Source organism: Silurus aristotelis (genome assembly GCF_946808225.1).
Source record: "Silurus aristotelis genome assembly, chromosome: 8".
NCBI lineage: Eukaryota > Metazoa > Chordata > Actinopteri > Siluriformes > Siluridae > Silurus > Silurus aristotelis.
The window spans coordinates 1,563,084-1,706,890 of record NC_139581.1 but is presented as its reverse complement, the minus strand read 5'-3'; the positions used below and the strand labels follow the sequence as shown (position 1 = coordinate 1,706,890).

General features: G+C 42.8%; 6 protein-coding genes and 2 pseudogenes across 10 annotated transcripts; 4 read left to right on the top strand and 4 right to left on the bottom strand.

Annotated features, from left to right (window-relative positions):
• Window positions 1-701: 701 nt before the first annotated feature.
• On the top strand, window positions 702-25,587 carry LOC310730521 (annotated as a pseudogene). Its single transcript, XR_014538391.1, has 13 exons — window positions 702-1,364; window positions 2,262-2,357; window positions 2,426-2,659; window positions 2,848-3,007; window positions 7,879-7,938; window positions 8,163-8,670; window positions 14,714-14,963; window positions 18,187-18,644; window positions 19,210-19,306; window positions 23,285-23,518; window positions 23,707-23,866; window positions 24,504-24,560; window positions 24,834-25,587. The product of XR_014538391.1 is annotated as an uncharacterized misc_RNA (transcript).
• An 8,789-nt stretch (window positions 25,588-34,376) lies between these two features.
• On the top strand, window positions 34,377-48,608 carry LOC310729591 (tripartite motif-containing protein 16-like). 2 transcript variants are annotated; one of them, XM_083547981.1, is made up of 8 exons: window positions 34,377-34,392; window positions 36,138-36,735; window positions 37,303-37,398; window positions 37,484-37,717; window positions 40,571-40,730; window positions 47,699-47,755; window positions 48,003-48,516; window positions 48,568-48,608. In XM_083547981.1, the coding sequence occupies exons 2-8, from the start codon at window positions 36,145-36,147 to the stop codon at window positions 48,593-48,595; spliced, it is 1,680 nt and encodes a 559-aa protein (XP_083404107.1). In that variant the 5' UTR covers window positions 34,377-34,392; window positions 36,138-36,144; the 3' UTR covers window positions 48,596-48,608. The 2 variants fall into 2 exon arrangements, with proteins under 2 accessions (XP_083404107.1, XP_083404108.1); XM_083547982.1 differs by lacking the exons at window positions 34,377-34,392; window positions 48,568-48,608 and having other exon boundaries at window positions 36,032-36,735; window positions 48,003-48,561.
• An 11,124-nt stretch (window positions 48,609-59,732) lies between these two features.
• On the top strand, window positions 59,733-62,998 carry LOC310730520 (E3 ubiquitin/ISG15 ligase TRIM25-like; annotated as a pseudogene). The gene is made up of 5 exons (XR_014538390.1): window positions 59,733-60,372; window positions 60,937-61,026; window positions 61,114-61,240; window positions 61,867-61,926; window positions 62,134-62,998. The product of XR_014538390.1 is annotated as an E3 ubiquitin/ISG15 ligase TRIM25-like (transcript).
• A 6,086-nt stretch (window positions 62,999-69,084) lies between these two features.
• hs2st1a (heparan sulfate 2-O-sulfotransferase 1a) lies at window positions 69,085-77,986 on the bottom strand. The gene is made up of 8 exons (XM_083548100.1): window positions 77,594-77,986; window positions 77,374-77,513; window positions 74,571-74,806; window positions 74,031-74,116; window positions 73,793-73,931; window positions 72,359-72,456; window positions 72,103-72,260; window positions 69,085-71,354 (listed from the first exon to the last, which is right to left on the bottom strand). The coding sequence occupies exons 2-8, from the start codon at window positions 77,495-77,497 to the stop codon at window positions 71,128-71,130; spliced, it is 1,068 nt and encodes a 355-aa protein (XP_083404226.1). The 5' UTR covers window positions 77,498-77,513; window positions 77,594-77,986; the 3' UTR covers window positions 69,085-71,127.
• Window positions 77,987-78,055: 69 nt separating this feature from the next.
• On the top strand, window positions 78,056-81,973 carry selenof (selenoprotein F). Its single transcript, XM_083548195.1, has 5 exons — window positions 78,056-78,183; window positions 79,251-79,418; window positions 79,544-79,607; window positions 80,428-80,477; window positions 81,401-81,973. The coding sequence occupies exons 1-5, from the start codon at window positions 78,136-78,138 to the stop codon at window positions 81,530-81,532; spliced, it is 462 nt and encodes a 153-aa protein (XP_083404321.1). The 5' UTR covers window positions 78,056-78,135; the 3' UTR covers window positions 81,533-81,973.
• A 9,691-nt stretch (window positions 81,974-91,664) lies between these two features.
• Window positions 91,665-139,256, bottom strand: LOC310729578 (tripartite motif-containing protein 16-like). Of its 2 annotated transcripts, XM_083547954.1 has the most exons (8): window positions 138,540-139,254; window positions 136,394-136,489; window positions 136,068-136,301; window positions 124,237-124,332; window positions 123,880-124,113; window positions 123,532-123,691; window positions 122,967-123,026; window positions 122,125-122,667 (listed from the first exon to the last, which is right to left on the bottom strand). In XM_083547954.1, the coding sequence occupies exons 1-8, from the start codon at window positions 139,128-139,130 to the stop codon at window positions 122,141-122,143; spliced, it is 1,998 nt and encodes a 665-aa protein (XP_083404080.1). In that variant the 5' UTR covers window positions 139,131-139,254; the 3' UTR covers window positions 122,125-122,140. The 2 variants fall into 2 exon arrangements, with proteins under 2 accessions (XP_083404081.1, XP_083404080.1); XM_083547955.1 differs by lacking the exons at window positions 122,125-122,667; window positions 122,967-123,026; window positions 123,532-123,691; window positions 123,880-124,113; window positions 124,237-124,332 and adding exons at window positions 91,665-91,775; window positions 133,978-134,485; window positions 134,731-134,790; window positions 135,720-135,879 and having other exon boundaries at window positions 138,540-139,256.
• Window positions 91,769-102,372, bottom strand: LOC310729612 (E3 ubiquitin/ISG15 ligase TRIM25-like). The gene is made up of 6 exons (XM_083548014.1): window positions 101,741-102,372; window positions 98,973-99,068; window positions 93,383-93,616; window positions 93,058-93,217; window positions 92,509-92,568; window positions 91,769-92,283 (listed from the first exon to the last, which is right to left on the bottom strand). The coding sequence occupies exons 1-6, from the start codon at window positions 102,329-102,331 to the stop codon at window positions 91,949-91,951; spliced, it is 1,476 nt and encodes a 491-aa protein (XP_083404140.1). The 5' UTR covers window positions 102,332-102,372; the 3' UTR covers window positions 91,769-91,948.
• On the bottom strand, window positions 107,154-129,417 carry LOC310729692 (E3 ubiquitin/ISG15 ligase TRIM25-like). Its single transcript, XM_083548168.1, has 2 exons — window positions 128,748-129,417; window positions 107,154-107,276 (listed from the first exon to the last, which is right to left on the bottom strand). Exons 1-2 carry the CDS (start codon window positions 129,336-129,338, stop codon window positions 107,202-107,204), a joined length of 666 nt encoding a protein of 221 aa, XP_083404294.1. The 5' UTR covers window positions 129,339-129,417; the 3' UTR covers window positions 107,154-107,201.
• Window positions 139,257-143,807: the final 4,551 nt, after the last annotated feature.

Here is a 143,807-nt window from a genome sequence, read left to right as displayed (position 1 = left end):
TTGCTTTGTAGAATTCAACAGTTATATTTATATTAAGTTTGTAATCTTGCATACCAGTGTAGATTTATTCATTGCTAGAGACTCAAACCATATTTGTATGTCGCTCTGGATAATTGCGTCTGCTAAATGCTGCAAATGTAAATGTAAACATCTCCATGCTTTTACTGGGATGTCATTTGGTCCAAACGATTTTCCACACTTCATCCTCTTAATTGCTGCTGGAGAAATATTTACCTTCCAACATGACAAAGAGCCGAAACACACCCAGTACACTGTGCTGATGAAAGTGTGTGAATGTTCATGAGAGGTCTAGTCAGAGCCTGGATTTCAATCCAAATGCTGTACAGTGACGTTCTCTAATTCACATGACAGATGTTGAAGACACTGCAGAGAGCAAACGGAGGAGATCCTCGAATCCAGATGTGGTGAACTTGTAGCATTACACCTACAAAGACATGATGTGCTGAGTGAAGCGTCTGAATGCTGTCAGTTTTATATTTTTGTTATTATTAAACCCACATTCAAATTCACAACAAAGAACAAATCAGACTGCATTGGATTGGATTGTTTAGATCAGAAATTATCTCCTGTTGTAAAACTACACTGTTTCTTACAAGCCTGAACTCTCTGTGTTTAAAGCCACACCCACTCTGTGTGTCACACTATAACACACACAACAGGAAATTAATTTCAGAGAAAACGAAACTCAGAACTTGAAGCCCCCTCTCTTTTTCTCCCTCTTTTTCTCTCTTTCTTACACACACAGCAGGAAAATGGCAGAAGCCAGTATTTCAGTAAATCAGGATCAGTTCATCTGTCCAGTGTGTCTGGATCTCCTGAAGGATCCTGTAGCTATTCCTTGTGGACACAGTTTCTGTAAGGTGTGTATTAATAGCTGCTGGAATCAGGAGGATCTTCAGAGGGTCTACAGCTGCCCCCAGTGTAGAGAAACTTTCACTCCGAGGCCTGTTCTACGCAGGAACAACATTCTGGCTGAATTGGTGGAGAAACTGAAAAAGACTGAACTCCAAGCTGCTTCTCCTGCTCACTGTTACGCTGGACCTGGAGATGTGGACTGTGATTTCTGCACTGGGAGAAAACGCAAATCCGTCAAGTCCTGTCTGGTGTGTCTGGCCTCGTATTGTGAAGATCATCTTAAACCTCACTATCAGTCTCAGGCTTTTAAGAGGCACAAGTTAGTTGAAGCCTGTGTAGATCTCCAAGAGAAGATCTGCTCTCAGCACGACAAACTGATGGAGATCTACTGCCGTACTGACCAAAGCTTCAGCTGTTACTTGTGTATGACGGATGAACATAAAGGCCATGATACAGTTTCAACTACTGCAGAAAGAAGTAAAAAACAGGTGAGAACTGAACATTAATTTATGAATTTACACAAATTCTGTTTCTACTGTAAATTCTGTTCAGTGGATTTACTCGGTTCTGAGGTGAATTTGTATTTACTGTTAGAGGATCGTGTGTAAATACGTGTTAAACACGGGCGAGCAGTCAGTGCACTTTAAACAGCCTTCATACAGCTTTTTACAGCTAAAGTGCACAAATCAACAGATGATATTTGAGATATATATGAGAGATCAGATCTATTTATAAATGCACACAGACACACACACTATATAGAAAGATCATATCTGAGAACCTGCATCTCAGTCAAATAGTAAGTGATGCTGTTAGACTTTCTACCTTAATGTTTCTGTAACAGGAAAAACAGTGACATTTCAACCAGGTGCCGTTTTCACCCAAAACCAAAGAGATCATGTGACACCTGCTGAAGAGTGTAGTTTAATAGAACTTTTATACTTTGCTTCTCCTTTTTGCAGAATTAGTTCTAGAGACAATATTAAGAACTTTTACTATAATTCTGTAGAACACAATAAAATCTATTCATTCACTCATTCATTTTCTCCCGCTAATCCGTAATTCGGGTCGCGGGGGCAGCAGTCTAAGCAGGCCCCCGCCTTCGACTGCTGCCCAATCCTCACAGCACCGTCCCTTACTGTCCCTCCTGCAGGTGGTGAGCCCACGGGAAGGCGGCCCCACGTCACGGACCTTGATATTTCCCTCGTAAGAGACCCCCGGAGCATAGAGGGTTAAGGGCCTTGCTCAAGGGCCCAAGAGTGGCAGCTCGGCGATACCGGGGCTCGAACCCCAGACCTTCCGATCGGCAACCCAGCGCCTTAACCACTGGAGCCACCACTCCCCCTCAATAAAATCTATCTGAAATGTATTTTATTTGGTCTCAGAATGAGTTAAAGGAGGAGCAGATTAAATCCCAGCAGAGGATCCAGGAGAAGCAGAAGAAGGTGCAGGAGCTGAAACAGACTGTTGATGCTATAAAGGTGAGGTATGAACACACACACATTGTGTGTGTGTGTGTGTGTGTGTGTGTGTGTGTGTGCTCTAACAGAAGCGTTCACAGGCAGCAGTAGATGATAATGAGAAGATCTTTAATGAGATGATCAGCTCCCTGGTGAAAAGGCGCTCGGAGGTGACGGAGCTGATCAGAGTTCAGGAAAAAGCTGATCTGAGTCGAGCTGAACAACACCTAAAACATCTGGAGCAGGAGATCACTGATCTTCAGAGGAGAGTCAGTGATCTGGAGCAGCTTTTACACACACCTGATCACATCCACTTCCTCCAGGTAATACTTACTGTCCGATCTACAGAGGGCGCTGTTCCTCACAAAGTTTCCTCCTAAAAGCTCATTACAGCAACAATAAATGTTCCTGTCTGAGATCACAAGTGTGTCTTTGGTCTGATTCAGTCTGAGATTCATTTGTTTCTCTCCTCCACTTTTCTCCTTCTCTATGATGTGTTTCCTCTCTGTAGAGTTTCCCGTCTCTCTGTGTTTCTCCTGGATGTGACGACTCACCCAGCTTCACTGTCAATCAACATCTCTCATTTGATGGAGTGAGGAAATCTGTCTCAGATCTGAAAAAACGAGTCGAGGAAATCTGTCAGGAGGAATTCAACAAAATCCGTCCACAAGGTAAACAAACAGTTGTGTTGAAAATGATTTATTTGTTGTGTATCACAGTAAAGAGGGAGAGAAATTTCATTGAACAGTAATAAGTGGAGGTCACGTATTCACAATCAAATCAAATTTTAAATCAAATTTTGTTTGTCACATACACATACATACAGGGTACGACATGCAGTGAAATGCTATTTTTTACGACGTTCCGGCATGAGGGAATGGGTTGGGGAGAAAAATAAATCAAAGAAAAGACGGCAGATAAATAAGTATAAAAACTATATAAAATATAAGAATATATAAAGATATATATGAGAGAAAAGATTTATATACAAAATATGCTTATGGCAGTAAGCAGTAAAACAGTAAACAATTTAAGGTGGTTTTGTGATTGTCCATAAAGTGTCCGTGTGCGGTATGGTGTGGTATAAAATATAAAGTGCACTGTGCTGTGCGAGTCCAGAGTTTAAAGTGTCATAGTGCGAAAAGGGAGATATGTGCAGAGAAAAAGTGTGATGATGGAGAGAGTGAGCCAGTTTTTAGATCCTGGGTGTCTCCTGGTTTAAACTCCGAATGGCCTGCGGGAAGAAGCTCCTCCTGATTCTCTCTGTGTTCGGTTTTAGGGAACAGAAGCGTTTCCCTGAACGCAACAAAGAAAAAAGTTCATTGTTGGGATGGCTGAGGTCCTTCATAATCTTCCTGGCTCTGGTCTGGCACCACGTGCTGTAGATTTCCTGCAGGTTAGGGAGCTCGGTGTGGATGGTACGTTCAGCTGAACGCACCACACTCTGGAGGGCTTGCCTGTCCTGCATGGTGCTGTTCCTGAACCAGGAAGTAATGCTACCCGTCAGAACGCTCTCAATGGTGCAGGCGTAGAAAGTCTTTAGCACCTGAGAGGGTAGTTTAAAGTCCCTTAAGCATCTCAGATGGTACAGACGCTGCCGGGCTTCTTCACCAGGGTGTTGGTGTGACAGGACCAAGACAGGTCCTGTGTGATGTGAACACCAAGGTACCGGAAACTGTCCACTCTCTCCACTGGGGTCCCGTTGGTGTTTAGCGGTTGGTATGACCGCCCCTGCTTCGTGCTGAAGTCCACAATCAACTCTTTAGTCTTGATGACGTTCAGGAGACAGTTGTTTTCCTGGCACCATCTCTCCAGGTTTTTAACCTCCTGTAGGTAGGCTGTCTCGTCATTGTTGGAGATCAGGCCCACCACAACAGTGTCGTCAGCAAACTTGATAATTGTTGTGTAGTTGGAAGTGGCCACACAGTCATATGTGAACTGTCTGTGTGGTCTGTCTTTCAGGAAGTTAGAGATCTATTGGCATAGCGGCAGGCTGAGTCCCTGGACCTCCAACTTAGAGGTGTGTGTGGAGGGAATTATTGTGTTAAATGCTGATTTGTAGTCCACAAACAGCATCTTTGTGTAGCGCCCCTTACCCGTGTTATTTATAGTGTAGTAAGGAGCAGCACCAGGTTCACTAAACGAATGCCTCAGAGATGTTGTATAAAGGCCCCTCTGATATCACTGAATAAATTGACTCTCGTGTAGTAAATAATCTTAAACATAAAACGTAGAATACCTCAAGTTCAAATGAAGAAACTCTCTAGCAAGTAATCGAACAGAACAAATTTAATAATAATAATAATAATAATAAAAAAAAATAAGAACTCATTAAATCTTAATACAAGAATTTAAATGACCCAAATTATAAGCACTTTAAGTCTCTGATATAGTTAAACCCCCAAAACACATTTCACCAGCATCACAATATAAATCAGTGCCGTAGCGATTTCTTCGGTGTCTGCATACACACTTGTAGTCAAATGTATGAAACTCTTTCACAAGAAGTCTGATTATTATTGTTACACGAAGTTCCTTAGTGCACAATGTGAACTATTTAAAGTAACCTGTGGGCCCACACACACACACTCAGTAGCAGGCCTGAATCGTGGCTCGGGTATGTAGTGGCCGTGAAAACAGAAAACTGGCCTCTTCACTCTCCGAAGCATATAAGAAACGAAAAGGGTACCTTAACTCCTTTAGAACTCTGTGGAATAACGGCAAAACCTGTGGTAAGTCTCCTCCCATCCTCGTCCTGCGTTTTGCCTGGCCGCCTATGTGTCACTCTCCAATACAGCCACCAGAAAATCGCTATGATCAGGGTCAGTATGTGGTCTTCTAAGCAGAATCTCCCAATTTCTCCTCAATAACAGTCCTTTTCTCCTTCTTTTGTTAAGGTCTTAGTATACCACTAAGCTGAGTCCGTTTTCTCACCAATTGCTTGCTCATTAGCTAATCGCCATGAGGGAAAAGTCCACCCGGTAAACTCAAACTTAACACATAAAACAATCAGTGTATTAACACACACGCTCTACACTTTAAGTAAATTATACAACTAGTTATTAAATAATTCACTCTTATTACTGCACATTTTCAGCTTAATCAATCCGATCAGCCTCCGGGCAGCACCGTCTCTTCCTTTTTTTTCTTTTTCCACCCAAATTCTAGATTTTCCGGGAAACCCGGGATTAACCAATAGCAAACAAGTAAAATAAAGACCAACTTAACTTGTTGTGTCAAACACATTTTCCACATGTACACACCAATCAAGCTTGCTACCATTAGCGGCACTCTTAAAGAAAAAAGCACACATATTCTGTGACTTTGAATGAACGATTAATTTAGTCTCATCCAGAGCTAATCATATAATTGTAACCAAACTAACCCTCTATAATCTAGAATTATTTTCTAGTGGGTTACATGATATAATTCCCATTTCTTTGGTCCAGGTGGCTAATCGTAGTGTGGAGGAGATGAGCAATGGTGACCTCAGTAGAACGGTTCTGACGGTACGCGGACTGTAATGGGTCCAGTGTGTCTGGTAGTGAGGCAGTGATGAAGTCTCTGACCAGTCTCTCAAAGCACTTCATCACTACTGAGGTCAAGGCTACAGGGCGATAGTCGTTGAGGCAGGCGGGCTGGGGTTTCTTTGGGACAGGAACACTGGTGGACTGTTTGAAACATGAGGGGACAACAGACTCTTCCAGTGACAGATTGAATAACTTAGTGAACACCGGTGCTAGCTGGTCAGTGCAGGCTTTCAGAAACCAACCTGTGATGCCATCTGGTCCTGCTGCCTTCCAAACAATCTGCCATCTGGTCCTGCTGCCTTCCAAACAAAGGTATTCACTCTCTTGAATGCCCTCCTCACGTCATGCTCCGTGTTTACCTCTCCGGCTCTCTCAGCGTGCACGCTGTTTGTGCCGCTAGCGTGGTTAGCTGCAGCCTCCAATCGAGCGTAAAAGGTGTTTAGCTCGTCTGCCAGAAAAGCGTCCGCATTTACCATTCTAGAAGATGGTGTTCTATAGTCCGTGATTGTTCGTAGTCCCTGCCATAGGCTCCTAGAGCCACCATGTTGGAACTGTGACTCTAGTTTCCTCCCGTAGCGCTGCTTCTCATCCTTCACCGCTCTGCAAACACTGTAAGACGCTGCCTTGTCCATGTCCATGTCCCCGGTGGCGAGCCCCGTGTTGTAGGCAACGGAGCGGGATCTCAGAGCATCGCGGATAGTTTTATCCACCCATGACTACTGGTTGGGAAACGTTCTAATGGTGTTTTTTTCCACCGTATCATACGCTAGTTTGCCGATGAATCCCACAACCGCTTCCGTAAACATGTTGACGTCATCAGAGCTGCGCCTGAACATGTCCCAGTCTGCGTCATCCAAAGCGTCCTAAAGAGCGACCACCGATTGGTCAGTCCAGCGCGTGACCTCCCTCTGAACCGGAGCTTCCTGTTTCAGCCTTTGTTTGTAAACAGGCATGAGGAAGATGGCGGCATGGTCCGATTTCCCAAACGGTGGACATGATTGTGCCTTGTAGCTGTTCTTGAATGGTGTGTAACAGTGGTCCAGTGTCCTTTCGCCCCTGGTGGGGCAGGTGATGTGCTGATGAAAGTTCAGTAGTGCGCTCTTGAGTTTGGCACTGTTAAAATCTCCTACCACAATGAGCGCAGCGTCCTGATGCTGTGTTTGGTGAAGTGTTACTGTCTCATGTAAATCCCATACTGCAGTGTCTGTGTCCGCTTGAGGTGGAATATAAACAGCACTGACTATGGCCGAGCTGAAATCCTGAGGTAGATAGAAGTGCTGACATTTGATGGTCAGTAGTTCCAGATTTGGTGTGCAGGAGCGTGAAAGAGGAACGATGCTCACACTGTCGCACCAGTGATTGTTCACCATCAGACACACTTCACCTCCTCTTGACTTCCCCGACTCCAGTGTTCTGTCTATGCGGTAAACCGAGAAAAACTCGGCCGGTTGGATGGTGTGGTCTGGTACCGCTGGGTTCAGCCATGTCTCGGTGAAGCAGAGAAGGTTGCAGTCCCGAATGTCTCTCTGGAACTTGACCCTTGCCCTGAGGTTGTCGAGCTTGTTTTCCAGTGACTGGACGTTGGCTAACAGGATACTAGGTAAGGGAGCACGGTGTACACGTGCCCTCAGCCTGTTCCTGATGCCAGCTCTTTCCCTCGCGGACGCCGGTCCTTTGTTCTCCCTCAGGATCTCTTTCGGCCAGCATGGGTCCAGATTTAAAAACTTCGAAAGGTTAGTGCATTGTACACCAATAGAAATAAAAGTGTCTGTCATATCTGATGATGTCCATCTAGTGTAGATGGAAGTGTATCTAATAAAATAAACAAAAAAAGAGAAAACATGACGGCAGCCAACCTCACCGGTGCCATCTCGGTATGAAGGTAGATAGCGTTCTCCTCTGAGTGTGTTCCACTGCCTTGTGAGACAGCATGAGCAGTAGATAGTAAAGATGCAGTTGGCTTGATTCTGATGTCATTTTTCAGTCTTCATTTTGTCTTTGTGTCTCCACAGCTGTAGCAGTTCAGATGATTTTACCCTCAAAACTAAAGAGCAGAGAATATTTTCTGCAGTGTAGGTGTAACACACACACACACACACACACACACACACACACACACAGTGTAAACTGTATTGTTAATCTGATCCATTTCTCCCTGATGACTGATGATGTGTAATATTTAAAATAGTTCATGTAGAGCAGCATTAGGAGAACAGAAACACACACAGGTGTCTCACACACACTTATTATAAATCCTGTGATTAACATCAAACCTGTGCACATTTTATTGTTCTAGATTTCTGTTATCTGACTCTGGATTCCAACACAGCACATCCTCAACTCATTCTGTCTGAGAAGAACAGAGTCGTAACACGCAGTGATACAGAACAGCGATACTCTGCTCATCCAGAGAGATTTGACTCCTGGTCTCAGGTGTTGTGTAAAGAGAGTGTGTGTGGACACTGTTACTGGGAGGTGGAGTGGAGCGGTAATGTGTTTATATCAGTCTCATATAATGAAATCAGCAGGAAAGGACAGGGTTTTAAGTGTGTGTTTGGATACAACAGTCAGTCCTGGAGTCTGGTGTGTTCTTCTTCCTCTGTCTACTTCTGGCACAATAACATTAAAACTGAGCTCCGAGGTCCAGCGTCCTCTAGAATAGGAGTGTATGTGGAACTCTGTCCTTCTACAGCGTCTCTGATACGATGAGGCTCCTCCACAGAGTCCACACCACATTCACTCAACCTCTATACGCTGGATTCTGTGTAGGTTATAATGCAGATGTAAGGTTTTGTGATCGAAAATGAACTGCATGTAAAAGTGTTTAATAAAATTATAACTAAGGAGTCAGATTTCATTTCTCCCTGAACTTCAGTAATTCTATTTGCAGAATCGGTAGAATGTAGGATGTTTCTAGAATGAAGGTAAAGCTACAGAGATGTTTCCAGGCCACGTTCCTCATGATTGTGATAAAGGTTTAAAACAACAGAGAGTGAGAGTGAGAGAGAGAGAGAGAGAGAGAGAGAGAGAGAGAGAGAGAGAGAGAGAGAGAGAGAAATAAAATAAAGGACAATATTCAGGAGACTGCTGAAGTAGTGACTCTCATGCCAAAGCTTCTTGACTCCTCAGTATTTCTGAATTGTGTAAGGAATCCTGTGGAGACGAGTGAATTCTGAAAGAATAAATGAAGCCATAAAATCCTTCATCTTTACCTTTATTTTATTTTATTTACTTCTGATCAACTCGATATGATCTGTGACAAGCAGAATAGACTGGGGTGTCCTGATACGTTTGGTTTAAATTTTATGATAATTTTTTATGATGATTGTATGAATTGTTTGTACGTGTTAAACAGAATCTATCTTCTTCTTCTTTCGGCTGCTCCCATTAGGGGTCGCCACAGCGGATCATCCGTCTCCAGACCCCCCTGCCCTCTACATCTGCCTCTTTCACACCAACTACCTGCATGTCTTTCCTCACCACATCCATGAACCTCATCCTTGGCCTTCCTCTACTCCTCCTACCTGGTGGCTCCATCCTTAGCATTCTTTTACCAATATAACTCATGTCCCTCCTTTGCATATGTCCAAACCATCTCAATCTCACCTCCCTTACCTTGTTACCAAAACATCCTACATGCGCTGTCCCTCTAATAAACTCATTTCTAATCCTGTCCATTCTCATCACTCCCAACGAAAACCTTAACATCTTCAGCTCCGCCTTCTGTCTTTTACTCAATGCCACAGTCTCTAATCCATACAACATCACAGGTCCCACCACAGTCCTATAAACTTTCCCTTTCATTCTTGCATATACCCTACTATCACAAATCACTCCTGTCACTCTTCTCCACCCACTCCACCCTGCCTGCACTCTTTTCTTTACTTCTCTAACACACTCTCCATTACTTTGCACTGTTGACCCCAGGTACCTGAACTCCTCCACCTTCTCCACCTCTTCTACCTGTAACCGCACCACTCCACTGCCCTCCCTCTCATTTACACACATGTACTTTGTTTCCCTCCTACTGACTTTCATTCCCCTTCTCTCCAGCACATATCTCCACCTCTCCAGGCTCTTCTCAACCTGCTCACTACTCTCACCACAAATCACAATATCATCTGCAAACATCATAGTCCAGGGGAGCTCCTGTCTGACCTCGTCTGTCAACCTGTCCATCACCGCTGCAAACAGGAAAGGGCTCAGGGCTGATCCTTGATGCAGTCCATCCTTCACCCTGAACCAGTCTATCTTTCCTACTGCACACTTCACTGCTGTCACACTGTCCACCACCACGTCTCTTTGTCTTCCTTTCTATTTCCAGATGTCACACCAAGTACTTTTCTAGCTGTCTCCCTCATCTCTCCCGCAGTAGTTTCCCAATCATCCGGCACCTTTTCACCACCACAGAGCCCCTGTCTGACCTCTTCCCTGAACCTCACACTACACTCTTCCTCCTTCAGCTTCCACCATCTTATTCTTCTTTCAGTCCTCACTCTCCTCCTCTACTTCTTCGCCTCCAAAACCATAATACAGACCACTATCCGATGCTGTCTAGCTACACTGTCCCCTGCCAACACCTTACAGTTTCCAATCTCCTTCAGGTTGCATCTCCTACATCGAACATAGTCCATCTGTGTGCACCTTCCTCCACTCTTATACGTCACCCTATGATCCTCCTTCTTCTTAAAATACGTGTTCACCACTGCCATTTTCATCCTTTTAGCAAAGTTAAAACAGAATCTATGTTCAAGGGTAAATTCATACATTTTCAAGTTCAGCTTCAATTTCCAAATATTTTTGGGTCACTTTAAATATTTCTATCTGAATGTTTTTATTTTATTTGTATTTGTATTTGTTTATTTAACGGACAATACACTAGAAATTATTACATACTGATGTCATGTACATAGCGCATAAAGCTGGTTTGTGTCCTTCGTTCCTCGTTAGATTTTTACATAAAGACAAAACAACCGAACAATCACAAAAAAAAAACCAACTACAATTAAACGAGTGAATATAAATAAGGGCTGCAACTAATGATTACTTTTCTGATTAATTGGATGAAAAAATGTAAATAAGCTGTTTTGCTGAATATAACTATATAAAACTCTAATTCAGGGTGTTTATTTATAAAAGTGCACTTTAAAAAAATGCAAAAGCCACATATTGAGTTTAACTACCTTTAATTTGGGCATTATAATGTTTATAGAAGCTGCTTTTCGAGGAGCGAATGTGTGATTTCACCTTTAAACAAATTCACTCATGTTGTTTCTTTCTGTAAAAAATAAATAAATAATTTTTATTGTATTTTTAAATTTTTTTGTATTATATTTGTTGTATTTTTATTTTATTTATTGTAAATTGTGTAAATAAACATTTCTTTTGTTTTTAATAATATTGCAGATGGCAAGATGGCAGTATATTAAGCTTATTCCAGTCAAAGCTTATTATTAAGCTTTGATGCATTGTTTTTGCAGCATCAGCTTTTGTTTCTCCCACACTTATTGTGTGGATGTTTTTTTTCCTGATTAACTGTAACTGCCATGACATGATATAATCGTGCATTTTTTAAAATAAGTAGTGCCCTCTTTTTGAAAGAGGTTAAATTTTTAATTTGTACTGTTGGCTACCTGGTGGGGCCAAAACACCATAAAACAGCACTGTGCATAGAAAGCTTAGTTTCTGGCTTTTTAATTATGTTTTTCTATGCAGTTTTGAATGGAGTATATCATAATATAATAGTGTGTGTGTGTGTGTGTGAGAGAGAGAGAAATAGAGTGAGAGAAATACGCATTTTGAATTATATCGACGATTGGTTGATATTGGCTCGTTTAGAGCACCAGGCAGTTCGGCATTGAGATGTTGTTCTCGCCTGCATGAAGGCACTGGGGTTCAGACTAAAACGCCGGGTAGAGTGTACTTTTTCCAGCGCGGAGAACCACTTTTCTCGGCGTGGTGTGGGACTCGGCCAGGTTGCGGGCACGGTTGTCATCCGCCCGGTTTGACGTCATCCTTACCGCAGTCAGGAGGACATTTCCCTCACAGGGTGGGGAGCGGTCATGAGTGGCCACTCCGCCCAGGGTCTGTGGAGCGGCCCACGTCTCTCGTGGCACTTAATTTGCCTGGAGATGTTGGCAGTGTTATGGGGTTGAAGCATTTCCTCCCAGGCCTAAGGGACCACCATGTGTTGGTCCGCACGTACAATACTACAGTGGTCTCGTACATCAACCACCAGGGGGGCCTCCGGTCTCACCCCTTGCAAACAACTGGCGCGAGAGGTTAGGAGGTTAGGAGGAGGGTAGGAGCAGGACAGCCACTCACTGTGAGGCAGTTCCAGAGGCTGCTGGGTCTCATGGCCGCAGCATCTAGTGTAATTCCACTCAGCCTTCTCCACATGAGGCCCCTCCAGTGTTGGGTTCTCCCCCAGAGGGAGTCCGTATCGTACCATCAAGATTTCGCGGTGTGCCCTTCGAGTCTTGGATGCATAGAGGGACCCAACACGAACAACGGACATTTCCCTCACGGGGTGGGGAGCGGTCATGAGTGGCCACTTCGCCCAGGGTCTGTGGAGCGGCCCACGTCTCTCGTGGCACTTAATTTGCCTGGAGATGTTGGCAGTGTTATGGGGTTGAAGCACTTCCTCCCAGGCCTAAGGTACCACCATGTGTTGGTCCGCACATACAATACTACAGTGGTCTTGTGCATCAACCACCAGGGGGGCCTCCGGTCTCACCCCTTGCAAACAACTGGCGCGAGAGGTCCTCTTGTGGTCCCAGGACGAACTCCTCTCATTAAGAGCCGTTTACATCCCGGGATGGTTGGATGTCAGAGCAGATGCCCTGTCGTGACAGTGGATGCCATAGGACAGTCATGGCTGAGGCTACGCCTGTACGCCTTTCCCCTGATCGTGCTGCTCTCTGGAGTTCTGTGAAGAGCTCACTGGGAAGGAGTCTGTCTCCTCCTGGTAGCACCTCGATGTCCGGGCAAGCCTTGGTTTACAGACCTGGTATCCCTACTCGAGGGCCCTGTGTGGGAAATTCCTCCCTGGAGGGATCTCCTTTTGCAGGCGGGCGGAGTTGTGGAAGCTGTGGCTGGTCTCTCTACCGAGGTAGTAGAGACCCTTCTCCACTCCAGAGCTCCCCCTACGAGGAGGTTGTACGCCGCACGATGGTGACTGTTCATGTGTGAGCACCGTGACTTGGACCCAGTTAACTGCCCGGTCGGTTTAGTTCTGGGGTTTTACAGGAACAGTTTGCCACAGGGTTAACCCCTTCGACCCTGAAGGTTTACGTGCCCGCCATCGCGGCATATATCACCCTGCCTTTGGTGACACGTTTCCTCCACGGCGCCTGAAGGCTGAGGCCCGGGACGCGACCCAGAGTGTCTGTCTGGGACTTGGCAGTTGCCCTGTCCCACCTGGAGTTGCCCCTGGCATGGCCAGAGTGTTTCTATACACGAAACCTGAGGTGCCTACGGCTCCCACAGGACGTGTCGTGTTACAGGCATTCTGGCCACCTTCGTTTATAGCCCCCGACCAGGGGTTACAGACCCGTGGAGCACTGGACACTTGTCTCCACAGGACGGGTCCATGGAGGCGGTCGGTACAGCTGTTCGTCTGCCGTGGACCTATTAAGAAAGGTTTTCTTGCCGATGGGCAGACGTTAAGCAGGTGGGTAGTGGATGCCATCCTTTCAACTACGAGTCCTGGTACCCGCTCCGCTCGGAGTGTTGCGGCCTCTACCGCCTGGTCTGCTGGAGTATCAATCCAGGACATTGCGACGCTGGGGTTACAAACGTAACCCTAGTTCCCCGAGGGAACGAGATGCTGCGTCTCCGTGCCACACTCCCTGCATCCCTGCGGTGTTTACCTTCTCTCTTTGCAGAAGCTTATGTCGCTACCACCGCACAGCCTCTTGTAGCTTCTTGGTTTACGCAACGTCGTCTGTCTATGACGTCACGTCTTGCCTATTGGCTAGATTTCACACATGGTTCAGAGCGTGGACAACGCAGGGGCATTCCCAAAGCGCTTCGACGCAGCGTCCCATTCCCTCGGAGAACTGGGGTTACGTTCGTAACCTAGAGACGTTAGTGTTGATAAATAAATAACTATGACTGGTCTTAATTCAGGTTCACATTGAATCCAAAATATCTGTTTGTCCGTTAGAGTTTCACTACTTCCAATTCACTTCTGTGCCATGGAGCTCTAATACATGCTACACTGCCATCTTCTGGTCATCTATAATATTGCAGCATAGATGAACATCATCTAAACTAAAATTCAAAATCAAGTTTTATTCTATGAAATTCTGCTTAGATTTTGTTTGATATTAAAGTTCATTTTTCATTTGATATTTTGAATATTATTTCCATTTCATTGAAAGTTTTAGTTTAGAAATTACGAACAAAATGTCAACAGAAAGCTGAAAAAAGACATGGGCAAAACAAAGAAAACAAAGAAAACATGAAACAAACCTTACAAACTAGAAGCAGAAACTTGGCAGGAATGATTAACACATGGGCTAGGCAAAAACAAACACCCTCCCTGGCTCCCTAGCCTTGGGTCTGGATAGTCACTGGTTAACTAGTACTGTTCGGAAACTATTAGCTTTACTGCAAGAAATTAAAGCAGCACCTTCCTGAGTGTAATGGATACCATCCAGCCCTAACAGGCCGAACAGCCTTGCCCTCAAAATTACTCCTGTATAGTGGCATTCCCAATTCACATGACAGATGATGAAGACACTGATCCAGATGTGGTGAACTTGTAGCATTACACCTACAAAGACATGATGGGCTGAGTGAAGCGTCTGAATGCTGTCAGTTTTATATTTCTGTTATTATTAAACCCACATTCAAATTCACAACAAAGAACATATCAGACTGCATTGGATTGGACTGTTTAGATCAGAAAGTATTTTCTGTTGTAAAGCCACACTGTTCCTTACAAGCAAAATGGCAGAAGCCAGTATTTCAGTAAATCAGGATCAGTTCATCTGTGCAGTGTGTCTGGATCTCCTGAAGGATCCTGTAGCTATTCCTTGTGGTCACAGTTACTGTAAGGTGTGTATTAATGGCTGCTGGAATTAGGACAGAGGTGGCAAAAGTACACACATTCATTACTTAAGTAGAAGTACAGATACTCATGTTTTAAAATACTCGGGTAAAAGTTGAAGTACTGATTATACCTTTTTACTTAAGTGAAAGTAAAGAAGTCTTGGCTCTGACATGTACTTAAGTAAAAAGTAGTTATTACTTCTACCTGTTTTAACTGTTAACTGGATCTCGATAGATAGATAGATAGATAGATAGATAGATAGATAGATAGATAGATAGATAGATAGATAGATAGATAGATAGATAGATAGATAGATAGATAGAGTGAGGAGAATAAGTATTTGAACACCCTGCTATTTTGCAAGTTCTCCCACTTAGAAATCATGGAGGGGTCTGAAATTGTCATCGTAGGTGCATGTCCACTGTGAGAGACATAATCTAAAAAAAAAATCCAGAAATCACAATGTATGATTTTTTAACTATTTATTTGTATGATACAGCTGCAAATAAGTATTTGAACACCTGTCTATCAGCTAGAATTCTGAACCTCAAAGACCTGTTAGTCTGCCTTTAAAATGTCCACCTCCACTACATTTATTATCCTAAATTAGATGCACCTGTTTGAGGTCGTTAGCTGCATAAAGACACCTGTCCACATTATACAATCAGTAAGAATCCAACTACTAACATGGCCAAGACCAAAGAGCTGTCCAAAGACACTAGAGACAAAATTGTACACCTCCACAAGGCTGGAAAGGGCTACGGGGAAATTGCCAAGCAGCTTGGTGAAAAAAGGTCCACTGTTGGAGCAATAATTAGAAAATATAAGAAGCTAAACATGACTGTCAATCTCCCTCGGACTGGGGCTCCATGCAAGATCCCACCTCGTGGGGTCTCAATGATCCTAAGGAAGGTGAGAAATCAGCCCAGAACTACACGGGAGGAGCTGGTCAATGACCTGAAAAGAACTGGGACCACCATTTTCAAGGTTACTGTTGGTAATACACTAAGACGTCATGGTTTGAAATCATGCATGGCGCGGAAGGTTCCTCTGCTTAAACCAGCACATGTCCAGGCACGTCTTAAGTTTGCCAATTACCATTTGGATGATCCAGAGAAGTCATGGGAGAAAGTGAGAAAGTGAGTCAGATGAGACCAAAATAGAACTTTTGGGTCATAATTCCACTAAACTTGTTTGAAGGAAGAAGAATGATGAGTACCATCCCAAGAACACCATCCCTACTTTGAAGCATGGGGGTGGTAGCATCATGCTTTGGGGGTGTTTTTCTGCACATAGGACAGGGCGACTGCACTGTATTAAGGAGAGGATGACCGGGGCCATGTATTGCGAGATTTTGGGGAACAACCTCCTTCCCTCAGTTAGAGCATTGAAGATGGGTCGAGGCTGGGTCTTCCAACATGACAATGACCCGAAGCACACAGACAGGATAACCAAGGGGTGGCTCTGTAAGAAGCATATCAAGGTTCTGGTGTGGCCTAGCCAGTCTCCAGACCTAAACCCAATAGAGAATCTTTGGAGGGAGCTCAAACTCCGTGTTTCTCAGCGACAGGCCAGAAACCTGACTGATCTAGAGAAGATCTGTGTGGAGGAGTGGGCCAAAATCCCTCCTGCAGTGTGTGCAAACCTGGTGAAAAACTACAGGAAACGTTTGACCTCTGTAATTGCAAACAAAGGCTCCTGTTCTAAATATTAACATTGACATTCTCAGGTGTTCAAATACTTATTTGCAGCTGTATCATACAAATAAATAGTTTCAAAATCATACATTGTGATTTCTGGATTTTTTTTTTTTTAGATTATGTCTCTCACAGTGGACATGCACCTATGATGACAATTTCAGACCCTCCATGATTTCTGAGTGGGAGAACTTGCAAAATAGCAGGGTGTTCAAATACTTATTTTCCTCACTGTAGATAGATAGATAATTGTCATTGCATAGTACAGCTACACAGCAACAAAATGCAGTTTGGCATCTACCAGAAGTGCAAAAGTAGCAATAGTGCAAATAAACATGTATCATATGTACAGCATGTGATATATATGTAAGCATATGTACAGTGATTAAATATAAAGGCTATAACAGTGCAGAGAAGTGTGGACATCATTAAGAGAGTTTTCTATGTTTCCACACGGACAGTTAATGAGGTGATACCGGAGAAACTGCACCTCTTCAAGTCAAGAAGATTTTATATATAATCATAGACATTTTACAGATTTAAATGATGTATTGTTTTTATTTGTACGATCAGTAAAGACAGTAATTTTAAGTTCTTTTCTCCATTTTGAGGGAAAAACCCACAAAACGCCACCCAGAGGGTTAATTATGTAAAACATGGCGGATTTGGTGTTTAATTTAAGACTTGGCGCAAAAATAAAACAAAAGTTTACTAATTAAAAATATATTTTTCGGTGGAGTTTATTTATTTATTTTATATCTAAGTAAAGAAGGGACATCGTGAATAAGTGTATGTTTTGCTGGAGGTTTTAATTTCGGCTTTTTTATATAGTTATATAGAAATAGTTATTTATTTCTGTATTTTATTTTATTTTATTTTTTTTTAAATGGTAAAAACAGAAATGAATTGATGCGCGTTAATAACATTTAGTGCCGTTTAAAATAATTTGACTTTTGACAGCCAAATATATACGTGTATATATATATATATATATATATATATATATATATATATATATATATATATATATATATATATATATATATAAAACTTATTAAAAATGTTGTTACCTAATGAATGTATCCAGGCTGAAGATCCACATACAGAACACAAGCAGAGAAAAGATGATGATGATGATGATGATGATGATGATGAATGTGTCTGTTCTCAGTCATGTTTACATCACTGACTCCCTCTGTCTCATCCACGTTAACCCCAAACTTCTTACTGCCTTCTGCCTGCTGATTCTTATCTTAGTCAGGACTTTATACACCAGCGGATTAAAAAAGACGCACAGTAACAGGAAATCGGTTTTTCGGCTGAAATCGGAGCAGTGAAAAGAAAAATGTGATATTTCACCAAATCAATGGATTAAAACTAAAGTAACGAGCCGGTTTTGAAAATGTAAGAAGTAAAAAGTACAGATATTTGTGTAAAAATGTAATGAGTAAAAGTAAAAAGTTGTCTGAAAAATAAATAGTGGAGTAAAATACTGATACCAGAAAAATCTACTTAAGTACAATAACGAAGTAAATGTACTTCGTTAATTCCCACCTCTAAATCAGGAGAACATGAAGAGCATCTACAGCCGCCCCCAGTGTAAAAAAAACTTTCACTCCGAGGCCTGTTCTACGGAGGAACAACATGCTGTCTGAAGTGGTGGAGAAACTGAAAAAGACTGAACTCCAAGCTGCTTCTCCTGCTCACTGTTACACTGGACCTGGAGATGTGGACTGTGATTCCTGCACTGAGAGAAAACACAAAGCCGTCAAGTCCTGTCTGGTGTGTCTGGCCTCGTATTCTGAAGATCATCTTAAACCTCACTATCAGTCTCAGGCTTTTTAAGAAGCACAAGTTAGTTGAAGCCTGTGTAGATCTCCAAGAGAAGATCTGTTCCCATCACAACAAACTGATGGAGATCTACTGCCGTACTGACCAAAGTTTCAGCTGTTACTTGTGTATGACGGATGAACATAAAGGCCATGATACAGTTTCAACTACTGCAGAAAGAAGTAAAAAACAGGTGAGAACTGAACATTAATTTATGAATTTACAGAAATCTTCTGTTTCTACTGTAAATTCTGTTCAGTGGATTTAATTGGTTCTGAGGTGAATTTGTATTTACTGTTAGAGGATCGTGTGTAAATACGTGTTAAACACGGGCGAGCAGTCAGTGCACTTTAAACAGCCTTCATACAGCTTTTTACAGCTAAAGTGCACAAATCAACAGATGATATTTGAGATATATATGAGAGATCAGATCTATTTATAAATGCACACAGACACACACTATATAGAAACATCATATCTGAGAACCTGCATCTCAATCAAATAGTAAGTGATGCTGTTAGATTTTCTACCCTTAATGTTTCTGTAACAGGAAAAACAGTGACATTTCAACCAGGTGCCGTTTTCACCCAAAACCAAAGAGATCATGTGACACCTGCTGAAGAGTGTAGTTTAATAGAACTTTTATACTTTGCATCTCCTTTTAGCAGAATTAGTTCTAGAGACAATATTAAGAACTTTTACTATAATTCTGTAAAACACAATAAAATCTATCTGAAATATATTTTATTTGGTCTCAGAATGAGTTAAAGGAGGAGCAGATTAAATCCCAGCAGAGGATCCAGGAGAAGCAGAAGAAGGTGCAGGACCTGAAACAAGACTGTTGATACTATAAAGGTGAGGAATGAACACACACAGTAAGAGTTTATCTGTGTGTGTGTGTGTGTGTGTGTGTGTGTGTGTGTGTGTGTGTGTGTGTGTGTGTGTGTTTGTGTTTTCTGTTGAGTTGTGCTACACTTGTTGCAGCTAGCGATGCATCTGGAAGATAAACTGACGATGGAGATTAATCATCTTTAGCCGTGTAAGGCATATTTATTAAACTGCTGCCGACACATCAGTCTCACGGTCAGAGCAGCTCACACACACACACACACACACACACACACACACACACACACACACACACACACACACACACTCTGAGAAGAACCGTAACTCACAGGGGACAAACATTAACGCAAACGCGTTTCACAATAGTTAACACTTTAGTGCCCCCTAGTGGCTCACTCATATGCACAACACAGAAGAACTATACAGCATTACATTACATACAACTGAGGACAATATAAACATATTTTAACACCCCCACTTGTACTCAGGTTGCTATATAACAAAAATAGAAGATATAATAAATGTGGACCCTTGTCATACACATATTAATCTTCAAAAAAAACACCTGCAAACCTATTTAGTTTTAACTTCGTTACAGGTTTGGTCATTACATCAGCAATCATGTTATCAGTAGAACAATACATCAAAGTTACTCTTCCCCTATTTACAATAGACCTGATAAAGTGATTTTATGTCCATGTGTTTACATCTCCGTCTGCTTACAGGGTTTTTGGCAAGAGCAATTGTTTCCTGATTGTCCTCATGTACTACAGTTTGTGCATACTTGTAGTTATCTATACCTTCCAGTAAATGCTCTAGGTATAAACACTCTTGTATGGTTGAAGCAAGTGCCATGTATTCTGCTTCGCATGTGGAAAGCGCCACAGTTGGCTGCTTTCTGAACTTCCATGATACTAGAGAGCTGTTTTGGTTTAAACTCACACAGTATCCGGTAGTACTGCGTCTATCACTGGTATCAGCTGCCCAGTCAGCATCACTGTAGGCTTGTATACCTAATTTCTCACAGTCATTTCTCCTAAAACTTAACCCTTTCTCTGCTGTACCTTTGAGATACCGAAACACATGTTTCACAGTGACCCATTGTTCTTCTGTAGGTTCAGCAAAATACTGTGATAATCTGCTCACAACAAAACTCAAATCTGGTCTGGTACAAACAGTCAGGTATATAAGACTTCCCACAGCTTCTCTGTACATTTTTACATCTTTCATCTTTACTGCATTTTCAGTATACTCTAATTTCTGTTCACATGGTATTTCCCTGATCCTACAATCTTGCATATTAAAAAGCTGTAGTATCTTGTTAGTGTATTTTTCCTGGGTCATTTTTATACACCCATCTGACAGATTAAAATCAATACCCAGAAAATGTTTCAGTGTACCCAGATCTTTCATTTTAAACTTTTCTGCAAGCATCTCTTTCACTTCTTTCAGTCTCTCTTGATTGCTTGCAGCGATAATTAAATCATCAACCCATGTAATTATGATCACTTTTTCTTCTTTTGACTCTTTGGCATAAACACAGTGGTCGGCTGGGTTTTGTGTGAATCCATTCTCAGAAAGACAATTGTGTAAAATCTTATTCCAGTTTCGCCCGGATTGTTTCAAACCGTAAAGTGATTTCTCTAGTTTGTAAACTATACCCTCTTTCTCTTGGTAACCCTCTGGTGGATTGATGTAGATCTTATAGTCTATGGGAGCATGCAAGTGTGCGGTTTTCATGTCCATTTGATGCAGGAGTAAATTTTCTTGTGCAGCTTTCTGTAGCACCACCCTTACACTTGTCAAGTCCGCAGTGGGCGAAAATTTCTCTCCATAGTCTATTCCCATTCTCTGGTTGTAACCTTTGGCCACAAACCTGGCTTTGTATTTGTCTTTTCCATCTACATCAGTCTTTATAGAGTAGACCCATCTACCCCCCACTGTTTTCTTGCCTATTGGCAGTGTTGTCGGGGTAAATGTTTTGTTCTCGTTTAGAGACTGGATTTCTTCATCCATGGCTTTTATCCATTCTTTTGAGTTAGTTGACCTCATTGCTCCCTCAAAAGTCTGTGGAATGCCACACACCACTCTGCAGCAATAATCTATTGTGATATTCTCCTCATCATTATCACTGTCTTCAGTTACGAAGTCATCCAAGTAACTCGGTGTTTTTCTCTCTCTGGTCGGATATCTCCTACTCTCGGGTTCACCATTTGTCACATTTTGTGAATGATTGCGGTCACTAGATCTGGTTGCTTCACTTGAACTGTAACTATCTGTACTTCTACTCTGTACACTTGGCTCTGGAGCATTTCTGTACTCCTACTCTGTGTAGTCTCACCAGTCTTGGGTTTTACTCTGACATAAACATCACTTAGACCTTACGGAGCTGACGTTTCATGTCTGATTTCGTTTTTCCTCAACAATGCTTGAAAGTCATTGCACGTAAACTCAGTTCCGTTGTCGGATCTCGTGCACCTCACTTTCCCGTAAGGGGATACATCTGCTAGAAATTTTTCAGTAGCCTGTACGGTGTCACTTTTCGTCTTTAGGAAGTATACGAAGACTGCGCTCGAATAGTCGTCAGTGAATGACTGCACATATTTGTAAACGTCCATCGATTCTGTGGCTACTGGACCTGCAAGGTCTGTGTGTACCATCTGTAAGGGCTCTGACATCAGGGTCCCTATTTCTGGTTTGGGCAAACTTTCCCTGAATACACACCTCACACTCTTGTTCGGGTCAGCTAATTTTACCTTTGATCTGCATACCTTAAACAATACCCTGCAACTTAATAACATCTTCATAGTTACAGTGACCTAAGATCTCGTGCCATGTTTGTATGTCATGGCAGGCATTATGCCTATCATTAGATTCAGTTCCAGTATGCAAATAATATAACTTGCCGTATACATGTATGTTAAATCTGGTACCGTCTCTGGTTATCAGGGTGTCTTTATTTTCTTTGAAAACAACCGTAGCCCCTTTTGCGGTCACTGCCTTCACTGAAAAGATTCTTTGGGGGTATGGTTGTACAAACAAAGCGTCTTTTAGCACTGCCTTGCGTTGCTGTCCTCCGCTGTCGATGAGGAAAACCTCAGGATTTTCCTTCCGCGGAGCGACTCCGTTGCATCGAGTGCCGTCTGCCAGCTCGACAGTGGGCTTTTCAGGCCTTAATGTTCTGTCGAAACTCTTGAACATAGTTATGTCCATGATAATATGAGAGGTAGCCCCCATGTCCACCATTAGACCATTTTCCTTGATGCTGCACGTTGGCTGCCGCTGGATACCGGTCTCTCTGTCTCTTATCTTGAACACGTAGTCCTCGACATCTTCTGAGGCTTTACACCATCATTTTTGTCTTTAATGTCCTCATAACTAATGAGAGGCATTTATCATCTAACAGCAAAATCGGTTCAGCATATGCGTCAGCATTTTTCTTTGCATCCGCTGCTATCTCAGATTCTGACTGCGGCTCTTTTAACACCGTGTCTTTTAGTCCTGATAAATAAAAATGTCCCAGCATTTTAGTTTCCCAAAGCTCATACTTAGACTCATCTCCGTCGAACATCAGTAGAGGCAAACTGTACATCCTCCGTTGTCCCGCCATGTTAGCACGCTGTCCGTCGCGACTTTCTAAACAGTAAAAAACAACAAACTTATCCTTCCGAACAACTCCTGGGCCCATAACCTGTTGAGTTGTGCCACACTACTGTTGCAGCTAGCGAAGATAAATTGACGATGGAGATTAATCATTTAATAAACTGCTGACACATCAGTCTCACAGTCAGAGCAGCTCACACACACACACTGAGAAGAACCGTAACTCACAGGGGACAAACATTAACGCAAACGCGTTTTACAATAGTTAACACTTCAGTGCCCCCTGGTGGCTCACTCATATGCACAACACAGAAGAACTACACAGCATTACATTACATACAACTGAGGACATTATAAACATATTTTAACATTTTCTAACAGAAGCGTTCACAGGCAGCAGTAGATGATAATGAGAAGATCTTTAATGAGATGATCAGCTCCCTGGTGAAAAGGCGCTCGGAGGTGACGGAGCTGATCAATGTTCAGGAAAAAGCTGATCTGAGTCGAGCTGAACGACACCTGAAACATCTGGAGCAGGAGATCGCTGATCTTCAGAGGAGAGTCAGTGATCTGGAGCAGCTTTCACACACACCTGATCACATCCACTTCCTCCAGGTAACACTCACTGTCTGATCTACAGAGGGCGCTGTTCCTCACAAAGTTTCCTCCTAAAAGCTCATTACAGCCACAATAAATGTTCCTGTGTGAGATCACAAGTGTGTCTTTGGTCTGATTCAGTCTGAGATTCATTCGTTTCCCTTCTCCACTTTTCTCCTTCTCTATGATGTGTTTCCTCTCTGTAGAGTTTCCCGTCTCTCTGTGTTTCTCCTGGATGTGACGACTCACCCAGCTTCACTGTCAACCAACATCTCTCATTTGATGGAGTGAGGAAATCTGTCTCAGATCTGAAAAAACGAGTCAAAGAAATCTGTCAGGAGGAATTCAACAAAATCCGTCCACAAGGTAAACAAATAGTTGTGTTGGAAATGATTTATTTGTTGTGTATCACAGTAAAGAGTCCTCCCTCACCCCATCTATAATCCTCCTCCTTGGTCTTTCTCTTTTCCTCCTTCCTGGTGGCTCCATCCTCAGCATTCCCCTACTGATATACCCCATGTCCCTCCTCTGCACATGTCCAAACCATCTCAATCTCACCTCCCTCACCTTGTCTCCAAAACGTCCTACATGTGCTGTCCCTCTAATAAACTCATTTCTAATCCTGTCCATCGTCGTCACTCCCAACGAACATCTCAACATCTTCAGCTCTGCTACCTCCAGCTCTACCTCCTGTCTTTTACTCAATGCCACTGTCTCTAAACCATACAACATCTCAGGTCACACCACAGTCCTATAAACTTTCCCTTTCATTCTTGCAGATACCCTTCTATCACAAATCACTCCTGCTATCACTCTTCTCCACCCACTCCACCCTGCCTGCACTCTTTTCTTTACTTCTCTAACACACTATTCAGCTCTCCAGGATCTTCTCCACCTGCTCCCTACTCTCACCACTAATCACAATATCACAACTTTCATATTTATGATGTAAAATGTTTCCACATCATTTTTCAGTCTCTATTTTGTCTCTGTGTCTCAACAGCTGCAGCAGTTCAGATGATTTTCACAGAACCAAAGAGCAGAGCAGATTTTCTGCAGTGTAGGTGTAACACACACACACACACACACACACACACACACACACACACACACACACACACACACACACACACACACACACACAGAGTGTAAACATGTCTGTATTGATGATCTAAATCTGATCCATTTCTCCCTGATGACTGATGATGTGTAATATTTAAAATAGTTCATGTAGAGCAGCATTAGGAGAACAGAAACACACACAGGTGTCTCACACACACTTATTATAAATCCTGTGATTAACATCAAACCTGTGCACATTTTATTGTTCTAGATTTCTGTTATCTGACTCTGGATCCCAACACAGCACATCCTCAACTCATTCTGTCTGAGAAGAACAGAGCGGTGAGACGCAGTGATACAGAACAGCGATACTCTGATCATCCAGAGAGATTTGACTCCTGGTCTCAGGTGTTGTGTAAAGAGAGTGTGTGTGGACGCTGTTACTGGGAGGTGGAGTGGAGCGGTGGTGTTGTGTACATATCAGTCTCATATAAAGAGATCAGCAGGAAAGGAGACGGTTATGAGTGTGTGTTTGGATACAACAGTAAATCCTGGAGTCTGGTGTGTTCTCCTTCCTCTGTCTCTTTCTGGCACAATAACATTAAAACTGCACTCCGAGGTCCAGCGTCCTCCAGAATAGGAGTGTATGTGGATCACAGTGCAGGAACTCTGTCCTTCTACAGCGTCTCTGATACGATGAGGCTCCTCCACAGAGTCCACACCACATTCACTCGGCCTCTATACGCTGGATTCTGGATGGGTTATAACACAGTTATGAGGTTTTGTGATGAAATAAACTGCATGTAAAAGTTTAATAAAATGATAACTGAGGAGTCGGATTTCATTTCTCCCTGAACTTCAGTAATTCTGTGTGCAGAATCTGTAGAATGTAGGATGTTTCTAGAATGAAGGTAAAGGTACAGAGATGTTTCCAGGCCACGTTCCTCATGATTGTGATAAAGGTTTAAAATAAGAGAGAGAGAGAGAGAGAGAGAGAGAGAGAGAGAGAGAGAGAGAGAGAGAGAGAGAGAGAGAGAGAGAGAGAGAGAGAGAAATGAATAAAATGGAGGACAATATTCAGGAGACTGCTGAAGTAGTGACTCTCATGCCAAAGCTTCTTGACTCCTCAGTATATCTGAATTGTGTTAGGAATCCTGTGGAGACGAGTGAATTGTGAAAGAATAAATTAAGCCATAAAATCCTTCATTTTTACATTTATTTTATTTTATTTTATTTACTTTGCTTCTGATTAATTTGAGATGTGGAGAGCAGAATAGACTGGGGTGTCCTAATACTTTTGGTGTAACTTTTATGATAATTTTTTATGATGATTGTATGAATTATTTGTCAAATTTATACATTTTCATGTTTCAATTTCCTAATATTTTTGGGTCACTTTAAATATTTCTATCTGTATATTTTTATTTTATTTCTATTTGTTTGTTTATTTAATGGAAAATACACTAGAAATTATTACACACTGATGTCATGTACATAGCGCATGTAGCATAAAGCTGGTTTGTGTCCTTCGTCCCTCGTTAGGCTTTTACATAAAGACAAAACAACCGAACAATCACAAAAAAACAAAACAAGTACAAATAAACGAGTGAATATAAATTAGTGCTGCAACTAATGATTATTTTTCCGATTGCTCGGATAAAAAAAAAAAATTTAAATAAGCCGGTTTGCTGATTATAACTATAAAATAAACTCTAATTCAGGGTGTTTATGTATAAAAGTGCACTTAAAAAAATGCAAAAGCCACATATTGAGTTTAACTACCTTTAATTTGGACATTATAACGTTTATAGAAGCTGCTTGTGGAGGAGCGAATGTGTGATTTCACCTTTAAACAAATTCACTCATGTTGGATTGTTTCTTTCTGTAAAAAATAAATAAATAAATAAAGCATTCAATTATGCAAGATGTAAATTGTGTAAATCAACATTTGTATTGTTTTTAATTATATTGCAGATGGCAAGATGGCAGTATAATAAGCTTATTCTCTCAAAACTTATTATTCTCTAAAAACTTATTAATAATCTTTGATGCATTGTTTTTGCAGCATCAGTTTTTTGTTACTCTCACACTTATTGTGTGGATGTTTTTTCCTTCTTAACTGTAACTGACATGACATGATATAATCGTGCATTTTTAAAAGTTAGTGGTGCCCCGTTTTTGAAAAGAGGTTAAATTTGTAATTTGTACTGTTGGCTACCAGGTGGCGCCAAAACACCATAAAATAGCACTGTGCATAGAAAGCTTAGTTTCTCGCTTTTCAATGAAGTTTTCTCTGCCGTTGTCAACGGAGTATATCAGAATATAATAGTGTGTGTGTTTGTGTGTGTGTGTGTGTGTGTGTGTGTGTGTGTGTGTGTGTGTGTGTGTGTGTGTGTGTGTGTGAGAGAGAGAGAGAGAGAGAGAGAGAGAGAGAGAGAGAGAGAGAGAGAGAGATAGAGTGAAAGAGAGTGGGTGACCTTTGAGCACTGACCTTAATGTGTCAAAATCAGAAAGTATGCACCTCAGCCCTCAGAACTATTAAAGTTTACATTAACAAAAATAATATTTATGCACCTGCATGTCATCCTGCAGGTCATTTGATAGTGAGAAAAGCAGCAAGCAACATGAGACCCTTCACTTCTGCAGAAGTTTTGGACAAATTTATAAAGCCCGACCCCAGCAAGCTGCAGGAAACATCTCCCCCTGACACCACCGACTCAGGAGAGTCAGATCCAGATTTTGTTGCAGCACCTGACTGAAGGTGAGGAAGATTCTGAGGATCCTGTATCGGGTTGGATTGGAAGAAATGGCCAAGTGTGGTTTTTCACCAATGCATAGACATCTCCATTTCTGCAGCATGCCTGAGGCGTGACTTCAGGGCCGACACGTTATGCCATTGTGAGGGTCCAGAATGTGAACTCTGCATTGAAGTTTTTTTTGGAGGAGATTTTATAATTCACTTGTCATCATGACCATGTGGACCGACGGATGTCAGAGCCTACATGGGTCTACTGATTTTGGCCGGGGTCTCGGGGAAGTCAAGAGGAGGTGGAGTGTGTCTGATGGTGAACAACCACTGGTGCGACAGCATGAGCAGCGTTCCTCTTTCACGCTCCTGCACACCAAATCTGGAACTACTGACCATCAAATGTCGGCCCTTTTATGTACCTCAGGAATTTAGCTCGGTCATAGTCAGTGGCGTTTATGTATGGGATTTACATGAGATACTAACTCTTCACCAAACACAGCATCGGGACGCTGCGCTCATTGTGGTAGGAGATTTCAACAGTGCCAACCTCAAGCGCGCACTTCCGAACTTTCAGCAGCACATTACCTGCCCTACCAGGGGCGAAAGGACACTGGACCACTGTTACACAACATTCAAGAACAGCTACAAGGCACAATCATGTTCACCATTTGGGAAATCAGACCATGCCGCCATCTTCCTCATGCCTGTTTACAAACAAAGGCTAAAACAGGAAGCTCCGGTTCAGAGGGAGGTCGCGTGTTGGACTGACCAATCGGTGGCCGCTCTGCAGGATGCTTTGGATGACGCAGACTGGGACATGTTTAGGCGCAGCTCTGATGACGTGAACATGTTTACGAAAGCAGTTGTGGGATTCATCGGGAAACTAGTGGAAGATACGTTGCAAAAAACCACCTTCAGAACGTTTCCCAACCAGAAGCCGTGGGTGGATCAAACCATCCGAGATGCTCTGAGATCCCACTCCGCTGCCTATAACATGGGGCTCCCCACCGGGGACATGAATGAGTACAAGGCTGCGTCTTACATTGTTCGCAGAGCGGTGGAGGATGCAAAGCGGCGCTACGGGAGGAAACTAGAACAATCACAGACTATAGAACACCATCTATAATGGTGAATGCAAACGCTTCTCTGGCAGATGAGCTAAACACCTTTTACGCGGCGCTAGCACGCCGAGAGAGCCGGAGAGTTAAACACGGTCACCATCTCAGAGCATGATTTGAGGAGGGCATTCAAAAGAGTGAATAACCCAGCCATTAGGGGGGCACAAGCCAGTGTACTCTTAGTGCCGGTCCCAAGCCCGGGTAAATGGGGAGGGTTGCATTAGGAAGGGCATCCAGCGTAAAACATGTGCCAAATCAAATATGCGGATCACAAATGAGAATTTCATACCGGATCGGTCGAGGCCCGGGTTAACAACGACCGCCACAGGTATCGTTAGCCGACAGGGTACCGGTGGAAATTGGGCTACTGTTGGCCGAAGGAGGAGAAGGAGAGGAGGAAGGCGTCTACAGAGACGGCAGGAAAAGGAGCAGTGTAGGAGAGTAGAGGTTCGGGTTGGTACTTTAAATGTTGGTACTATGACGGGTAAAGGGAGAGAGATAGCTGATATGATGGAGAGGAGAAAGGTAGATGTGTTGTGTGTTCAGGAGACCAAGTGGAAAGGGAGTAAGGCCAGGAAAATTGGAGGTGGGTTTAAACTGTTTTATCATGGTGTGGATGGGAAGAGAAATGGTGTAGGGGTGATTCTGAAGGAAGCGTACAGTAAGAGTGTAGTGGAGGTGAAGAGAGTTTCTGATAGGGTGATGATCGTGAAGGTGGAAGTTGAAGGGATGATGATAAATGTCATCTGTGCCTATGCTCCACAAGTTGGCTGTGAGATGGAGGAGAAAGAAAGATTCTGGAGTGAATTAGATGAAGTGGTAGATGGTGTACCTAGGAAAGAACGATTGGTGATTGGGGCAGACTTTAATGGGCATGTAGGTGAAGGGAACAGAGGTGATGAGGAGGTGATGGGTAGGTATGGTTTTAAGGAGAGGAATGTGGAAGGGCAGATGGTGGTAGATTTTGCTAAAAGGATGGAAATGGCAGTGTTGAACACGTATTTTAAGAAGAAGGAGGATCATAGGGTGACGTATAAGAGTGGAGGAAGGTGCACACAGGTGGATTATCTTCTGTGTAGGAGATGCAACCTGAAGGAGATTGGAGACTGTAAGGTGTTGGTGGGGGACAGTGTAGCTAGACAGCATCGGATGGTGGTCTGTAGGATGGTTTTGGAGGCGAAGAAAAAGAGGAGGAAAGTAAGGTTTGAAAGAAGAATAAGATGGTGGAAACTGAAGGAGGAAGAGTGTAGTGTGAGGTTCAGGGAAGAGGTCAGACAGGGGCTCGGTGGTGGTGAAGAGGTGCCGGATGATTGGGCAACTACTGCAGGAGTGATGAGGGAGGCAGCTAGAAAAGTACTTGGTGTGACATCTGGAAATAGAAAGCAAGACAAGGAGACGTGGTGGTGGAATGAGGAAGTGCAGGAGAGCATTAGGGGAAAGAGGTTGGCAAAACAGAAGTGAGATCGACAGAGTGATGAGAAAAGTAGGCAGGAGTACAAGGAGATGCGGCAGCAGGTTAAAAGGGATGTGGCGAAAGCCAAGGAAAAGGCATATGAGGAACTGTATAAGAGGTTGGACACTAAGGAAGGAGAAAAGGATTTATACCGATTGGCCAAGCAGAGGGACCGAGCTGGGAAGGATGTACTGCAAGTTAGAGCAATAAAGGATGGAGAGGGAAATGTGTTGACTAGTGAGGAGAGTGTGTTGAGAAGATGGAGGGAGTATTTTGAGCAGCTGATGAATGAGGAAAATCAGAGGGAGAGAAGGTTGGAGGATGTGGAGTTGGTGAAGCAGGATGTAGATAGGATTAGTAAGGAGGAAGTGAGAGCAGCGATTAAGAGGATAAAGAATGGAAAGTCGGTTGGACCAGATGACATACCGGTAGAAGCGTGGAGATGTTTAGGAGAGATGGCAGTGGAGTTTTTAACCAGATTGTTTAACAGGATTCTGGAAGGGGAGAGGATGCCTGAGGAATGGAGAAGGAGTGTGCTGGTACCGATCTTTAAGCATAAGGGAGATGTGCAGACCTGCAGTAACTACAGGGGAATTAAGTTGATCAGTCACACCATGAAGTTATGAGAAAGAGTAGTGGAAGCCAGGTTGAGAGAAGAGGTGACCATCTGTGAGCAACAGTATGGTTTCATGCCGAGGAAGAGCACCACAGATGCCTTATTTGCTTTAAGGATGTTGATGGAGAAGTATAGAGAAGGACAGAAGGAGCTGCATTGTGTATTTGTGGATTTAGAGAAAGCGTACGACAGGGTGCCGAGAGAGGAGTTGTGGTATTGTATGAGGAAGTCAGGTGTGTCAGAGAAGTATGTGAGGGTGGTGCAGGACATGTATGAGGACAGTGTGACGGCAGTAAAGTGTGCAGTAGGTACGACAGACTGGTTCAGGGTGAAGGTTGGACTGCATCAAGGATCGGCCCTGAGCCCTTTCCTGTTTGCAGTGGTGATGGACAGGTTGACGGACGAGGTCAGACAGGAGTCTCCCTGGACTATGATGTTTGCAGATGATATTGTGATTTGTGGTGAGAGTAGAGAGCAGGTTGAGAAGAGCCTGGAGAGGTGGAGATATGCGCTGGAGAGAAGGGGAATTAAAGTCAGTAGGAGTAAGACAGAGTACATGTGTGTGAATGAGAGGGAGGGCAGTGGAGTGATGCGGTTGCAGGGAGAAGAGGTGGAGAAGGTGGAGGAGTTCAGGTACCTGGGGTCAACAGTGCAAAGTAATGGAGAGTGTGTTAGGGAAGTAAAGAAAAGAGTGCAGGCAGGGTGGAGTGGGTGGAGAAGAGTGACAGGAGTGATTTGTGATAGAAGAGTATCTGCAAGAATGAAAGGGAAAGTTTATAGGACTGTGGTGAGACCTGCGATGTTGTATGGATTAGAGACAGTGGCATTGAGTAAAAGACAGGAGGTGGAGCTGGAGGTAGCAGAGCTGAAGATGTTGAGGTTTTCGTTGGGAGTGACGAGGATGGACAAGATTAGAAATGAGTTTATTAGAGGGACAGCACATGGATGTTTTGGTGACAAGGTGAGGGAGGCGAGATTGAGATGGTTTGGACATGTGCAGAGAAGGGACATGAATTATATTGGTAGAAAAATGCTGAAGATGGAGCCACCAGGTAGGAGGAAAAGAGGAAGGCCAAGGAGGAGGTTCATGGATGTGGTGAGGGAAGACATGCAGGTAGTTGGTGTAAAAGAGGCAGATATAGAGGACAGGGTGGTATGGAGACGGATGATCCGCTGTGGCGACCCCTAATGGGAGCAGCCGAAAGAAGAAGAAGAAGAAGATTCAAAAGAGTGAATACCAGGAAGGCAGCAGGACCAGATGGCATCAAAGGTCGGGTTCTGAAAGCCTGCGCTGACCAGCTAGCACCGGTGTATACTGAGATATTCAACCTCTCATTGGAACAGTCTGTTGTCCCCTCATGTTTCCACCATTGTTCCTGTCCCGAAGAAACCCCAGCCCGCCTGCCTTACCGACTATTGCCCTGTAGCCTTGACCACAGTAGTGATGAAGTGCTTTGAGAGACTGGTCAGAGACTTCATTACTGCCTCACTACCAGACACACTGGAGCCACTACAGTTCGCGTCCCATCTGAACCGTTCTACTGAGGACGCCATTGCTCATCTCCTCCACACCACGATGAGCCACCTGTACCAAAGAAATGGGAATTATACAAAGATGCTGTTTGTGGACTACAGTTCAGCATTAACACCATAATTCCCTCCACAATCACCTCTAATTTGGAGTTCCTGGGACTCAGCCTGCCGCTGTGCCAATGGATCTCTAACTTCCTGACAGACAGACCACAAGCCGTAGGGGTGGGAAAACACACCTCATCCACCCTCACCCTCAGCACTGGAGCTTCCCAGGGTTGTGTTCTGAGCCCCCTGCTGTACTCACTGTACACATATGACTGTGTGGCCACTTCCAACTCCACCACCATCATCAAGTTTGCAGACAACACTGTTGTGGTGGGCCTGATCTCCAACAACGTCAAGACAGCCTACCTACAGGAGGTTAAAAACCTGGAGAGCTGGTGCCAGGAGAACAACCTTCTCCTGAACATCAGCAAGACTAAGGAGTTGATCGTGGACTTCAGCACAAAGCAGGGGCGGTCATATCAACTGTAAACATCAACGGGACCCCAGTGGAGAGAGTGGACAGTTTCCGGTACCTAGGTGTTCACATCACACAGGACCTGTCTTGGTCCTGTCTCACCAACCCCCTGGTGAAGAAGGCCTGGCAGCGTCTGTACAATTTGAGACTCTTAAGGGACTTTAAACTACCCTCTCAAGTGCTAAAGACTTTCTACACCTGCACCATTGAAAGCGTTCTGATGGGTAGCATCACTTCCTGGTTCAGGAACAGCACCATGCAGGACAGGCAGGCCCTCCAGCGGTTGGTGCGTTTAGCTGAACGTACCATCCACACCGGGCTCCCTAACCTGCAGGACATCTACAGCACGTGGTGCAGGACCAGTGCTAAGAAGATTATGAAGGACCTCAGCCATCCCAACAATGGACTCTTTTCTTTGTTGCGTTCAGGGACACGCTTCCGCTCCCTGAAAGCAAACACAGAGAGAATGAGGAGGAGCTTCTTCTTCCCGCAGGCCATTCGGAGTTTAAACCAGGAAACACCCAGGATCTAAAAACTGGCCCACTCTCTCCATCATCACACTTTTTCTATGCACATATCTATCTTTTCGCTCTATGACACATTAAACTCTGGACTCGCACAGCACAGTGCACTTTATATTTTATACCACACCATAATGCACACAGACACTTTATGGACAATCACAAAACCACCTTAAATTTTTTACTGTTTTACTGCTTACTGCCATAAGCATATTATGTATATACATCTTTTTTCTCATATATATCTTTATATATTCCTATATTTTATATAGTTTTTATACTTTATTTATCTTCCTTCTTTTTCTTCTTTTTATTTTTACTCCCCATCCTATTTCCTTATGCCGAACCATCGTAAAAAGCATTTCACTGCATGTCGTACTCTGTATGTATGTGTTTGTAACAAAAGAATTTGATTTGATTTAAACATCTCCATACTTCTACCGGTATCTCATCTGGTCCAACCGACTTTCCATTTTTCATCCTCTTAATCTCTGCTCTCACTTCCTCACTAATCCTATCCACTTACTGCTTCACATCTCCACACCATTCAACCTTCTCTTTCTCTCATTTTCCTCATTCATCAGCTGCTCAAAATACTCCCTCCATCTTCTCAACACACTCTCCGCATTAGTCAACACATTTCCATATCCATCCTTTATTGCTCTAACTTGCAGCACATACTTCCCAGCTCGGTTCCTCTGTCTGGCCAATCAGTACAAATCCTTTTCTCCTTCCTTAGTGTCCAACTTCTCCTACAGCTCCTCATATGCCTTTTCCTTGGCTTTCACCACATCCCTCTTTACTTTCTGCCACATCTCCTTGTACTTCTGCCTACTTTTCTCATCACTCTGTCGATCCCACTTATGTTTCTCCAACCTCTTTCTCCTTATGCATTCCTGCACTTTCTAATTCCACCACCAAGTCTCTTTGTCTTTCTTTCTATGTCCAGATGTTACACAAAGAACCTTTCTATCTGTCTCTCTTATCACTTCTGCAGTAGTTGCCCAAACATCCAGCACATCCTCACCACCACCGAGCTGTCTGACCTCTTCCCTGAATATCACAATACAGTCTTCCTCCTTCAGTTTCCATAATCTTATTCTTCTTTCAGTTCTTACTCTCCTCCTCTTCTTCTTCACCTTCAAAACCATCCTACAGATCACCATCCGATGCTGTCCCACTTCCCCGTAGATGATGTCACCCGGATGATTTTTTTTTATAGGCAACCTATAAAGTCGAGTCAGAAGCAGGAATCAGGAGTTTGGAACAGAATAACCAAAAAAACAGCTTGAAGTCAAAACTGTCGTAGGTCATTAACATGTAATTACACCTGTTCTGACTTCAAACCCTGAACTTTGCTTTGCTTATTGTAAATACTTACTGTATTATATGGTTCTAAATATATGTACGTGTGTGTTGTCTTGTTTACCTTGTTCTCACTTTATAACCACTTTATTTCTTGAACTTTTGAAAATCAATATCTGTTTGTTTTGCAAATATAGCAATTAGACTCCTCATCATAAAGGGAATGGAATGACACACACACACGCACGCACACACACACACACACACACACACACACACACACACACACACACACACACACACTCACACACACACATTCATAAATGATAAACAAATACAAAACTTTTTGCACAGTTCATGTTGAAACAAATGTGTACATGTACAGTATTTATAAATTTTTTTATGGACAATCCACATGCACAACCTTCTGATCCGTACTGATCGGTTTCACTGTGTACTGCACTGTATATGACAAAACATACTTGACTTGACTTGACAATATCATCCGCAAACATCACAGTCCACTGAGACTCCTGTCTGACCTCGTCCACCAGTCTGTCCATCACCACTGCAAACAGGAAAGGGCTCAGAGCCAATTCTTGATGCAGTTTCACCTCCACCTTGAACCAGTCTGTCATTCCTACTGCACACTTCACTGCTGTCACACTGTCCTTATACATGTCCTGCATCACCCTCACATACTTCCTAATACAATACCACACCTCCTCTCTCCACCCTGTCGTACGCTTTCTCTAAATCCACAAACACACAATGCAACTCCTTCTGTCCTTCTCTATACTTCTCCATCAACATTCTCAAAGCAAATAAGGCATCTGTGGTGCTTTTCCTCAGCATGAAACCATACTGTTGCTCACAAATGGTCACCTCTTCTCTAAGCCTGGCTTCCACTACTCTTTCCCATAACTTCATGGTGTGACTGATCAACTTTATTCCCCTGTAGTTACTGCAGGTCTGCACATCTCCCTTATTCTTAAACATCTCCATGCTTCTACTGGTATGTCATCTGGGCCAACTGACTTTTCACTCTTCATCCTCTTAATAGCTGCTCTCACTTCCTCCTTACTAATCCTTTTTCCCAGCAGCAGTGACTCTGAGATGAACAGAATGAACGTATGAGATGAGCTTGAGGAAAATAAGATCTCAGACTGGAGACAATTTTTACCTTCCAACATGACAAAGAGCCGAAACACACCCAGTACAGTGCTGTTGAAAGTGTGTGAATGTTCACGAGAGGTCTAGTCAGAGCCTGGATTTCAATTCAAATGTATTCTCTCTGATAACAGCTGTACAGTGACATTCCCTAATTCACTTGACAGATGTTGAAGACACTGCAGAGAGAAAACGGAGGAGATCCTCGAATCCAGATGTGGTGAACTTGTAGCATTACACCTACAAAGACATGATGTGCTGAGTGAAGCGTCTGAACGCTGTCAGTTTTATATTTCTGGTATTATTAAACCCACATTCAAATTCACAACAAAGAACAAATCAGACTGCATTGGATTGGACTGTTTAGATCAGAAAGTATCTCCTGGTGTAAGACTACACTGTTCCTTACAAGCCTGAACTCTCTGTGTTTAAAACCACGCCCACTCTGTGTGTCACACTATAACACACACAACCAGGAAATTCATTTCAGAGAAAACAAAACTCAGAACTCCTTTATTCTGAGTCAGTCTTTCCCCCCCCTCTCTCTTTCTCTCCCTCTTTTTCTCTTTCTCTCTCTTACACACACACAGCAGGAAAATGGCAGAAGCCAGTATTTCAGTAAATCAGGATCAGTTCATCTGTGCATTGTGTCTGGATCTCCTGAAGGATCCTGTAGCTATTCCTTGTGGTCACAGTTTCTGTAAGGTGTGTATTAATGGCTGCTGGAATCAGGAGGATCTTCAGAGGGTCTACAGCTGCCCCCAGTGTAGAGAAACTTTCACTCCAAGGCCTGTTCTACGCAGAAACAACATCCTGGCTAAAGTGGTGGAGAAACTGAAGAAGACTGAACTCCAAGCTGCTTCTCCTGCTCACTGTTACGCTGGACCTGGAGATGTGGACTGTGATTCCTGCATTGGGAGAAAACGCAAATCCGTCAAGTCCTGTCTGGTGTGTCTGGCCTCGTATTGTGAAGATCATCTTAAACCTCACTATCAGTCTCAGGCTTTTAAGAAGCACAAGTTAGTTGAAGTCTGTGTAGATCTCCAAGAGAAGATCTGCTCTCAGCACGACAAACTGATGGAGAACTACTGCCGTACTGACCAAAGCTTCATCTGTTACTTGTGTATGATGGATGAACATAAAGGCCATGATACAGTTTCAACTACTGCAGAAAGAAGTAAAAAACAGGTGAGAACTGAACATTAATTTATGAATTTACAGAAATCTTCTGTTTCTTCTGTAAATTCTGTTCAGTGGATTTAATTGGTTCTGAGGTGAATTTGTATTTACTGTTAGAGGATCGTGTGTAAATACGTGTTAAACACGGGCGAGCAGTCAGTGCACTTTAAACAGCCTTCATACAGCTTTTTACAGCTAAAGTGCACAAATCAACAGATGATATTTGAGATATATATGAGAGATCAGATCTATTTATAAATGCACACAGACACACACACTATATAGAAACATCATATCTGAGAACCTGCATCTCAATCAAATAGTAAGTGATGCTGTTAGACTTTCTACCCTTAATGTTTCTGTACCAGGAAAAACAGTGACATTTTGACCAGGTGCCGTTTTCACCCAAAACCAAAGAGATCATGTGACACCTGCTGAAGAGTGTAGTTTAATAGAACTTTTATACTTTGCTTCTCCTTTTAGCAGAATTAGTTCTAGAGACAATATTAAGAACTTTTACTATAATTCTGTAGAACACAATAAAATCTATCTGAAATTTATTTTATTTGGTCTCAGAATGAATTAAAGGAGGAGCAGATTAAATCCCAGCAGAAGATCCAGGAGAAGCAGAAGAAGGTGCAGGAGATGAAACAGACCGTTGATATTATAAAGGTGAGGAATGAACACACACACACACACACACACACACAAACACTAGAGGGAGACTCATTATAAAGATGTGCGTGTGTTCTAACAGAAGCGTTCACAGGCAGCAGTAGATGATAATGAGAAGATCTTTAATGAGATGATCAGCTCCCTGGTGAAAAGGCGCTCGGAGGTGACGGAGCTGATCAGAGTTCAGGAAAAAGCTGACCTGAGTCGAGCTGAACAACACCTAAAACATTTGGAGCAGGAGATCACTGATCTTCAGAGGAGAGTCAGTGATCTGGAGCAGCTTTCACACACACCTGATCACATCCACTTCCTCCAGGTAACACTCACTGTCTGATCTACAGAGGGCGCTGTTCCTCACAAAGTTTCCTTCCAAAAGCTCATTACAGCAATAAATGTTCCTCAAGTCAAGTCAAGTCAAGTTTATTAGTATTGCGCTTTTCACAACAGACATTGTCTCAAAGCAGCTTTACACAAATCAACAGTTAAGGTGAATGGTGTGTGTTTATCCCTGATGAGCAGCCGTGGCGACTGTGGCAAGGAAAAACTCCCTTAGATGTTATGAGGAAGAAACCTTGAGAGGAACCGGACTCAAAAGGGGAACCCATCCTCATTTGGGTGACATCAAGAGTTTGATCATAAATCTTTCAACAATACAGAACACTGGAGAGTGAGAACTAACATGATTACTGGAGTATAAGATTATAAGTGATGTTCTTTCTGCAGTCTTATACAGTCTATATGGTTAGTAGCTCCTAGTTTTATAAGCTCAGCATTTGGGATCATCACAGATCCAGCATGAGCTTCTCCATGCCAGAGCCTTTAAACACTCCAGGAGGTCCAATGTCAAACTCCACACATGTAGCGGGATCCAAATGGCACTGGTACGTCTCTAGATGGTTCGGGATGTTTGCGAGTTCGGCATCTACTTCTTCAAAGGTCCGTAATCATCACGAGGTGGGAGGTGACTGGAGCTGGCCAAATCTCAGGGTGTCTCGGGATGGGGAGAGAAAGAGAAGCAGTGGAGAGGAATTAGCGTAGCTGCTGTTTATGATATTAACAGCACAAGTTGATAATGTGCATGTGATCAGATGTTCTGGAGCACAAAGTTATGATATGTGATGTGTGTTATGTGTAGGCTTTGCTAAAAAGATATGTTTTTAATCTGCACTTGAACTGGGTGAGTGTGTCTGAACCCCGAACACTGTAAGGAAGACTATTCCAGAGTTTAGGAGCTAAATGTGAAAATGCTCCACCACCTTTAGTGGACTTTGCTATTCTAGGAACTACTAGAAGCCCAGAGTTTTGAGATCTCAGGGAGCGTGGCGGATTGTAGCGTGTTAAAAGACTGGATAGATACATAGGAGCCAAACCATTTAGTGCTTTATAAGTGAGAAGTAATAGTTTGTAGTCTATTCGAAACTTAACAGGAAGCCAATGTAGGGACGATAGGATTGGGGTTATGTGATCATATTTTCTTGACCTTGTGAGAACTCCGGCTGCTGCATTCTGGACTAACTGAAGCTTGTTTATTAATGATGCAGGACATCCACCTAGTAATGCATTACAGTTGTCTATTCTGGAGGTCATGAACGCATGGACGAGCTTCTCTGCATCGGATATAGACAACATGTTTCTTAACTTAGAAATATTTCTAAGGTAAAAGAAGGCTGTTTTTGTAACTTGGTTATGATATTTGAAAAACAAGTTGCTGTCTAAAATAACTCCCAGGTCTTTTACAGTTGAACTAGTGGTTACAGAACATCCGTCTAAATGCAGGTTGAGATGCTGGAGCTTCTGTATACTAGTTTTTGGGCCGATGAGCAAAATCTCAGTCTTATCAGAATTTAAAAGTAGAAAGTTGTGGGTCATCCAATATCTTATTTCCTTAACACACTCAGTTATCCGAGTTAATTGAGCTGTATCGCCTGGTTTAGATGAGATATATAGCTGAGTATCATCAGCATAACAATGGAAGCTAATTCCATGCCTTCTAATAATAGTTCCTAACGGAAGCATGTATATTGTGAAGAGCAGGGGTCCTAGAACTGAACCTTGCGGCACGCCATAATTTACTTGCATTAGCCTGGATAGCTCTTCATTTAAATCTACGAAATGTTAACGATCGGACAGGTAGGATTTAAACCAGCTTAATGCCTGTTTCTGAATGCTGATGTAATTTTTGTAAGCGATAGGAGGAGATCATGGTCTATAGTGTCGAATGCAGCACTAAGATCTATTAGAACCAACAACGAGATAAAGCCTTGGTCTGAAGCTAAAAACAGGTCATTAGTGATTTTAACTAGAGCAGTTTCTGTGCTATGATGGGGCCTAAAACCTGACTGAAATTCTTCAAATATATTGTTCTCTTGCAGGTAGGAACATAACTGGGCAGCGACAATCTTTTCTAAAATCTTAGACATAAATGGGAGATTTGAAATTGGTCTGTAATTCGATAGCGTGTTTGGATCCAGATTAGGTTTTTTAATGAGGGGCTTAATAACTGCTAACTTGAGGGATTTAGGGACATGTCCCAACGATAGTGAAGAGTTAATAATATTCAGAAGAGGTTCACCAGTTGTATATAACACTTCCTTCAGTAATTTAGTAGGAATTGGATCTAACTGACATGTTGTCGATATAGCTTTGGCAATAACATTATACAGCTCTTCCTGTCCTATACATGTAAAACAGTGGAGTTGTGGAGTTGAAGGTAACACTGTCTCAGGAGATGGTGTCAGAGGTTGAACTGCCACAATTGTTTTTCTAATGTTATCTATTTTTTCAGTGAAGAAATTCATAAAGTCCTCACTACTAAACTGTGATGGAACACAATTTTCAGAGCCCTGATTTGTAGTTAGTTTAGCTACTGTACTAAAAAGGGGATTGTTTTTGTTATTTTCTATGAGTTTGCTCAGGTGTTCAGCTCTAGCAGCTTTTAGCGCCTGTCTGTAGCTGAGCATACTGTCTTTATACGCAATTCTAAATACCTCCAATTTAGTTTTCCTCCATTTTCTCTCCAGATTACGGGCTGTCCTCTTGAGGGCATGCGTATGGCAATAAATGTTCCTGTCTGAGATCACAAGTGTGTCTTTGGTCTGATTCAGTCTGAGATTCATTCGTTTCTCTCCTCCACTTTTCTCCTTCTCTATGATGTGTTTCCTCTCTGTAGAGTTTCCCGTCTCTCTGTGTTTCTCCTGGATGTGACGACTCACCCAGCTTCACTGTCAATCAACATCTTTCATTTGATGGAGTGAGGAAATCTGTCTCAGATCTGAAAAAACGAGTCGAGGAAATCTGTCAGGAGGAATTCAACAAAATCCGTTCACAAGGTAAACAAATAGTTGTGTTGGAAATGATTTATTTGTTGTGTATCACAGTAAAGGGGGAGAGAAATTTCATGGAACAGGAATAAGTGGAGGTCACGTATGCAGAAGAAGGTAGATAGCGTTCTCCTCTGAGTGTGTTCCACTGCCTTGTGATACAGCATGAGCAGCAGATTGTAAAGATGCAGTTGTTTGGATTCTCATGTCTCTGAGGAAGCAGGTATTAGTGTTTCCTCTCCCCAGATGATATTTACATTTACATTTACATTTGCAGTATTTAGCAGATGCCCTTTTCCAGAGCGACATACAAAAGTGCTTTAAATCTCTAGTAATGAATAAATCTACACTGGTACACCAGATTACAAACTTAATATAAATATAACTCTAGACTTCTACAATCTTGGAAAGTGCTAATTTAGGTGTTTCAGATAGAGGTAAGTCTTCAGTCGTCGCTTGAAAATAATCAGGGACTCTGCTGTACGGACATCTAGGGGAAGCTGATTCCACCACCTCGGTACCAGAACAGAGAAGAGCCTTGAAGTGTACTTACCTTTCATTCTGAGAGAAGGTGGTACCAGTGGAGCAGTGCTGGAGAATCTCAGACAGCATGGTGCAGTGCGAGATGTGATGAGGTCACTGAGGTAAGATGGTGCTGGTCCATTTTTGGCCTTGTAGGCAAGCATCAGTGTTTTGAATCTGATACGTGCAGCTACTGGAAGCCAGTGAAGGGAGCGCAGCAGTGGGGTGGTGTGGGAGAACTTGGGCAGGTTGAACACAAGTCATGCAGCTGCGTTTTGGATCATTTGCAGTAGACAAATAGCGTTCATGGGAAGACCTGAAAGCAGAGAGTTGCAGTAGTCGAGTCTTGAAATCACGAGAGACTGAACAAGCACCTGGGCAGCCTGTGTGGACAGAAATGGTCGAATACTTTGATTGTTGTAAAGAAGAAATCTACAAGATCGAGACACATTAGCAACAGGTGGGAAGAAGGACAGTTCATTGTCCATAGTTACCCCAAAGTTACGAGCAGTGGCTGAAGGGGAGAGCAGAGAGTCATGAAGTGTTATTTGGAGATCTTGACCTGGAGATAAATCGCCTGGGATGATCAGCAGTTCTGTTTTGCTGAGGTTGAGTTTTAGTTGGTGAGCACTCATCCATGAAGATATGTCTGTCAAGCATGCCGAGATCCGAGTGGAAGCTGTGGTATCTGATGGAGGGAAAGAAAAGATTAGTTGAGTGTCATCTGCATAGCAGTGATAAGAAAACCTATGTGAGGATATGACTTCACCAATGGAGTGGGTATAGAGAGAGAAAAGGAGGGGACCAAGTACAGAGCCTTGTGGGACACCAGTGGTGAGTCTGCACGGGGCAGATGTGGATCCCCTCCATGTTACCTGGTATGAGCGACTTTCCAGGTAGGAAGCAAACCATTCCCATGCTGTTCCGCGTATACCGAGGCTCTTGAGGGTTGACAAAAGTGTTTTGTGGTTGACTGTGTCAAATGCTGCTGAAAGGTCTAGGAAGATAAGTACAGATGACAGCTTGGCTGACCGAGCAGCATGCAGTTTCTCAGAAACAGCCAAAAAGGCTGTCTCTGTGGAATGTGCCGCTTTGAAGCCAGACTGGTTTGGATCATGGAGGTTGTTCTGTGAGAGATAGACAGACAGTTGGTTAAAAACAGTGCGTTCCAGAGATTTAGAAAGAAGTCAAGTCAGGTTTATTTCTATAGCGCTTTTCACAACAGACATTGTCTCAAAGCAGCTTTACAGAAATCAACAGTGTAGGTGAATGGTATGCATTTATCCCTGATGAGCAAGACTGTGGCAAGGAAAAACTTCCTTAGATGTAATGAGGAAGAAATCTTTAGAGGAACCAGACTCAAAAGGGGAACCTCATCCTCATTTGGGTGACATCAAGAGTGTGATCATAAATCTTTCAACAGTACAGAACACTGGAGAGTGAAAACTAACATGAGTACTGGAGTATAAGATTATGAGTAATGTTCTTTTTACAGTCTTATACAGTCTTTATGGTTAGTAGCTCCTAGTTTTATGAGCTCAACATTTGTTATCATCACAGATCCAGCATGAGCTTCTCCATGCCAGAGCCTTTAAACACTCCAGGAGGTCCAATGTCAAAACTTCAAACATGTGGTGGGATCCAGTTGGTACTGGTACGTCTATAGATGGTTCGGGATGTTTGGGAGTTTGGCATATACTTCTTCAAAGGTCCATAATCTTCATGGGGTGGGACGTGACTGGAGCTGGAGCAACCTCAGGATGCCTCGGGATGGGGAGAAAAAGAGAAGCAGTGGAGAGGAATTAGCGTAGTTGCTGTTCATCATATTAACAGCACAAGTTGATAATGTGATGTGATCAAGTGTTCTGGAGCACAAGGTTATGATGTGATGTGTGTTATGTGTAGGCTTTGCTAAAAAGATATGTTTTTACCACTGTCAGGAAGACTATTCCAAAGTTTAGGAGCTAAATGTGAAAATAATCTACCGCCTTTAGTGGACTTTGCTATTCTAGAAACTACTAGAATCCCAGAGTTTTGACATCTTAGGGAGCGTGGCGGATTGTAGCGTGCTAAAAGACTGGAGAGATACATGGGAGCCAAACCATTTAGGGCTTTATAAGTAAGAAGTAGTAGTTTGAAGTCTATTTCGAAACTTAACAGGAAGCCAGTGTAGGGATGATAAGATTGGGGTTATATGGTTATATTTTTCTCAACCTTGTAAGAACGGCTGCTGCATTCTGAACTAACTGAAGCTTGTTTATTAATGATGCAGGACATCCACTTAGTAATGCATTACAATAGTCTATTCTGGAGGTCATGAACGCATGGATGAGCTTCTCTGCATCAGATATAGATAACATGTTTCTTAACTTAGAAATATTTCTAAGGTGAAAGAAGGCTGTTTTTGTAACTTGGTTAATGTGATTTTTAAAAGACAAGTTGCTGTCTAACTCCCAGGTCTTTTACCGTTGAACTAGTGGTTACAGAACATCCGTCTAAATGCAGTTTGAGATGCTGGAGCTTCTGTATACTGATTTTTGGGCTGATGAGCAAAATCTCCGTCTTATCAGACTTTAATAGTAGAAAGTTATGGGTCATCCAATCTCTTATTTCTTTAACACACTCAGTTATGCAAGCTAATTGAGCTGTATCGCCTGGATTAAATGAGATATATAGCTGGGTATCATCAGCATAACAATGGAAGCTAATTCCATGCCTTCTAATAATATTTCCTAAGGGAAGCATGTATATTATGAAAAGCAGGGGTCCTAGAACTGAACCTTGTGGCATGCCATAATTTACTAGCATTAGCCTGGATAACTCTTCATTTAAGTCTACGAAATGGTAATGATCAGACAGGTAGGATTTAAACCAGCATAATGCCTGTCCCTGAATGCCGATGTAATTCTGTAAGTGATCCAGGAGGAGATCAAGGTCATTAGTGATTTTAACTAGGGCAGTTTCTGTGCTATGATGGGGCCTAAAACCTGACTGAAACTCTTTAAAGATATTGTTTTCTTGCAAGTGGGAACATAACTGGGCTGCGACAATCTTTTCTAAAATCTAAGACATAAATGGGAGATTTGAAATAGGTCTGTAATTCGATAGCGTGTTTGGATCCAGATTAGGTTTTTTAATGAGGGGCTTAATAACTGCTAACTTGAGGGATTTAGGGACGTGACCTAATGATAGTGAGGAGTTAATAATATTGAGAAGAGGCTCACCGGCTGTATATAACACTTCCTTTAATAGATGAGTTGGAATGGGTTCTAACTGACATGTTGATTTAGCTTTGGGTGCAAGTGATCTAATGTTTAAAAGACCAAACTTTAGAACTTTGTTATTTCTGGATCTTGTGTATTTAATTTTTGGTTTTACTACACGAGGAATAGATACGGTTTCTATAAATTGGGCTGTGTGCTCACTTGTAACTATTTGGTCTGTTGTATGTGTGTTCTTATAGTTGAAGATTTCCTGATTTCTTACCAGTCAGATGGTGTGAAGTGTCCTAGAGATGTTATCTGATAGCACTGCTGCTCCAGCTCTGCTGGGGTGCAGGCCATCAGGGCGGAAGAACCTAGGACGCTCCCAGAAACAGTTCCAGTTATTAACAAAGAGAAGTTTGTGCTCTCAACACCATGACTGTAACCATTCATTTAGTGCAAGGAGTCTACTAAACTTTTCAGCCCCTCGCTGGTAAGTGGGAAGAGGTCCTGACACTATGATCCTCATTGTGGGCGATGTGCTGCGTACCGTCTTCACCAGGATCCCGAAATCCCTCTTTAAGATCTCTGTTTGCCTCAGCCTGGTGTCGTTCGCTCCGGCATGGAGAACAACAGCTCCGAAGTTCTCGTTCAGGATCGCGGGTACCTGCGTAGCGACATCGAGAACACGAGCACCAGGAAAACAGCGAGTGTGCACCTTACCTTTGGCTTCGGTAGCGCGGATATGCTGGACGATGGAATCTCAGAGAATCACGGTATCGCGTTCCGTCTCGCGGAGAGGGGCGAATCGGTTCTCGGTCGAGATCTCGAAGGCCGGTGGTGGCGGGGAAGACGTCCTCAACCGGGGTTTGGCTCTGCAGCATCCAGGGTCCGTTGTGCATTGGTGCTGAAGTGAACGACACCTGGGCAGGCCGCATTGTAGGTGCGCTGGGCCTGGGCAGAGAAACAGTTGAGGTGCTGGGAGCATCAGGTTCATTCCGGGAACTTACCTGGGACGAGTGCGCGTCCACCCGGGATGTTTCCAGCACCGCTTTCCGCTCTCGCAGCTGGGCATGCTTTGCATGCAGCTCACGAATCTGTTTCTCCAAAGCCTTCATCTCCAACTCCACCGTTTGCAACTCGAACGAGTCCTCACCTGTGCTCAAAGGCAGACACACAGCCGGCATAGTGCTTATAATCACGAACAAAGTTAAGATACAGAGATATGATAGAGTGAGAGGCAATGAATATAGTCAACACTAGTTATAGTCGAGTTAACTAACTACAGGCATAAGTCAGGAAGACAAAAACAATTTAGGATTATTTAAAAGAGGAACAAAAAGGATAGATAAATAGTAAAGTTTGTTTTGGTGGCAGTCATGTCTGTAGCTGGAGTAGGGCGGGTGAAAACCAGGTCCAGGTCATTTCCTCCCTTGTGTGTTGGAGGGCAGCTGTTAAATGTGAAGGAGAAGGTATTCAGAAAAGGCAAGAGGCAGGATGACTGAAGTTTGTCGGATGGGGGGTTGAAGTCACCAAGAACTGTCAGAGGGAAAAGTACTGAGGAGTGTGTCCATCTCTTCTAGAAAATATCCAAGGGGTTTAGAAGGGTGGTAGATGACAATGATGAAAAGATTGATTAGAGAGGTAACTGATACTGCATGGAATTCAAAAGAAGAAATGGTTAGATGAAACAAAGGGAGAGGTGTGAAACACCATCTCCGTGATAAAAGTAGACCTGTACCACCACCTCTACCGGTTTCTCTTGGTAAATGAGAGAAAGCATAGGCAGAAGACAGAGCAGCTGGTGTAGCAGTGTTCTGTGGGGATATCCAGGTCTCAGTAAGTGCCAGAAAGTTGAAGGTGTAGTGGGAAGCCAAGCCTGTGATAAAATCAGCTTTCCTTACAGCAGACTGGCAATTCCAGAGCCCACCGACCACCACTGTTTGAGATTGAGACAACAGGGGAGGGTCGATGAGATTACTGGCAAAGTGACATCTGTTCTGTGGATAAGAACATCTGTGTCTGTAAGAGATGACTACAGAGATGGGTTTGAGGCACATGACTGATCTCCCAATTTGAGATCAATGTGTTTTAAAAAGAAAAAGTACAAATAAGAAATTTTAAATAAACACTAAGCGTTACTGGCTCTAGGGGGGCTACCTATGTCTGTAGTGGAGCACCTTTAATATAAGTGAGTAAGCCCTGCCCACAATTCACACCTCAATTGAGACTGAAACAACCCTTGATTAATCACCTGACCAAACTAATAAGCACAGAGCAACATTTTAGAATCAACTGAGTTAAATAGATATAAAAAGTTAGAATCTTACCTTACCAGAAGAGAGTAGATTCAAGATAGAGCTTAAGCACACTATATATAACTGCTCTGGATAAGGGCATCTGCTAAATGCCGCAAATGTAAACTGTGATATAAGTAGCGCTGTCTGTTGGGTGGGAGGTGGCAGGTGACCAAAAAATGGAATTGCATCAAGATAAACTCAACAGACAGTCAGAAGAACTAATCTAGAATATAATAGTTGATGCTTCAATTCAAATCTGGAAAGTTTCCTCCAAACTTTCATATTACACCTTCTTCTTTCGGCTTCTCCCATTAGGGGGCGCCACAGCAGATCATCCATCTTCACACCCCACTGTCCTCTACATCTGCCTCTTTCAAACTAACTACCTGCATGTCTTCCCTCACCACATCCATAAACCTCCTCCTTGGCCTTCCTCTTTTCCTCCTTCCTGGTGTCGCCATCCTCAGCATTCTCCTACTGATATACCCAATGTCCCTCCTCTGCACATGTCCAAACCATCTCAATCTCACCTCCCTCACTTTGTCTCCAAAACGTCCTACTAATCCTTTCTAATCCTGTCCATCGTCGTCACTCCCAACATCTCAACATCTTCAGCTCTGCTACCTCCAGCTCCACCTCCTGTCTTTTAATCAATGCCACTGTCTCTAAACCATACAACATCTCAGGTCTCACCACAGTCCTATAAACTTTACCTTTCACTCTCAAAGATACTCTTCTATCACACATCACTCCTGCTATTACTCTTCTCCACCCTCTCCACCCTGCCTGCACTCTTTTCTTCAATTCTCTAACACACTCTCCAGCTCTCCAGGATCTTCTCCACCTGCTCCCTACTCTCACCACTAATCACAATATCACAACTTTCATATTTATGATGTAAAATGTTTCCACATCATTTTTCAGTCTCCATTTTGTCTCTGTGTCTCAACAGCTGCAGCAGTTCAGATAATTTTACCCTCAGAACCAAAGAGCAGAGATTTTCTGCAGTGTAGGTGTAACACACACACACACACACACACACACACACACACACACACACACACACAGAGTGTAAACATGTCTGTATTGTTGATCTAAATCTGATCCATTTCTCCCTGATGACTGATGATGTGTAATATTTAAAATAGTTCATGTAGAGCAGCATTAGGAGAACAGAAACACACACAGGTGTCTCACACACACTTATTATAAATCCTGTGATTAACATCAAACCTGTGCACATTTTATTGTTTTAGATTTCTGTTATCTGACTCTGGATCCCAACACAGCACATCCTCAACTCATTCTGTCTGAGAAGAACAGAGTCATGAGACGCAGTAATACAAAACAGCGATACTCTGATCATCCAGAGAGATTTGACTCCTGGCCTCAGGTGTTGTGTAAAGAGAGTGTGTGTGGACGCTGTTACTGGGAGGTGGAGTGGAGCAGTGTTGTGTACATATCAGTCTCATATAAAGAGATCAGCAGGAAAGGACACGGTTATAAGAGCGGGTTTGGATTGAACAGTAAATCCTGGAGTCTGGTGTGTTCTTCTTCCTCTGTCTCTTTCTGGCACAATAACATTAATACTGCACTCCGAGGTCCAGCGTCCTCCAGAATAGGAGTGTATGTGGATCACAGTGCAGGAACTCTGTCCTTCTACAGCGTCTCTGATACGATGAGGCTCCTCCACAGAGTCCACACCACATTCACTCGGCCTCTATACGCTGGATTCTGGATGGGTAATAAGACAGTTATGAGGTTTTGTGATGAAATGAAATGTATGTAAAAGTGTTTAATAAAAGGTTAACTGAGGAGTCAGATTTCATTTCTCCCTGAACTTCAGTAAATCTGTAGAGTGTGCAACAGTTTCTTCCCTCAAACCATCAGGCTACTCAACAAACAACTAAACTGAACTCACACACACACACACACACACACACACACACACACACACACACACAAACAAACTGTGTGTCTGATCTGTACAAACCGGACTCAACACACATCACACACTTCGCGCACCCAGCATTCAGTTCCACTCACACTAAATCACAAAATGTTTACATGCTGTTTTTGCACATCTTCCGGGATGCTGCTATTTGTTCTTTCGCACAATATTCTGTTTACATTTTTTTGCTACTGTTCACTTTATATCGTTACGACAGGTTTACTGGCGGAGCTATTTTGTGTTTTGTGTGTTGTCTTGCACTGTCTTGTGTTGTCTTTTTGCACTGTTTGCAGCAGGTTGCACACATGCACGTAATGTGGCAAGGATTTTTCTACTAAATCAAATCAAATCAAATCAACCCAATTTTATTTGTCACATACACATACATACAGGGTTCGACATGCAGTGAAATGCTTTTTACGATGGTCCGGCATGAGGGAATAAAATGGGGAGAAAAATAAAACAAAGAAAAAGAAGTCAGATAAATAAAGTATAAAACTATATAAAATATAAGAATATATAAAGATGTATATAAGAGAAAAAGATGTATATACAAAAATATGCTAATGGCAGTAAACAGCAAAACAGTAAACAACAGTAAACAATTAAGGTGGTGTAAAGTGTCCATAAAGTCTCTGTGTGCGGTATGGTGTGGTATAAAGTGTCTGTGTGCGGTATGGTGTGGTGTAAAGTGTCTGTGTGCGGTACGGTGTGCTGTAAAGTGTCTGTGTGCGGTATGGTGTGGTGTAAAGTGTCTGTGTGCGGTACGGTGTGCTGTAAAGTGTCTGTGTGCGGTATGGTGTGGTGTAAAGTGTCTGTGTGCGGTACGGTGTGCTGTAAAGTGTCTGTGTGCGGTATGGTGTGGTGTAAAGTGTCTGTGTGCGGTACGGTGTGCTGTAAAGTGTCTGTGTGCGGTATGGTGTGGTGTAAAGTGTCTGTGTGCGGTATGGTGTGGTGTAAAGTGTCTGGTGTGTGGTATGGTGTGGTGTAAAGTGTCTGTGTGCGGTATGGTGTGGTGTAAAATATTAAGTATAAAGTGCACTGTGCTGTGCAAGTCCAAAGTTTAAAGTGTCGTAGTGCAAAAAGAGAAATATGTGCGGAGAAAAAGTGTGATGATGGAGCAGAGGTGGGAAGTAACTTCGCTACTGTACTTAAGTAGATTTTTCTGGTATCAGTTTTTTACTCCACTATTTATTTTTCAGACAAATTTTTACTTTTACTCATTACATTTTTACACAAATATCTGTACTTTTTACTTCTTACATTTTCAAAACCGGCTCGTTACTTTAGTTTTAATCCATTGATTTGGTGAAATATCACATTTTTCTTTTCACTGCGCCGATTTCAGCCGAACAACCGATTTCCTGTTACTGCGCGTCTTTTTCAATCCGCTGGTGTATAAAGTCCTGACTAAGATAAGAATCAGCAGGCAGAAGCAGTAAGAAGTTTGGGGTTGATGTGGATGAGACAGAGGGAGTCAGTGATGAGAACATGACTGAGAACAGACACATTCATGATCATCATTATCTTTTCTCTGCTTGTGTTCTATATGTGGCTCTTCAGCCTGAATACATTCATTAGGTAACAACATTTTTAATTAGTTTTATATATATATATATATATATATATATATATATATATATATATATATATATATATATATATATATATATATATACGTATATATTTGGCTGTCAAAAGTCAAATTATTTTAAACGGCACTAAATGTTATTAACGCGCATCAATTCATTTCTGTTTTTACCATTTAAAAAAAAAAAAAAAATTAAATACATAAATAAATAACTAAATATAAAAAAGGCGAAATTAAAACCTCCAGCAAAACATACACTTATTCACGATGTCCCTTCTTTACTTAGATATAAAATAAATAAATAAACTCCGCCGAAAAATATATTTAATTAGTAAACTTTTTATTTATTTTTTGTCTTAAATTAAACACCAAATCCGCCATGTTTTACATAATTAACCCTCTGGGTGGCGTTTTGTGGGTTTTTCCCTCATAATGGAGAAACAAACTTAAATGACTGTCTTTACTGATCGTACAAATAAAAACAATACATCATTTAAATCTGTAAAATGTCTATGATTATATATAAAATCTTCTTGACTTGAAGAGGTGCAGTTTCTCCGGTATCACCTCATTAACTGTCCGTGTGGAAACATAGCAAAGGCTCTTAATGATGTCCACACGTCTCTGCACTGTTATAGCCTTTATATTTAATCACTGTACATATGCTTACATATATATCACATGCTGTACATATGATACATGTTTATCTGCACTATTTGCACGATTGCTTCTTTTTGCACTTCTGGTAGATGCCAAACTGCATTTCGTTGCTGTGTAGCTGTACTATGCAATGACAATTATCTATCTATCTATCTATCTATCTATCTATCTATCTATCTATCTATCTATCTATCTATCTATCTATCTATCTATCTATCTATCTATCTATCTATCTATCTATCGAGAGCCAGTTAACAGCTAAAACAGGTAGAAGTAATAACTACTTTTTACTTAAGTACATGTCAGAGCCAAGACTTCTTTACTTTCACTTAAGTAAAAAGGTATAATCAGTACTTCAACTTTTACCCGAGTATTTTAAAACATGAGTATCTGTACTTCTACTTAAGTTATGGATGTGTGTACTTTTGCCACCTCTGTGATGGAGAGAGTGGGCCAGTTTTTAGATCTTGGGTGTTTCCTGGTTTAAAGTCTGAATAGTCTGCAGGAAGAAGCTCCTTCTCATTCTCTCTGTGTTCGCTTTCAGGAAGCGGAAGCGTTTCCCTGAACGCAACAAAGAAAAGAGTCCATTGTTGGGATGGCTGAGGTCCTTCATAATCTTCCTGGCTCTGGTCTGGCACCGCGTGCTGTAGATGTCCTGCAGGTTAGGGAGCTCGGTGTGGATGGTACGTTCAGCTGAATGCACCACCCTCTGGAGGACTCGCCTGTCCTGCATGGTGTTGGTCCCGAGCCAGGAAGTGATGCTACCTGTCAGAACGCTCTCAATGGTGCAGGTGTAAAAAGTCTTTAGAACCTGAGAGGGAAGTTTAAAGTCCCTTAAGCGTCTCAGATGGTACAGACGCTGTCAGGCTTCTTCACCAGGGTGTTGATGTGACAGGACCAAGACAGGTCCTGTGTGATGTGAACACCAAGGTACCGGAAACTGTCCACTCTCTCCACTAGGGTCCCGTTGATGTTTAACTGGGGCCCTGTGTTTTCTGTTTCTGTGATTGTTGTTTTATGTTGTTTTGTGTAGAATCAGGGTTCTGGAGAAATTTCACTGTGTACTGTATCAGCTATATATGGTTAAAATGACAAAAAAAGTTTCTTGACTTGACTTGAAGGTAAAGGTACAGAGATGTTTCCAGGCCAAGTTCCTCACGATTGTGATAAAGGTTTAAAATAACAGAGAGAGAGAAACAGAGAGAGAGAGAAAAAAAAGAGAGAGAGAAAGAAAGAAAGAAAGAAAGAAAGAAAGAAAGAAAGAAAGAAAGAAAGAAAGAAAGAAAGAAAGAAAGAAAGAAAGAAAGAAAGAAAGAAAATGAAGGACAATATTCAGGAGACTGCTGAAGTAGTGACTCTCATGCCAAAGCTTCTTGACTCCTCAGTATATCTGAATTGTGTTAGGAATCCTGTGGAGACGAGTGAATTGTGAAAGAATAAATTAAGCCATAAAATCCTTCATTTTTACATTTATTTTATTTTATTTTATTTACGTTTGATTAATTCGAGATGATCTGTGGAGAGCAGAATAGACTGGGGTGTCCTAATACTTTTGGTGTAACTTTTATAATTATTTTTTATGATGATTGTATGAATTATTTGTTCGTGTTGAAACAGAATCTATGTTCAAGTCAAATTCATACATTTTTAAGTTTAGCTTCAATTTCCTAATATTTTTGGGTCACTTTAAATATTTCTATCTGTATGTTTTTATTTTATTTGTATTTGTTTATTTAATGGACAATACACTAGAAATGATTACACACTGATGTCATGTACATAGCGCATGTAGCATAAAGCTGGTTTGTGTCCTTCGTCCCTCGTTAGGCTTTTACATAAAGACAAAACAACCGAACAATCACAAAAAAACATGTATAAAAGTGCATTTTAAAAAATGCAAAAGTCACATATTGAGTTTAACTTCCTTTAATTTGGACATTATAACGTTTATAGAAGCTGCTTGTGGAGGAGCGAATGCGTGATTTCACCTTTAAACAAATTCACTCATGTTGGATTGTTTCTTTCTGTAAAAAATAAAAAAATAAAACATTCAATTATGCAAGATGTAAATTGTGTAAATCAACATTTCTATTGTTTTAATTATATTGCAGATGGCAAGATGGCAGTATAATAAGCTTTATTCCCACAAAGCTTATTATTCCCTAAAAACTTATTAATAATCTTTGATGCATTGTTTTTGCAGCATCAGCTTTTTGTTTCTCCCACACTTATTGGGTGGATGTTTTTTCCTCGTTAACTGTAACTGACATGACATGATATAATCGTGCATTTTTAAAAATTAGTAGTGCCCCCTTTTTGAAAGAGGTTAAATTTGTCATTTGTTCTGTTGGCTACCAGGTGGCGCCAAAACACCTTAAAATAGCACTGTGCATAGCTTAGTTTCTGGATTTTCAAATAAGTTTTCTATGCAGTTTTCAATGGAGTATATCAGAATATAATAGTGTGTGTGTGTGTGTGTGTGTGTGTGTGTGTGTGTGTGTGTGTGTGTGTGTGTGTGTGTGTGTGTGTGTGTGTGTGTGTGTGTGTGTGTGTGTGTGAGAGAGAGAGTGAGAGAGAGAGAGTGAGAGAGAGAGAGAGTGGGTGACATTTGAGCACTGACCTTAATGTGTCAAAATAAAAAAATATGCACCTCAGCTCTCAGAACTATTAAAGTTTACATTAACAAAAATAATATTTATGCACCTGCATGTTATCCTGCAGGTCATTTGGATGGGTTCCCCTTTTGAGTCTGGTTCCTCTCAAGGTTTCTTCCTCATAACATATAGGGAAGTTTTTACTTGCCACAGTCGCCACGGCTGCTCATCAGGAATAAATACACACCATTCACCGTCACTGTTGATTTCTGTAAAGCTGCTTTGAGACAATGGCTGTTGTGAAAAGCGCAATGGAAATGAACTTGACTTGACTTGACTTGACATTTGATAGTGAGAAAAGCAGCAAGCAACATGAGACCCTTCACTTCTGCAGATGTTTTGGACAAATTTATAAAGCCCGACCCCAGCAAGCTGCAGGAAACATCTCCCCATGACACCACCGACTCAGGAGAGTCAGATCCAGAGTTTGTTGCAGCACCTGACTGAAAAGTGAGGAAGATTCTGAGGATCCTGTATCAGGTTGGATTGGAAGAAATGGCCAAGTGTGGTTTTCCACCAATGCAGAGACAACTCCATTTCTGCAGCATGCCTGAGGCATGACTTCAGGGCTGACACGTTATGCCATTGTAAGGGTCCAGAATGTGAAGTCTGCATTGAAGTTTTTTTTGGAGGAGATTTAATAATTCACTTGTCATCATGACCATGTGGACCGATGGATGTCAGAGCCTACATGGGTCTACTGATTTTGGCAAAGGTCTACAGGCCCAGAGGTGAGTCCACAAGCTCCCTGTGGAATGTTCAAAGTGGCAGTGCAGATATGGACTTAAGATATGGATAACCACTGATGTTGCCACGAAGTGTTCTCCTTATCTGATGAAGACGGGGATGCTGCAGAGGTGGGCCAGGGCATGTGTGTTACTTGTGACAGTTTAATTTGCACAATCTGCATAAATAAACCCGGGCTGCCGGGTTTACAACCTGCTGCAGGTTAGAGGAAGACCTGTCTTCACCTCTGTCTTCACCTTTACCAGAAACTTAATGGCGGGTAATGACATTCCCAAACGAGGGAGGAATGTGATCCTTCTAAGCACAAGGCACCATGAGGCAGCAGTGACAGAAAGAATTAAATGCAAGCCTCAAGTCATCACTGACTACAACCGCTGGAGGCGTCGACAATCTGGACAAGGTACACTATATTGCCAAAAGTATTGGGTCACCTGGTCATAAGGACGGTTTGTGATTTTTAAGCTTCACATTCCACATTTAGTTCCAATTCACTCTTATAATTCCCTCCACTCTTCTGGGAAGATGTTTAACTAGATTTTGGAGTGTGCTTATTGATATTTGTGTTCATCAGCCACGTGGGTATTACAAAAGGCGGGTACTGATGAAGGTGAGGAGACCTGGGGTGCAGTCAGCATTCACATTAATTTATTACATCGTTTATAAGGGATGAGATCAGAGCTCTATAGCAGGCCACTCAGGATATTCATCTCCAAAGCATGTAAACCAGATCTTCTAAGAGTTCATTTTGTGCACAGGGGCATCGCCATGCTGGAAAATGTTTGGGTTTCCAAGTTCAAGTGAATGCAAAAATTTATTGAAGCGCATCTAAAGACAAGTACAATTGAGTGCCTCCAGCTTTGTGATAACAGTTTGGAAAAGAAAAACAAAGGTCAGGTGACCCAATACTTTTGGAAATATAGTGTATTTGCCATCAGATATTTGTTACTACATGCATCCTATTTCAGATTTGTACTGAATTCATGTGCTTTTTTGAGATAAATTTAGGAGATACAGTTTGTGATGCATGTACTGTATGTTTGCAGGATTATTCTCATTTTTATGTGCAGCTTTAAAATGAAGCTTTTAGAAAAATTATAAATGAAATCTGTACTTATTGTTTTCTTGTTCTTTTATCTTTGAAGGTTGTTGGCAGCTACAGCTGTAGAAGAAAAACCAAACGGTGTCAGACACCGGCAGCTCAGGAGTTCAGAGTGGAACTTAACTATTAGCAAAAAAATAACTATCAGCAACTGCATTGCCAGTTGCATTTTGTTGTTTGTTATAATATATAATAAATTATTTTCCAAAATCTGATGTGGAGTATTGTTATTTTTTTTTTTTTTTTACAGAAAAATGGTAAAATGTATCTATGTACCTATTTCATGTTCTAATGGCGCCACCTAGTTGTCAACAGTAAAAATCACAAATTTTACCTCTTCCCAAAAGAGGAACCAACCACATTAAAAAATTATCACAGAGGGTTCCGAATTACGATGGTTCGACTTAAGATTTTCTCACGATAATAATATACGACAAAATTGAAAAAAAAAATGCAGAATTTCGAGGTTGGACGTGCAGCTGGGATGAGCGTATCTCTCACCCTAGCTAGCTTTCGACGGAGTAAAGTTTCTTAGTGTGTATTTGTTTCTGTTTCAAACGGTTTCAAACTGCAATTTTAGTAATAAAAGCATGTCTTCCAGGTGCCCAAATATGTCTCTTGCTTGATTTGTATGCGCTGTGTGGTTTATGTGTGCAGGTGCCATCCTGAGACTCCAGTCCAGACCTTCCCTGCACTCCAGTTAACTAAAGCCACGCCCACTTCCCTGTAGATGATGTCACCGGGAGGATTTTTTTTATAGGCGACCTATAAAGTCGGGTCAGAAGTAGGAATCAGGACTTGGAACAGAATAACCAAAAAAAACAACTGGAAGTCAGAACTGGCATAGGTCAATAGTCAAGTCAAGTCAAGTCAACTTTATTTCTATTGCGCTTTTCACAACAGCCATTGTCTCAAAGCAGCTTTACAAAAATCAACAGTCAAGGTGAACGGTGTGCATTTATCCCTGATGAGCAGCCGTAGCGACTGTGGCAAGGAAAAACTCCCTTAAATGTAATGAGGAAGAAACCTTGAGAGGAACCAGACTCAAAAGGAAACCCATCCTCATTTGGGTGACATCAAGAATTTTATTAAAAAAAATATCTTCAACAATACAGAACACTGGAGAGAGAGAGAACTAACATGAGTATTGGAGTATAAAATTATAAGTGATGTTCTTTCTACAGTCTTAAACAGTCTATATGGTTAGTAGCTCCTAGTTTTATGAGCTCAACATTTGTGATCATCACAGATCCAACATCAGCTTCTCCATGCCAGAGCCTTTAAACACTCCAGGAGGTCCAATGTAAAAACTCCACACATGTAGTGGGATCCAGTTGGCACTGGTACGTCTCTAGATAGTTCAGGATGTTTGCAAATTTGGCATCTATTTCTTTAAAGGTCCATAATCTTCATGAGGTGGGAGGTGACTGGAGCTGGCCAAACCTCAGGATGCCTCGGGATGGGGAGAGAAAGAGAAGCAGTGGAGAGGAATTAGCGTAGCTGCTGTTCATGATATTAACAGCACAAGTTGATAATGTGCATTTTTTGTAATTACACCTGTTCTGACTTCAAACCCTGAACTTTGCTATGCTTATTGTAAATACTCACTGTATTATACAGTTGTAAATATATGTACATGTGTGTGTTGTCTTGTTCACCTTGTTCTCACTTTATAACCATTATATTTCTTAAAATTTTTTAAGTTTGTTTTGTTAATATAGCAATCATACTCCTCATCATGAAGGCGCACACACACACACACACACACACACACACACACACACACACACTGTGTTTCACTGTATATGACAAAACATACTTGACCTGACTTGACAATATCATCCACAAACATCACAGTCCAGGGAGACTCCTGTCTGACCTAGTCCATCAACCTGTCCATCACCACTGCAAACAGGAAAGGGCTCAGAGCCTTGATGCAGTTTCACCTCGACCTTGAACCAGTCTGTCATTCCTACTGCACACTTCTCATACATGTCCTGCACCACCCTCACTTACTTCTCTACAATACCACAACTCCTCTCTCCACCCTGTCGTATGCTTACTCTAAATCCACAAATACACAATGCAACTCTTTTTGACCTTCTCTATACTTCTCCATGAACATTCTCAAAGAAAATAATGCATCTATGGTGCTCTTCCTAGGCATGAAACCATACTGTTTCTTACAGATGGTCACCTCTTCTCTCAGCCTGGCTTCCACTACTCTTTCCCATAACTTCATGGTGTGACTGATCAACTTTATTCCCCTGTAGTTACTTCAGGTCTGCACATCTCCCTTATTCTTAAACATTTAAAAAGTGGCACATTCCACAGAGACAGCCCTTTTGGAGGTTACTGAGAAACTGCATACTGCTCGATCAGCCAAGCTGTCATCTGTACTTATCTTTCTGGACCTTTCAGCAGCATTCGACACAGTCAACCACAAGACTCTCTTGTCTACCCTCAAGAGCCTCGGTATCCGTGGAACAGCATGGGAATGGTTTGCTTCCTACCTGGAAGGTCGCTCATACCAGGTAACATGGAGGGGATCCACATCTGCCCCGTGCAGACTCACCACTGGTGTCCTACAAGGCTTGGTACTTGGTCCCCTCCTTTTCTCCCTCTATACCCACTCAATTGGTGAAGTCATATCCTCACATGGGTTTTCTTACCATTGCTATGCAGATGACACTTCATTAATCTTTTCTTTCCCTCCATCAGATACCACAGCTTTCGCTCGGATCTCGGCATGCTTGACAGACATATCTTAATGGATGAGTGCTCATCAACTAAAACTCAACCCCAGCAACAACAGAACTGCTGGTCATCCCAGGTGATTCATCTCCAGGTCAAGATCTTTAAATAACTCTCATGACTCTCTGCTCTTTCCTTGAGCCACTGCTCGTAACCTTGGGGTAACTATGGACAATGAACTGTCCTTCTTCCCACATGTCACTAATGGTGGTTTGTTCCTGTTGATTTCTTCTCTACAACATCCGAAAGATTCGACTATTTCTGTCCACACAGACTGCCCAGGTGCTTGTTCAGTCTATTGTCATTTTAAGACTCGACTACTGCAACTCTCTACTGGCAGGTCTTCGTCTGAACGCTATTTGTCCACTACAAATGATCCAAAACGCAGCTGCATGACTTGTGTTCAACCTGCCCAAGTTCTCCCACACCACCCCACTGCTGCGCTTCCTTCACTGGCTTCCAGTAGCTGCACATATCAGATTGAAAACACTGATGCTTGCCTACAAGGCCAAAAACGGACCAGCGGCATCTTACCTCAGAGACCTCATCACATCTCGCACTGCACCAGGCTGTCTGAGATCCTCCAGCACTGCTGGAATGGTACCATCTTCTCTCAGAATGGAAGGTAAGTATACTTCAAGGCTCTTCTCTGTTCTGCCACTGAGGTGGTGGAATGAACGTCCCCTAGATGTCCGTACAGCGGAGTCCCTGGCTATCTTCATGCGACGATTGAAGACCTACCGCTACCTGAAACACTTAAATTAGCACTTTTCAAGTTTGCTTTGTAGAATTCAAGAGTTATATTTATATTAAGTTTGTAATCTTGCGTACCAGTGTAGATTTATTCATTGCTAGAGACTCAAAGCACTTTTGTACGTCGCTCTGGATAAGGGCATCTGCTACATATCGCAAATGTAAATGTAAATGTAAACATCTTCATGCTTCTACTGGGATGTCATTTGGTCCAACCGATATTTCACTCTTCATCCTCTTAATTTTTGCTGGAGACAATTTTTACCTTCCAACATGACAAAGAGCCGAAACACACCCAGTACACTGTGCTGATAAAAGTGTGTGAATGTTCATGAGAGGTCTAGTCAGAGCCTGGATTTCAATCCAAATGTATTCTCTCTGAAAACAGCTGTACAGTGACATTCCCTAATTCACATGACAGATGTTGAAGACACTGCAGAGAGCAAACGAAGGAGATCCTTGAATCCAGATGTGGTGATCTTGTAGCATTACACCTAAAAAGACATGATGTGCTGAGTGAAGCGTTTGAATGCTGTCAGTTTTATATTTCTCTTATTATTAAACCCACAGTCAAATTCACAACAAAGAACAAATCAGGCTGCATTGGATTGGACTGTTTAGATCAGAAAGTATCTCCTGTAAGACTACACTGTTCTTTACAAGCCTGAACTCTCTGTGTTTAAAGCCATGCCCACTCTGTGCCACACTATAACACTAACAACAGGAAGTTCATTTTAAAGAAAACAAAACTCAGAACTCGAAGCCCCCCGCCTCTCTCGCTCTCTTGCTCTCTCTCTCTCTCACACACACACTGGTGAGAGAGAAAATGGCAGAAGCCAGTATTTCAGTAAATCAGGATCAGTTCATCTGTGCAGTGTGTCTGGATCTCCTGAAGGATCCTGTGACTATTTACTGTGGTCACAGTTTCTGTAAGGTGTGTATTAATAGCAGCTGGAATCAGGAGGATCTTCAGAGGGTCTACAGCTGCCCACAGTGTAGAGAAACTTTCACTCCAAGGCCTGTTCTACGCAGGAACAACATTCTGGCTGACGTGGTGGAGAAACTGAAGTAGACTGAACTCCAAGCTGCTTCTCCTGCTCACTGTTACACTGGACCTGGAGATGTGGACTGTGATTCCTGCACTGGGAGAAAACACAAAGCCGTCAAGTCCTGTCTGGTGTGTCTGGCCTCGTATTGTGAAGATCATCTTAAACCTCACTATCAGTCTCAGGCTTTTAAGAAGCACAAGTTAGTTGAAGCCTGTGTAGATCTCCATGAGAAGATCTGCTCTCAGCACGACAAACTGATGGAGATCTACTGCCGTACTGACCAAAGCTTCATCTGTTACATGTGTATGATGGATGAACATAAAGGCCATTGTACAGTTTCAACTACTGCAGAAAGAAGTAAAAAACAGGTGAGATCTGAACATTAATTTATGAATTTACACAAATTCTGTTTCTACTGTAAATTCTGTTCAGTGAATTTACTCGGTTCTGAGGTGAATTTGTATTTACTGTTAGAGGATCGTGTGTAAATACGTGTTAAACACAGGCGAGCAGTCAGTGCACTTTAAACAGCCTTCATACAGCTTTTTACAGCTAAAGTGCACAAATCAACAGATGATATTTGAGATATATATGAGAGATCAGATCTATTTATAAATGCACACAGACACACACACTATATAGAAACATCATATCTGAGAACCTGCATCTCAATCAAATAGTAAGTGATGCTGTTAGATTTTCTACTTTAATGTTTCTGTAACAGGAAAAACAGTGACATTTCAACCAGGTGCCGTTTTCACCCAAAACCAAAAAGATCATGTGACACCTGCTGAAGAATGTAGTTTAATAGAACTTTTATACTTTGCTTCTCCTTTTAGCAGAATTAGTTCTAGAGACAATATTAAGAACTTTTACTATAATTCTGTAAAACACAATAAAATCTATCTGAAATGTATTTTATTTGGTCTCAGAATGAACTAAAGGAGGAGCAGAATAAATCCCAGCAGAAGATTCAGGAGAAGCAGAAGAAGGTGCAGGAGCTGAAACAGTGTGTGAACCAAGTGTGTCTTTGGTCTGATTCAGTCTGAGATTCATTCGTTTCTCTCCTACACTTTTCTCCTTCTCTATGATGTGTTTCCTCTCTGTAGAGTTTCCCGTCTCTCTGTGTTTCTCCTGAATGTGACGACTCACCCAGCTTCATTGTCAATCAACATCTCTCATTTGATGGAGTGAGGAAATCTGTCTCAGATCTAATAAAACGAGTCGAGGAAATCTGTCAGGAGGAATTCAACAAAAAGGTAAACAAATAGTTGTGTTGGAAATGATTTATTAGTTGTGTAAAGTAAAGAGTCCTCCCTCACCACATCCATAAATCTCCTCCTTGGTCTTCCTCTTTTCCTCCTTCCTGGTGACTCCATCCTCAGCATTCTCCTACTGATATACCCCATGTCCCTCCTCTGTACATGTCCAAACCATCTCAATCTCACCTCCCTCACCTTGTCTCCGAAACGACCTACATGTGCTGTCCCTCTAATAAACTCATTTCTAATCCTGTCCATCGTCGTCACTCCCAATGAACATCTCAACATCTTCAGCTCTGCTACCTCCAGCTCCACGTCCTGTCTTTTACTCAATGCCACTGTCTCTAAACCATACAACATCTTAGGTCTCACCACAGTCCTATAAACTTTCCCTTTCACTCTCACAGATCACAAATCACTCCTGCTATCACTCTTCTCCACCCACTCCACCCTGCCTGCACTCTTTTCTTCACTTCTCTAACACAATCTCCACCTGCTCCCTACTCTCACCACTAATCACAATATCACAACTTTTATATTTATGATGTAAAATGTTTTCATTAAATTTTTAGTCTCCATTTTGTCTCTGTGTTTTCACAGCTGCAGCAGTTCAGATGATTTTACCTTCAGAACCAAAGTGCAGAGCAGATTTTCTGCAGTGTAGGTGTAACACACACACACACACAACATGTCTGTAATGATGATCTAAATCTGATCCATTTCTCCCTGATGACTGATGATGTGTAATATTTAAAATAGTTCATGTAGAGCAGCATTAGGAGAACAGAAACACACACAGGTGTCTCACACACATTTATTATAAATCCTGTGATTAACATCAAACCTGTGCACATTTTATTGTTCTAGATTTCTGTTATCTGACTTTGGATCCCAACACAGCACATCCTGATCTCTTTCTCTCTGAGAAGAGCAGAGCCGTGAGATAGAGTGAGAAAAGACAGCGATACTCTGATCATCCAGAGAGATTTAACTCCTGGTTTCAGGTGTTGTGTAAAGAGAGTGTGTGTGGACGCTGTTACTGGGAGGTGGAGTGGAATGGTGATGGTGTGGACATATCAGTCTCATATAAAGAGGTCAGCAGGAAAGGATGGGGTGATGAGTGTGGGTTTGGAAAGAGTGTGGGTCAGTCCTGGAGTCTGGTGTGTTCTTCTTCCTCTGTCTCTTTCTGGCACAATAACATTCAAACTGAACTCCAAGATCCAGTGTCCTCCAGAATAGGAGTGTATGTGGATCACAGTGCAGGAAATCTGTCCTTCTACAGCGTCTCTGATACGATGAGGCTCCTCTACAGAGTCCACACCATATTCACTCGACCTCTAAACGCTGGATTCTGTATGGATTATTATGCAGATATGAGGTTATGTGATCGAAAATGAAATGTATGTAAAAGTGTTTAATAAAATTATAACTTAAATGTTAGATATAAGAGGAGAAAGAGAGAGAGAAAGAATTAAATGGAGGACAATATCCAGGAGACTGTTGAAATAGTGACTCTCATGCCAAGGCACAACAGACAATACACTAGAAATTGTTACACACTGATGTCATGTACATAGCGCATGTAGCAAAAAAGCTGGTTTGTGTCCTTCGTCCCTCATTAGGCTTTTATATAAAGATAAAACAACCGAACAATCACAAAAAACAAAACGAGTACAAATAAACGAGTGGATATAATATAATTCTTTTTTTTTTTAAATAAGCCATTTTGCTGATTATACTTATATAAAACTCTAATTCAGGGTGTTTATGTTGTACAACATACATCTTGGACTACTGTTGTATGTATATACAAACAACAGTAGTCCAAGGGGCAAAACAGGCTCAAAGTCAGTAAACAGGCAGAGGTCAAAATCTTTAACATCAACAACCAAGCGATACCCTGAACACCAAAACAAACCATCAAAACAACACTACAACAACCCTCCTCAATTGCTTTACTCCTTCCTCCTTAAATAGGAAACTGGTAGATAATGGTTCATCTACACCATGCCGAGATGCCGCCCGCTCCCTGATCTCAGCCACACAGGGGCATCGCTCTGTGGCAGAGTTTACGGCTGACTTCTGGACCCAGGCCATTGACAGCAGATGGAATCACGCGGCACTTTATGATACTTTCCTCCAGGGCCTCTCTTCTGCCGTTAAGGACGAACTCGCCGTTCCTGATCCATCCCGGGATCTGTATTGTCTGATCTCCTTGGCTACACACATCAATCAGCGCATAAGGTAACGCCACTGGGAGCATTGTTACCCCGCTAAGGCTCTTGATCCTTTCTGTCCATCCCCTAGACGGAGTTCCCCCAACTCGTGCTTTGGGTCCCGGCACCCGCTCTCTCTCTCTGCTGCAGGCCATAGAGATAGGATGCCCCCACCTGACCCCCACCCAGAAGGGGATACGTCAGTCGCTGGGTCTATTGCAGAGATAAAGTGCACATGGCCACATCCTGCGCAATAAAAGGCATGGTTAGTCGGTGAAGGAGCGAGCACCCACTAGCCCCTCTTCCCTCACTCTCTCCAAACCCACCATCTTGGGTCTACCTTCAAGCAGGCCCCGGAGGCACGACATTGGCTGCCTTCGTCAACTCGGGGGCCGACGCTGAGTTTATTGACCTCAATTTTGCCAAGCAACTACAAGTCCCTATATAACCCCTACCCGAAGCTCTGCTAATCAGAGCCCTGGACGGCAGCCTTTTAGACCGGGCCACTCACTGCATTAAGCCTCTGCTCATGTCAGTGGGAAAACGACATCAGAAGTGGCTTTCCTTCCTGGTCATCTCCTCGCACCAAGCCCCCATCATGCTCAGGTTCCCTTGGCTGTGAAAACCCTACCTACGTGTAGACTGAATGACGGCGTATACTGGATTGGGGTGTGCATTGCTTTGGCCACTGCCTCGCCTTCCCCCCACCCAAACCACTGCTGGTTGTCAATGCACTCAGATTTAGCATCGGTTTCTGAAACCTTTCATGACCTTGTGCCTGTATTCAGTAAAGCCTTGGCTACCTCCCTGCCTCCCCACCGACACTTTGACTGTACCACTGAGCTGCTTTCTGGAACCAGTCCCACACGGGGCCGCCTGTATCAGTCATCAGCCCCAGAGAAAGCAGCCATGAACCAGTATATTCAGGAGTCCCTGGCAGCAGGTATCATCCGACCATCCCCCTCCCCAGCTGGGGCAGGGTTCTTCTTCGTAAAGAAGAAGGATAAATCCCTACGCCCATAAATCGACTACCGGGGTCTTAATGCCATCCCTGTCCGGAACCGTTACCCCTTGCCGCTTATGGCTTCAGCGTTCAAGCTCCTGCATGGTGCCAGTCTTTACTAAGCTGGATCTTTGCAACGCATACCACCTGGTGCATATCAGGGAGAGGGACGAATAGAAGACCGCCTTCAATACCCCAGCTGGTCATTATGAGTACCTCGTCATGCCGTTCAGCCTAACTAACGTCACTTGTCTTTTAGACATTTGTCAATGAGGTCCTCCAAGACATGCTCAACAGCTTCGTATTTGTCTATCTAGATGATATCTTCTCCCATTCCATGGACGAACACATCCGGCAGGTGCGTCAGGTCTTGAAGAGACTCTTCAAAAATGAATTCCCTGGTGGAGGGACCATCTTTCCTAAATCCGTGTTGGTTCACACCCTCAGTCTCACCTTGGAGAAGCGGGTAAAGAATTCCCGGGACAGGGGCCCTGTCCCCAAGGGTTGCTGCACTGGTCTCCTGTTCATCCCCGAGGGTCTCCGCTCTGATGTTCTTCAATGGTGTCACAACTCCCTGTTCTTCTGTCACCCACCTTCTGTCAACAACAGCTTTGCAGTTTGTCTCTGGTCAAGACATGCTTCTGGTGGCCCTCCATGGTAACGGACACCCAGGACTTTGTTGCAGCCTGCCCCAACTGCGCCCGACACAAGAACCCTTGCAGCCGCCTCCAAGGTCTCCTTCGGCCCCTTCCTGTCCTGAAACGTCAGTGGTCACACCTCCCCATGGACTTCATTACCAGGCTGCCCCCTTCCAATGGCAACACAGTCGTCATGACTGTCATTGATCGGTTTTCAAAGATGAGCCACTTTATCGCTCTAAGCTGCCGTCTACCTAGGAAACTGCAAAGCTGGCCCTCTAGCACATATTTCGCCTCTATGGATTTACCAGAGTTATCGTCTCGGACCGTGGACCCCAATTTTTGTCTCAGTTTTGGAGAGAATTCTGCCACCTTCTGGGCATCTCGACCAGCCTCTCGTCTGAATTTCACCCCCAGATGAAGAGACAAACTGAGAGGCTTAACCAGGATCTGGAAACTGGTCTCCGCAGTCGGGAACCCTCCTCCTGGTCGGATAAACTAATATGGATTTAGTACGCCCATAACACCCTTCCCACTGCTGCCACAGGGCTTTTGCCCTTCCAGGTGGTCCACGGTTACTTGCTGCCAACTTTCTCTAACCAGGAACCGCGGTCCGCCATCCTCTCTGCCGCCCTTTTCTTCCAAAGCTGCCGTCGCGGCTGGAGAACTGACCAAGCTGCCCTGCTCAAAAACGGCATAAGACTTTGCCAGGGGCCCAACCGTAAGCGCCGCCTAGCCCCTCATTACCATGTCGGAGAGCAAATATGACTCTCCACTCGGGACCTTCCCCTTAAGGCCACCTGTCAAAAGCTCGCCCCATGCTTCATTGGCCTATTCCCATGTCCAAAGTCGTCAATCCCATGGCCCTCCGACTCAGGCTCCCCAGAGCACTCCGGATCCACCCTACGTTTCATGTCTCCAGGGTTCGACCTGTCCGGGCCTGCTCCTCAGTGCCCTTCACCAGACCCCCTCTGCCCGCCTGGGTCATTGATGGAGGTCCCGCCTAGAGGGGAAAGAAACAGCAGGGGTTCCTGGTCTAGGGTCTGCTGCCAAGTTATTCTTTGCCAGATTTATGAAAGCTAAGAATTGCTCCAGTACCACTAGATTGTTAACCTTTCCTTCATCCAGCTCTTCTTCAGCTGTCTGTGGTAGCAGCTGTCGGGTCATCGGCTTGGGCATTTCCCTAAAAGAAAAGGATGGAGTTGCAGAGCTCTTTCCTTCTCCAGTCATTCTCATTTAGTTGCCACATGCTTGATGTGGTCCTCAAAGTGCAGCTGCTTGTGGTACATGTCAAAAGGTTCTGAGTTTCTTTAAGGCTGAACTTGGCAGTCAAAATGAGTGGGAAGGCCTCCATGGTGCCACTGAGTCTTAACAGTTACTGGAACTGTAAGGTGGCAGATACCAAGCATCTGAGCCAAGTGATAATTCTAGAAATATGGGGAAATTTGACTGATTTATAAAGATGGTTAAAGTCTGCACTGTCCTGTTGTTTATCTGTAACAAGTTCTATTTCAGTTGAAACATTTACTAATAGCATTGTTAGAAATAGCTAAATAGTTAACATTTTATACATTTCAAGGTGCTTAACCCAAGAAACTTCTTCTTCCCAGAAGACCTAGTGTATATGCTAAAAATATATTTTTGTGGTTTTGCTAATTTTATTTTTTTTTTCCAGACACAGAATATACTTTTGCTGTGGTCAATTGTAGACAGATAGATAGATGCTTTTGTACACAAAATGAGAGTTGTGTGGTTGTGAAGATCTCAGGTGTCCTGCATTAAGCCCTGACACTCACCTCAAAACTAAACTGCTTTTGTAACGTTTGTAGCTGCTATAATGTCAGCAAGAAACAGGAACTCGTGAACATTCCACAACGTTATAACAATGTAGCTATAAACCGATAAAAAGTGTAATTCGAATAAAAATGTTAGAAAACGTAAGCACTGAAGGAACACAAGGATGCACACAGCAGAACATAAGGATGAATATATATATATATATATATATATATATATATATATATATATATATATATATATATATATATATATATATATATATATATTAAAACATATAACCAAATATACAATTTACAATTATTATAAATGTATTAATTTTATAATTAATACTGTATAAGAACCTTAAACTCTTAAACCTTAAACTAAACCTTTTCTTCTACACCTTACGAGTTCGTTCATACAATTAAACATCACACAAAGCGTTTTTTTATGCAGCAGCGACACCTAGTGTTCAGGTCAGAAACTGATATATATATATATATATATATATATATATATATATATATATATATATATATATATATATATATATATATATATATATATATAATTTTTTTTTATTATTATTATTTTTTTATATACAATTATTTTCATACAAAAAATTCATTCACAATAAAAAAAAAAAAAAAACAGCTTCAGTCTGACCTTCTTGTCCCCCTGTTTCCTGCGCTTCAGGCCGGGTCTGTAATTGTCCCCGAATCGCAGGAAGTAGTAATAAGACACCAGGCGCTCGATGGGATCACACACAATGTTGATGTAGATGGGTTTTTTCATCACTCCGAATCTGAGAATAGGGGAAGAAAGGAGAAAGGCTTGTGTTTGTATGTGTGACACACACAGGTGAAAGTGAAGCTGCTGGTAGATGTACTCAGCTCTCACCTGGAGAAGTCGAGGAATGAAACGTGACCATGGTACAGTGCCGGCTTCATCTCCTTCCACATTGTCACGTTCTTCACAAAGCGAACCTGCACATCCAATTAAACATACTGTGTGTGTGTGTGTGTGTGTGTGTGTGTGTGGGTGTGTGTGTGTGGGTGTGTGTGTGTGTGTGTGTGTGTATTTTAATTTTATTTATAACCAATTAATCAACTAATAGTTATAGTTATTATATAGAGAGACTCTTTCAGATTTTAACAACAATTGGGTGAACGAAGTTGGCAGGACGTCCATTCTCCTTATCATGCCGTATAATTTCCCACTTGATAAAAAAAAACTCTATAGGGAAGGAAAAAGAAACAAATCAGCTCTGCTCTTGTGTACAGTATTTACAGTCAAGTGAGTATTAAATATTTCATTAGTGAATACATTCGCTGAGCTTTTTCATTGAACCTTTTCTAAATAAAACAATTAGCTTGATGCTAAGACATGCCATCCCTTGAGTCAAGGACTTGACTTAGATGGAGCTTTTGAGGTCTTGTGTAGAGAACGTATATCAGGCATATGCATGACAAAGAAAACTTTGTTCTGGAGTTGGGATGAGTCTGTTCTTGAGTGGTCCAGAGACGTTAGTCATGGGAGAACACTGAAACCAGATGTGCCGAGCACGTAGTATCGCACCCTGGATGATCTGAATAGATTCTGAATATGTAAATGTAATATTTCTGTGTTTCTTTTGTTTAGTTTTTTAATATATGCACAAAAAATCTGAAAATCCTGAAATTCCAAACCATTTTACACACTTACAAAAGTGTGTAAAATGGTAATAAACGATCCTGTAGACTTACAGAAATGTGTTTATCCTGCATAAAATATACACACATTACAGAGGTTTACATCTAAATAAATATAAGTGCTAAATGTGAATTTTTTTATATAATTCCTGTTTAATCTGTGTTTATAAAACAGTGTGACTTCTGCTCATTTCTATTTCTTTACCCAGAACACCTGAAAGTTTAAAAAGCACTAATTGATTGATTGATTAATCATACGGCCAATATGGACACGTGACCCTCAGATCAGTATGTAAATCTTTTTTGAACTTTGCATTCCACATTTATCCCCATTTGCTGTTATAATAACTGGATTTTGGATTGTGCGTGTGGAGATTTGTGATATTTTTAAACCACTACAGTATTTGATGTACACAGTATCACTCTGGACCATAAAACCAATGGTGGCTATTTTCTGTTTAATAAATCGGGTTGAAAAAATTAATAAGTGCTTTGTGGTTTGATGTGTCCTTTTATTTCCAGTAAACACTTTCAGTGATAAATATAATCAAACTACACACACACACACACACACACACACACACATTTACATTCCACAATCTTTCACACACACTGGAAAAAAACAATATATATAAAACAGAGGATTGAAAAAATCCCTCTTTCAGCATGATAAAGTAGATGAGATCTGATACAGACAGATACTGAGTTGAAACGCTGTCTGAGATTAGATTAGATTTAATCCAATGATTTTTGATTTATATAAAAGTATAATTATGTATAATCCTTTCAAAAAAACAAAAAAACAAACAAGATTCCAATTAATCCTAAATTTTAAAAACATAAATCAGTCAGGTGTCTGTGTTCACATGTAATCTGATGATGTGAGATGGACAAATGTCTCTCTGTCTGGACTAAACTATGTTGTCTATGCAGTGTATTTTCAATGATAAATGATTTTAAATGCAGCATGAGGGAGGGGGGAAATAAACGCTGCGAGACTTTCCAGGACTTTCCAGGAAAACTCTGTGTTTGAGAAGCTGTGAAACAAATTGTGCAGAGAATTAATGTGTGTTAATATGAAGAAGTGCGTGTGAAACGTGTCTTTCTATAAAAAAAATAAAGATCATGTAGCAGGCACCACACTCACAGCTCCAGTGAGAACATCAGCACCTGGTCACCTGGTCAGTGTAGAACATCAGCTCCAATATTTAATGCAACAGTATCAATACCATCGTGAAAAAAAAACGGATTAGTGAGATGTGGAGGTGGTTGTTCAGTGGTTAAGGCATTGGATCTTGGCTCAGAAGGTCATGAGTTTAAATCCCAGCACCACTGATCTTCCACAGCTGGGCCCTTAACCCTCAACTGTTAAGTTGTAAGTGGCTCTGGATGAAGGTGACTGCTAAATGCTGTAGATGTAGATGAAGAAGGTCTCTCTTGAAGGCCAGCAGGATCTCCTGTACATGTGAGTGAGGAGTAGCATCAAGACATAATACAGTCGATGCTGTGGCATTCAATCTTTCTAAAAAAAGGGGATTTGATCTGACCCTGAGTCCAGCGCCAGAGGTGTAACGTAATGCAGTGATGTAATAGTCACACCGTTAAAGGATTTATGATTTACACATCACTCGATAACTCAATCACACGTACTGCACTTAATATCATTTTAAAAAAAACAATGGAAATATGCAGAGAATGAATTGTGAATTTACGCAACGTGTCTCATGCTTTGAGGACATTAAAATGCTGTTTCACACCTTCTTATATTGACATCATTTAAAAGAGTTGTTAAGAAAAAAAAAAAAAAAAAAAGTTTTTTATGTCTTAGTGTTTTCAGTAAAGGCTGGTGGGGGGCTGGAATGAGCGTTTGTAGCTGCTATAATGTCAGCAAGAAACAGGAACTCGAGTTCGTGAATGTTGTTATAATGTTAACGTTCTAACAATGTAGCTATAAACATAAAAAGTGTCATTCGAATAAAAATTTTCAAAAACGTAAGCACTGAAGGAACATGCTGGAATTGGAAAATAATCGACATGGGGTGTGGCAATATTGAGTAGTATGGCATCACGCCACCTCGTGGATTGTTTTCCTATAACAGCATACCGCTGAGGGTTTTATTCCTTACTTATAACGCTTGGCTTTTCCAGCAGAGGGCGCTAAACATCACATCCTGCTTCTTTACATCAACACGTTTTGAAATCCTACAAAAATAAATAAATAAAAGCAGGAAAAAAAATGAGGTCGCTCGAATCTGATTTGCTTTTCATCGTTCCGAATTGATTTCTCCACATCAGTGATGTTTCTGCGCCCCGAACGAGTTCGTCTGCGTTTATTCACAGGATCGAAATGCAGGAAAGTTTCTGCAGCCGGTGTGGAGCTTTCAGCGTTTACCTCACGTGTAAAAGACTCAGCTGAAAAAACATAAAGACACAAAAAAACAACACAATAAAAAATCAGTTCAGCTGTAAAAGGTCCTCCTCCAGTGAACGCGACGCCAGTGAGTAGCGCCGGAGCGGCGCCTTTTCCGTCCCTCTCAGGTGGTCTTGGGGTAGATTTTCTCATAGAAGTAGTTCTGTGGGAGGAGGTAGAGCTCTCCGTCTTTCTCCCTCACGGCGTGAGCACGGACGAACTGGAACTGCTCGAGAGCGAACTCGTAAAATTCGTTCTCCAGCTTCCAGATGGCCGACTGCTGCAGACGAGCGATGGACTCCTTAGTGGGAGGTTTCTTCTCGCTGGTTTTCCTCAGGTGCGATTTTTTTCCTTGGGAGGAAGAAAAGACGTGAGGAGATGCGACACGGTCAGCTCTCTGTACACTTCCTTACATTAGAGAATTTACTGTATAGAGATTTTACGCTAAAAACATCACAACTCAACCCTGTATTTATTTTACACTACATGGCCAATAATTTGTGGACACCTGACCATAACATTCTGTGCTTCTTGAACATTCCATGCCACATTATAATGAGCTCTTCTGGTGGAAATTCGTTCAGCTACAAGGCTGTGAGTAAAGTCGGGTACTGATGTAGGTGAGGACGTTGCTGAGGCCCAGTCAGAGTTCACATTCATCCCAAAGGTGTTCAGTAAGATTGAGGATCTTCCACATCTTCCAACCCATATAAAGCAGATCTTCATGGAACTGGTTTTCTGCACTGTGTTATGATGGAACAGGTTTTGGTTCTCCTAGTTCAATTAAAGAAAAGATGTCATGCTGCCGCATCCAAAGAGGACAATCATGTGCCTCCAACTTTGTGTTCAGAGATTATAGAAGAACCGCATATGGGTGAAAAAGTCAGTGGTCCCAAAACTTTTGCCCAACTGTTTTTAAAGGTTGTTAAATAAACATTAAAATTGTGCATAATTTAAATTAAAATAAACTGAACCTGAATAAAAGTCACTGTATTTCCTGTGTGTACAGAATTATTCCTAAACGTTCCTATAAATCTCAACATCTCCTGTGAGCCCATGTCTGAGAGCCTCTCCCGAGGCATCACCCTGTAGAGCGTACCTGTCCTGTAGAGCTCAGTGGCTCCTCGGAAGAATCGAGGCAGCGCTGCCTCCAGCATCATCACAAAGTCCTCCAGCTCCTCGGTCACGCCCACCAGCAGGTACTCGTTAATCAGGTTGTACTTGGCCTGCTCCAGGGCCCAGTGGCTTCCGATGTTCCTGCGCACCAGCACCACCATCACCAACAAATCCAACCATACTGTGTTTAACAAAATATACACACACACACACACACTCGCACACAAGCCTACACTGACCAGCACTCAGAGTAATGACCGCAGAAGAAAGGGATCTGGAGCCAGAGTTTTTCTGGAGCGCAGTCTGAACCTCCTGCAGCAACACACTCATCAAATGTCTGGAAAATATCACACACACACACACACACACACACACACACACACACACACACACACACACACACACACACACACACACACACACACACACACACACACACACACACACACGGTTATCAAACATGCACTCAGATCTCACCACAGAGACACAAAATACAAAACGAACATTTTAAGAGTCACAAAATCAACAGCAGAACATAAAGGAATATATATTAAGACATATAACCAAATATACAATTTACAATAATTATAAATGTATTCATTTTATAAATACAGTATAAGAACCTTAAACTCCTCAACTTTTTCTTCTTCAGAAACTGCTATTAGAATATTATATACAGTGGAACCCGGTTATGTCGATGTCCTAGGGGGTCGCCAAAAAGCATCGAGATAACCGATGATCGAGATAAACGAAAATCTAAATGGCGGCAGTATATTAACGTGCTTGAAATGTCTTTATGTACATGATGTGCGTTAATAAATGAGAATGTGCATGCACGTGTTTCTGAAGTTTTTTTTTACACAACAGCGTTGCCGCGATTTGTTTGATGAAGTCATGCTATAAAAATACATACAGTACATGTTTATCTGTCAGGAATCCACCTGCCACGCCCCCTTCAGCCCCCTTCAGCGTGGCAGGTGTTTTCTCGGCCGCTTTCTCTGAAGCTCCCGGCTTCAATCGCGCACATCTGGTGCTCGTTTATCATCATCACCAGCTCCTATTTACACTTCCACACTCTCACTGTCCGTTATTGGTGGTATATGTTGGTTCACGGCGGTCGTTGTTATCGCTCATGTGTATCCCGGTACGTGTCTTCCCACCGGCACTCTCACACCGGCTGCTCTTTTCTTCCCGAAGCGCACCGCGGATTCCCCCCCGATCCTGCCGGTGTTCATTCTATGTTTTTGCTGCTCATCCCACGTTCCGCGCCGCCAAGTGCGGCTTTCGCCTCCCGTTCATCGCATAACATTTAACAACAAAAGGCATATGTGCAGTAACTAACAGCAGAGATTCACCAGTATACAATAAAACACCTGGAGCAGCTGTAAGGTTTGATTTTTCCGCCACTTTCGCGAGTTCTTCTGCGGCTGCACCGAGATAACCGACGTTAAATGGCAAATTTTTTCCCCCTTGTGCTCGAGATATCAGGGTTCGGCAACAAAAAAAACTCGATAAAAAAATGCTTAGAAAAAGCAAGAATTTGGCGGTTCCACTTCAAAAACGTCGACTTAATAGGGTTGTTGAGTTAACCGAGACAAGTGGGTCGAGACAAGTGGGTTCCACTGTATGTATATATATATATATATAAGGGAAAAAAACAGCTTCAGACTGACCTTCTTGTCCCCCTGTTTCCTGCGCTTCAGGCCGGGTCTGTAATTGTCCCCGAATCGCAGGAAGTAGTAATAAGACACCAGGCGCTCGATGGGATCACGCACGATGTTGATGTAGATGGGTTTTTTCATCACTCCAAATCTGAGAATAGGGGAAGAAAGGAGAAGGGCTTGTGTGATTGTATGTGTCACACACACACAGGTGAAAGTGAAGCTGCTGGTAGATGTACTCAGCTCTCACCTGGAGAAGTCGAGGAATGAAACGTGACCGTGGTACAGCGCCGGCTTCATCTCCTTCCACATTGTCACGTTCTTCACAAAGCGAACCTGCACATGTGTGTGTATTTCAAATTTTATTTTATAACAATTAATCAACTAATAGATTTCCAAATGGATACTGAATAAAAAATAAAACCATAACACTCCATGTAAAATAGAACTGAACTTTATTACTAAAATAAAAAATGTAATCAGTTTAACTCTAGCTAATTCACTTTAAACTAACGAGGTACAGTGTGCACTTTCACATGTCAACAAACAGCAAATGATTCGCCTCTAGAGGCCGCTCACGTACTGTATAATGACAGCGGACGTTCTTAGCCACTTCAGCGCAGACGCGACCCGGAAAAACTATCGGTAATGATTTTTGCCAACAGCCGATAGTTCCAGCAATCAATTAATTGGCAAAAACCATGAATCAGTTGACCTTTAATATGTATGCAGGTATGTATGTTTACTGCATGTGTGTATACTGTATTGTATGTGTGCGTCTCACACACACCTGGTCCTGCAGGGACATGACGGGGTTGTTCTTGCTGGTGTTAATGTGCAGGACGTGGTAGTGGTTCCTGCTGCACAGGTCATAGGCAAGGTTGGTGAACGAGGTGCTGGCGGTTTTGGGGACTCGATTGTAAATGACCACGAGGTCACTCTCTGCGTCCTGTTGAGATTCTCTCGCTCCGTCCTGAGTGCGCCGTTCATCGATATCTCGGACTTCCAGCCTGGCGATGGCGAGCTCTGCAGAAGCAGGAGCGTTCATTTTCAAATTATGCATGTTCTACGTAATGCATGTTCCTCACACCTCACTTTAATGGAAGATATTTTCCTGTGTGGTACAGTTGATGTTTACGAAGGTGTTTTAGTGCTACATTTACAAAAAAAACAAGATTATGAGAATAAAGTGTCTTTCAGAATCAATTTCTTTGAAAATCATCCGTTGATCTACTTTTCGAAAATAAATAAAGTTTCCTGCATAAACCGCTACGTTTACTGATTATAACTGATCTGCCAAAAGACAAAGAATTTCTACCACTTTAAATTATCACTTTAATCTCATACTGCTACAATTTTATTCCCAAAATATTTATTCCCGTAATTTCGACTTGATTCTTAAAATATTTCGACTTAATTCTCGTAATCTTTACATTATTTTAATGTGGCACTAAAACACAGTCGCAGATGTTTATTTAGTCTTGGACAAAAAATTTTTTAAAGTGTACATTGGAAGTCTTGCTTTCCATGGTTACTGCATTATATACATCAGAAATAATTATCACTCAGTCACACTGAAACTAGGGCCTTTATCCGGTGTAATAATACACACTAACTCTGAACTGTTCTGACCCTCTGGTTGAAGGCACCTAATACTCGTGGGATCTGGGAGCGAGGGTTTAGATGATGAGGAAACTGGTGAGCAGCTGCTACTGCTGAGTAATGAAGAGGTCACGGCTAATCATAGCGCCTCATGTTCAGCTGTGTGATCTCCAGGTAAAGGGACAGCATGGTGCACTAGGACCTGTCAATCAGACCCCAAAGATGGGGTCTCTATTAGATTCTATGAGCCCCTAAATGACTCTTTTAGATTCTATGACCCATAAATGACTCTTTCAGATTCTATGAGTCCACAAATGACTTTCTCAGATTGTAGAAGCCCGAAATGGCTTCTTTAGATTGTAGGAGCACATAAATGTTTCTTTTAGATTCCAATAGCCCATAAATGACTCTTTTAGATTCTAAGAGCCCATAAATGACTCTTTTAGATTCTAAGAGCCCATAAATGACTCTTTTAGATTCTAAGAGCCCATAAATGACTCTTTTAGATTCTAAGAGCCCATAAATGACTCTTTTAGATTCTAAGAGCCCCTAAATGACTCTTTTAGATTCTAAGAGCCCCTAAATGACTCTTTTAGATTCTAAGAGCCCCTAAATGACTCTTTTAGATTCTAAGAGCCCCTAAATGACTCTTTTAGATTCTAAGAGCCCCTAAATGACTTTTAGATTCTAAGAGCCCCTAAATGACTCTTTTAGATTCTAAGAGCCCCTAAATGACTCTTTTAGATTCTAAGAGCCCCTAAATGACTCTTTTAGATTCTAAGAGCCCCTAAATGACTCTTGACAATTTGTATATTATGTTTCAGTTTTTAAATCTCCTTTTTTAATCTCTAACCATAACCCAGGGTACACGGTCAGAACACTGATGCAGTATTTTGTCTAATTCTCTTCGTAGAGCTTGTTAGTTTGTGCAGTTACATGAACAGGAATAGGAGTCCTGAGTGTTTGGAAATTGGAGCCCATAAGTGCTCAAGAGCACAAGTGTCAAAGTAACATGTGCTTGAGGTGTTAACTGCACCGGAGAGGCTAAAAACAGCTCTACGACTCCAACAAAATCCCTGGAGCATCCATTTACAAACACGGCGTAAATATCAGGCTTGAGAAAAAAACAGCCATAACATCATCAATTCATCTGCGTGACAGAGACTCCAACCACTGCGGTTTAATGAGCCCCAGAATGACGCTGTTAGATTCCAGGTAAAGGACGTGGAGGTTCTCAGCAAGTCGGACAGAAACATAATGAGACGCAAATGATTTTTCTCCAGCGAAATGGATTCTCTGAGAATCTGATTGTTTAGAAGGACGCGCCTTGGGGGGGACGCAAGGAACCGTAAAAGGAGATTAAATTTCTACGTCTAAGTTCATTAACATGTGGTCAATAAGAGAGATGACAGATTATGATCTATTTACGAAAGCCTGAGACTCGATCTACGATTACTGAGATCTCCATCTCTCAGCCCAGGAGTAATGACGTTCTAACGCCAAAGAGACGGAAATATCAATTACTAAATAGATTCAAAACCACTGTGTGTGTGTGTGTGTGTGTGTGTGTGTGTGTGTGTGTGTGTGTGTGTGTTACTGTAAACCAAGTGGTGATGTGGTGTAACGAGCAGTTCCATCGAGGCCAATTTGCCAATGGTTATGACATGTAGTTTTTATCCTGTTATAGTTACACAGTTACACTCAGCTTTCTGTGGAACTCCAGCTCAGATCATGAAACCTTCTGACCAATCAAAATCAAATACAACAATGTGGTTCACTTTTATCATCTTCAACTCATACCAGTCTTCTAACCTTCATCAGGGTTCTCTTCTGACCACCTAAGATGTTCCTGAGATGTTTCCCCAGAACTTTTAAACAACTAAAATAAAAAAAATACAAAACCAAGAAATTCTGTCTGCCTCCAGAGATCATCTGTATACCCTGTGTCTTGAGGAGGAAAGCAGCGAGAAGAACGTGGTGGTGTTTCTCACCCAGTTTGCCTTTGGACTCCTCCAGTTGATGGATCTGGTTCTCCAGGAACAGCATGGTTATTGCGAAGGCCAGCAGCGCCAGAAGCTGAAACTTCGGTGCCATCATGATCCTTAAAGTCCCCATGAAATCACAACAGCAGCTGGAGAGATGAAGACATGCTGAAGTTTACTGCACCATCAAAAAAAAAAAAACTCTCCGCTATTAAAGTGTCGAATAAACCTTCTATATCTGTTTGGAGATCGGAATATCCACAATAATCTCTTTTTCACTGCTTGGTGTCTCCAAGAAATAAGAAAATACACGCGCTGAAGGAGAAACAGCTTTGATGTGTGTTTCTATTGTAACCTCAGCCGCTTAGGTTTAGTATACCAGGCTCGATCCTAAACCGCGCGCCTCTTAACACATAGCGCACTACGTAGTACGCAAACATCGCTACAACATGCACTATGTAGTGCGACTATACAGGAAGTGAGGATTGGTTTGCAATACCGCCCCAGCGGACCGACTATTTATCCTGCTACGCTTACGGGCTAAACGAGTTATTTATTAAATACAGTCGTACAATTTAATTTGAAGTGTAAAAATTACATCAAATAAACCTTAATTATTTATATATACTTGACTTACATTTATATAAAAAAAAAAAAAATTTTACTTAGCGTAGTTGTAGTTTGCTTCCACTTCCAGGTCAACGTATCTTCTCTTCCGGTTGAATAGTCGTAAGTACTTCCGCTCAGCTGAGACGCGGAAGACGGAGCGCCATGGCGGCTGAGGTTTATTTACTTTGGTTATTACCTTTGCTGCAGTCGGTAAGAATGTTTTATCAAATGGTTTATTATTCATTATAAGGTTTTCGCGTGTCTTTAATTCTGAATGTGTTTTGATACTGAATAAATAAACGCGAAGACGATTGTGAAGTCGATGCGGATGCTAATATGCTAAGAAGAAGCGCTGCAGCGCGCGTGACGTGGCTTATCGAAATGAAGCGAAATGTGTCAGGAAAATGTTTAGTTTTATTTCATGAAAATAAATAAATGATGAGAATAAAGTAATTAGAATCACGTCCTGACTGCAATCAGCGGTATATTTTAAAGTTCCAGTTCAAAGTCGCACAAAATGCTTGTCGAAACTTTCCATAAATTATAAATAAAATTAATCGAAATGTTTTTATTTATTATTATTATTATTATTATTATTATTTATAATTTTCTCCCCAAAAAATATAAGAATGTCAGGACGCCAGGTCAAGCGCCTGTAATATTCTATATATAATATTTATAATATTGAAATGCAAATTAATTGAGAAAAATTATACATTAATGCGTTTTTTTAAACACATATTTTTGATAAAAGAATAAAACATAATTATAGTAAAATTAGATGATTTGTATTTTTTGTAACCATATTCTGTTGATCAGTATTTTCTATTTGTTTATATTTATTATATAATAAATGAATTATTATACTGTATTCAGTTTTTTATTCTATTTTGTATCATGAAGCGAAAACACATTTTACTGAAGGCTGTTCTGAGGATACGTGTGTCGCAAACAAAATAAGAGAGATTTAGACGGAAATAAAAAACAGCACACATTTAAAATAAAAATGTGTACGTGTCATGGAATTAATAAAATAAAAAAAAAAAGTGTGAAGTTCAGGACAATAAATATTTAAAAACAAATCTGAATGAAAATAAATAATTTAGCAATAAAGTGTGGGCTTGTTTTTTATTCTGATTCTGTTGTTAAATCCTATTGTGTTTCTATTATTGTAATTTTTTTTTCTGTTTACTCCAATTGTTTTGTTCTTTAATTAATTTAATTTTGAGTTTAGTGTATTAAATTATTATTTTTTAATGTGATTTTGTTTTGAACAGCTGGCAGCGTTCGGAGCTGAGGTTTCGTCCGAGGCGTGCAGGGAGCTCGGCTTCTCCAGTAACCTGTTGTGCAGCTCGTGTGATTTGTTGGGTGAGTTCAGCCTGATGCGGCTCGAACCCTTCTGCAGGAAGTGCTGCCAAGAGGAGGCTCAGTTTGAGTCCAGAAAGGTACGCTCCACCTCTCCATCACTCTGCTCCATCACATCCATAAACTTTCACCATACACACCACATTCTATTACTGTGGTGATCATGATGATGCTGATCTAATCCTGAGTGTTGTTTGGTGTCTAGCTCTACCCCGGAGCCATCCTCGAGGTCTGTGGATGAAAATTGGGGAGGTTCCCTCAAGTCCAAGGTGAGTTTTAGGGGGACATGATGATGATAATATAATAATAATATTGTAGTAGGGTAACATTTCAGGGAATGTAAAATCCACTGAGGATCATTTGGAATAAGATTTTAAAGAACTGCAGACATTTAGTCTCCCAATGTTCTTCTCATTCTATCTCCAAAAATAGTAGCATATGAAATGCATAAGAGATTAAGAACAAATAATAAAAATGTAAAGCGCAGGACACACCAAGCTGACCACTAACTCTCTGGGTTTTTAAAGCATCAGTCTTCATATAGTTTTTCCCGCGTTGTTGACTCTAGTTGGACCACGTAAGCAGACATGATTGAGAAAAGGCTGCAGGTTTCCCTGTTTGGATGCAGAATACACGCTACTGCCACCTGCTGGTATTGGAGAGTTATGTTCTCTCATGCAAGCGCTAAACATACAGGCACTGTTTAGTGTGTCAGATGCGCCCTCCTGCCTAATAATCAGTATAGTTTGCAGCAGTTTAATTAAACAATGGCAGAAACGCCCCGATTAATCGCCTGGCCAATCAAAGGGCAGACCTCTAATTGTAGCCTTAAATATCATTTGCTTAGCTGAAACCTTTTATGTATCATTTGTTTAGGAACTCAGTTTTGATTGGCTGCCTGCAGCCCTGGTGGTTTTTGATTGGCCGCCTCACAACATGCTACACTGAGTAATAAAATGTATGAAATACAGAGTCAGTTAACCATGTAATCTTTAATGTTAAAAGATTTTGTTATAGATTGAATTCTAAATTGTGTATATCATTTATTTCTGCCTGAGTTTTGATTTATTTCTGTCGATTTCTTTGCAGCTTTCGTCAGGGGCGACAAGCCGAAGATGTTCAAGGGCCTTCAAATAAAGGTACAATGTGAATTTCACGTCCTCATTACACACTCGTGTGGTATCGTGTTATTTTCAGCGTCTAATAAAATAAAACACAGAAAACCTCCTCAGGCTTACAGTCCAGGTCAAAAGTTTGCGTACACCCCATTAAAGTTCATAATTCAAAATGCTAAGCAGACTGCTGCCCAATCCTCATAGCACCGTCCCTTACGGTCCCTCCTGCAGGTGGTGAGCCCACGGGAAGGCGGCCCCACGTCACTCCGACGTCACGGACCTTGATATTTCCCTCGTAAGGGACCCCCGGAGCATAGAGAGTTAAGGGCCTTGCTCAAGGGCCCAAGAGTGGCAGCTTGGCGATACCGGGGCTTGAACCCCAGACCTTCCGATCGGCAACCCAGCGCCTTAACCGCTGGAGCCACCACTCCCCACCCTTCATTTTAATTTAAGAAAATTCTGTGTATTACACAATTCTGTAAGATTATTAAAAATGTAGTTAAAATAATAAAAACAAGCAGATGAACATCATGTAGGTACTGTTTATAGAATAAATAAATGTAATATAATAATTGTATTTAAATAAATAATAATAAAAAACATACGGACGTGAAAATGTTGTGAATGAAGTAGAACAAAATGACTTTATAAAATTATTTACATCATATAAATTTAAAAAATTTAAATAAGCCAAAGGAAAAATTAAAGGGGCACAAATGCAGAATAAACATAAATTAAATGATAAAATTATACAAAGCATTTATATAATTAAATATTCAAGTAAAATCTCAACACCTTGTTCTCAGAACTGATTTCCCAGCACTAAGATGAAGATCTTTTCAGGACTGTGTGACTCGATGTTCTCGCATTGCGAGTGTTTTGTTGTATTAAACTGTGAAGGGCGTCTGTAGTCATGAACACCAGGAGTTGTTGTTTGTTCTTCACAGTACGTGCGAGGCTCGGATCCTGTACTGAAGCTGCTGGATGATAACGGGAACATCGCTGAAGAACTCAGCATCCTTAAGTGGAACACAGACAGCGTGGAGGAGTTTCTCGGGGAGAAGCTCGAGCGCATTTAAACAAACATCCCATTTTTCCCCGGATCACCTTATGTTCCAGTTGTTTTTGTTTTCTAGTCCCAGTTTATTACTAAATCTTTTTTCACCGCATTTATTGATTCTTTGAGATGTTCTCCTGATCATCAGACCAATTCCAGCTGGTCCATCTGAATTTTTTTTGGTGTATGTTTTTTTTTTTTTTTCTTTTTTTTGTACCGTGTGTATGAACAGAGAACCGTGTCGGTGCTGGGCAGGCAGTGTTCCTCGTTTCTCCTCCGTACGCTAGCGTTCGTGTGGAGCTGCACATTAGTGACGGCCTCACAGGAAACCAGCGTCTGGTGTGTGAAGCTTGAAGTGTGTGTAGATCTCACGGCGTGTAGAGATGGAGAGAGACACGAGCATACGCTTCCTTCTCCTCACCTTCACAATTATCTCTTTAATAAAGTCACATTTTAAATTAAATCTACGTCTAGGGTTTTAATGGACATAAAAATCATGATTTTTACTTTTGCCTGATTAAATGTGAAATCAATTTAATAGAAATTGTATTTAATTATATATTTAAAGTATTGAAGTACTTAAAACATTTACCAAGTCAGGGCTCTAAGAGTAAATAAATAACAAAATATTTATCAAATCCATCTGAAAGTATCTATTTGACCTAATTTGGTGTTTTCCTCGATAAATGAGTAAAAACTGCCAACACAGTGTTTAACAAAACTTTGATATCTATAAGAGGAAGATTTTTCAGTCGTAATAATCAGTCAGTAAATATGCAGTTTTACAGTATTGGGTGGTCTGGGGGGTCTGAAAAGCAGTCAGTATCTGGTGTGGCCACCATTTGCCTCATTAATTTTACCCAGTGAAAACCGGGATTCACTTGTGAAGAGAACACCTCTTCAAAGTGCCAGACGCCATCGAATGTGAGCATTTGCCCACTCAAGTCGAAAGACGAAATTGCAGTCAGGTCGAGCCCCCGATGAGCTTATCTGAGACGCTTTGCCTGTTTGAGCAGAAATTCTTTGGTTATGCAAATCCATTGTTGCAGCAGCTGTCCAGGTGTCTGGTCTCAGACAATCTTGAAGGTGAAGATGCTGGACGTGGAGGTCCTGGGCTGGTGGGGTCACACATGATCTGTTGGATGTACTGCCAAATTCTCTGAAACGCCTTTGGAGACAGCTTATGGTAGAGAAATTAACTTTCAATTCACGGGCAAAAGCTCTGGTGGACATTTCTGCAGTCAGCATGCTGATTGCACGCTCCCTTAAAACCTGCGACATCTGTGACTTTGTGCTGTGTGATAAAGCTACATTTTAGAGTGGTCTTTTATTGTGTCCAGCCTAAAGCACACCTGTGCTGTAATCATGCTGAAACTTTGCGGTATTTTGATCTCACGCACATGCGCATTTGACGAAAATACCGTAATGAACAAGAGAAGCGAATACGCACATAAAAAAAAACAAATTTCGATATGCAAATTGTTTACTTAAATTTTAAGTAAACAATTTGTGTCAAGTTCGCTCTCAAAATGGCAAGAAAAATGCACAGCAAAACGAAAATATGAAGATGAACACAGGATGTTTTTAACAGAGTGGGAGAGTTTATATTTTTTTGTTGAACCTGATGACAAGTCATTCTGCCTTATGTCAGGCGTCATTAGCGCATTTCAAAGTTTCAAATCTTCAGTGCCACTTCAGCTCACTCCATGCTAACATCAACCAGGAATTTCCAAAAGGGACTGAACTTCACAAACACAAGTTGGTCACTTTGAAATGTCAGGCAGAAAAACAGATACAGTTTTAACTGGTTTGGAACATTGCACAAGCTAAAATGGCATACAATGAAGGGGAGTTAATAAATAATGCCTCAGTGATGATGTTGAAATCCAACTGTCCCGCCACACTGTTGAACACAGAATATGGGACATTAACACGGCTATTGAATCACGGTTGCACTCTGACCTGGGATGCCAGAAGTCCCACTAAGCAACATGCATAGTAAAAAAATAAACGCTACTGTAATTTATTATATTTTTGTTTGTGGACTTGGTTGAACTGAGAGTTTGTGTGTGTGTGAGTGCACACAATGTTCATTGTTGAAAATGACTGGCCTGTGGTCTTAGTTCTGTAGGAGTCCATTTCTGTCATTATCATGCTGGTGTGTAACATTTACAATAAATCTGGCTAAACAGAGGGGTGTGTGTGTGTGTGTGTGTGTGTGTGTGTGTGTGTGTGTGTGTGTGTGAAAGGGTTGGGTGATGTTCGTGTGTATGATGTGGCTCTTTGCGGTAACACAGTAAAAAATGTGGCTTTTGGTCTCTTGACTGGTTGGCCACCCCTGTCTTAGATCTTTGAGTTCAGCTCATGAAAAACGGTGGCAAAAACAAAAGTGTTGCGTTTATAATTTTGTTTAGTATATGTGACTCCACCTATATATATACAGTGGGTACGGAAAGTATTCAGACCCTCTTAAATTTTTCACTCTTTTTTATTTTGCAGCCATTTGCTAAAATCATTTAAGTTCATTTCTTTTCCTCATGAATGTACACACAGCACCCTATATTGACAGAAAAACACAGAATTGTTGACATTGTTGCAGATTTATTAAAAAAGAAAAACTGAAATATCACATGGTCCTAAGTATTCAGACCCTTTGCTCAGTATTTAGTAGAAGCCCCCTTTTGATCTAATACAGCCATGAGTCTTTTTGGGAAGGCTGCAACAAGTTTTTCACACCTGGATTCAGGGATCCTCTGCCATTCCTCCTTGCAGATCCTCTCCAGTTCTGTCAAGTTGGACGGTAAACGTTGGTGGACAGTTTTTTTTAGGTCTCTCCAGAGATGCTCAATTGGGTTTAAGTCAGGGCTCTGGCTGGGCCATTCAAGAACAGTCACGGAGTTGTTGTGAAGCCACTCCATCGTTATTTTAGCTGTGTGCTTAGGGTCATTGTCTTGTTGGAAGGTAAACCTTCAGCCCAGTCTGAGGTCCAAAGCACTCTGGAGAAGGTTTTCGTCCAGGATATCCCTGTGCTTGGCCGCATTCATCTTTCCCTTGATTGCAACCAGTCGTCCTGTCCCTGCAGCTGAAAAACACCCCCACAGCATGATGCTGCCACCACCATGCTTCATTGTTGAGACTATACTGGACAGGTGATGAGCAGTGCCTGGTTTTCTCCACACATACCGCTTAGAATTAAGGCCAAAAAGTTCTATCTTGGTCTCATCAGACCAGAGAATCTTATTTCTCACCATCTTGGAGAACTCCATGCGGGTTTTCATGTGTCCTGCACTGAGGAGAGGCTTCCGTCGGGCCACTCTGCTATAAAGCCCCACTGGTGAAGGGCTGCAGTGATGGTTGACTTTCTACAACTTTCTCCCATCTCCCGACTGCATCTCTGGAGCTCAGCCACAGTGATCTTTGGGTTCTTCTTTACCTCTCTCACCAAGGCTCTTCTCCCCCGATAGCTCAGTTTGGCCGGACGGCCAGCTCTAGGAATGGTTCTGGTCGTCCCAAACATCTTCCATTTGAGGATTATGGAGGCCACTGTGCTCTTAGGAACCTTAAGTGCAGCAAAAAAATTTTTGGAACCTTGGCCAGATCTGTGCCTTGCCACAATTCTGTCTCTGAGCTCTTCAGGCAGTTCCTTTGACCTTAATGATTCTCATTTGCTCTGACATGCATGGTGATCTGTAAGGTCTTATATAAACAGGTGTGTGGCTTTCCCAATCAAGTCCAATCAGTATAATCAAAAATTTCTGGACTCAAATGAAGGTGTAGAACCATCTCAAGGATGATCAGAAGAAATGGAGAGCACCTGAGTTAAATATTTGAGTGTCACAGCAAAGGGTCTGAATACTTAGGACCATGTGATATTTCAGTTTTTCTTTTTTAATAAATCTGCAAAAAGGTCAACAATTCTGTGTTTTTCTGTCAGTATGGGGTGCTATGTGTACATTCATGAGGAAAAGAAATGAACTTAAATGATTTTAGCAAATGGCTGCAATATAACAAAAAGTGAAAAATTTAAGGGGGTCTGAATACTTTCCGTACCCACTGTATGTACACTGGCGATCAAAATTAGAGAACAATTCATAAACAATTGAACAATTCTGAAATAATGTGATCTTCACTGCTCAACAGTGGAAGAAGTTTTTGTCGTGTCTATACCATGCTACCAGAACACCTTTTCCACAAAATAACTAAGCATTTAAAAAAAAAATTTTTTTGCAGAAAACACACTGATCAAAATTAGAGAACACTTTCAGATACCTCCCAGTTATTGGTGTTAATCTGGCACCTGGTGCTAATTTCCTTGATTATCTGTCAACCCCTATTTAACTGGCAGCCTAACTTCCAGTTTCACCGACTCTGCAAGATGGTGGGCCGTTCTAAAGTGACTGAAAGCCTCCGGCAGCAGGTTGTCCAGATGAAGGCCAAAGGGATGACCCTATCAGCCATAGCAAGACAAGTTGGTCGTTCCAAATCTGTGATTTCAAGAATATTGAGACCAATGAGGAGCAGGAGCCTGACCAGAGGAGGTGGAGCCTTCAGTTCAAAAGATGCCACCTGAAGCCTGAGAGAGAGACTCTTCGCTAGTTGCCCTGTTATACTAGCTCACCTGTAGCCCATCTTATGCAACATATGGACATCTGAGCAACCAGTGTTTGTGTGTACCATTGCCAGGCTCTAGAGAATTACAAAAATAACATCATTAGTACTGATCTGTGAAAGAAGCTACATGACCTCGGCTTGCTTTGAGGGACAGGCCTCCAGACCTTGGTGTTGCCTGTGGCCGATGGCAGAAGGAAGGGGAAGCCGAAGTGTGGAAAGCGAGACTGTCAAATGTAGAACTTTTTATTTACCTAGGGAAATCAACTGTTATTGTACTTCACGTACAATAAACCTACTGCTAATGTTAAGGATGCGCTCTGTACTCTATGGGACCATAAGCGAACTGCAGAACACACACCCTGACAGACTGTTTATTGTCACCAGAGAATTCAATCATGCAAATCTCAGGACTGTGCTCCCTGAATTTCACCAGAATGTGGACATTGCAACTAGAGGGGAAAAAATGCTGGATGTTGTTTATACAAACATACAGTGCACAAACAGGGCAAAGCACCACCCCCACCTCTGCTACATAAACCACATATCTGTTATGCAGATCCCAGCATACAGACCTAAGGTGGGCCATCAGGGCCAGCAAAGCCTTCTCTGCTGGCCTAAACACTATCAGAAGCACTGACCCACATTTACAACCTAAATTTTAATATTTGTTCCATGAAATTGTATTAATTTATTTCCAACAGTTTATTCTCTTTATTTCATAGTGTTTCTCTCGGCTGCACTGCTTCCAGTACGTGTATGTTAGATTTTTTTGTTCACTCAGAATCTAATCTGCCCAGGGCCTTCAGAATCAGTAGTGCTGGCTGATGTACCTTAAACTAAACAAGCAATGGGACTGTTTCATTAACCAATCTGATTTCAAATTCGCCTCACAGGGCAGCTAGCTGGCCCACAATAATGTCAGCATTTTCATGTCTTCTGATTGGTTGGTCAGAAGGAAACTGTTACAGCCAAGTTCAACTAACAAAACACATCTGTAGCTCTGCACATGTTGATACATTTGAGTTAGAATTTTTTGCACCCACAATGGCTGACTGAGAAATCTTGTACATACTTCCAGACCAGTGAATACGAGCGGTACCACTGGCTTACAGCCTCTGAGGAGTGGTGCAAATTATGAGTCTGCATCTCTGGTGAGTAGGTTGTATTTTATTATTTTTTTAAATGTTTTTGTCATTTTATTAGACTAAACTGCTCCAGATGATGTAGGTGCACAGATGCGGTGGTAGTGTAGAGGTGTGGAGTTTGTAGTAAAAATGGTATTCATCCTCAATATGCCTCTCTCTCTGTAATGCCATGTGTTGTTATATTGTGTTTTTGTACAGTATATATACAGTTTCTATAATTGTGACGTGATAAAGGAGGAGAAGGAGAGGAGGAAGACGTCTACAGAGATGGCAGGGAAAGGAGAAGTGGAGGAGAGTGAAGGTTTGGGTGGGCACTTTCAATGTTGGTACTATGACTGGTAAAGGGAGAGAGGGAGCTGATATGATGGAGAGGAGAAAGGTAGATATGTTGTGTGTTCAGGAGACCAAGTGGAAAGGGAGTAAGAGCAGGAACATTGAAGGTGTTTAAACTGGTCTATCATTGTGTGGATGGAAAGAGAACTGGTGTAGGGGTGATTCTGATGGAAGAGTACAGTAAGAGTGTAGTGGAGGTAAAGAGAGTTTCTGATAGGGTGATGATAAATGGCGTCAGTGATTATGGCAGACTTTAATGGGCATGTAGGTGAAGGGAACAGAGGTGATGAGGAGGTGATGGTAGGTATGGTTTTGAGGAGAGGAATGTGGAAGGGCAGATGGTGGTAGATTTTGCTAAAAGGATGGAAATGGCAGTGGTGAACACGTATTTTAAGAAGAAGGAGGATCATAGGGTGACGTATAAGAGTGGAGGAAGGTGCACACAGGTGGACTATGTGCTATGCAGGAGATGCAACCTGAAGGAGATTGGAGACTGTAAGGTGTTGGCAGGGGACAGTGTAGCTAGACAGCATCCGATGGTGGTCTGTAGGATGGTTTTCGAGGTGAAGAAGAGGAGGAGGAGAGGGAGGACTGAAAGAAACGGAAGACTGTAGTGAAAGATTCAGGGAAGAGGTCAGACAGGAGCTAAGTTGTGGTGAAGAGGAGCAGGATGATTGGGCAACTACTGCAGAAGTGATAAGGGAGACAGCTAGAAAGGTACTTGGTGGGACATCTGGAAATAGAAAGGAAGACAAAGAGACGTGGTGGTGGAATGAGGAAGTGCAGGAGAGCATAAGGAGAAAGAGGTTGGAGAAACAGAATTGGGATCGACAGACTGATGAGAAAAGTAGGCAGGAGAAAAAGGAAATGCGACAGCAGGTGTGGCAAAAAGGCATATGAGGAATTGTATGAGAAGCTGGACCCTAAGGAAGGAGAAAAGGATTTGTACCGATTGGCCAGGCAGAGGGACCGAGCTGGGAAGGATGTGCTGCAAGTTAGAGCAATAAAGGATGGAGATGGAAATGTGTTGACTAGTGAGGAGAGTGTGTTGAGAAGATGGAGCGAGTATTTTGAGCAGCTGATGAATGAGGAAAATGGGAGAGAGAGGTTGGATGAATATGGAGTTAAAGAAGCAGGAAGTGGATAGGATTAGTAAAGAGGAAATGAGAGCATTGATTAAGAGGATGAAGAGTGGAAAGTCGGTTGGACCTGATGACATACCGGTAGAAGCATGGAGATGTTTAGGAGAGATGCAGTGGAGTTTTTAACAAGATTGTTCAACATCATTTTGAAAGGTGAGAGGATGCCTCAGGAATGGAGAAGGAGTGTGCTGGTACCGATCTTTAAGAATAAGGGAGATGTGCAGATCTGCAGTAACTACAGGGGAATAAAGTTGATCAGTCACACCATGAAGTTATGGGAAAGAGTAGTGGAAGCCAGGCCGAGAGAAAATCTGACCATGTGTGAGCAACTGTATGGTTTCATGCCAAGGAAGAGCACCAGAGATGCATAATTTGCTTTGAGGATGTTGATGGAGAAGTATAGAGAAGGTCAGAAGGAGTTGCATTGTGTGTTTGTGGATTTGTAGAAAGCATATGACAGGGTGGAGAGAGAAGTTGTGGAATTGTATGAGGAAGTCTGGTGTGTCAGAAAAGTATGTGAGGGTGGTGCAGGACATGTATGAGTGTGACCGCAGTGAAGTGTGCAGTAGGAACGACAGACTGGTTTAAGGTGGAGGTTGGATGCATCAAAGATCGGCTCTGAGCCATTTCCTGTTTGCAGTGGTGATTGACAGGTTGACGGACGAGGTCAGACAGGAGTCTCCATAGACTATGATGTTCGCAGATGATATTGTGATTTGTTGTGAGAGTAAGGAGCAGTTGGAGAAGAGCCTGAAGAGGTGGAAGTACGTGCTGAGGAAAAGGGGAATGAAAGTCAGTAGGAGTAAGACAAAGTACATGTGTGTGAATGAGAGGGAGGGCAGTGGAGGGGTGTAATTGCAGGGAGAAGAGGTGGAGAAGGTGGAGGAGTTCAGGTACCTGGGGTCAACAGTGCAAATTAATGGAGAGGGTGTTAGAGAAATGAAGAAAAGAGTGCAGGCAGGGTGGAGTGGGTGGAGAAAACTGATAGCAGGAGTGAAGCTGGAGGTAGCAGAGCTGAAGATGTTGAGGTTTTCGTTGGGAGTGACAAGGATGGACAGGATTAGAAATGAGTTTATTAAAGGGACAGCGCATGTAGGATGCTTTGGAGACAAGGTGAGGGAGGTGTGATTAAGATGGGTTGGACATGTGCAGAGGAGGGCCATGGGGTATATCAGTAGGAGAATGCTGAGGATTTAGCCACCAGGAAGGAAGAAAAGATGAAGACCAAGGAGGAGGTTTATGGATGTGGTGAGGGAAGACAAGCAGGTAGTTGGGTTGAAAGTGTCAGGGTCTCCGGGGCACATGCTGCGCACATCCGGGTTCCGCGGTGAGCACTTCCGGGTCGGCGGCCGTCTTGCCGTTTTTCCCGCGCCTCCCGGTATATAAGGACAACCAAGACTTTAGCTCCTGGTCAGATTATTTTACCGGCCTCTTTGCCCCTGAGATTATTCTTGCCATCCTGCCTGCTCTGTATCCTGTTCCTGATCCTTACCCTGAACCTGTTTTCTTTTCTTCTGCCTCCCTAGTTACCTGGTTTGTGAATGTTTTGCTCTGCCCTGTATTGTTCTGTTTGCCGGCTCTTGATATTTTGGACTGTTTTTTCGGTTTTGGTTTTGTCTCCCTGCATTGCCCTGTTTGCCTGTGCCTTGACCCTGGACTGTTTTTGGATTGTGTTTTTGCCTTTGTCCCTTTGCTCTACTGTTTATATTGAATTCTTTTTTTATATAAGGTCAACCAAGACTTTAGCTCCTTGCTAGATTACCTTACAAAGCAGATGTAAAGGAACAGGAGGTTATGGAGACAGATGATCCGCTGTGGTGACCCCTAATTGGAGAAGCTGAAAGAAGAAGAAGAAAGATAGTGGTGGCATTAATGGATGGATCAAGTCGGGTAAGTTCCTGCTGAAGGCCCAGGTACCAAATGCATGCCTGCCACTGCTCAGACCGCTCATCAGACAATCAAAACCAGTCCGGAAGCAGGTGAGAACCTGTCCACCAAACAGTGCCGCACCAAACAGTGACTTAACAGATGGAGAAGTACACATCAGCAGCTAACCCTAACCCAATCACCTAACCCTAACCCCACACGACATGTACATTTCTCCCAAACCTACAAGGGAAAAGCCACTGCCTTGCCACATCAGGGACACAAGTAGAAGCTGTCATTGAGGACTAAATGCCAGACTCCGATACAATTGGTTTTTATTCCACTTCACCCACATCTTTTATTCAAATTGCACTTGCAGTACTGAACTCCATGCCTTAGTCCATTCCTAGTGAAGTTCACCCAAATTCTAGAATGGATTTTGCTTGACAAGCCTCTTAAGGCTGCGGTTCTCTCGGTTGGTTGTGCATCTTTTCCTTTCACATGTTCCTTCCACTCAACTTTCTGTTAACATGCTCAGATACAGCACTCTGTGAACACCAGTTTCTTTGGCAATCAATATTTGTGGCTTCCCCTCCTTCTGAAGGTGTCAATGATTGTAATGATTGGAAGAACCAATAAAGACTTAAATTACTTCAATCTGTGTGTACTAAATTTATTTAATACAGGAGTTTCACAATTGGAGTTAAAGTACTGAAATAAGTTAAATTTTCCATGATATACAGGTGCATCTCAATAAATTAGAATATCACAACTCTACAGGGAGCCTTTTAGTACATTTATTTCTGTAGAAAAATGATTGTTTAAAGTCACAGTGGGAGAGAGATCCTCCTCACACTTCCACTAGAACTGAGGAAACGTGTGGATTTGACTCAGGTGGGGTTTTAGGTTGAGGTTAAAACACAATCATGTAGTCCACTTCAAATATTATTCAGAAATCTTGTAATATTGCTGGATATAAAGATAAATATTTACAGATATATTGAAAATATTGAGAAATTTAAATCTAGGATCTAATAGATTGTTTCAACATGTACAAATAATTCACACAATGCATGGTAATTATAAAAATAATATAGTAATTATCCCTGAATTACTGTTATAATTTTCTTAAACACTTTTCGATATATTTAATTTTCAATCACAAAACCTCAGAACTGTGTTATAACCCAAACTGAACACAGCGTATAGAGGTTGAGTGAATGTGGTGTGGACTCTGTGGAGGAGCCTCATTGTATCAGAGATTCTGTGAAAGGACAGAGTTCCTGCACTGTGATCCACATACACTCCTATTCTGGATGGTGATGGAACTCTGAGATCAGTTTAAATGTTATTGTGCCAAAAGTAGACAGAGGAAGAAGAACACTCCAGACTCCAGGATTTACTGTTGTATCCAATCCCACACTCATCACCATCTCCTTTCCTGCTGATCTCTTTATATGAGACTGATATAAACACAACATCCCCTCTCCACTCCATCTCCCAGTAACAGCGTCCACACACACTCTCTTTACACAACACCTGAACCCAGAAGTCAAATCTCTCTGGATGATCAGAGTATCGCTGTTCTGTATTACTGCATCTCACGACTCTTTTATTCTCAGACAGAATGAGTTGAGGATGTGCTGTGTTGGGATCCAGAGTCAGATAACAGAAATCTAGAACAATAAAATGTGCACAGGTTTGATGTTAATCACAGGATTTATAATAAGTGTGTGTGAGACACCTGTGTGTGTTTCTGTTCTCCTAATGCTGCTCTACATGAACTATTTTAAATATTACACATCATCAGTCATCAGGGAGAAATGGATCAGATTTAGATCAACAATACAGACATGTTTACACTCTGTGTGTGTGTGTGTGTGTGTGTGTGTTACACCTACACTGCAGAAAATCTGCTCTGCTCTTTGGATCTGAGGGTAAAATCATCTGAACTGCTGCAGCTGTTGAGACACAGAGACAAAATGGAGACTGAAAAATTATGTGGAAACATTTTACATCATAAATATGAAAGCTGTGATTCTTTGCTGGTATCAGACGCGTCAGTGACGTCACCAGTGAGGAAACTTTCCAGATCTGAATTGAAGCATCAACTATGATATTATAGATTAGATCTTCTGACTGTCTGGTGAGTTTATCTTGATGTAATTCAATTTTTTGGTCACCTGCCACTTCCCACCCAACAGACAGCTCTACCAATATGACAGTTATCATCTGGGGAGAGGAAACACTAATACCTGCTTTCTCAGAGACATGAGAATCCAGACAACTGCATCTTTACAATCTGCTGCTCATGCTGTCTCACAAGGCAGTGGAACACACTCAGAGGAGAACGCTATCTACCTTCTTCGGCATACGTGACCTCCACTTATTCCTGTTCCATGATATTTATCTCAAAAAATAAATCGTTTCCAACACAACTATTTGTTTACCTTGTGGACGGATTTTGTTGAATTCCTCCTGACAGATTTCCTCGACTCGTTTTTTCAGATCTGAGACAGATTTCCTCACTCCATCAAATGAGAGATGTTGATTGACAGTGAAGCTGGGTGAGTCGTCACATCCAGGAGAAACACAGAGAGACGGGAAACTCTACAGAGAGGAAACACATCATAGAGAAGGAGAAAAGTGGAGGAGAGAAACGAATGAATCTTAGACTGAATCAGACCAAAGACACACTTCTGATGGCGTAATGAGCTTTGAGGAGGAAACTTTGTGAGGAACAGCGCCCTCTGTAGATCAGACAGTGAGTGTTACCTGGAGGAAGTGGATGTGATCAGGTGTGTGTGAAAGCTGCTCCAGATCACTGACTCTCCTCTGAAGATCAGCGATCTCCTGCTCCAGATGTTTCAGGTGTCGTTCAGCTTGACTCAGTTCAGCTTTTTCCTGAACTCTGATCAGCTCCGTCACCTCTGAGCGCCTTTGCTCCAGGGACCTGATCATCTTATTAAAGATCTTCTCATTATCATCTACTGCTGCCTGTGAACGCTTCTGTTAGAACACACACACCCACACACACCCACACAGTGAGTTTATTTATATATATATATATATATATATATATATATATATATATATATATATATATATATATATATATATATATTACAGTGGGTACAGAAAGTATTCAGACCCCCTTACATTTTTCACTCTGTTATATTGCAGCCATTTGCTAAAATCATTTAATTTAATTTCTTTTCCTCATGAATGTACACACAGCACCCCATATTGACAGAAAAACACAGAACTGTTGACATTGTTGCAGATTCATTAAAAAAGAAAAACTGAAATATCACATGGTCCTAAGTATTCAGACCCTTAGCTAAGTATTTAGTAGAAGCACCCTTTTGAACTAATACAGCCATGAGTCTTTTTGAGAAAGATGCAACAACTTTTTCACACCTGGATTTGGGGTTCCCCATCGGGAACTCGAGCTGCGTCGAAACGCTACGGGAACGCCCCTGCGTTGTCCGCACTCTGAACCACGTGTGAAATCTTGCCAATAGGCAAAATTTGACGTCATAGACAGGCGACATCGCGTAAACCAGGAAGCTACAAGATGGCTGTGTGGTGGTAGCGACATTAGCTTCTGCTCGTTCAGGTAAGCGCTTTGTGTGTGTTATCTGTGCAGTCATGAGCTTAATGCAGGCAGAATTCTGTCTGTTCCGATGTGTTGTTCGCTTAGATCAGGAGCGTGCTTATTCGGCTCTCGAGGGTATCGGTTGTTAGCATTTTAGCCGTGTTGCTATGCGCTCCCCGCTCCGAGCCGGGTGCTTTTCTAATGTTTCTCGCTGTGCACGAATGTTATTAGGACTAAGTAGCGTGGCTACGGGACGATGCCGCTTGTGGTAGAGATGCTACCTAGCAATCTCCCCGAGTGCTGCATCTATGAAGGCTATCGGTTTGCCTATGAGGAGCCGCTTGGCTCTGGTAGGTAGGGCTACACGGCAGGTCAGGCAGCGGGTTGCTCTAAGCCCGAGGAGGGGCTGGACGACCTTAGGTTCTTCCTCGCCTCTAGTGGACGGGCTGTGGTGCGTAAGCCTGTCGGCTTGCATTTTGGAGACCTCATGCTATGGTGCCCGTCTCTCCCCGGCACCACTGGGAGGCCGGTCTGTCGGCCCTGCCTCAGGGTGTTCAAGACGCTGCCTCCATCCAGCGGTTAACTCCCTTATTCCACCCAAAAGTTCGTTGCGGATGGGGGTCATCCGCCACCTCTCAGGGGGCTTCAACGGCTGCAGTACACTGCTCCTGCCGTTCGGGTTCAGGAGTGCTGTCTGCCAGCCCTGACACGGGACATGTTCAGGGCGCGGCTTCCCTCCAGCAGTTTGCTCTCCGTATTCCACCCGTAAGATCACTGCGGATGGGGGGGATCCGCCGCCTCTCAGGAGGTGTGGTCGGCTGCAGAGCACTGCCCAGAGGGGTTGGTTTCCCTGTGGAACTTTCTGTCAGTCTGGAGGGCTGCCAGGAGTTTCTCGGGGGTCCTGCATGCTGTGGAGAAGGGCTGCGCGATTCAGTTCACGTCTTCTCCTCCCCGGTTCATCCTCCTGGATGTGTCCCACCCTGGAGGGACCCGTGCAGGCTCTTGTCCTGGAACAGGAGGTGCGTTCTCTTCTGAGGAATCATGCCATCGAAGTGGTTCCATCCTCCTCGATCAGAAAGTCAGGCTACTACGGCCCGTACTTCATTGTTCCAAAGAGGGATGGCGGGTTGCATCCCATTCTGGCTCTCCACTCCTTGAACCACTCACTTATGAGGCTTGGGTTCAGGTTACTCGCTCAGAGAGATTGTGTCTCAGATCAAGTCCGAGGAATGATTTGTCATATGTTAGATCTGGAGGTCGCATGCTCCCACGCAGCCGTCCTTCACCACACAAGGGAGGTTCCTTTCAGAGCGAAGCTTACCAATATCGGTCCCCCCATTCGGCCTACCACTCTCACCCATACCTTCACAAGGTGCGTGAATGACCCCGCTGCGGCTTTAGGGCATCCGCATTTTGTATTATATCAATGATGGGTTGATGTTGGCTCATTTAGAGCACCAGGCGGTTCGGCAATAAGATGTCGTTCTCGCCTGCATGAAGGTACTGGGGTTCAGACTGAAACGCACTTTCTCCAGCGCGGAGAACCACTTTTCTCGGTGTGGTGTGGGACTCGGCCAGGTTGCGGGCATGGTTGTCTCCTGCCCGGTTTGAAGTCATCCTCACCGCAGTCAGGAGGGTAGGAGCAGGCCAGCCACTCACTGTGAGGCAGTTCCAGAGCTGTTGGATCTCATGGTGGCAGCGTCCAGTGTAATTCCACTTGGTCTCCTCTGCATGAGGCCCCTCCAGTGATTTCAGGGCAGAATGGTTCTCCCCCAGAGGGAGTCTGTATCGTAAAATCCAGGTCTTGCGGTGTGCCCTTCGAGCCTTGGATGCATGGAAGGACCCAATGTTCTGTCCCGATGCTCGTTTTAGGGACTCCTTGTCGTCGCTTAAAGCTAATGACGGACGCTTCCCTCATGGGGTGGGACGCGGTCATGAGTGGCCACTCCGCCAGGGTCTGTGGAGCGGCCCACTTCTCTTGTGGCAGATAGATTGCCTGATGATGAGATGATGGCAGTGTTGTTGGGTTTAAAACACTTCCTCCCAGTCCTGAGAGATCGGCATGTGTTGATCCGCAGGGACAATACTGCGGTGGTCTCGTACATCAACCACCAGGGGGGCCTCCGGTCTCGCCCCTTGCAAACAACTGCGAGAGGCACAAGAGGTCCTGTTGTGGTCCCAGGACGAACTCCTCTCATTGAGAGCCATTTACATCCCGGGACGGTTGGATGTCAGAGCAGACGCCCTGTTGAGACAGTGGCTGCCATGGGACGGTCATGGCCGAGGCTATACCTGTATGCCTTTCCCCCGATTGCGCTGCTCTCGGGAGTTCTGGAAAGTGTTCGCCGGGAAGGAGTCCGTCTCCTCCTGGTAGCACCTCGATGTCCGGGCAAGCCGTGGTTTGCGGACCTGGTATCCCTACTCGAGGGCCCTTCGTGGGAAATTCCTCCCTGGAGGGATCTCCGCTCGCAGGTCGGTTGTGTTCTGGAGTTTTTACAGGAACAGTCTGCCACAGGGTTAACCCCTTCGACCCTGAAGGTTTCTGTGTCCGCCATCGCGGCATTTTTCGCCCCGCCTGCAGGGCGGTCGCTGGGTAGGCACCCATTGGTGGCACATTTCCTCCGCTGCACCCGGAGGCTGAGGCCCGAGACCCGACCCAGAGTGCCTGTCTGGGACTTGGCAGTTGCCCCGTCCCGCCTGGTATTGCCCCCTGGCATGGCCAGAGTGTTTCTATACACGAAACCTGGGTGCGTACCTAAGGCGATGTGTTGTGTTACAGGCATTCAGCCCTCCATTGTTTATAGCCCCCGACCAGGGGTTACAGACCCGGCTGTGTCCAGTGCGAGCACTGGATGCTCGTCTCCACAGGATGAGTCCTTGGAGGCAGTCAGTGCAGCTGTTCCTCTGCTGTGGCCCAAATAGGAAAGGTTTCCTGGCCGATGGGCAGACGCTTAGCAGGTGGGTAGTGGATGCCATCCTTTTAGCTACGAGTCCTGGTCTCCCCACTCTGATCGAGGTCAGGGCTTGCTCCACCGGATTGTGGCGGCCTCTACGGCCTGGTCTGCCTGAGTATCACTCCTGGACATTGCGGGCTGGTCGCAATGTCACAAGCTCTCTAGAGATTCTCAATTGGGTTTAAGTCAGGGCTCCGGCTGGGCCATTCAAGAACAGTCACAGAGTTGTTGTGAAGTCACTCCTTCATTAATTTAGCTGTGTGCTTAGGGTCATTGTCTTGTTGGAAGGTAAACCTTCGGCCCAGTCTGAGGTCCAGAGCACTCTGGAGAAGGTTTTCGTCCAGGATATTCCTGTACTTGGCCGCATTTATCTTTCCCTCGATTGTAACCAGTCGTCCTGTCCCTGGAGCTGAAAAACACCCCCACAGCATGATGCTTCACTGTTGGGACTGTATTGGACAGGTGATGAGCAGTGCCTGGTTTTCTCCACACATACCGCTTAGAATTAAGGCCTAAAAGTTCTATCTTGGTCTCATTAGACCAGAGAATCTCAAGTCAAGAGGCTTTTATTGTGATTTCTACTATACTCAGTAGTACACAGTAAAAATGAGGCAACGTTCCTCCGGAACCCTGGTGCTACACTAAACAACAACAAACAAACAGCATAGAGCTACAACACAAGCTACATAAAGTGCATCGAGTGCAACTTAGTGCAAACAGTGCAGACAGACAGTGCAAACAGACGACACAAGACAAGACACAAAACCCAATATAGCGCCGACCAGTAAACCTACTGTATACTTGATTATACAGTAGTGTACGAGAAGACTGTAAAAACTATACAAACTAAAAACTATACATGGGAAGTGAGTATAAACAGAACAATGTAATATTATTTCTTACCATCTTGGAGTCCTTCAGGTGTTTTTTTTATCAAACTCCATGCAGGCTTTCATGTGTCTTGCACTGAGGAGAGGCTTCTGTCGGGCCACTCTGCCATAAAGCCCCGACTGGTGGAGGGCTGCAGTGATGGTTGACTTTCTACAACTTTCTCCCATATACTGACTGAATCTCTGGAGCTCAGCCAAAGTGATCTTTTGGTTCTTCTTTACCTCTCTCACCAAGGTTTTTCTCCCCCGATAGCTCAGTTTGGCCGGACAGCCAGCTCTAGGAAGGGTTTTGGTCGTCAATTTAAGGATTATGCAGGCCACTGTGCTCTTAGGAACCTTAAGTGCAGCAGAAATCTTTTTGTAACCTTGGCCAGATATGTGCCTTGCCACAATTCTGTCTCTGAGCTCTTCAGGCAGTTCCTTTGACCTCATGATTCTCATTAGCTCTGACATGCATTGTGATCTGTAAGGTCTTATATAGACAGGTGTGTGGCTTTCCTAATCAAGTCCAATTAGTATAATCAAACACAGCTGGACTCAAATGATGGTGTAGAACCATCTCAAGGATGATCAGAAGAAATGGATAGCACTTGAGTTAAATATATGAGTGTCACAGCAAAGGGTCTGAACACTTAGGACCATGTGATATTTCAGTTTTACTTTTTTTTTTTTATCTGCAAAAATGTCAACAATTCTGTGTTTTCTTTTGTCAATATGGGTTCTATGTGTACATTAATGAGGAAAAGAAATGAATTTACATAATTATAGCAAACGGCTGCAATATAACATTTAATAAGTGAAAAATTAAGGGGGTCTGAATATGAATATGTATATATGTAATATATATATATATATATATATATATATATATACATACATATATACATACATATATACAGTGTGTGTGTGTTTTCACTCCTCACCTTAATAGTGCCCACAGACTGTTTCAGCTCTTGCACCTTCTTTTGCTTCTCCTGGATCTTCTGCTGGGATTTAATCTGCTTCTTCTTTAGCTCATTCTGAGACCAAATAAAATACATTTCAAATAGATTTTATTGTGTTCTACAGAATTGTTGTAATAAATAAAACTAAATAAAAAAGTCATGAGATTAAGAAACATTGCATTTCTGTTGTGAGCATGTTGTTGTGAACATGAACAGTGATATTCTCTGTACTGAAACGCACCATGAATCCACTTACATTTAGAAAGTTTTTACTTTACTTCCTCTCTACCATTAAATGGAGTTCTGAAGTAACTAAAGGTTGAGTGAAAGTCTGTGTTAATACACTAGTTGTTCCCAGTTCACACACATTACACAGACACACAGTTCAAGGCTCAATCCTGAACTTGGGTTACGATCTATGAGGAGTTTTTCATGTTACAAGGTTTGTGCAGGTTCTGTGGTTTCATTCACATTCATGTAGCACCCCTAGCGTTACTGGCTATAATGGAGTGGCTAACCTGAATTCTTTTTAATAAATATCTGAAAATATTAAACCTAAATAATTTGTCTTATCTTTACTTTGAGTATGGGTTCTATTTATAATTAAATGTATTAACTAACCGATACCAAGTAAAATGAAATACACTTCTATATTGTAAATATAGACACACAACACAATTTAAACAACAATAACAGTTTACTAAACGTGATGTCAAATAAAATATGGTGTAAATAACTTTCAAAATCAAGTTTAGTTTTAAATGAAAAATATCAGTAACATTCATTTATTATTAAAAAATGGCCACAAAACAAATAATAAAAGTTCGTAGAAACCAAACAAAATGGCTACTTCACCACGAGGGCAACAAACGGAAAATAGTACCTTGTATGAAGTTTGTTTGCACACCGTGCACGGGTCAGACAGAATAAAAAGGGTCGATGTAAAACACAGACAAGAGCTTGGATGCTTCAAGGGATACTCCTTCACCACACGTATTCCCTACTAGTTGAGCTAGCTATCCGCCAGTCCATTAGCAAAGTCTTAGCACATGGCGCAGTAAACCACCACTTAAATCTCCGTTCATCAGAGGCGATGTCCACGTCTTTCTGATGTGTTTCCAACTCTGCACCGAAACTATCACTACACAGGGTTCGGGTTGAACACCTAATTAGCTTCATTACACTAATTGAAGAACAGGTCGTACTTGTTAATTCAGCAGCTCCGTTGTCTTACTCTCCCTCCCACCGTGCACGCGCGCAACCAGCATGCCTCATAACATGGCACATAAATTAATAAAACGTATAAACAAAATACAAGTTCTTTTTAAATAATCTTTACCAGCATATTTATATTATTTAAACAAAAAAGCATTTAACAAATAATTAATCGTTTTTTTAATTACTGTTACCTTATACAGGTGTCACGTGACCTTATTACATCACCTCATTGCTGGCCAATGAATTATAATTTTTAATAACATTCATTTGTAAAACTATTTATATGGAACTCAAACAATTTCTTTAGCATAAATGCATAAATTTAAAACAAATACCCATAACTTTATCTGGGTTACATTCACAAAAAAACATGTAGACAGATGGATTGTATACATAAAGTTGCTCCTAGTTATAACTGTGTTTGTGTAGTGGCCTACAATGATGTGATCATACATCCTATTTGGTTAAGGCAGATATATCCAGGTCAATCCATGAGGTCTTGGAAATGACTTGAGATGTGTAAATTTGACTTGTGGCTCCAAGGCTGGTTTTCACAGAAGCTGCGTAGAAATCCAGCTTGGGGCTCAGATTTCTTTTTCACATTCCTCAATCGCATGTCTTTTGGTTGAGGGTGTGGCTAGTACTTGCATGTGACTTTTACATAAATGTTCAAAATAAAATGTATTAGAAACTAACAGAATGATTACAAATGATTGAAATTATTTGTAGCAAAATAATGTCAGCGTGTCTCGTATCCGGTCCATATCGTTCCTCCCACTCTCCACCAGAGTGCACCATGACCACCAAGACTGTGTCCTATCAGACTACAGTTCCCGGAAGCCCCTGCCTGGGAACCAGTTACAGACTTCTCCCAGTTCCCAGCAGGGACACAGAAACGGACACAATCACTCACTCATGCTGTGTATTAACTACCAAATGGATTGTATGTTTTGTTTACGCCAGCCAGTGTTTCCATGTTTTGCTATTTCCATGTCTCATGTTTACATGTCTACCTGTACCATTGCCTTCACGTTTTATACCTTTGGACTGTTGACCTCGTTTTATGATTGTTTGCTGCCTGCCTTGACCATTGCCTGTTTTTTGGATAACCCTTTTGTCTATCCTTGGATATTACTGTTTGCTCTTGTCGACTCTGCCTGTTTAACCATTTTTATTTTAAAAAAAAGTCTATCTCAGATGTATTAATGCGTGCAGTGTGCTACACTTGTGTTTTGCCAGTCGAACTTGACTGTAACAGTTTCCCTCTGACGAACCTGTATATGGATCCTCTACTCTGTTGTCACACCTAGTCAACCCGGTTACACAGCGTTATAATAACAGTGCTGAAGATATTTAACACAGTCATGTGAAACTAGCTATAAAATGCTGTAAGAATGTTGTTAGTTGTTTAAAGAACACTGACTTGTCTGACCTGTTTCATACTTCTTCACAGAATACTGAATAGAAATTAGGTTAGAAATAGTATTTGTATGAATTTTGAAATAATAATAATAATGTTCAGTTTTCACCTGTTTTTTACTTCTTTCTGCAGTAGTTGAAACTGTATCATGGCCTTTATGTTCATCCGTCATACACAAGTAACAGATGAAGCTTTGGTCAGTACGGCAGTAGATCTCCATCAGTTTGTCGTGCTGAGAGCAGATCTTCTTTCGTAGATTTGCACAGGCTTCAACTAACTCATGCATCTTAAAAGCCTGAGACTGATAGTGAGGTTTAAGATGATCTTCACAAAAGGAGGCCAGACATACCAGACAGGACTTGACGGCTTTGTGTTTTCTCCCAGTGCAGGAATCACAGTCCACATCTCCAGGTCCAGCGTAACAGTGAGCAGGAGTAGCAGCTTGGAGTTCAGTCTTCTTCAGTTTCTCCACCACTTCAGCCAGCATGTTGTTCCTGCGTAGAACAGGCCTTGGAGTGAAAGGTTCTCTACACTGGGGGCAGCTGTAGATGCTCTTCATGTCCTCCTGATTCCAGTGACTATTAATACACACCTTACAGAAACTGTGTCCACAGTGAATAGTCACTGGTTCCTTCAGGAGATCCAGACACACTGGACAGATGAACTGATCCTGATTTACTGAAATATTGGCTTCTGCCATTTTCCTGCTGTGTGTGTGTGTGTGTGTGTGTGTGTGTGTGTGTGTGTGTGTGTGTGTGTGTGTGTGTAAGAGAGAGAGAGAGGCTACAAGTTTTGTTTTCTCTAAAATGAACTTCCTGGTTCTATGTGTTCTATAGTGTGAAACAGATTGGGCGTGGCTTTAAACCCAGAAAGTTGAGTCTTGTAGGGAACAATGTAGTCTTATATTAAGACAGTGGATGCTTGATACCTTCCTTCTGGTTAACTCTGTTAAGACAGAAGTATTTTTACTTGAACCACATGCAGCTAGAAGTAAACTTTCGGATTGCATAACATCTCTGGATGGTCTTTCTGTCTCAGTGTGTATTATTGACTCTAGTCTTTCCTTTGAGGTTCATGTAAATAACAGTCCTGTTGTATATTTCGTCGTCTTGATGAGGTGTAGTTGTCGGCTGGAAGGACTCTTCTTTAGACACCGTATTTCGTGTAAATAATGATTTTTATTCAGCACAGAAATATAGCATCTTTACAGGCCTTCCGGTCAAACCTGGAGTCAGCACGCTCTGATTCAAAGTCTGACTCCAGATCCATGCTTACACACACATTAAATGCTTCCCCGTTTCCTGGGTCCACCTCTTAATGTAAATGAGATGCATATGAGCTTACTATGCAATAATGTTGAACGTAAAGAGAAACCTGTCTTTGTCCAGACTGATGTGTTCCAGCTGTACCAGGGCTTACATTCCCAGATCATAAAACATAAAGGCATCCCTTTTCCTGTACCTCGAAGTATATGGTGAACGGGGAGGTCGCCTCCCAAGAAGATATACATCCTGGACCACATTCCATATTTGTTTTAAGAACATTATCTGAACACTGGTGAGAGCGCGTATCTCTCACCAGTCTTAAGATAACATTAAGTCTACCTCCTACGCTTCTGTTTACAGAGAACCATCTGTCCAGGCGGTTCAGTAATTAACTTTGGCCTCTCCAGGACTGTCACCATTTGCAGAATAATATGAGTTTAGGCCTTTTGATATTACACATTTAAGATACTATACATTTAAGACACTACAGTACCAAATAACATTATTTGCCACAGCGGATCATCCTTCTCCATACCCCCCTGTCCTCTACATCTGCCTCTTTCAACCCAACTACCTGCATGTCTTCCCTCACCACATCCATAAACCTCCTCCTTGGCCATCCTCTTTTCCTCCTTCCTGGTTGCTTCATTCTCACCATTCTCCTACCGATATACCTTTTTTCCCTCCTCTGCACATGTCGAAACCATCTCTATCTCACCTCCCTCACCTTGTCTCCAAAACGTCCTACATGCGCTGTCCCTCTAATAAACTCGTTTCTAATCCTGTCCATCCTCGTCACTTCCAACGAAAACCTCAACATCTTCAGCTCTGCTACCTCCAGCTCCACCACCTGTCTTTTACTCAATGCCACAGCCTCAGGTTGTGTGCCCTCCCTCTCATTCACACACATGTACTCTGTCTTACTCCTACTGATTCCCTTCTCTCAGCACGTACCTCCAGCTCTCCAGGCTCTTCTCAACCTGCTCCCTACTCTCACGACAAATCGCAAACATTATAGTCCACGGAGACTCCTGTCTGACCTTGTCTGTCAACCTGTCTATCACCACTGCAAACAGGAAAGGGCTCAGAGCCGATCTTTGATGCAGTCCAATCTCCACCTTAAACCAGTCTGTCGTTCCTACTGCACACTTTAATACTGTCCCACTGTCCTCATACATGTCCTGCACCACCCTCACATAGTTCTCTGCCACATCAGACTTCCTCATACAATACTGTAACAAATTCACTGACCCCGTACTGGAAGAAAGAAAGGCAGGCAATAGTTCACCAAGCAGAGCCATCTTTATTTATTTTCATTCTTTCACCCTGTCACTTTCCTTTCCAGTATTCACGCCAGGGCTCACCCACACACTCGCCAGACCGGCACACCTTTTCTCACGTCCGCCCGAGATCACTCGCCGGCCGACACGTCTCTCCACCGGCACCTGCTCGCGCTTAGTCTCCATTCGGCGACCCTTCCTCTTGTCTCTCTGCTTGGTGACTCTCTCGAGGTTGGCATTTCTCTCCTCATTGTTGGTGTCGCCGGACTGAAACAGAGCGCACTGATTACTCTCATCAGCTGCAGGTGTTTTTTACCGGTCGTTCCGCCCGGCTCCACCCTCCACTCGTGCCCCGCTGCCACAAATACCACAACTCCTCTCTCCACCCTGTCATAGGCTTTCTCTAAATCCACAAACACACAAAGCAACTCCTTCTGACATTCTCCATCAACATTCTCAAAGCAAATAAGGCATCTGTGGTGCTCTTCCTCGTCATGAAACCATACTGCTGCTCACAGATGGTCACTTCTTCCCTCAGCCTGGCTTCCACTACTCTTTCCCATAACTTCATGGTGTGACTGATCAACTTTATTCCCCTGTAGTTACTGCAGATCTGCACATCGCCCTTATTCTTAAAGATGGTACCAGCACACTCCCTGTCCATTCCTCAGGCATCTCACCTTCCAAAATGTTGATGAACAATCTTTTTAAAAACACCACCATCTCTCCCAACCATCTTCATGCTTCTACTGTTATGTCGACTTTCGACTCTTCATCCTCTCAATCCCTGCTCTCACTTCCTCCTTACTAATCCTATCCACTTCCTGCTTCACCATCTCCACACCATCCAACCTTCTCTCTCTCATTTTCCTAATTCATCAGCTGCTCAAAATTCTCCCTCCATCTTCTCAACACACTCTCCTCATTAGTCAACATATTTCCATCTGCATCCTTTATTACTCTGATTTGCAGCACATCCTTTCCAGCTCGGTCCCTCTGCCTGGCCAATCTCCTTACTTAGTGTCCAACTTCAAATACACCTCCTCATATGCCTTTTCCCCACATCCCTCTTTACCTGCTGCTGTATCTCCTTGTACTTCTGCCTACCTTTCTCATCATGTCGATTCCAATTCTTTCTTTTTATGCTCTCCTGCACTTCCTCATTCCACCACCACATTTCTTTGTCTTCCTTTCTATTTCCAGATGCCACACCAAGCACCTTTCCAGCTGTCTTCCTTATCACTTCTGCAGTAGTTGCCCAATCTTCCATCATCCTTACTCTCCTGCTCTTCTTCCTCACCTCCAAAACCATCCTACAGGCCACCATTCGATACTGTCTAGCTACACTTTCCCCTGCCAACACCTTACAGTCTCCAATCTCCTTAAGGTTGCATCGCCTACATAGAACATAGTCCACCTGTGTGCACCTTTCTCCACTCTTTTACATCACCCTGTAATCTTCCATCTTTACGTTTTTACATTTACATTTGTGGCATTTAGCAGACGCCCTTATCCAGAGCAACGTACAAAAGTGCTTTAAATCTCTAGTAATTCATAAATTTACACTGGTACGCCAGATTACAAACTTAATATAAATATATCCCCAGAATTCTACAAACTTGGAAAGTGCTAATTTAGGTGTTTCAGGAAGAGGTAGGTCTTCAGTCATCGCTTAAAGATAATCAGGGTCTCCGCTGTACGGACATCTAGGGGCAGTTCATTCCACCACCTTGGTGGCAGAACAGAGAAGAGCCTTGAAGTGTATTGACCTCTCATTCTGAGAGAAGGTGGAACCAGCTGAGCAGTGCTGGAGGATCTCAGACAGCGTGGTGCAGTGCGAGATGTGATGAGGTCACTGAGGTAAGATGGCGCTGGTCAATTTTTGGCCTTGTAGACAAACATCAGTGTTTTGAATCTGATATGTGCAGCTACTGGAAGCCAGTGAAGGGAGCGCAGCAGTAGGTTGGTGTGGGAGAACTTAGGCAGGTTGAACACAAGCCGTGCAGCTGCGTTTTGGATCATTTGCCGTGGACGGATAGCGTTAGAGATAGTCAGAAATCAGAAGGTCTCAGACGTTGTGCTCTATGCTCCATCTGTTCATGAGCCTTCAGTTTGTACTATCCTGGTCACAGATTTGCGGTAACGCCAGACTACATAATCAACTAGATATAAATGACTCCAGGAAATTGCGGAGTTAATCAAGAATTTTACATTTATTTGCCAGGCAATAATCAATAAACAAATGTTACATTTAAAACAAATAATAGAAGAAATTTACATAACATGATCAGCATAAAACTGAATATTTTAGCAATACAGTTTACCAAGGAAATGTTAAAGAATCACTATACCTGGCAAGAGAGACACACAGAGACTGTGTGGAAAGTTCTGACTATCGAATGCTTCCCTGAGCCAAATTTCCTTAAATACCCAAACCATCGTAAACACTTGTAAATTCAAATTGATAAAGCTTTGCACACCCTTTCTTGGACAGGATGTGACCTAAAAACCAAATGTCACCTAGACCACCTGTTAAGGATCTTCTCCGGAGCAAACCTTATGTCAGTAGGACAGAATTTCCCCAAACCTGGGGTCTGTTCTACTCATATAGGACTGAGATCATATTTTCAATCATACTGAGACCTTTAAAATGATACTAAACATGTGAAGGTAAAATGTATACAATTTTACATTATGCAAGTAAAGTAAATTGAACTCCGGGATCTTCTCAGTCACCTTTCCATTATCCGGCCATCTCCCCAGGAGGGAAAGAGGGGCTCAAGGATGGGTGACTGGGCAGCTGAACAAATGGCTTTCTCTCCTCAGATCAAAGAGATCCTCTCCTCAGATTAGAAGGTTTATTGTTTTGTTGCATGTTAGTTCTCGGGGTCTGGCCTCATGAAGTTGCATGGCAGTTCTCGGGGTCTGGTACCATGAACAGATCTGATCATCCTTACAAAGTCACTAAGAACTGTCAGAGGGGTGCTGTCAGAGGGGAAAGTACTGAGGAGTGTGTCTATCTCTTCTAGAATGTCTCCAAGGGGACCAGGAGGGTGGTAGATGACAATGATGAAAAGGTTGATTGGAGAGGTAACTGAAACTGCATGGAATTCAAAAGAAGACATGGTTAGATGAGACAAAGGGAAACGTGTGAAACACCATCTCCGTGATAAAAGTAGACCTGTACCACCACCTCTACCAGTTTCTCTTGGTGAGTGAGAGAAAGCATAGGCAGAAGACAGAGCAGCTGGTGTAGCAGTGTTCTGTGGGGATATCCAGGTCTCAGTAAGTGCCAGAAAGTCAAAGGTGTAGTGGGAAGCCAAGCCTGTGATAAAGTCAGCTTTCCTTCCAGCAGACTGGCAATTCCAGAGCCCACTGACCACCACTTTTTGAGATTGAGACAACAGGGGAGGGTAGATGAGATTACTGACAATGTGACATCTGTTCTGTGGATGGAAACGTCTGTGTCTGTAAGAGATGACTACAGAGATGGGTTTAAGGCAAATGACTGATCTCCCAATTTGAGATCAATGTGTTTTAAAAAGAAAAAGTACAAATAAGAAATTCAAAATAAACACTTGGTGTTACTGGCTTTGGGGGGGCTACCTACCTGAAGGGAGCACCTTCAATATAAGTGAACTAGCTGAAAGTACCCGTGCTTCGCTATGGAAGTCAGAACGCTAAGCAATATGGCAATAAGCAGTTGATTAATCACCTGACCAATCTAATAATCACAGACCAACACTCTAGAATCAACTTCAGAGTTAACACTAGAATTACTGACTTTTTTATTTTCTGGTGCACGTCCTGATGTGTTTTTCCCCCCTGTTGAGATTTTTACAGTTCTTCAGCTCGATTCTCCTCCTGCTTTTGTTGTGCAAACCACCCAACACCTGTGAGGCCTGGCACATTTGCATTTGTTTACTCAGAGTAGCTCAGATCAGAACTGGCTGTATCTCCAGGCTCTACATTAGGGGCATCCATGACTTGCTGTCATCGGGGGGCTGGCAGAGTTGTCCGCAGCTTTACTGTTAAATTCTGCATATCCTTGTAAAGGACCCTAAGTTGTCGGAGTTTCTCCAGAATGGTTGCCTTATCTTCACGGAGTTGCCTAATCTCTTGTGATGTCATAGATAGCTTGTCATTGCTTGGTAAACTGTGTGTCTGCCTCTAGTGTAGAGCCTGGAGATACAGCCAGTTTCGATCTGTTCGCCCTTGAAATTCAAGCTCTCGTGGGTCTCCTGAACTCATTAGGCTCTGAGAGAGATGGTGAACTACGGTGTGAACTACCAGTGGCCATTCGACATTGTGCAACCTGTCACTCAGCAATGACCATTCGGCAGATTCAATCAGCACTGACCATTCAGCAGTGCTCATTCAGCAGTGGCCTTTCAGCATGCATTCTGCAACCCGCAACCTACCGAACAGCAGCTAACAGAAGATAGCAAGAATCACCTCATATACAACCAGTTCTATACCCAGTAAAGTTGAGTGTTCTGAATCCTGTACCGTGTTTTGACTGACACACTGGGGCGAGTACAATCCCCTAATCAGCGCACACCAGATTGTGAAAATTCTAACATTTGGTCATTCGAGCCGGATAGGAAACCTTCCTAACAATTGGTCGTGATTCTGTCCATTGTGACTGTGTATGTAAGGTAGTGGCATTGCATGACTACAGCACAGTGCTTTGCATAAAAGCAGACCAACCCAGGTGGGAGAATTTATTTTTCCTTCGCATTTTTGAGAACGCACCTCAGGATGGCCTCCATATCACTGCCACGCAGGAAGAACCACTCCGCGCAACAGGCTTTGGCTTCAGAAAATGGACAAAGCAGACTCTGATGGAGGAGAGATTTCATTTGTCCAGCAGGCCACTGATACCTCCTCAGAAGAATCCGAAAAGGGGACGGAACAAGAACCCAACATGCCTCCACAGAAGATGCACCGTGGTACTGGGAAGCCCTGTCTGAGCCAGACGGCAAAAGTTTCTGAGAAACTGCATGCTGCTCTGGATTGGATCCAGAGGACAGGTGTTGAGATTGCAAGATTGGATGACTTGCAGTATCTTATCTTCTGTTAAGGTTGAGAAGCTTTGTTGTTTAGTCATTGTTGGGGAGAAAGTGAAGGTCTGGCAAATTTTCTTAATCTTCTCATCATAGAAGGCAAAGTCATTATCAGTCAGGGAGGATGGAGCAGGTGCAGCAGGGGGGTTGAGTAGTGAAGAGAAGATGTTGTGGCGCTTACGAGGATCTTGTGCAGAGGCCTCAAGTTTTCCTTGTAAAAAGCAGTTTTGGCAGAAGTCACCTCCAACGAAAATCTGGACAGGAGTGCGTTGTAAGATGCAAGGTCTACATCGAGTTGTGATTTTTTCCACTTCCTCTCTGCAGATCTGAGTTCTTGTCGATTGCTGCACAAAACCTCCGACAGCCACGGTGTTGGACAAGAAGACTTCTTAGGTTTTGTAGTCAAGGGGCAAAGGAGGTCCATGGTTGAGGAAAGAGATGAGAGGAAGGAGTCAGTAGCAACGTCCAAGGGTAAAGAGGAAAAAGAGTCAGGGTCAGGAAGAGATGAAAAAGTACAGGAAGCTACAGAAGAGGGAGCGATGGAGTGAAGGTTAGGACGGATAAGAGAGACATGTAAAATTATTTTTAGGTTGAATAGGAAGAGTGATTGAAAAGGAAACCAGGTGATGATCAGAGATTGGAAGTGGAGTGGCAGTCATGTCTGTAGCTGGAGTAGAGCGGGTGAAAACTAGGTCCAGGACATTTCCTCCCTTGTGTGTTGGAGGGCAGCTGTTAAATGTCAAGGAGAAGGTATTCAGAAAAGGCAAGAGGCAAGATGACTGAAGTTTGTCAGATGGGAGGTTGAAGTTATAGGGTGCCCACCCAATGGCCCAATGACGGAATCCACTGGTGTGGGTGAAGGTATGCTGCGTGTTAGTCCTTCTAGGGCGGCTGTAAAAGATTACTCAAATAGATTGCACTTTGTTATTTTAATCCAATGTTAACCTCTAATCTGAATCCAATTTATAATAAATATTTAACTTGAATATCTTTAATTCAAGATGATCACCTTATGGGTTACTTCTTCTTTAATTTTAATAGATTATTCTAAGCATTCAGTCTTTTCAATTAATTATTTATTATGGTCCTGGAGTCGCTCAGAACCTTGTGCCCGGCTAAAGATACCTGCTCACAGAGGCACATTGGCCAATCCGAATCTTAGTCAGAGGATATAACGGTAAACTAATATTATTTAAGTAGGCCGCTCAATGCTTGCTCATTCATAAAGAACTATTGATTTAGTTACTTGGTCATAACTTGCTAAGTCAGTGATAACCGCTACACCAGCTCGTTTGACGGTACTGTGTGCTTCCTTTTGCCTGTTAGACGTGGGAATGCTGCAGGGAGTGCACGGTCCATCAAGCCCGCAAAAACAGACCCGGACTGGAATTTGGCATTTCATGAACTGATAGCATTCATTTCAATTCTGTTTGTAAGAGCAATCATGTGTCCCGTTGGTGCCATTGTGGATTGCTGGTCAGAAAGCTTTCTGGTGCCAGTAATCAAAGAGACAATGCGCCGAGATAGATTCATTTCAATTATGCAACACCTTCGATTTGATGACAAGGACACGCGGGCAGAATGGGTGAAAACAGACAAATTTGCTGCGATCTCCGACATCTGGACATGCTTCAACAAGAACTGTGCTGAGAGTTTCACTCCAGGAGAACACATGACCATAGATGAACAGCTGTTCCCTTGTCCATTTACACAAAGTATATCGCAACCAAGCCAGACAAATTTGGGATCAAGTTCTGGATGGCCACGGATTTGAAGACCAAATATGTCTGCAATGCATCTCCTTACTTGGGAAAGGACCCCAGTCATCAGAAGGGAGAGAGGCTGGCAGAGAACGTGGTCATGAATCTGATTGAGCCATTTTTGGATGATGGGAAAAATGTCACGACGGACAATTTCTTTACTTCACTGGCACTGTCGCACAGACTGCTGCAGTGGAAAACAACGCTACTGGGCACAGCAAATAAAGTCCGGTCATGAACTTCCTCAACTTGCTAAAGACACTCTACAGCGAGAGGTATTCTCCACTTCAGTGCTTAGAAGTGGTAGTGTCTGCTTGACAATTTATTCACCTAAAAAAAACAAGACTGTGTGTGTTCTAAGTTCCATGCACCAAGACGTGACGATCGGTGACGGCAGAAAGAGGAAACCCAACACAATAACAGACTATAACCACATGAAGGTATGTGAATGTGTGTATAATTTTACACCAGTGCTACAATGTTTTCTGATGTGTACTATACAGGCCTATAGAAAAAAAGCACATATACTCATGACTCTCTCTCTCTCTGCAAATGTGCCAGGCCTCACAGTTAATGGGTGTGTTTGCACAAAAAAAAGCAGGAGAACAATGGAGCTGAAGGCCTGTGAAAATCTCAGCAGGGGTGCTACTAGGTGTGAGGTCCAGGGAATTTACCCAAATTTGCACAGGTTTAGTAAATCTAGTTAAATAGATATACAAAGTTAGAATCCTACCTTATTGGAAGAGAGTAGATTCAAGATAGAGCTAAAGCACACATCTTCTTAAAATAAGTATTTGCCATTGCCTTTGCTAAAAGGATGGAAATGGCAATGGCAAATACTTATTTTAAGAAGATGTGTGCTTTAGCTCTATCTTCAATCTACTCTCATTTCATCACCTCCTCATCACCTCTGTTCTCTTTACCTACATGCCCATTAAAGTCTGTCACAATCACCAATCTTTCATTCCTTGGTACACCTTCTACCACTTCATCTAACACCCTCCAGAATATTTCGGTCTCCTCAATCTCACAGCCCACTTGTGGAGCATAGGCACTGATGACATTTATCATCACCTCTTCAACTTCCAGCTTCACGTTCATCACCCTATCAGAAACTCTCTTCACCTCCACTACACTCTTACTGTACTCTTCCTTCAGAATCACCCCTACACCATTTCTCTTTCCATCCACACCATGATAGAACAGTTTAAACCCACCTCTAATGTTCCTGGCCTTACTCCCTTTCCACTTGGTCTCCTGAACACACAACACATCTACCTTTCTACCATTTGGCACATGTTTTAAGCTGGATGCCCTTCCTTACACATCCCTACCCATTTATCCAGGCTTGGGACTGGCACTAAGAGTGCACTGGCTTGTGCAACTCTAAAAACTGGTTTACCTATGTTTACACACTATCACCTTAAAAATAGTCTGCTTGTATAGCAGTACAGAGCTCCCAGCGTTACTGACACAGGTATGTGTACTGGAATGTGTTCTGTAGTGTGTCTTCTTTTCAAAGTATGTCAAACTCTTTCTACAATTCGCACTGGATCTCCCCAATGGTGTCAAAATGTTGAGTTGGATCTTCATCTTCAGGAAAAGAGCAAAGTCTGCAGGAGCCAAATCTGGCGAGTAGGGTGTGCAAAAGTGAGTCATGCAAAAGTGAATCATGCAGTTTGTTCTCTGATAATCATCCATCTGCCAGTGACCTTCTTCCTTTCTTACAGCACATTTACCACTCAAAATGTCAGCCAGCGGCATGCGCAATTCAGGTTCTTCTGCTCCCGCTGCTCCCGCTTCCGGGGTAGCGCGAATTCGTAACCGTCCCAGTCGCCGTATTGCCGTTTCATAAATAGACGCGGATTTCTCGCGATTTGGGTCCAACTACCCGCTCCCTGACAGTACAATCTGGCCAGACATGGACCCAGCGGACAACCTCCAGACTCAACTCTCCTCTCTGGTGTAGATCACCACCTCCCATCACCAACAGATACAGGAACTGGCAAATGCAATTCCTAAATTGGCCCCTCAGCGCAACCAAGCCCCTGTTGCTCAGGCCTCCGTTTCAGAAAACCTCACTGCTTATCCCCCTACGTCAGCAACCCCGGCACCCATCCCGCCACCGACACCTCGGTGTGAGGTTCATCTACCAACCCCTGAGCGCTTTGCAGGAGAACTGGGGGAGTGCAGGCCGTTCCTGTTGAACTGTGAGATAACCTTTCAGCTTCGGCCATCATCTTTCCCGGATGAACTTACCAAGGTGGCCTATGTTATCTCCCTACTTTCGGGCAAGGCCCAACGGTGAGCCACAGCAGAGTGGGAACATCAATCCTCAGTCTGTGCCGCCTACCATTTTCCATGGAGCTACGCAAGATCTTTGACTCAGCTACCCCCCGGCAGGATGCCGGCCGGTCCCTGTTCCAGACCACTCAAGACAGGCGATCCGTAGCCGAAGTGGTGGGATTCCACCACTCTCTACGACGCTTTCATCCGGTGACTAAACGCTGAGATCATGAATTTGCTCGCCAACTGGGCATTGAGACCGAACCACTCCCTGCGCTTCTCCTGGTCCATGCCTTCGACGACTATGTCCTTCATCAGGTCACCCATTGCACCAAACCCCTCCTCGTTTCCACCGCAGAACAACATTGTGAATAGGTATCGTTCATCATCACCGCGAGCCCCTGCCATGTTCGGGTTCCCCTGGTTTCAGAGGCCTAGCCCTCGCTTGGACTGGACCAGGAATCTTCCTCTGATCTCAGTTCTGTTCCTGCAGAGTATCATGATCTGGGCACCATCTTCAGTTAAGCCAGGGCCATATCACTACCTCCCCACTGTCCTTATGATTGCTCTATTGACCTATTGCCATGAACTACACATCCCGGGGTCACCTCTACCACCTGACTGGTCCTGAAAGGGAGACTATGACTGATTACATCTGGAAATCCCTGGCATCTGGTATTATCCGCCCTTCCTCTTCCCCGGCTGGGGCGGGTTACTTTTTTTGTGGAAAGGAAGGACAAGAGCCTCTGCCCTTGCATTGACTACCAGGGACTTAACTCCATCACCATTAAGAATTGGTACCCCTTGCCCTTGAGCTCCTCCAGGGGGCCACCATCTTTACCAAGCTGGACCTTCGCAACTCTTACCACTTTGTAAGCATCCGGGAGGGGGACGAATGGAAGACAGCCTTCAACACCCCAGCAGGCCACCATGAGTACTTGGTTATGCTGTTTGGCCTCACTCATGCCCCAGCCGTTTTCCAGGCCCTGGTCAACAACCTCCTTCGGGACATGCTCAATCGTTTTGTGTTTGTCTACCTAGACAACATTTTAATCTAATCCCGCTCCCTTATTGAACACCTCTGCCATGTACGCACTGTGCTCACCTGTCTGCTTCAGAACCAGCTGTATGTGAAGGCTGAGAAATGTGAGTTTCATGTGTCCAGCACGTCTTTTCTGGGCTTCATCTTGTCTGCAGGTAATGTGCAGATGGATCCTCCCTGAATCCTCGCCGTGGAGGAGTGGCCCAAACCTGAGAACCCCAAACAACTGCAGAGGTTCCTCGGCTTTGCGAACTTCTACCGCAAGTTCATCCGCGCTTTAAACACCATCGCTGCCCCCCTAAACCGACTCACCTCCATTCATCAGCCATTCTCTTGGAACCCTGAGGCGAAACAGGCCTTTCTGGAACCCAAGACCTGGTTCACCTCTGCACCTATCCTTACTCTGCCCGATTCTTCCCGGCAGTTTATCGTTGAGGTGGATGCCGCTGACAAAGGCGTGGGGCCCTCCTGTCTCAGAGAAGAGCCACTGACAACCGCCTCCATCCATGTGCCTTCTTCTCGCGCCGACTAAATCCTGCGGAACAGAACTACTCTATTGAGGACCGTGAGCTACTAACGGTCAAGCTGGCATTGATTGGAAGGCGCTGAACACCCATTCATTGTGTGGACAGATCACCGCAACCTGGAGTATCTACGAGCTGCCAAGCATCTTAACCCCCGGCAGGGCAGGTGGGGGCTATTTTTTGGACGATTTTGCTTTACCCTGTCCTACCAACCGGGCTCCAAAAGCGGCAAACCGGACGCCCTGTCCCGGCTGGGTTCCTGCGACGAGGAGGGATGGGAAGAGCCAAGCCACATCTTCCTCCATCAGTTTCCATCCGAGTCCTTCACTTGGACATTAAGCGCAAGGTACACAGGGCTGCTTTAGGGCAGCCCAACCCAGATGGCTGTTTGGAGGGTAGACTCTGTGTGCGGACCAGCTCTGTTTTCAGGTCCTCCAATGGTGCCACAGCTCTCGTTTTTGGTGGCCCATTAAGGAAGGTGTTCGCCAGTTTGTGGCATCCTGTCCTATTTGCGCCCAGCACAAGAACCCGAGAAACTCACCGGCGGGTCTCCTTCACCTACTTCCCATTCCTCATCGACCTTGGTCCCATATAGCCTTGGATTTTGTTATCGGTTTTCCAAGATGGCCCATTTCATACCTCTTCCAAAATTGCCCTCGGCCAAGGAAACAGCCCAGCTCTTGCTACTGCATGTCTCCCAAGCAATATAGTCTCGGACCGGGGCCCACAGTTTACTGCCAATTTTTGGAGGGAATTCTGCCGCCTCCTGGGTATCTCGGTCAGCTTGTCTTCCGGGTTTTACCCACAGACCAACGGGCAAGCTGAACCAAGACCGGGAGACGGCCCTTCACATCCTTTGCACCGATGACAATGCCTCGTGGGCATCTTAATTGATATGGGCTAAATATGCTCAAAATACTCTGCCCTCCGCAGCCACCAGCCTCTCCCCTTTTCAGGCCGCTTATGGTTACCACCCACCCATTTTTTCCTCCCAAGAAGTTATGGCCTCGGTACCATCAGCTGGTGCCTTGGTCAGGCGCTGCCGCCATGCCTGGAAGAAGATCCGGGCTGCTCTCCTCAGGTCTTTCCATTCCTATGCCTGCTGGGCTAACCACCGGCGCAGACCAGCACCCGCGGAGAGCCAGACTCTCTGCCCAGGGCGGTAAGCGGGTGCTGGTCTGCGCCGGTGGTTAGCCCAGCAGGCATAGGAATGGAAAGACCTGAGGAGAGCAGCCCGGAAGGTTGCGTGCAGGAACCTTGCTTTATTGGCCCTTTCCCGATTTCCAAGGTGCTCAACCCTGTGGCAGTCCGCCTCCGCCTTCTCTGAGTTTTCCGTGTCCACCCCATCTTCCAAGTTTCACGCCTCAAACCGGTCCATGCTTGCTCCCTGTTGTTTTCTCTGGGTTTGCCTGATTTTGTTTTTTTGTTAATAAAGACGTTTATTATATACCTCGCTGGCGTCCTGCATTTGGGTCCAACTACCCTTGTTGGAACAACTTGTTGAGGCATCGCCGTATGTCAATCTTTCATGTCAAACACCCCTGTGTGCAGACTTGTCCAGTTTCAGGCAAAAATTCATGTTTGTTCTTTGTTCTAACTTGCTGTTCATGATGAAATTGCAGATGTGGTATCACATGTGGTCAGAATATCACCAGTTAACCATGTAGCAAATTTAGTTTTGCAAAAAAGGAAATATTCATGAGTAATTATAACGGGTTATAATTAACCATAAATATTTAAATTAAGTTTTAGAATTATGGTAATGGAATTAATGTTACAATTATGTGGTTTGTTCGTCCACTGAACAGACAGTATATCTAATTTATTCTACAGAAGGTTATCTTACCAGCCAAGACAGACATGACCCCCCATTTACTTTATACCGTACAAGTAATTTAGCATGATCAAAGTATTGCAGTGACTTTGAAATGTGAGCAGCACTTAGAGACAATCACTTATAAACATACTGCGTTTAATGAATGGGACCACACAACATAGAACTAAACTACACAAGCATACATTAAAAAAAAGAAATTAAGAATATGCAGAGGGATGAAGAGAAGGAAAAAAAGAAAGAGAGAAAGTAAGAAAAGGAATGGCAAATTTAACTTCAAATTGTCCACAACCTAAATGAGAATCATCAAGAAATTCAAATTCACCCTAATAAAGGGGCTCAAGCTTAAGCACGCATTTAAATAGTTGGTAAAACAATTACTTGCATTGGCTTTGTTGCTAAACAATGAGAAAATGTCTGTTGTGAAAAGCGCTATAGAAATAAACTTGACTTGATTTGACTTGACTAAACAAGAATCTGGATGCGGTAGACAAAAGGAGGTTCTTGAAGAGTCAGTTAGGAGGGAGTTAGATGTTCTGCCAGGTTCTCCTGAAGATCAGAGTAGGAGTTCTTGGAGGTAAAGCTTACTGGAAGATCTGTCTCAAAGGTTTTGAGTCCTGTCTCGGAGTAAGATTCTTGAGCAACGATTGGGGTTCAGGATATTTAAAGGTCCCCTAGCCACACCCAGGGGGGGTCATCACACCCAGATGTACTGAAGCCCAGTTTAGAGAGTGGATTGCCTTATCAATTGAATGCCCCTCCCCCCTTAAATTCAGCTAGAGAGGCCAGGGACTATCCTGTTTTGTGTCTTTGGTGTGAGGGTACGACACTGTGGTCTGGAACTCACCCCCAAAATAAGTGTAAACCATATGGCCCATTTTGTGATTGAGATGCAGATGTTAAAGGCTAAAAGGAATGCCTGGGACAGGTAATCTAGCTGATACACAAAATGATCCTAACCAGACGCTACAGATCCCCCCTGTTGGTTGATGAAGTTCTAGGGGGGAACATCATCAGCCCTCATATGAAGGTCGGCTAGTAGGTGGATCATGGTGGTCAGAAAGCAGGTAGATCATGGTGGCCTAATGGTGTTAGCGTCTAACTTCTCTCAGCCCTTGGTTTCTCAGGCTGGGGGTTGATCTTAGTGAGGTTTAGCATTGTCTCTGACTGAGTCCCACATCTCCATTGGTTCCGCTTGAAGGTGCGGGGAGGAGCAGCTGTGCACCTGTTCATTGACCTTTGTACTCTATTGATTCATTCAAACAGGAATAGAGTAAGGCCAAGGTTCCGATGGTTGTGGAGATGGAAAGCGCCGTGTAGGTGACAGTACCAGATCGGGTAACAGGGTAGTTGGTTGGGATCAGCCGATTGGGGGTAATCTCGTTTGTTTGCACAACCCCCTATCCCCCTTCTCAATTCTAATTCAGGATCCAGGGTGAGATTGTGACTGGAAGGCACAGTTTTTTGAGAAGACCTCAGAGAGGCCTTGGCTCTCACCCTCCTTTGGAACTCGGAATTCTTAGCTAGGGGGTATTAGTCGGCTGGTTAAGGGAAATTTTGTGGTGTGCCTCTTCCTTAGTTCAGTCCCTGCTATCATTAACAGAGACTCAGCTTCCTGGAGTTCCCCTTCAGGAACTTGAGCTGCGTCGAAACGCTATGGGAACGCCCCTGCGTTGTCCACGCTCTGAACCACGTGTGAAATCTAGCCAACAGGCAAGCCGTGACGTCATAGACAGGCGACGTCGCGTAAACCAGGAAGCTACAAGATGGCTGTGCTGTGGTAGCGACATTAGCTTCTGCTCGTTTATTCTGCCTCCTTATCTCTAAAATAAAGGGATACAAAAAAGGCAGACCTTTTACTCTGAGAGTAGAGCGGAACTTAAATACACACAGAGATACTGAACAGCTGAAAACCGAAAGTTATTAGTGAAAGGCAAATGGACACTCTAGCGACATCTGGTGGATAAGAAAAAGACAGATAAAGAAAATAAAAAAAGGGTAGAATCCAGAAGTACAGTGTAACCCCGTTGTACGAGCAACCTATAGTACGAGCAAACGGAGATACGAGCAACCTCGCTCGCAAAATTTTACTCTGTTTCACAAGCAAATTTCGAAGGCTTTTCAAAGGATTTCAAAAACTCACGCTGCCGGTTCCCCGTTTTCGGCGGAGGGTCGCATCAGTCGCTTAGTTGATGACGTATCACTCGGTCGCTCTCGTGGTTCAGTGCAGCAAAAACTTAACTGTGGCAGCAGGGGCATGGCTGAGTGGCGGTTTGTGAATGGAGGGCGGGTCCGGGAGCAAATAGGCAGGGGATTGCCTCACCTGAAGTTAATGTGACCTAATGATTGTTCTCTCTTTTCAAGTGATCGGAGGGTGCATTGAAGGAGGAGAGTGTGTGTGTGTGTGTGTGTGTGTGTGTGCGCGTGCGCGCGCCCGCGCCAGAGACTTGCTGCGTGGGGCACTAAGCAGACCGACACAAAAAAAATAAAAATAAAAGTGGATGTGACGCCTTTGCATCTGAGCTGTTGTGGCGTTCCTTATTCCCGTATTCATACGCTCTCCCACAGTAACTTTTTTTAGTTTTATATTTTTATTTCACTAGAACTTTTAAAAAATGTCTCCTAAGAAAATCAGTGATGGTGCTGTGAAAACAAAAGTAAATAGAATTACCATGGAAACCGAGGAGGTTACGAGCGTGGTGCACGTCTCATACTCGCAATCAACCACTATCATATGAGTAAGTGTTAAATTATGTTTATATTACGGTAATTTGCTGTGTATTTGTTTTTGAAAATTGGCTACAAATACTTTTTAAGTGCAGAAATAAGCAATCGAATGAGATCTCGGAACGGATTAAATCACTTTTACATTCATTCCTATGGGGAAAATTAGTTCGAACAAACGAGCAAATGGACACACGAGCAATTTTCAAGAACGAATTATGCTTGTACAATGGGGTTCCACTGTATTCCCAAATCTTGACAGCTGAAACCACTTGTATATTGCTGATAAGTCTGTGGCATTAGTGTTCCAGGGCAATAATGAAAGCTTGCATGCCAACAATCAATAAAACAGTTTTAACCTGGTTACGAAGTAGCAAGCATAGAAAATGTGAAGAAATCTGACAATCTAATTAGGATTTTGTTTAACGTTTAGCTGTTTGCATTAGGGTGCTAACCTAAGGTGACGTTCACTGTCACTCAGAGTTTTTCGATTAAGCCCACACATAAATGAACTGAGTCCCCTGCTAACCTAGAATCTCCTCTGGGATTCTTAAATAGAAGAAAACATGGCTAAAGTCAGTCTTATTAAATGCTAAGTGGAGTAAAGCAGAATCAGCCACAGGTCTTTTTAATCGGAAACTATCGATGACAATAAAGATGGTATTGTAACCCTGAGATTAAGGCAAATCTGTGAGGAAACCAATGTCAATGTGAAGCCAGGAATGTGTTGGTGCCAGTAAAAGTAATTAATGGTATTGAGCTGTTCTTGTAATGTTGAGAGCAAACACTGCTTTAAACATGTCACATGTATTTTACAGCACAGTACAAGTCTTTCTTTACATTTCCCAGTGATGTTAGGTCACTGGGGTCAGAGTGCAGAGTCAGCCATGTTACCATGCCCCTGGAGCACAGAGGATTAATGGCTTTGCTTAAGGGCCCCAAGAGTTTCAGCTTCGCAAGATCAGGGCTCGAACCATTTACATTTGCTGCATTTAGCAGACGCCCTAGTTCAGAGCGACACACAAAAGTGCTTTTGTACGTTTTGTGCTTTTGAACCCCTGACATTTCAATCAGCAACACAGGTCAGCCATGGTATGCCAATTTCCTTTGTTTAAACGTTTTGCCAGAATCAAATGAAACCTTCTGCCTTTTACACTGAAACCACTGGACTGAGCAATCAATGTGGAAAGTTCTACATGACAAACCCAGTTCCAAAATATTGGGATGTTCTGTTATTGAATATTGATGTTGTGTTAAATTAAAATAAGTTGCAAATCTCATTGTCATTTTATTTACAATAGAACATAAAAACATCAAATATTTAAACTGAGACAGTGCATTATTTCATAGGTTAATGTTAAATTTGATGGTCGCCATACATCTCGAAAAGTAAGGATAGTGTGACAAAAGGCTGGAATAGTAAGTATTGCCAAAAAATAAACCTCTAAAGAAACATTTTGCAACTCAAATGGCAACAGGTCAGTAAAGTGATTGGTTAGGAAAAGATCTCAGAGAATCTGAGTTAGAAGCACAGATGGGAAGATACCCACCAGGCTGTGAAAAACTGTGGAATTTCAGAATAATGTTCCTCAACATCAGATTAAAAAGACTTTAAATATCCCTTATCTATAGTGCGATCATCATCAAAAAATTCAAAGAATTTGGAGAAATTCAAAACAAAGAGAACAAAAGAACAAACGACAAGGGTGAAAATCAGAATTTCAGGGCATCAGGGAAAGAATAATATGAGAAAAAAGACTCAGGACTGTTAAGCAGCTTTAATCCTGTATCAAACACAAATGAGACAAAACTTCTCTCTCAAAACTCCATCAAATGACCTCCTCTGTTCCCAGATGTATAAGGAATGTTGTTGTACACTAAAACATAGAAGAATATGTGGATAAGGGTGAGTGTTTAGGTTGAGGTTAGGACACAGTTATTTATTAAAATGTAAATATTATTTGTATGTCTTGTAGTATTGCTAGGTTCAGATATATAAATATAAGGAGATATACATATTTATAGTGACCAAAACTTAAGTCAAACTAACTTTGTTTATTTCAGCATAACAAAACTCATTATGATAAATCTCAGTATAACAAATCTCCTTCTAGTTTATAAAGTAAACATTATGTTTGACAAAAAACTAAAAATTCTAGAAAACTCATTCATTAGTATTATAGATTTTGCATAGAGAATTACTGTTGCAATTCATGGTGAAATAAAATTTGACTCCTTTATAATTTATTTTTATATATTACACATAAAAAAAAAAAAATATATATATATATATATATATATATATATATATATATATATATATATATATATATATATATATATATATAAATTATAGAGGAGTCAAATTTTATTTTTATATATTACACATAGGGGGAGTAGTGGCTCCAGCGGTTAAGGCGCTGGGTTGCCGATCGGAAGGTATGGGGTTCGAGCCCCGGTATCGCCAGGCTGCCACTCTTGGGCCCTTGAGCAAGGCCCTTAACCCTCTATGCTCCGGGGGTCCCTTACAAGGGAAATATCAGGGTCCGTGAGGTTGGAGTGACGTGGGGCCGCCTTCCCGTGGGCTCACCACCTGCAGTAGGGACCGTAAGGGACGGTGCTTTGAGGATTGGGCAGCAGTCGAAGGCGGGGGCCTGCTTAGACTGCTGCCCCCGCGACCCGAATTATGGATAAGCGGGAGAAAATGAATGAATATTACACATACATTTCACTTTGCATCACATAATTTCACAGGTGAGTAAGACCCTACAAACAATCCAGCGTATAGAGGCCGAGTGAATGTGGTGTGGACTCTGTGGAGGAGCCTCATCGTATCAGAGACGCTGTAGAAGGACAGAGTTCCTGCACTGTGATCCACATACACTCCTATTCTGGAGGACGCTGGACCTCGGAGTGCAGTTTTAATGTTGTTATGACAGACAGAGACAGAGGAAGAAGAACACTCCAGACTCCAGGATTTACTGTTAAATCCAAACCCACATTCATCACCTTCTCCTTTCCTCCTGATCTCTTTATATGAGACTGATATAAACACAACACCACCATTCCACTCCACCTCCCAGTAACAGCGTCCACACACACTCTCTTTACACAACAACTGAACCCAGAAGTCAAATCTCTCTGGATGATCAGAGTATCGCTGCTTTTTCTCACTCCATCTCACGACTCTGTTCTTCTCAGACAGAATGAGTTGAGGATGTGCTGTGTTGGGATCCAGAGTCAGATAACAGAAATCTAGAACAATAAAATGTGCACAGGTTTGATGTTAATCACAGGATTTATAATAAGTGTGTGTGAGACACCTGTGTGTGTTTCTGTTCTCCTAATGCTGCTCTACATGAACTATTTTAAATAGTACACATCATCAGTCATCAGGGAGAAATGGATCAGATTTAGATCATCAATACAGACATGTTCACACTCTGTGTGTGTGTGTGTGTGTGTGTGTGTGTGTGTGTGTGTGTGTGTGTGTGTGTGTGTGTGTGTGTCTGTGTCTGTGTGTCTGTGTGTCTGTGTCTGTGTGTTACACCTACACTGCAGAAAATCTGCTCTGCTCTTTGGTTCTGAGGGTAAAATCATCTGAACTGCTGCAGCTGTTGAGACACAGAGACAAAATGGAGACTGAAAAATGATGTGGAAACATTTTACATCATAAATATGAAAGTTGTGATTTTTTGCTGGTATCAGACGCGTCAGTGACGTCACCAGTGAGGAAACTTTCCAGATCTGAATTGAAGCATCAACTATGATATTCTAGATTAGATCTTCTGACTGTCTGGTGAGTTTATCTTGATGTAATTCCATTTTTTGGTCACCTGCCACTTCCCACCCAACAGACAGCTCTACTTATATGACAGTTATCATCTGGGGAGAGGAAACACTAATACCCGCTTCCTCAGAGACATGAGAATCCAGACAACTGCATCTTTACAATCTGCTGCTCATGCTGTCTCACAAGGCAGTGGAACACACTCAGAGGAGAACGCTATCTACCTTCTTCAGCATACGTGACCTCCACTTATTCCTGTTCCATGAAATTTCTCTCCCTCTTTACTGTGATACACAACGAATAAATTTCCAACACAACTATTTGTTTACCTTGTGGAGGGATTTTGTTGAATTCCTCCTGACAGATTTCCTCGACTCGTTTTTTCAGATCTGAGACAGATTTCCTCACTCCATCAAATGAGAGATGTTGATTGACAGTGAAGCTGGGTGAGTCGTCACATCCAGGAGAAACACAGAGAGACGGGAAACTCTACAGAGAGGAAACACATCATAGAGAAGGAGAAAAGTGGAGGAGAGAAACGAATGAATCTCAGACTGAATCAGACCAAAGACACACTTGTGATCTCAGACAGGAGCATTTATTGTTGCTGTAATGAGCTTTTAGAAGGAAACTTTGTGAGGAACAGCGCCCTCTGTAGATCAGACAGTGAGTGTTACCTGGAGGAAGTGGATGTGATCAGGTGTGTGTGAAAGCTGCTCCAGATCACTGACTCTCCTCTGAAGATCAGCGATCTCCTGCTCCAGATGCTTTATAGGTCGCTCAGCTCGACTCAGTTCAGCTTTTTCCTGAACTCTGATCAGCTCCGTCACCTCCGAGCGCCTTTTCACCAGGGAGCTGATCATCTCATTAAAGATCTTCTCATTATCATCTACTGCTGCCTGTGAACGCCTCTGTTAGAACACACGCACAAAATGTGTTTAGTGAGTCTCATTATAAATGTGTGTGTGTGTGTCTGTGTGTGTGTGTGTGTGTGTGTGTGTGTGTGTGTGTCTGTGTGTGTGTTCATTACTCACCTTAATAGTGTCCACAGTCTGTTTCATCTCCTGCACCTTCTTCTGCTTCTCCTGGATCCTCTGCTGGGATTTAATCTGCTCCTCCTTTAACTCATTCTGAGACCAAATAAATACATTTCAGATAGATTTTATTGTGTTCTACAGAATGATAGTAATAGGTTACTGTCTGTATGGAGTTTTACATGTTATATGGTTATGTGTGTTTTCCTCAGGTTCTCTGGTTTCCTTCTCTTTCACAAAACACACAGAGAGTTGGATTATTTTTAACAGAAAGAAAGTGAGTGTGTCGTAGCTTCCTTTTGTTGATTGTTTGCCCGGAATTTTGTGTTTGTATCGGCGTTTAACTTTTTTTAGTTAGTTTTTTTTTTTCTCTCATCACTTTAAAATCTTAAAATATCGTTTTGATTTCCTGCATCATCTACTTTCCTTTAGCTCTGTTTCTTCTCTTTTTGCTTTTGGAAGAGCACTTTTTTCCCTGTTCGTGGGTTTGAAAGCAGTGAGCAGGGACCATTCCCACCAGAACTAGGAACAAACACTACAGTAATCACATTAAGGTACGTAATTTCTCTGCTCTGGTGAGCATCCAGCTCATTCAGTGTGTGAAGTGTGACATGTTTAGTCAGTCTTTCTCCTTTGCTAGCGATAATTTTATCTGTGAAAAGTGTAAGTTAGTTTGCTCTTTGATGGAGAAGATCGTAACATTAGAGGAGCACATCCACAGTCTAGAGAGAAGTAGTGAGTACTGGAACACTCCAGGTTCTGTAGGGGAAAGTCTGGATGCTTACCAGTCTGGAGCTAACGCTAAGGCTCGCCCACGGGAGCACCATTCCTCTCCACTTCACATGTCCAACAGATTTGCTCTCATCTCAGACAGCGTGGTGCAGTGCGAGATGTGATGAGGTCACTGAGGTAAGATGGCACTGGTCCATTTTTGGCCTTGTAGGCAAGCATCAGTGTTTTGAATCTGATACGTGCAGCTACTGGAAGCCAGTGAAGGGAGCGCAGCAGTGGGGTGGTGTGGGAGAACTTGGGCAGATTGAACACAAGACGTGCAGCTGCGTTTTGGATCATTTGCAGTGGACGAATAGCATTCAGGGGAAGACCTGCCAGCAGAGAGCTGCAGTAGTCCAGTCTTGAAATGACAAGACACTGAACAAGCACCTGGGCAGCCTGTGTGGACAGAAATGGTCGAATCCTTCGAATGTTGTAGAAAAGATTCGACAGGAGCGAGCCAGATTAGTGACATGTGGGAAGAAGGACAGTTCATTGTCCATAGTTACACCAAGGTTACGAGCAGTGGCTGAAGGGGAGAGCAGAGAATCATGAAGTGTTATTTGGAGATCTTGACCTGGAGCTGAATCACCTGGGATGACCAGCAGTTCTGCTCACATCTACTTAGGAATAACGTTTTTTAAATGTATCAGTCAGGGTTTAGGCCTCATCATAGCACAGAGATGGCACTAGTTAAGGTGGTAAATGACTCTTATTGGCCTCTGATCAGGGTTTTGTCTCTTTACTTGTTTTGCACAACCTCAGTGCAGCTTTTGACACTATTGATCATACTCTACTGCTTGCTAGACTTGAGAACGTTGCTTGAATAAAGGGAACAGCTCAGGTCAACAGCTTAGGTCTTATTTTACTGATCACTATCAGTTTGTTGATGTAAATGGTGAGTTCTCCACACTCTCTGATGTAAGGTTTGGTGTTCTACAAGGATCTATCTTATACTACTGTAACGATTTACTGTCTGGGTGTTGGAGTAAGTGCATAAATAAGTTTCAGCAGCAGCAGCAAGAGTCCTTACAAGATCTAGAAAATATGAGCACATCAGCCCTGTTTTAATCATCTACACTGCTCCCAATTACATCTTACACTGATTATAAAATACTACTACTGACGTATAAAGCACTTAATGCTCTCACGCCGCAGTATCTGAGTGAACTTCTGTACCAATATGATCCTCCATTCCTACTTAGATCAAAAGGTGCAGACTATTTGTTGGTACCTCAAATAATGAAGACTCCAGCAGGGGGCAGATGTTTCTCTTATTAACCCCATAGTTATGGAACAACCTTCCAATCAGTGTTCGGGACTCAGACACAGTCTCAGTGTTCAAGTCGAGACTGAAAACTTATTTATTTAGTGGAGTCTTTAGTCAGTAGGTGTTTGTGAGGTAAAGGAGCAGATCTGGAGGGATTATGGATATTGAGTGTTTGGTGAACTGGGATATTTGTATGCTGTCGTCTCCTCACTCTCACACGTTCACTCAGGTTTGTTGATGGTGGTGTGGTGGGTCGTCTCTTATCTCAGAGATCCCTCATGTCTGTGTTACCTTCTGGTTCTCTCTATTTGATATGCTGCCATAGCGAGTCTTCAACACCTTGGGTGGGTCCATGAAATTCCGGAGTAAGAACGGGAGCTTTGAGGATGGATTTAGACTGTAGTTAATGTCAACAGTTTGCTACATTGAATCAGGACTATAATTTGCTTCTGATCACCTTTGCTGTTCCCCGCAACATCATATATCTGCAATAAATGGACATTCCATGCAACCCAGATGAGAATGGGTTCCATTTTGAGTCTGGTTCCTCTCAAGGTTTCTTCCTTATGCCATTTTTTCTGCCATTTTTGCAATCATGCCCCCATAACGGGGCAATCACTGGGCAGAGACCCGCTCCTGGCACGTTCTCTCAGTGGCACCAAGAGGCTAAAACCCCCCGGTGTGACCTACAAGTCCTCTGGTATCTCTGCTCATTTTGGGGTCAGAGTGCACTCGACCCGGAGCGTGGCAGCCTCTAAGGCTTGGTCCTCTGGAGTGTCCCTCCAAGACCTCTGCGACCCTGCTGACCTTCATCAAGTTTTATAAATTTGATCTCTGTGACACTCCTGGCACCTTTGTCCTTCGACATAGCTGTGCCAATACACACTAGTTAGGGACCGGTCAGTCTGGCAGCATTGAACTCTCGTTCCCAAAGCATTGCGTTGCAGCTCCAGCACCTGACGGGGAATGTCTTTAGGTTATGCATGTAACCCTCGTTCCCCGAGGAAACGAGATGCTGTGTCCCCTTGCCATACTTCCGGCGTCCCTGCAAGCACGTCCTTCTCTATTACTGAAGCTGGGGGCGGCTTCACTCCATGTGGGTTTTTGTAGCTTCCTTGTCATGACGTCACGCTGCCGGTGACGGTGTGCATCCAATTTTGACTAATTACACACATTATTTCAGAGCATGGACAACGCAGAGATATTCTGTGTTTAGTCATTTTTCTATTATAAATTTTACCAGAAACAAACTAGTTAACCTAAAGCAACACATCCCAGACAATATATTTCCGTTTTTTTTTTTTTATTCAGACGTTTTATCGGACATTTTAGTCGGAGGTAGACCACTGCTGTTCGAACGCATGTACAGACACAAAAGAGTGAAGCGCTTTAAGGTTAAGCCCAAGCATTCATCTTGTGGATGTCCATTCCTTAACAGAACGGATGAACAACTTTTCCTTACCCGCATCAACAAGGACTTTTCAAACTCTGCTGCATTGTTCTTTACTGAAACCTGGCTGAGTGAAGTCATGAACAAATAACTGAAATGGAGCAAAGGTACCCAGACTCTCTTTTAAACATTCTTAGAGACTTAAACAAAGCAAATCTTTCCTGTGAACTGACAAAATACAGACAGCACATTACATGTCCCACTAGAGACAGTAATATATTTGGATCACTGTTGCACCCCAATAAAGGATGCATATCACTTTGTCCCACCAGCAGCTTTGGGGCTCTCTGACCACTTTCTAATTAATCTCAAAAACAGTTTCCAGCCAACGACCCAGCGTCAGTATGGACTGGTCTGAGGAACATCACCAAGTATAAGACACCACCCCCTCAGTCTGTGGAGAGTCAACAACTGGCTGAAAATCTGTGTACATCTATAACTGACTGGTTTGGTTCAGCTACCAAATCAGACATTAAGAGACTAATTATAGGTGGATTATAGGTGGATTATAGGAGGATTATAGGTGCCGCACACAGCACTACAGATCTTTACTCATCCAGAGTGGAGAAAAGGGCTAAGTAAATCACTTTAGACCCCACACACCCAGCCAATTCTCTCTTCCAACTGTTGCCTTCTACCGTACAATAATATTGCAAGGAGATTTTAATAAAGCTCATTGCAGTAGCTGAAGTGAATGTACAATTAACACGGTAACATGGTGAGGTACATATGCTCTGACTGAGACACATTTTAAAGGAGATGAAACTCTGTGGTATTATATTTCATATATTTAATCTAAATGTTAGTATTAAATGAAGAGTGGTCATAGAAGCTAAAAACTATAGAAACTCAAAAACAGACTTTTAAATTGCTGAAGATATTATCACAGTCAATTGATAGTAAAATGCTGTAAGACATTTGTTGGCGGTTTAAAGCACACTAACTGGTTTGACCTGTTTTATGCTTCTTTTTTTTTTTTTTTTTATTCATTGTAAAAGAATAATGATGTTCAGTTCTCACCTGTTTTTTACTTCTTTCTGCAGTAGTTGAAACTGTATCATGGCCTTTATGTTCATCCGTCATACACAAGTAACAGATGAAGCTTTGGTCAGTACGGCAGTAGATCTCCATCAGTTTGTCGTGCTGAGAGCAGATCTTCTCTTGGAGATCTACACAGGCTTCAACTAACTTGTGCTTCTTGAAAGCCTGAGACTGATAGTGAGGTGTAAGATGATCTTCACAAAAGGAGGCCAGACACACCAGACAGGACTTGACAGCTTTATGTTTTCTCCCAGTGCAGGAATCACAGTCCACATCTCCAGATCCAGTGTAACAGTAAACAGGAGAAGCAGCTTGGAGTTCAGTCTTCTTCAGTTTCTCCACCACTTCAACCAGCATGTTGTTCCTGCGTAGAACAGGCCTTGGAGTGAAAGTTTCTCTACACTGGGGACAGCTGTAGATGCTCTTCATGTCCTCCTGATTCCAGTGACTATTAATACACACTTTACAGAAACTGTGTCCACAGTGAATAGTCACTGGTTCCTTCAGGAGATCCAGACACACTGGACAGATGAACTGATCCTGATTTACTGAAATACTGGCTTCTGCCATATTTATGGCTCTGTGTGTGTGTCGGTGAGAGAGAGGAAGAGAGAAATAGAGAGAGAGAGAGAGAGAGAGAGAGAGAGAGAGAGAGAGAGAGAGAGAGAGAGAGAGAGAGGCTACAAGTTTTGTTTTCTCTGAAATGAACTTCCTGGTTCTGTGCGTGCTATAGTGTGACTCACAGAGTAGGCATGGCTTTAAACCAAAAGCGTTCAGTCTTGTCAGGAACAGTGTCGTCTTACCTTCCACTTAGAAATATTGCTAAAATTAGAAATATGATGTCGTTACAGGATGCAGAAACATTAGTTGATTCTTTTGTAACATCTAGATTAGACTACTGTAACGCTTTACTGTCTGGGTGTTGGAGTAAGTGCAGAAATAAGCTTCAGTTAGTTCAGAATGCAGCAGCAAGAGTCCTCACTAGATCTAGAAAATATGATCACATCAGCCCTGTTTTAATCATCCATCTGTTCGGGACTCAGATACAGGCTGCGTTTACACTTGGCATTAACAGGCGATCACTGTGATCCTTTCAAGCAGTTTGGATCATCAATCAATTATGACACGGCACATTTACACTTGGCATCATCAACTGACTCCTTTATCTGATAACGGATTGGATCCTATAACATTCCTATCAGAAGCGCGTTTACACTTGTCTTTTTAATGCGTATGTGATTAGCATCTGGAATCAGGTCGCATGTTAATGCCAAGTGTAAATTAGGCAAATCTGGATATGCAGTGTCTGGTGAACTGGGATATTTGGAGGCTGTCATCTCCTCACTCTCACACGTTCACTCAGGTTTGTTGATGGTTTTCACATCACACAGGACCTGTCTTGGACCTGTCACATCAACACCCTGGTAGGCCCGGCAGCGTCTGTACCATCTAAGATGCTTAAGGGACTTTAAACTACCCTCTCAGGTGCTAAAGACTTTTTACACTTGCACCATTGAGAGCGTTCTGATGGGTAGCATCAGTTCCTGGTTTGGGAACAGCACCATGCAGGACAGGCGAGTCCTCCAGAGGGTGGTGCGTTCAGCTAAAAGTACCATCCACACCGAGCTCCATAACCTGCAGGACATCTACAGCACGCAGTGCAGGAGCAGAGCCAGGAAGATTATGAAGTTCCTTAGCCATCCCAACAATGAACTCTTTTCTTTGTTGCCTTCAGGGAAACGCTTCCGCTCCCTGAAAGCGAACACAGAGAGAATGAGGAGGAGCTTCTTCCTGCAGACCATTCAGAGTTTAAACCAGGAAACACCCAGGATCTAAAAACTGGCCCACTCTCTCCATCGCCACACTTTTTCCCTGCACATATTTTTCTTTTTGCACTGGGACACTTTAAACTCTGGACTGTCACTTTAGCTCTGGACTTGCACAGCACAATGCACTTTATATTTTATACCACACCATACCGCACACAGTCACTTGGAGCATTTGTTGATCAAAAACCTGTATATATAGTGTTCAGCATTGATGGAGCCTTTCCAAATTTGCAAGCTATCCATCCCACAGGCACTAATAGACTCCCATAAGGCTTTTTGAACTGAGTGCTGATAAGGCCAGATGGTCCCTCTCCTCTTTAGTCCGGAGGATGGTCCAAAAAAAGAGAATTTAAATTTCACGTCGTCTGACCACAGAACAGTTTTTAATTTTCCTCAGTACATTTTAAACAAGCTTTGGCCCAGATAGGACAGTGGATAATGTTCACGCGTGCCTTCTTCTTTGCATGAAAGAGCTTTAACCTGCATTTGCGGATGAAATGGCGAACTGTGTTCACAGACAATGATTTCTGAAGGTGTTAATGAGCTCATGCAGCAATTTCCATTGCAGTATTGTAGCAGCTTCTTCCTTGAGAGACTGTTTTGGAGCTTTTGATTTAATCTATTGTTAAACATTACCACCTGTGAAGAATGGGATATCGGTCATGTGGGCGTGGCGCTGAAGGCGAGGAGGTTAAAGTGTACACAAAAAACTAATGGAAAACCCAGGGTCATAAGCTTAATATTGATGCATGTGGGAGGTACAGTTCTGGCTACAGTGAAAGGGGATGTGCTGAATTGTGGTCATTGGGTTTCTTGCTTTATTAATGACATTCATTATCACTCTGAGATTCCTGTCTTTGGCATCGTAGGTAGATCAATTCAGATAAGAGCCCACTGAAGGCCTAGGTGTAAAATGCACAGCACAGGTTTGTTTTTGTCCCCTAAACCTGCGATTTATGAAATATTTTAATTATTATCAGTCATCAGAGATAAATGTATATATTCAGATAAATAATACAAATGTGTTTACATAGTGTGTGTTACACCTACAATGCAAAAAATCTGCTCTGCTCTGCTCTTTGGATCTGAGGGTAAAATCATCTGAACTGCTGCAGCTGTTGAGACACAGAGACAAAATGGAGACTGAAAAATGATGTGGAAACATTTTACATCATAAATATGAAAGTTGTGATTCTTTGCTGGTATCAGACGCGTCAGTGACGTCACCAGTGAGGAAACTTTCCAGATCTGAATTGAAGCATCAACTATGATATTCTAGATTAGTTCTTCTGACTGTCTGGTGAGTTTATCTTGATGTAATTCCATTTTTTGGTCACCTGCCACTTCCCACCCAACAGACAGCTCTACTTATATGACAGTTATCATCTGGGGAGAGGAAACACTAATACCCGCTTCCTCAGAGACATGAGAATCCAGACAACTGCATCTTTACAATCTGCTGCTCATGCTGTCTCACAAGGCAGTGGAACACACTCAGAGGAGAACGCTTTCTACCTTCTTCAGCATACGTGACCTCCACTTATTCCTGTTCCATGATATTTATCCCCCTCTTTACTGTGATACACAAAAAATAAATAGTTTCCAACACAACTATTTGTTTACCTTGTGGACGGATTTTGTTGAATTCCTCCTGACAGATATAAATCTACACTTCTGATTCAGATAAAACAAAAAAAAAACTTCATGATCAATAACAACGAAGAATCCAGTGAATTTGAAAGTGCACAATGAAGCAAATGCATCTTTCCCAGACAGGTTCATATCCGCAAAGTAAAACTGAAATCTGTATGCAGTGAAATCCAGCTGTAATGTGGGAGGTGGTAGCTCTCGATAAGGGCCTCTACCCAATGCCATACATGTAGATGTGATGTGTTCATGAATTGAAAGTAGATGTGTAATGCTGCATGTTTAACAGTATTGTTGACTGTTAATAAAGGTGGAAACAGTTTAATTCAACACAGGGATTTTTGTTGCTTGTTATTATATGTTCATTTGTTCTACCATGTCAAATAAACATTTGAAAATATCAAGGTTTTTACCATATAATATATACTAGAAACGAATATGATACTAAAATTAAATACTACCTTAAAGTAATGATTTTAAAAAAAGATTCAAATTAAATCATAATTATTTATTCATCATTAAAACTAACTGAAATGTTTGGAAATGGCCAATCAGATGTGAGTAGGTGCGGCTTTGGAAAATTCGTATGACAAAAAAACAAAATAAAACAAACTAAATAAATAAATAAAATGTTTAGTGCAGTTTAACAGTCAATATTCAAATGTTTGATCTGGCCAATCAGATGTGAGTGGGCGTGGCCTTAATGTTTGAACTTTAAAACTTTAATGCTGAAACACCTTAAGAACGAGCTCTGAAAACATTAAAGCCACGCCCACTCACGTCTGAAGTGGAAGCTAAGATGGAAGCTAAGCGGCTAAAGTGGAATATTTGAACTGTTTTACTGTAGAAACGTTCAGCCGCCGACAGTAACATCCAGTGAGGCAAAACATTTCTGTGATTCCTGTAATAAAATGAGCTTGTTGTTAAAGTGACGAGACAAGAAGCATCAGCGGAGCCGTTTTCAGCACATTAGGTCTAAGATTTAGAATAAATGTGTGTTTGTTGGGAACGAATTGAATAAAGGAGTGATCTGGATTTCCTGTGAACCTTTCAGTACATTTATTTCTGTAGGAAAATGATTAAAGTCCCAGTGGGAGAGAGATCCTCCTCACACTTCCACTAGAACTGAGGAAAACATGTGGATTTGACTCAGGTGGGGTTTTAGGTTGAGGTTAAAACACAGTCACACAGCACATAAAAATAAATATATACAGATAGAAATATCAATAGTGACCCAAAAATAGAGAGAAATTTAAGCCAGCTATGAATTTGACTGCATTAGAAAACGTCAAACATCCGGGTGTTTATTTTAAAGTAAGAAACCACAAGTGCACTTTTCACCCAAAATATATCCTCTGAAAAATAGATTCTGTTTCAACATGTACAAATAATTCACACGAGGCAAAACATTAGGCCAAAAGTATTGGGACACCCCAGCCTATTCCATCTCTCACAGATCATCTCGAGTTCATCAGCACAAAACTCAGTTTGGAAAAAAGGCAAAGATGAAGGATTTTTATGGCTTTTATTATTTAAGAATTAATTGAAACCTTTATCACAATCATGAGGAACGTGGCCTGGAAACATCTCTGTACCTTTACCTTTATTCTAGAAACATCCTACATTCTACAGATTCTGCACACAGAATTACTGAAGTTCAGGGAGAAATGAAATCCGACTCCTCAGTTATCATTTTATTAAACTTTTACATGCAGTTCATTTCATCACAAAACCACATAACTGTGTTAGAATGCACACAGAATCCAGCGTATAGAGGCCGAGTGAATGTGGTGTGGACTCTGTGGAGGAGCCTCATCGTATCAGAGACGCTGTAGAAGGACAGAGTTCCTGCACTGTGATCCACATACACTCCTATTCTGGAGGACGCTGGACCTCGGAGCTCAGTTTTAATGTTATTGTGTCGGAAAATTACAGAGGAAGGAGAACACACCAGACTCCAGGACTGACTGTTGTTTCCAAACACACACTCAAAACCCTGTCCTTTCCTGCTGATCTCTTTATATGAGACTGATATGTACACAACACCACCGCTCCACTCCACCTCCCAGTAACAGCGTCCACACACACTCTCTTTACACAACACCTGCTCCCAGAAGTCAAATCTCTCTGGATGATCAGAGTATCGCTGTGCTGTATCACTGTGTGTCACGACTCTGTTCGTCTCAGAGAGAAAGAGATCAGGATTTGCTGTGTTGGGATCCAGAGTCAGATAACAGAAATCTAGAACAATAAAATGTGCACAGGTTTGATGTTAATCACAGGATTTATAATAAGTGTGTGTGAGACACCTGTGTGTGTTTCTGTTCTCCTAATGCTGCTCTACATGAACTATTTTAAATAGTACACATCATCAGTCATCAGGGAGAAATGGATCAGATTTAGATCATCAATACAGACATGTTCACACTCTGTGTGTGTGTGTGTGTGTGTGTGTGTGTGTGTGTGTGTGTGTGTGTTACACCTACACTGCAGAAAATCTGCTCTGCTCTTTGGTTCTGAGGGTAAAATCATCTGAACTGCTGCAGCTGTTGAGACACAGAGACAAAATGGAGACTGAAAAATGATGTGGAAACATTTTACATCATAAATATGAAAGTTGTGATTCTTTGCTGGTATCAGACGACTAACAACGGTGTCAGATAACTTTCCAGATCTGAATTAAAGTCTATCTAGTGTAATAAGTGTGTGTGTGTGTGTGTGTGTGTGTGTGTGTGTGTGTGTCGGGGATCCACCTGCCACGCCCCCCTCGGTAGCTGTCACGCTGCCTCGCTCTGCTGCTCCCGGCATTAACAGGTGTCTCTCGTTACCGATTCAACATATAATCCTTCGTTCTGACATCACTAGTGTCAGACCTACTTTATGGCTACGGTGACCGACCTGACCCGAGACTGCCAGCATTCCCCGCTGGTTCCGTGGATTATATACCTTCCCTGTGGATTATATACCTTCCCTGTGGATTATATACCTTCCCTGTGGATTATAGACCTTCCCTGTGGATTATATACCTTCCCTGTGGATTATATACCTTCCCTGTGGATTATATACCTTCCCTGTGGATTGTACCTGTTCCAAGGATTATGGCGGCTTTACGGACTCAACCCCCGTTACGGTTCGTACGCTCTCTGACTCGGTGTTGTGCTCTGTTTACCTCAATAAACATGATAGAGCTACTCCAGCTTCCAAATTGTGGTCCATACCCTGACAGAGTGTGTGTGTGTGTGTGTGTGTGTGTGTGTGTGTGTGTGTGTGTGTGTGTGTGTGTGTGTTGTACGCATCAGTGTCTTTTTAATCTGCTGCTCATGCTGTCTCACAAGGCAGTGGAACATACCCAGAGGAGAACGCTATCTACCTTCTTCTGCATACGTGACCTCCACTTATTCCTGTTCCGTGAAATTTCTCTCCCTCTTTACTGTGATACACAACAAATAAATTTCCAACACAACTATTTGTTTACCTTGTGGAGGGATTTTGTTGAATTCCTCCTGACAGATTTCCTCGACTCGTTTTTTCAGATCGGAGACCGATTTCCTCACTCCATCAAATGAGAGATGTTGATTGACAGTGAAGCTGGGTGAGTCGTCACATCCAGGGGAAACACAGAGAGACGGGAAACTCTACAGAGAGGAAACACATCATAGAGAAGGAGAAAAGTGGAGGAGAGAAACGAATGAATCTTAGACTGAATCAGACCAAAGACACACTTGTGATCTCAGACAGGAACATTTATTGTTGCTGTAATGAGCTTTTAGGAGGAAACTTTGTGAGGAACAGCGCCCTCTGTAGATCAGAGAGTGAGTGTTACCTGGAGGAAGTGGATGTGATCAGGTGTGTGTGAAAGCTGCTCCAGATCACTGACTCTCCTCTGAAGATCAGCGATCTCCTGCTCCAGATGTTTCAGGTGTTGTTCAGCTCGACTCAGTTCAGCTTTTTCCTGAACTCTGATCAGCTCCATCACCTCCGAGCGCCTTTTCACCAGGGAGCTGATCATCTCATTAAAGATCTTCTCATTATCATCTACTGCTGCCTGTGAACGCTTCTGTTAGAACACACACACACAGACACACACACACGGTGAGAGTTCGTGTGTGTGTGTGTGTGTGTGTGTGTGTGTGTGTGTTCATTCCTCACCTTTATAGTATCAACAGTCTGTTTCAGCTCCTGCACCTTCTTCTGCTTCTCCTGGATCTTCTGCTGGGATTTAATCTGCTCCTCCTTTAACTCATTCTGAGACCAAATAAAATACATTTCAGATAGATTTCTTCCTGTTTTACAGAATTGTAGTCAAATTTCTCTAAAAATCTCTAAAAATATAATAAAATAACTTCCAGGATTAAATGTTGTTCAGCACAGATTACATGATAAATTTAGTGATGTGTGAAAATGGTCTACTCAAAGCCACACCCAATTCCACCTCATTAAAGATGAAATAAAATCTGTATTTACAGGTGATTTACTGCGGCTTTACAACGTTTAAATGCTTGTTTTCATTGTTTGTATATTTAATTTATGCCAATTTAATTATTATACAAAATGACATTAATTATATATTCCAGATGCTTATATCTTCACAACTAAACTAAATGTTGTTTTAAACAAAAATTGTCAAAATGTTATTATATCTTATATATATTTTTAAGCATGGTCGTCAAATGCCATCTGCAAAATACAATCCAAATGTTGCTTTACATCATACACACGTTTTTTTTACAGAAAGAAACGACCCAACATGAGTGAATTTGTTCAAAGAAGAAAATCGCGCATTCATTCAACAAGCAGCCACAAAAAGCTTTTCAAATGATGACAAAAGTTAGAATAGTTACATTTAATTTGTGGCTACTGACATGAAATGTTTCCCAGATGTTGGTAAGAACTCATGCAATCCAAACATATAAAGACATCAAACTGTAGATGTCCATAAATAAAGTTATGTGTAATAATGTGAAATGACACGGGGAGAAAGTATTGAACACGGTGGATTTAAAACTTTGTCGGTAATGACGGCTTCAAGACGCCTCCTGTATGGAGAAACTGGTTGCACGCATTGCTCAGGTGTGATTTTGGCCCAATCTTCTACACTCCAAATCTTCTAAGTTCTGTGACCTCTTCTATGAACTCTGATCTTTAGTTCTTTCTTTAGATTTTTAATTGGATTCAAGAAAATCACATTCAATAAAGCATGTAAGTATATTAAAATGTACTTTAAAAAGTAATAATGTTTGGTAATATATGAAGCCTAATTCTGCTTTATTTTATTTTTTTATGCAGAATAAATTCTTGAATTAATGATTGTGCATTTTGTTAAGTAGTGTACTCCGTCTAAATTGTATCTGATGATCCAGACAACAGCCTTGACAGCCAGAACCCCCAGCAAGACATTATAGAACTCTGCAAGAAATGTACAAAGCAAAGACATTTCATTGACTCTGATGCTTTGAAGGAGTAGGACAGTCCAGCAAAACCTTTACAGGCATAACCCTGCTTCAAAGATCTGGACCATGTGGGTACACTGAAGCATAGTTTGGACTGATGTAAAACATAGTGACATATCCCATATCTTCTACCGAACTGCAGACAGTTGATGATTCCTAATCTAACATTAAATCATTAATATTCTTTTAAGCAACAGATGTGGAGAATCATTAAGCCAAACAATTGCCAATACAGGGAGACCTTCTACTCCATTTTTCAGTTTTTTGTGGAGTGATGAAAGTCATGAAGCCTCCAAGAACATTAAATGGAGGTAAAGCTTTTTTTATTGATTGAATCTAAATAGCTAAAGGGTTCTCAACTCTGGCCCTTGAAGTCCACTTTGCTGCAGAGTTTAGCTTTAGTTTGTTCTGATTAGGGTTAATCAGTGTCTTCAGGTCTTACTAGAGTCGTGTGAGTTTGATCAAAGTTCAAAGTTTGATCTACACATCATCACAACCAAATAAACAACAAAAGTACAGATATTTGTGTAAAAATTAAAAAATTACAAGGAAAAAGTCAAAATTTGTCTGAAGAATAAATAGTAAATTAAAATACTGATACCAGAAAAATCTACTTAAGTACACTAACAAAGTATTTGCACTTCATTACTTTCCACATCTGCTGATAACATTTCGTTACCTTTTCACAAAGGAAATAGAACTGGGGGAAAACAGCTCCAGCTTTCTCCTGTTTAACACTTCTTTACATATGATCCTTCAACTGTAACTAAAATTCACCTCATAAACAATTTCATTATTTATTACAATTAATTCATTGTAAAAGAATAATAATGTTCAGTTCTCACCTGTTTTTTACTTCTTTCTGCAGTAGTTGAAACTGTATCATGGCCTTTATGTTCATCCGTCATACACAAGTAACAGATGAAGCTTTGCTCAGTACGGCAGTAGATCTCCATCAGTTTGTCGTGCTGAGAGCAGATCTTCTCTTGGAGATCTACACAGGCTTCAACTAACTTGTGCTTCTTAAAAGCCTGAGACTGATAGTGAGGTTTAAGATGATCTTCACAATACGAGGCCAGACACACCAGACAGGACTTGACGGCTTTGTGTTTTCTCCCAGTGCAGGAATCACAGTCCACATCTCCAGGTCCAGTGTAACAGTGAGCAGGAGAAGCAGCTTGAAGTTCAGTCTTCTTCAGTTTCTCCACCACTTCAGCCAGCATGTTGTTCCTGCATAGAACAGGCCTTGGAGTGAAAGTTTCTCTACACTGGGGGCAGCTGTAGATGCTCTTCATGTCCTCCTGATTCCAGATGCTATTAATACACACCTTACAGTAACTGTGACCACAAGGAATAGCTACAGGATCCTTCAGGAGATCCAGACACACTGCACAGATGAACTGATCCTGATTTACTGAAATACTGGCTTCTGCCATTTTCCTGCTGTGTGTGTGTGTGTGTGTGTGTGTGTGTGTGTGTGTATGAAAGAGAGAAGAAGAAGAAAATAGAGGGAGAGGCTTCAAGTTCTAAGTTTCGTTTTCTCTAAAATGAACTTCCTGGTTGTGTGTGTTATAGTGTGACACACAGAGTGGGCGTGGCTTTAAACACAGAGAGTTCAGGCTTGTAAGGAACAGTGTAGTCTTACAACAGGAGATACTTTCTGATCTAAACAGTCCAATCCAATGCAGTCTGATTTGTTCTTTGGTGTGAATTTGACTGTGGGTTTAATAATAACAGATATATAAAACTGACAGCGTTCAGACGCTTCACTCAGCACATCATGTCTTTGTAGGTGTAATGCTACAAGTTCACCACATCTGGATTCGAGGATCTTCTCTGTTTTCTCTCTGCAGTGTTTTCAACATCTGTCATGTGAATTAGGGAATGTCACTGATACCATTATGAAAATTTGGAGTCACTTCACTTTGAAAAGGGGAGTGAAATTTGACTTCAGTCTGAGATCTCATACCTTCGATCTGTTCATCATTTCTTAAATTCTGACACGTCTCACAGTTGCTACTGCTGGAAAATATCCACACAGCATGACACTGTCGAAAAAAAATATTCTAATCCAATTTCTGTAGCTTGTGTTTAATCCAACATACTGTATTTAACTTATAACTAGTATAGAACTTTAGATACCATGAGTTCAACATAAATAGATGAATCAAACCTATTTAGCCGATATTTTAATCAAACTCATGCAATCTATTTACTCCAAGTAGAAAGTAAACTGATAGTCAGATACGAACATATAAAGTAGAATAGTGCTCGACTGATGCCGTGAGTGTGTCGATGAACGTAAACAGCCACGTATGTGGCAGACTAATTCAGATTATTGAGGTAAAAAAACTCAATATCAACAGGGACTAAAGAAGGCATGGGAGAGTGATCGAGGACAGACACAGGAGGAGGAGAGGTGGAAGAATGCACAGCAGTGGGGAGACACAGGAGAATAATCAGTAGTGGGAGATAGAATAGGGGAAGCTGGTGATTAATCAGTAGGAGACCAGTATGAGGGATAGGGAGAAGATATGTAAGGTGGAGAGAGAAAAAGGAGGAGTTGATGCAGGTGTGTGAAGACCATCAGAATCTTCATTATCAGTTTGTGTCTCCTGATGAAAAACAGCAGGGAGGTCAGGCGAAGTCTGTGTGCACGTCTCACGTGTAAAAGTGAATGGTGTAACCTCGACTGCTAGAGAGTAGAGTTGAAATTGGCGATACTTTCTTCTAAAAATGTCGCTAAGAGCTAGTCTGGAATGTTTGCGAGAAGAAGCTAAATGAAAAACCGATAAAGAGAAGTTAGTGAAGGTCAACATCAGAATAGCAAGACGTAAGACTATTGTGTGCAGTTGGCAGAACCGGAGAAGAGACAAGATAGCAAGCCTGTGAATGTTCTCATAAGGCAACATATTCTGCACTAAGGCCTGTACGACACTCAGCTCTCAGGCACATATTACATAAATACTCATATAAATAAGTAGAACAATAGTTAATTAAACATATATGAACATATAATCCATGTAGGAGGATTTGAACTTAACCCAATAATAGTAGAATCTAAACAGCAATAAAAATCAGAATAAAAGCCGAAACTTTGCAGATGCAGAAGGAAAATAGATAATAAGTAAGGAGATCATTCAAGGGAGAGAGGGTTTTTTACAAATGCAACTTTCTTAAGAATTCTAACAGAACCAGGCCTAAAATAAGAGGAACTGAGGGGAACAGGACACCAAAATATGGAATCTTAGAAAGGGGAGGAGGATAATGGGAAATAAAAAATGTAGGTGAGGAGAGATGATCCTTTAAAAATGAAGAAATAAGTGGAACTTGTCGAGGAGAAAAAATTCTAAAAGATAAGGATTGATAACACAAACAAAGAACACAAGGGAGATGCTATGTGGCATCAGGGTATAAATATGAGAACACTGGGAGATTCTGGGCTCTTGATCATCTTACTTAAGATTGAGTGACTACCTTCTATGAGCTCATTGAAACGTGATGTGACTGCAGTAAAGCTTCTTCTCATACAAGGCTGAAAATCCTTCATTGCTTTCTGAGGTCATTCTATTATTATTAAGTGTGTTACTGTCACATCTCCGGGTCCGATCACACCACCCATATAAACCCCGCGCTCACCTTCACGAACGGTCGGTTATTTGATGTACGTGTGTGTAGTTTCATGTTGGTCTGTGCAGGTTCCTGGTGGCTCGCTGCTCCGCGTATGCTTCCCAGGCTCCGCCAGAGAGCTCCGCCCAGTTCCAGGCTCCGCCAGAGAGCTCAGCCCAGTTCCAGGCTTATCCCGAGAGCTCCGCCTCTCCGCTCCAGGCTCCTCCCGAGAGCTCCCCCTCTCCGCTCCAGGCTCCTCCCGAGAGCTCCGCCTCTCCGCTCCAGGCTCTTCAAGGGAGCTCCTCTCCGCCTCCGAGCGACTCCCTGAGCTCCTCTCCGCCTCCGAACGACCCCGTGAGATCCGCTCCGCTCCAGTGTCCCAAGGAGTGCTATGCTCGGCCCCAGTGTCCAGAGTGTCAGTGTCTGCTTCGCTCGTGGATCTCCAGGCGAGCCCCTCTCCGCTCATGGATCTCCAGGCGAGCCCCTCGCCACTCCTCGGCCTCCATGGGAACTCAACTCCGCCCCAAAACTCCCAGGAGAGATCTGTTAAGCCCGAGCACGTCCCCATTAGCTCCTCTCCGCCCAGGGGTTTCCCTGTGCACTCACACCGGCTCCAGGACTGCGAAAGGGAAGTTCGACGGAAGGCGACGGCTCGCCCCACAGTCCTACAGAAGGCGACGGCTCGCCCCACAGTCCTACAGAAGGCGACGGCTCGCTCCCTAGCTCCTCTCCGGGCGACGGCTCGCTCCCTAGCTCCTTTCCGGGCGACGTCTCGCTCCCGAGCTCCTCCAAGGGCGTCGCTCGGCCTCCTGACTCCGCCGAGTAAGTCCTCCAACCTCCAGTCGGGGTCGTCAACACCATCCAGTTCCGGTTCCCCGCCGAGGAGGGCGCTCCGCCTCTGAAGACCACCGGGGTCTTCGTTCCGTCTCCGGCCTCCATCCAGGGGGTCCACCAGCCGGTAAGCCTCGTTGACTGCTCACCTCCGCCTCCGGCGGTCTGTCCCTTCCAGGTCCCCGTGGGTGAGAAGGCTCCGGTCCAGACCTCCGGCAAGGACATCGCCCAGCCTCAGGTCAGCACCAGGGACGCCCTTCCCGGTCGATGCGGTGGAAGGGGCCCCATTCCAGGCCTCCACGGGGGCAGCCGATCCGTTCCGGGTTCCCGTGGTGGCCAGCCCGCTTCCTCAGACCACCACCGAGGACATCTCGCAGCTACCGGCCTCCACTGAGGGCGTTGCTCCACCTCCAGACTCCCTGAGTCCAACGTGCAGCTCCTGGTCTCTGTAGGAGACGTCTCTCCGTCTCCGTCGAAGCCAGGGGTTCCGCTCCTAGGTCCCGTGGTGTCCATGGTCCCCTTCCGGCTCTTCTTGCAGGGGGTCGCTCCACTTCAGGTCCTTCCCGGCTCTCCCCGGCTCCGTGGCGGTTCCTACCTGGTCCCTTTAGGCCCTAGACGATCAGGGGGGCCATCCTCCAAGTGCCCCGGCCCTCCGGGCTTTCTGTGGGTTGGGGGCGTCCGGTGCCGCCCCGTCGGGGGGGGTGGTGTCAGGAATCCCCCTGCCACGCCCCCTTCGGGGGCTGTCTTCCCATGGGATTCCCTGACGCACCGCGCTCCTGTTCTTGTGCATGCCCCGCCCGCATGCAGCTGCTTGCAATCGGGCTTCACGAGGAGCAGCTGAGACTCATCTCCGGGTCCGATCACACCACCCATATAAACCCCGCGCTCACCTTCACGAACGGTCGGTTATTAGATGTACGTGTGTGTAGTTTCGTGTTGGTCTGTGCAGGTTCCTGGTGGCTCGCTGCTCCGCAAATGCTTTCCACGCTACGCATCTTCGCCTTCCGGATTCCCTGTTCTCTCCACGGCGGCGTGTGAGTTTCCCGGCGCGCCTCGGACTTCTGACGCTTCTCCGTCTCTGCCTCCGCACCACACCGCGCACCGTGGATATTATTTGTTTATCATTTGTATTTCGGACTTCCGTTTGCAGGTTTTATCCCGCGCTGCGGGTGTTTTGTTTTGGCTCTGCCTGTTTTGTTTAATAAAGACACCGGCTTCTATTTCTGCCTCCGCCTCCATCTACGCCGCGTGACAGTTACATAGGGAATGAACTACAATAGAGAATCCACCCGTGATGTGTCTGCTCAGAGTAAGGTTCTGAGTTCTGACGACTGTCATAAATCCCTCACAAAGGAAATCTGAATTGTTAAACAGGAATTCTGGTCAGAAACAGGCATAAATCAATCAGTGGTTCTCAATAACCAGAAATATGTAACTCAAAATGGTTTGGTAAGCCTTTAAACAGAGAACATTACTTCACAAAGTGTTGGTGCACTGAGGTCTAGCTTTGGCATTAGCACTAGACTGTCACTGTCAACAAACCTGAGTGAACACGTGGGGTTTAGGGGATGACAGCATCCAAAAATCCCAGTTCACTAAACACTGTATAACACTCTATATCCATGCTTCCTCCAGATCTGCTGATTTACCCCTCAAACACCTACTGACTAAAT

Bases quoted from the DNA above. Each gene is read 5' to 3' on its own strand.
- LOC310729591 (XM_083547981.1), top strand. From the start codon at position 36,145: ATGGCAGAAGCCAGTATTTCAGTAAATCAGGATCAGTTCATCTGTGCA. The intron at 36,736-37,302 runs GTGAGAACTGAA...ATTTGGTCTCAG, and splicing joins CAGAAAGAAGTAAAAAACAG to AATGAATTAAAGGAGGAGCA. The intron at 48,517-48,567 runs TGAAATGAAATG...ACTGAGGAGTCA, and splicing joins ACAGTTATGAGGTTTTGTGA to GATTTCATTTCTCCCTGAAC.
- hs2st1a (XM_083548100.1), bottom strand. From the start codon at position 77,497: ATGGGGACTTTAAGGATCATGATGGCACCGAAGTTTCAGCTTCTGGCG. The intron at 73,932-74,030 runs GTGAGAGCTGAG...CCCTATTCTCAG, and splicing joins TCATTCCTCGACTTCTCCAG to ATTTGGAGTGATGAAAAAAC. The intron at 72,261-72,358 runs GTCAGTGTAGGC...GCTGGTGCGCAG, and splicing joins GGTCATTACTCTGAGTGCTG to GAACATCGGAAGCCACTGGG.
- LOC310729612 (XM_083548014.1), bottom strand. From the start codon at position 102,331: ATGGCAGAAGCCAATATTTCAGTAAATCAGGATCAGTTCATCTGTCCA. The intron at 93,617-98,972 runs GTGAGGAGTGAA...GTGTTCTAACAG, and splicing joins AGTCTGTGGGCACTATTAAG to AAGCGTTCACAGGCAGCAGT. The intron at 92,569-93,057 runs GTAAACAAATAG...GTGTCTCAACAG, and splicing joins CAACAAAATCCGTCCACAAG to CTGCAGCAGTTCAGATGATT.
- LOC310729692 (XM_083548168.1), bottom strand. From the start codon at position 129,338: ATGGCAGAAGCCAGTATTTCAGTAAATCAGGATCAGTTCATCTGTCCA. The intron at 107,277-128,747 runs GTGAGAACTGAA...AATTCCATGCAG, and splicing joins CAGAAAGAAGTAAAAAACAG to TTTCAGTTACCTCTCCAATC.
- LOC310729578 (XM_083547954.1), bottom strand. From the start codon at position 139,130: ATGGCAGAAGCCAGTATTTCAGTAAATCAGGATCAGTTCATCTGTGCA. The intron at 123,692-123,879 runs GTAACACTCACT...TCCTCTCTGTAG, and splicing joins ATCACATCCACTTCCTCCAG to AGTTTCCCGTCTCTCTGTGT. The intron at 123,027-123,531 runs GTAAACAAATAG...GTGTCTCAACAG, and splicing joins CAACAAAATCCCTCCACAAG to CTGCAGCAGTTCAGATGATT.